The sequence below is a fragment of the Musa acuminata genome, chromosome BXJ2-8 (genome assembly GCF_036884655.1).
Source record: "Musa acuminata AAA Group cultivar baxijiao chromosome BXJ2-8, Cavendish_Baxijiao_AAA, whole genome shotgun sequence".
Lineage (NCBI taxonomy): Eukaryota > Viridiplantae > Streptophyta > Magnoliopsida > Zingiberales > Musaceae > Musa > Musa acuminata.
Window position 1 is genome coordinate 8,884,523 of NC_088345.1, and position 112,305 is coordinate 8,996,827.

Genomic DNA, 112,305 nt, shown 5'->3' on the forward strand with positions numbered 1-112,305 from the left:
GCTATTTTCTATTGATCTTTTATATTCTTCAGAAATAATAATAGAAGAAATTATATAAAAAGGAAGGATGTAAGGTATTATTAGCCCAAGAACAAATGATCTCAGTAGTTTCTCAACAGCATCACCAAAAAGTAGTTTCAAAATTAATAGATGTTCGTAGTTTCAACCAAAAAGTATTTGCCTCGGTCTTCATACCATTCGAATAATCTTCTTTATTTCTAATATTTTTTCTTTAATTTTTACATGATAAATTTTTTTGATATGATCTAACTTATCGTACTTATACCACTTGATCTTCTTTCGATTTGCACAATTGTTTGACAAAAATTCTTGCTTATTGTTAGTATCATCTTTCTTCTCTTTATTATTATCATTATCTTTAAAAAATAAAATAAAATAAAATATCTCTATCTCCCTCTAAAATAGAAGCTACGACGAGTTTCGAATTTTTGAGAAACAAGAAAATTTTCTAACTCTATTAAGGATAGTCGTTGAACCCATCCTTCAATAAATGAATTTCGAAGACCATAAACAATATAAAGTTTCATTTAGATATAAGAGTAATATATTTGAATATAAATTTTTAATCTTCAAAAATATTATGAAATTGAGAGATCAACCAGGATAGTATTCATCAAATTATTTTTTAATTACTAAAGTCAAGCTATATTTTTTTTATTGAGCAATGCATTAAAAGTGATTTAAATCTCTAAAGCTGATTTGTAACAAATAATATATTCAAAGAGATCATAAGAAATAGATATCTTTAATACAAATTCAGTTTGTATATTTAAAATCCTTCGTTTCTTTAATAACTATATCCTATAGATCTTCTCCTGTAAGGTTAAGACTCCAAACAAATCTTTCAAATCTTATAATTAGATTGATTGAGAAGTTCAATAATGAATCTACCAACTCAACTATAATTTTACATAGTAAAAAAAAAAAGAGTTATCTTCTTAAAACACATATTACTACTCTTGTGGTTATAATACTATGTGAAGAAAAGGAAGATCACATGCAAATGTAAAGAAAAATTTTATTGAACTTCTAAAGAAAACACTTATAGATCTTAAGTGATCCTTAAATTTAACTTGAATAATTGAAACTTGAATTGATATATGCCACCTATCTATATATGTAAAATATAAGACTCCCTAATTTCTATAACTCTATCTAATCTTATTTGAAATCTTCTAAAATATATTTTAAATTAAGAATTTTTATTCATAAAATTCTATTTGATATCAGTTAAAATATAAAAATATTAATTTATGATATTTCAAAATATGCTTTAACTTCTTAACAGAAATGACCTCATCGTTTTGTTCTTTTAACGAAAAAAAAAAGGCAATAGTTTTCTCCCACTCTCATGCTGCGTTTACTTCTACGATATATTAGTATCTCGTGATCCGACTCTCCCACTTTAATCAAATCGGCTGTGGAAACAATAACACTTAATGATTAACAATTAGTATCGGCTAACGAAGGGTGACAGACCTTAAACCATTTCAGACTACTCAACGAATGAACTGCATGTATCAAATATGAAACAGCATCACAAGTTCATGATCGTTATTTCTGAACAATTCCAACGAAAGTGAAGTAGGGAGTGGCAGTGCCTGTTCTTCTAACCAATATGAAACAGCATCACAAGGATAAGCAAGGTCTGTCGTATCGGACCGTACCGCCCGATACGTATCAGTCCGACAGGCCAGCGGTACGCGGACCGTCCTGTACCGTACCGAGTACTGTAGCAGTACTATAGTACTCGGTACACCCAGGTATACCGAACGGTATATCGTACCGTATCGATACTGAGCTCGGGTCGAAACGTCGATACGGTACGATACGACAGACCTTGAGGATAAGAATCTACCTCGAATGAGTCGAGTGACGAAGTTCTTGCGACGTGTGAAGAGATAGGTTGCCATCAGAACAGATTCTTGAGCATGCGACAACAGATGCTTCAGCAATGACAAGACTGTTGGGCTGATGGCCCATATTCAGCCCATGTGGGCTTTATCAGCCCACAGCCCACACCCTCTCTTAACCTAACCCTAATTAAGATTAGGGGGGTGTGGTGGCTGCGTTTTAGAGGCAGATTAAGGCTATAAAAAGGCAGCAACGAGGCAGATCTTTGGAGCCACGAGATTCCAAAGAGAAGAAATAGTCTGCAACTAGAACGACTAATTTGCCAAACAAACTTTGTTTGTGTAAAGGAACAACATACTGCTCGAAGATTTTGGGAAGAAAGTAGTCGTACTGTTTGTTATCATCCCCTTGATCATGTGAAGGCTGCTCATCGTCTTTGTCTTATTCCTCCTCGGTGACCGGCCCTTCCTCGCTTCAGTGATTCAAGACAAGCAGTCCATTTCCCAATGTAATGGATATGCCAATATGCAGAACAAGGTCATGTTCTCATCACATATATTAAGAAAAGGTTTTTAGGAACAAGTAATTGTATAATAACAGTAAAAAGAAAGTTAACTGCGCAATAAATTCCACAATCACTACTCGATGCCACATCTAAGTATACTTTCTCTGGTGCTGAAAGGAACATATGATGGAACTGTTGTCATTCATTAAGATAAACAACTGCAGAACTGCATGAAATAGTGAAATAAAATTCATTTTCTGTAATTTCTGCAGGAAATTACCAGACCAACCTTCAATTGAAGCTAATCCAGCAAAATAGTACCAGAGAGTAGCTACAAACTAATTCTATTTCCTCTAGCAGATGAAAACTTGCAGTAAGCTGGTAATTAAAGAGAAATAGAGAGAAAGAAAGAAATCTTGCTTCCTGCTTTACCGGGGAAGAAGAACAAAATGCAATACTATAAAGCTTCATATGAATCTTCCCATAAACAGAAATCTTGCTTCATAAAAGCACAACGCTAAAGAAAAATAAAAAGAAGATGATGACAAACTAAACTGGTCATTTATCTTTTGTTCGAACGAATTAAACAAGCAATGAGATTCTAAAATCTACTTATACAATGAGGAATAATTAGTACCTTTTTCTGAGGGAACACAACATAGTAATTTTTTCTTTTCTATTCAACATAAATTTTCACTAAAGTCAACTATCGTCAATTTGGTGTTCTTAAAGGGGAAAACACAAAGATAAAAATTTGAGTGTTTACTTAAAAAGAAGGTGATATATATCCAGAATAAATAGAACAATGCTGAGGCAGTCGACTGGAGAAAGGATCGACCTATGCTTTGTTCTATTTGGGATCACTTCATCATTTAATGTTGATCCTGTTCTTTAGTTTGTTATTTCATCTCATATATTTTCTTGGAATTTAGCGGCAAGCTGGAAGAGCCTCTCTCCATCTGTGGAAGGGTTTTGGTTCACCTGCTTCCTGTACTCTTAGATCCTCATCTTCCAGCTTACTGTAAAGGATTTGGGCGTCATCCCTTGCTTTCTTGCAGTCCTCCAACTCCTTCTGCTTCCTCTCTGTCTCAGACTGTCATAAGCAAGACGGAACCATTACCGCCAAAAACAGTAAAGCCTTTGGGAAAAACGAATCAACGACCGAACAAGAAAAGAAGAATCCAAGAAGCAACAAAATCCCGATCGATGGATTAGGCGGAGAAAGAACACGAACATCGCGCTTTCGCAAGGTTTCCCCCCTCGACTTCAATTGGGAACCAACAGCATCCTGTAACCGTTATTATTAAATATTATATTTAATAATAATGTAATCATTCTCTTCATAATTCATTATCATGAATTTCTTCATTAATTATGATTTAAATGATTTCAGTTTTTTATTCTTTATACATGAAACCGTTATTATTAAATTAAATATTTAATATAATTAAAGTTCTTCGTTATGGTCCAAACGTTACAAATTTAAATTAATTCTTGAACGTTATGAATTGGTGATAATAAATATTCTTGATGGGAGAACATCTATATATATATGAGGATTTTGATCTCTGGGCTCAATCATTTTTTTGAAGCGAAAGGGTTTCCTACACCATCTAAAGTGAGAGTTTTTAGTCGAGAAGTGCCAAAGTTCAAGAAGAAACATCTGCAGAAATTCTTGGCGACAATGGCTGGAGGTACGCTATTTTGTTTCTGCATTAGTTTTTATTGTGTTTCTATTATAACGATTTAGAAACACAAGTTGATTTCTTACATTTGGTATCAGAGCCTTTTGACCTCTGCCTTGATACGAAATAGTTTTCATTTTTTTTTATGCCATGAAAATGATTTGATTTTGGTTTTTTCTTGGAAACTTCTTAATATATTTTATTAAAAATTATGAGGAAATATCATTTTCAACATTTTAGTCGGTAAAATGCTCATATATGCATATTTAGTTATATTAAATTATACTTATGAGTAATTTTTTTATGTTTAAAATGTCTAGTGATCCATATAATCTTAATTAATTAAGAATTAGCCATAGCATCCTTAATTAATTAAAATTATATATAAAGTTAAAATAAGGATCACATAAGTAATTAGACATCATATTGTGATTGATTATATTTTGTATAATAATTGTTATCCCACAGGATCTTTTATTATATTTAATATAATTAATTAGGATAAAATATCAGATTACTTTCATAATTTACCTATAGGGATTATGAATTGGAATATAATTTGATAGTTTTATCATAAAGACCATATGAATATATTTGAATTAAGAATTTAGCCCACAAGTAATTTTTATGTCATGAGATTCATATTTTTTGGCATGTTTCACATTGGTAAAACATGTAATTTAGTCTATTAAGCTTCAAATTTTGACATAAGCATGTTTGATTTTATGCAGTTTCTCAAACTGTTAATTTCTCTGATATTCGATGTGATATTCCTGAACTTAACGGTGATAACTATAAGATATGGAAGGAGAGGGTTCTCCTCCATTTAGAGTGGATATATATCGATTATGCTATCAGGAAAGACGAACCACCTATAATCACTAATACCAGCACTCCAACTGAGATCACGTTATATGAGCGATGGGAGCGATCCAATCAGCTCAGCCTGATGTTTATCAAAACTAAGATGACTGCTGGCATACGTGGTTCTGTTGACCAGCATGAAAATGTTCGAGACTTGCTAAAAGCTATTGATGAACAATTCGTCACTTCGGATAAGGCACTAGCAAGTACCCTAATAATGAAATTCTCATCCCTTAGACTCACCAACATAAAGGGTGTGCGTGAGCACATAATGCAAATGCGAGATATTGCGGCTCAACTTAAGAAACTTGAGGTTAATATGTCAGAATCCTTCCTAGTACACTATATTCTAAACACCCTTCCACCTCAATATGGCCCTTTTAAAATTTCATACAATACACATAAGGACAAATGGTCAATCAATGAATTAATGACCATGTGTGTTCAAGAAAAAGATAGGCTAGTGATGGAATTGGGTGAGAGTGCATTGGTACTAACCACTCGAGGGAAAAATAAAATGACAAACATCAAGCCAATCAGAAAGCTCATTAGTAGGGAAAAGATAAAATACCACCCCAAGCTAATATCAAGAAAGAAGTAAGGTGTTTCTTTTGTAAAAGAAATAGACACATGAAGAAGTAATACACGAAATTCCAATAGTGACTTGAAAAGAAAGGTAAACCAACCTAATATGTATGTTATGAATCTAATATGGTCAATGTTAATATTAACACTTGGTTGATTGACTCTGGATCAACAATCCATATTGCAAACTCTTTGCAGGGTATGCAAAACCTAAGGAAGCAAGTGGGAAGTGAGCAAAGCATCTTATCAGGGAAGTGAGCAAAGCATCTTATTAGGAAATAAGATGCGCTTACATGTGGAAGCAATTGGAACATGCATTTTAACTTTAAGTAGTAGTTTTATTTTAAAATTGGAAAGAACCTTTTATGTACCAAGTTTCTCACGAAACTTAATTTCTGTTCCAGACTCGTACCATTTGGGTATTCCTTTAATTTTAAAGACACATCATTTCGTTTATTACATAAATCTGATTGTGTTAGGAATGGTATTTTGTCTGATGGTCTTTACCGTATTTTATTACAAAATGATAATACTCAAAGTTCAATGCATGTTCACGTTGGCATTAAGAGGTGCAATATTAATGAGGACTCCTATATATTATGACATCGGAGATTAGGACATATCTCCATAGAGAGAATTAAAAGATTAGTTAAAGATGGGGGTACTTAGTACTCTTGATTTTACTAATTTTAAGACGTGTGTGGATTGTATTAAGGGAAAGCAGACCAATAAATCCAAAAAGGGTGCTAATAGGAGTTCAAACTTATTAGAGATAATTCATACTAATATATGTTGTCCAGACATGGACATACATGGTCAGAAATACTTAATCTCTTTTATAGATGATTACTCACAATATATATATATATATATATATATATATATATATATATATATATATATATATATATATATATATATATATATTTGCTTCATAACAAAAATGAAGCATTTGATGCCTTCAAAGTCTTTAAGGCTAAAGTTGAAAACCAATGTGGTAAGCAAATTAAAATTGTGAGATCAGATAGGGGTGGAGAATATTATGGTAGATATACTGAAAATGGACAAGCACCTGGTCCTTTTGTTAAGTTTCTTCAAGAACATGGGATTGTTGCCCAATACAATATACCTGGTTCTCCATACCAGAATGGTGTTGCAGAAAGAAGAAACCGAATATTATTAGACATGGTGCAGAGTATGCTTAGCAACTCCAGTCTTCCTAAGTTCTTGTGGACTGAAGAACTAAAGACGACTGTGTATATATTAAATCGAGTTCCAACCAAGGTTGTCCAAAAGACACAATTTGAATTATGAAAAGGCTGGAAACCGAGTTTGCGACATATGCGCATTTGGGGATGTCCGTATGAAGTCAGGATATATAATCCACAAGAGAAGAAATTGGACCCGAGGACTATTAGTGGGTATTTCATTGGATATGTCGAAAAGTTCAAAGGTTACAAATTCTATTGTGCATCTCACACAATTAGGATTGTGGAATCAAGAAACGCTAAATTTCTTGAGGATGATGTGATTAGTGGGAGCGATCATTTCAAGAGCATAGTTTCCACATATGATCATATAGAATCTCAACATTCCACATCAAATGATAGATTGGTTATAGTTCATAGTACTCCTCAAGTACAAACTAGTGCTGAACAACTAATCATTGAAATTCCACAAGTTGTTGATAGTATTCTAATAGATCAAGTAGTTCAGGAATTACAACAAGCTCCTGAACAACTAGTTGAACCACAAGTTCCTCAAGGAACCATTGGTACAACATTAAGAAGATCTACTAGAAATAAAAGATCAGCAATTCCTAATGATTATGTTGTATATCTACAAAAATCTGATTATAATATTGGAGCAAAAAATGATCCTGAAACATTTTCACAAGCCATGAGTTGCAAAGAGTCAAATTTGTGACATGATGCCATGAAAGAAGAGATAAATTCCATGATGCCATGAAAGAAGAGATGAATTCCATGATAAGCAATGGAGTTTGGGATCTTGTAGAGTTTGGGATCCATGATAAGCAAAGGCTATTGGTTGCAAATGAGTCTTTAAAACTAAGAAAGATTCGTTAGGCAACATTGAGAGATACAAGGCAAGACTTGTTGCAAAGGGATTTACTCAAAAAGAGGGAATCAATTATACGGAGACGTTTTCTCCTGTATCTAAGAAAGATTCTCTATGTATAATTTTGGCATTAGTTGCTCATTTTGACCTTGAATTGCAATAAATGGATGTGAAAACGATATTTCTTAATGGAGATCTAGAGAAAGAGGTTTATATGGAACAACCTGAAGGTTTCTCCTCTAGTATTGGTGAACACTTGGTTTGTAAGCTTACGAAGTCTATATATAGCTTAAAACAAGCCTCCCGCCAATGGTATTTTAAATTTCATGAAGTGATTTCTTTATTCAGATTTGTTGAAAATCCCATGGATCAATGTGGAGTAAAATATGTTTCCTTGTTTTATACGTAGATGATATTTTGCTTGCAACCAACGATAAGGGTTTGCTGCATGAGGTGAAACAATTCCTTTCTAAAAATTTTGATATTAAGGATATGGGTGATGCATCTTATGTCATTGGCATTAAGATCCATAGAGATAGACCTCGAGGCATTTTAGGTCTATCACAAGAAACCTATATTGATAAAATTTTAGAAAGATTTCGGATGAAGGATTATTCACCAAGTATTGCTCCCATAGTGAAAGGTGATAGGTTCAATTTGAACCAATGCCCAAAGAACAATTTTGAAAGGGAATCAATGAAAAACATCCAATATGCTTCTGTCGTAGGAAGCCTTATGTATGCACAGGTCTGTACTAGACCTAATATTGCATTTATTGTGGGGATGCTAGGTCGATATCAGAGTAATCCAGGTATGGACCACTAGAGAGCTGCAAAGAAAGTGATGAGGTATCTACAAGGAACCAAAGATTACATTCTTATATATAGACATACAAACAATCTGGATGTGATTGGTTACTTAGATTCTGACTGTTAGAGCTAGCCCCAGGAAATTTACCACAAGGTAATTTTGACAACCCAACAAAGACAATAAAGCGGAAGAATAAAAGAAGCAACAAGAACACCAGATTTATGTGGTTCGGTCAATTGACTTTGACCTACATCCACGGACGAAAGAGGAGCAAATTACTACTGCAAAAGAGGGACAATTACAAATGCCTTAGAAAGATGTTCCTAGGCCATAAAACACCCGAAAATACTAAACAAGAAAAATCAAACTATAAGTCCAAACTATTTAACTGAGTATGGACTTAAACCAAAGCAAACACTTAGGTTTTTCTTGTGGTGCCACTTGTGGTACCTTTTGTGGTGCATCTGACTTCAAAGCCCAGGCCCTTATTTATAGTTCTAAGACGAGACAACAAGTCTGATTTTTCCGATGTTGGACTATGGGACTTTCCAAACTAACAAATCTCCACCTTGGCATGTCCTAACAAAACTTGCTCCACCTTCTTCACAAAAGCTCCAACGGGCAATCACCAACAATGAATACCAACCAAGTCCAAGCACTGCTTGAACTTGTAAACCGGAAGAGGCTTCGTAAACATATCAGTTGGATTGTCCTTCATATGAATTTTCTGAACAAAGACTTTTCCCTCAGCAATGATTTCACGAATAAAATGAAACTTCACATCGATGTGTTTTGTCCTCTCATGATACATCTGGTCTTTAGTCAAATGAATAGCACTTTGACTATCACAGTAAATTGTAGTAACACTTTGATGCAGACATAATTCGTTGAACAATCCTCTTAACCATAAAACTTCTTTGATCGTCTCTGTCACTGCCATATATTCTGCCTCTGTAGTAGATAAAGCTACGATAGGTTGTAAGGAAGCTTTCCAACTAACTGCACAACCGCCAACGCAAAATACATAGCCTGTCAAAGATCTTCGTTTATCAAGATTCGCAGCATAATCAGAGTCGACGTAACCAACCAAAGTGTCACGATTTTTCCCAAATTCCAAACAAACATATGAAGTCCCTTGCAAGTATCTGAGAATCCACTTCACAGCCTGCTAATGTGTTTTACTTGGGCAAGACATATATCTACTAACCACACTGACTGCTTGTGAAATATCTGGACGAGTACAAACCATTGCATACATAATACTGCCGATGGCACTAGAATATGGAACTTTCACCATATATTCTTCCTCTTCAACTGACTGTGATGACTGAGCAGCACATAGCCGAAAATGGCTAGCAAGAGGAGTACTCACTGGCTTAGCATTTTTCATGCCAAACCTCTCCAAGACTTTCTTGAGGTAATTTTTCTGAGTCAGAAATAATTTTCCAACTCCTCGATCTCTTTTGATCTCCATGCCAAGAATTTTCTTAGCTGCTCCCAAATCTTTCATTTCAAATTCACTACTCAGCTACATTTTCAAAGTGTGAATTTCTGACAAATTCTTAGCTGCAATAAGCATGTCATCAACATAAAGCAACAAATACACAAAAGAGCCATCAGTTAACTTCTGGAAGTAAACACAATTATCATACATGCTCCTCGTGTAACCATGACTTAACATAAAAGAATCAAACCTCTTATACCACTGTCTTGGAGACTGCTTCAATCCATACAAGGATTTCTTTAACAAGCAAACATGGTCTTCCTTACCATCAACTTCAAATCCATGAGGTTGCTCCATATAAATTTGTTCTTCAAGTTCACCATGTAAGAAAGCTATTTTGACATCAAGTTGCTCCAATTCCAAATCATACATGGCAACTAAAGCAAGCAAAACACGAATAGAGCTATGCTTAACAACAGGTGAAAATACGTCATTAAAATCAACACCATGTCCTGACTATAGCCCTTTGCAACCAATCGTGCTTTGACCTTGCATCTTTAACCCTTGGAATACCTTCCTTCATTTTGAAGACCCATTTGCATCCAACAATTTTCTTACCCGAAGGCGGCTTCACAAGATCCCAAGTTCTATTCCGATGAAGAGACTCAATTTCTTCATTCATCGCAATCAACCACTTAGCGGAATTATCACAAGAAACTGCCTCTGAGTAGGAAGTAGGCTCACCAACTTCACTTGTCTCTTCTGCAACAGACAAAGCATATGCAACCAAATTTGCATATCTTTGTGGTGGTCGAATATCTCTCCGTGGTCTATCCTTGGCTATGGAATATTGCTCTTCCTCTGGATCATCTGCGTCAGTAGACTCGGGACCATCTACTGGCATTCTTTGAGTAGAAGAGTTCGACTTAAAAGAATCTGAACTACCAATCTCAAGCTCCACATGCTTCTGCACAATATCATTTGTACAACTAGTAGATTCCTCTTTAGAAGATAACATAAACAATTCATCAAAAGTAACATCTCTACTGATTATAAATTTTGGGGATTTGAGATTAGAACACCATAATCTGTATCCTTTCACCTCAGAAGCATACCCAAGGAAAATGCACTTTTTAGCCCGAGGCTCTAATTTTCCTTCATTTATATGCATGTATGCTGGACACCCAAAAATTTTAAAATCAGAATAATCAGCAGGAGTACCTGACCAAACTCCCTCTGGAGTTTTAAAGTTAAGTGCTGCAGAAGGAGCGCAGTTGACAACGTAACAGGTCATATTAATCGTCTCTGCCCAAAAGTCCTTTGTCAACCCTGCATTTGAGATCATACACCTTGCTCTCTCCAAGAGTGTTCTGTTCATACGTTTGGCCACACCATTTTGCTGAGGCGTCATCCTAACAGTGCGATGCCGAACGATTCCTTCATTTTTGCAGAATTCTTCAAAATCACCTTCACAAAATTCCATGCCATTATCTGTTCGAAGCCGCTTAATCTGTTTACCTGTTTGCTTCTCAATCAAAGCCTTCCATTGTTTAAATGTTAGAAAAATATCATTTTTATGCTTCAGAAAATAAATCCAAACTTTCCTAGAATAATCATCAATGAAAGTCAATATATACCTGGCACCACCCTTAGATTGAACATGAGCTGGACCCCAAAGGTCTGAATGAATATAGTCAAGAGTACTTTTCGTTTTGTGAACTGTCGGAGAAGTGAAGCTGACTCTTTTCTGCTTTCCAAACAAGTGGCCTAGTACTCTGTCCGTAAAGTAGACCCCTTTTGTTCAATATGCTCAAACATTTTTCGCTCATATGACCCAAACGCATATGCCATAATTTGGTGATGTCAGAATCAGACAATGATGATGACGAAACTACAACCAAACCTGTGACAGTAGTTCCCTGTAGAATATACAAGCTACCAGACCTACAAGCTTTCATAACAATAAGGGCACTTCTAGAAACTTTCATAACTCCACCTTCAGTTGTGTATTTACACCCAAGGGCCTCTAGGGTGCCTAAAGAGATGAGATTCTTTTTTAAACCAGGAACATGTCTAACATTAGTGAGCGTCCTCACAATACCATCATGCATTTTAATTTGATTGTGCCTCTACCGACAATATCACATGCGACATTATTGCCCATCAAAACAATTCCACAATTACAAGATTTATATGTGGAAAACAAATCCCTATTGGGACACATGTGATAAGAACAACCCGAATCTAAAATCCATTCATTTTTAGACCTCGTCCTGTTATCAATAGCAAAAAAAATATTTCCAACAATCTCATTAGTTGCTACACTAACTTCAGCGGATTCAATAGTTTTCTCAACAAATTTTTCCTTTTGCTTTAATTTATTTTTCAATTTAAAGCAATCAGATTTAATGTGCCCCATTTTATGACAATATCTGCATTCCAAATTTCTATGTCTGGATTTAGATCTAGATTTAGATCTACTACTGTCAAATTCTCTTTTATCCATTCTCCCCCTAACAACCAAACCCTCCTCAACCTGATTCTCTCTACTTTCCCCAGTGATATTCTTGTCTATCTGCTCCTTAGATTTCAGTACAGATTTAATTTCTTGATAAGAAACTGTTTCTTTTCCATAAATCAAAGTATCACGGAAATACTTAAAAGATTGGGGAAGAGAACACAAAAGTAACAAAGCCTTATCTTCGTCATCAATTTTTGCATCTATATTCTCCAAATCCATAACCAAAGAATCAAACTTATCAAGATGCGAGAGTATAGATGTACCTTCAATCATCTGAAGCATATATAGACTCTGCTTCAAGTAGAGACGATTCTCTACTGTCCTCTTCATGTACAAGGCTTTAAGCTTGTCCCACATGCTCTTAGCCGTAGTCCCCGTAGCTACCTCCCGTAAAACCTCATCAGAGAGATTTAGAATGATGCTTGATCGGGCCTTTTTATCCATACCCGCAAACTCTTCTTTTGACATATCATCCGGAATGCTCTCGGCGCCCTGTAGTACCAAATCAACTCCGTCTTGAACCAGAATGGTCTCCATCTTGAGTTGCCACAAGCCGAAGTTGACATTTCTGTCGAATTTCTCGACAACAATCTTTGTTATTGTCATCGTTGCCAAAAGATCCCAGAACTAGGCTCTGATACCAGTTTGTTAGAGCTAGCCCCAGGAAATTTACCACAAGGTAATTTTGACAACCCAACAAAGACAATAAAGCGGAAGAATAAAAGAAGCAACAAGAACACCAGATTTACGTGGTTCGGTCAATTGACTTTGACCTACATCCACGGACGAAAGAGGAGCAAATTACTACTACAAAAGAGGGACAATTACAAATGCCTTAGGAAGATGTTCCTAGGCCATAAAACACCCGAAAATACTAAACAAGAAAAATCAAACTATAAGTCCAAACTATTTAACTGAGTATGGACTTAAACCAAAGCAAACACTTAGGTTTTTCTTGTGGTGCCACTTGTGGTACCTCTTGTGGTGCATCTGACTTCAAAGCCCAAGCCCTTATTTATAGTTCCAAGATGAGACAACAAGTCTGATTTTCCCGATGTGAGACTATGAGACTTGCCAAACGAACACAGACTTCACCGGTTATGTTGATTCTCATAAATCAACATCAGGATATATTTTTATGATGGCCGGTGGAGCTATTTCTTTGAGAAGCGCTAAGCATACCTTGACTACTACTTCTACCATGGAAGCTGAGTTTGTCTCCTGTTTTGAGGCTACTTCACATGATGTATGGATTAAGAGTTTCATTTCTAGGCTTAGAATCATGGATTCTATTTCTAAGCCATTAAGAATTTTCTGTGACAATTTAGCTGCTGTCTTTATGGCTAAAAACAATAAAAGTCGAAGTCAAAGTAAACATATCGACATTAAATATTTAGCCATAAGAGAACGTGTAAAAGAAAAGAAAGTGGTCATTGAGTATATTAGCACTGAATTGATGATTGCTGATCCTTTGACTAAAGGCATGCCACCTTTGAAATTCAAGGATCATGTAGAGAAAATGAGACTTGGTTCCACTTTGTAATGATATTGAAACTCTTATATATTATGTAATTTTCTCATTCATGTGCACATTATTTTGAGAAAATATATTGTTACTAGACCAAGAATAAACATAAGATTTATTCATTAAGTAATATTACCATATTAAGATTAAGAAACTAAATACATCGTGATACATGGATGATAATACTCGTTCTTAGAGGACTTATCGCTATGATTCGTGTATTTATTTCTTAAGAAAGTTGTTCAAGAAAGATTAATTCAAATTATTAAGATAAACGTATGGACCAAGTGCGAGAATGTAATCGTTATTATTAAATATTATATTTAATAATAATGTAATCATTCTCATTAAGATTCATAATTCATTATCATGAATTTCTTCATTAATTATGGTTTAAATGATTTCAGTTTTTTATTCTTTATACATGAAACCGTTATTATTAAATTAAATATTTAATATCATTAAAGTTTTTCATTATGGTTCAAACGTTACAAATTTGAATTATTTCTTGAATGTTATGAATTAGTGATAATAAATGTTCTTGATGGGAGAACATCTATATATATGAGGATTTTGGTCCCTGGGCTCAATCATCTCTTTGAAGCGAAAGTGTTTCCTACACCATCTAAAGTGAGAGTTCTGAGCCGAGAAGTACCAAAGTTCAAGAAAACACATTTGCAGAAATTCTTGGCGACAATGGCTGAAGTTACGTTATTTTGTTTCTGTATTAGTTTTTATTGTGTTTCTATTATAACGATTTAGAAACATAAATTTTGTTTCAGTGATTTTTTACTCATCCCACTCCTCTCGAAGAAGCCGACGGTCCTTTTGACAATCTTGGAGCATTTTCCGACGGTCCTTTTGACAATCTTGGAGCATTTTCCGCAGAATCTCCAGCAATTTGGACATTGCTGCTCAGATGATTGGGGACAATCCCGAAGACTGAAGGAAACCTGCAAAGTAGGGATCGAGCAAGGTAGGAGAAATTTGACGGCCCGAGAGAAGATAGAAGAAATAAGAGAAGAGAGGTGGGTTCAAAACTAGAGATGAAAAGAAGACCGACTCAGAGGTAGAGAGAGAGAGAGCGAGAGTACGCGCGCACAAAGAAAGGGGGAAAAGGGGGGTCCCACTAAGTAGTATGCGGACCAACCAACTCCGGGGCTTCCAACTGAGAGACCGAGTCGGTTGGTTCTTCCTTGGCCCGCCGTTAGGACACATGTCGGGACCACATGGGTGCAACGTGGGACCCACCTGGGAGGTGCATCGGGTGAAGCTCACTCGTGACTTGCGGCAAGAAAGTGCTTTCAACCAGTACCTATTCGCCACGTTCTCCTCCGACATTGGCACGTTTGCCACGTTCCTACTCGAACCATTGGACAGACTCCACCGACCCACCTGCGGACGACCAGCGCGCCCAACATGGACGAAACGATGGGACCCACTTGGACAGCGGTTCGCAGTGTGTCGGTGAAACTCGTCGTGGCTTGTGAGCGAGAAAGTGTTCCCGTTCGAGGCGATCAGAAAGCTCCTGCTTATCAGACAGCAAAATCCCCGTTCATCCATAACCTATTTGCCACGTCTCCTTCAGAAAGCTCTGTGGGTGTAGTGGATCCGACTTCCCAACAGAACATACCGAAGAGAAAACAAGGGACTTTGCAACCCGCGGGCGTACCTTCCTTGTGATTGGAAGTTATGTGGCTCCCGACAGGTGTCCTGTAACAGGTAGAAAAAACCCTCATCCAAGAGCACCCTCTCGTTTACCCTTCCCTACCTTTTTCCTCCAGGGACGATTCTAGAGTGTCTTCTCTTCGATCGAAGGGTGCAAGGTATGCCTTCGATTCCGATTATTTCAGTAACAAATTCTAGTACATGGATTCATATGATTTCTTGATGATTTTGCCTGGATTAGTTTTTGCTATTACCGTTGTCTCGTTCGTCGTCTTTCCAGATATATGCGGTAATCAAAACTGTTCCTTTTTGGGGTTAATTAGCATGAACAATTTTGCTTCCTCGTTTGCTTCTCAGTTCCATTTGCTAATCGAACATACCTTTCCTGATAAATTATTCTAGACGTCGTGAGAATGAATTAAAATTGCGTGCTTTAGATGTTCGATTCTCTTTTGTTGTTTTGTTGGACTTGTTGGATGTTTTATATAACTGTTCATCCGCGTGCATGTCGAAACGATGGGTAATGTGGGTTGGAGTTGTCCTAAACAACATAAATTGTGGGATAAAAATGTGCTGCCAAATCCAAATAATTGGGAAAAAGGAAATTAGCACTCTTTTTCTTTAATTCTTTTAATCTTCTTATTGGTCCATTTTAGTGGCTTTGGAATTTAGCCCATTTTGTTGGATATACTGTTAAAGCTCTAGTTTGTCACTAGTACTCTCTCTTTAAAGGAAATTTTGTGATTAGAATTTAAATCTTCACTCGTTTCTTTTTTATTAATTGAGTTAGCCCAATTTGTAATGCCAAGATGCTGTTCTTGTTTTGTGAACGTAAAAGCTCTTTTGAGACATTTCAGCTGCTTGTGCAAAAGTTCCTACAGTTTGTTGTGCATTACATGTTTGTAAAAAACTAAAATTTCTTATAAATATCATATGATCTGATGTCCAATTATAAGATGAGACATATGAATGGCATTCTCCTAGCAGTCTGGAAAATTTTTGAGCAACCATGAGTTGATTTAACTGAAATCTCTTAAGTTGCATTAGAAGACCTTTTAATTCAATACCAATGAAGGATTGAAAGCCAATGGTTAGATACAATAGTAGGTGGATATTAGGTTGCATGTGCTGAATTATAGTCCAGTATGTGTGTTTCTTTTAAAGATTTTGTTTGAGGTTGGATTTCTTAAGCTAAGATAATAAATTGATTTAAGATGCAAAATTGGTATTTATTGATATGTAGGAACTAATTGATAATAGTCTTTTATTTATTTTCATGTTATGAAGTGTAAGGAAAACAAGAAAGGGAACAAAGGGCACTTGAATTGTTATGTTAGACATTAGAAATTTCGAATTTGACTGTGGAACAGTATTTATTGTTGTAGCTCTGTTGTTTGTTGTACCAAGGTTTGCAGGATTGACATTGACTTAGGATTGATTGTAAGAATTGTGATTTGGCTCATCCAAATGAGATCATGGAATTGGTTTTTTTGGAAATGATCAAAATTTGGTGGGATTGATAATAAATCAGCTAGAAATGAGCAGGAAATCTAACTGGACCAGCAGAGTCAACTAAAACCAATAATGAAGTTAATGATACCAATGATGATGATGACGGTAATTGGGTTCTTGACTGTAGTGATTGTCATACTGTGTTCTGGCTGGCCTGCTGAATCAAACTGATGAGCTAACCTCACTACATTGGAGGGTCTGAGGTGCCAATCACTAAAATTTAACCTGTCAAAACTGTGAAAGGAATCATTGGGAAATTGGCCTTCTGCCAATGCGCAAATTGAAGTCCAAAGTGGGAGAAACATTCTGAAATTCTTGAACTGAGAGAGAGTCTAGTCCCTTTACTCACCTTGGAACTCCCCATCTACACTGAGATGCCATCATATGGCTTCCTATCTACTTTGGGATGTTAAGCTTTATGCACTCTTGTGTAGTATGGTTATCTAATCCATCAAAGAATCGGATTGGTATGGGTTCAGTAACTTAGTCCACTCAGCTTACTCTCGTATGATCCAAATTTTCGTCAAAACTTTTCCTTGTCAAGTATGGGTAGCTGTAACCAATTTCTGTAAGAGATGTTGCAACTTGTAATGCATTATTCCATTAGTAGCCAATGCCAGATCTAGTAAGCCGTGTATTCTTTATCCTAAATTACAACTTTTCTTTGACACTCTTTTTGATGCTTAAGATAAGCTTACATCTCTGATTAAATAGATCATGGATAAGATATAAGCACATTGTTATTAGTGACGCATTGTTGTTTCCTGGATCAAAATATGTGGGTAGCCAGAACAGGATTATACAAGGTCTGTGTTAGGAACAAGTCGACACTAAAAGGGGGGGTGAATTAATGCAACGGTAAAATTATCGGTTTCAAAAAATTCTTCGTACGATAAAACCGAGTTCGGAAAGATAGCTTGAAATTGAAAGCGTACGGAAGCGTGTAGTGGATGTAATGCAAGTAAGAGTAAAGAAGGGCAGTTTATAGTAAATGTAAATTACAAGAAGTAAATGCAAACTGAGTTATAGTGGTTCGGTCGTCGTGACCTACATCCACCCCATCGATTCCTCTTCCGTCGAGGCCACTGGCATTCACTAACGATCTTCCTTTAATAGGCGAAGATCAACCTCTTTTTTACAACTTTATTCTCCTTTTGCAGGCTCAGGAGAGAACTTTTACACCATCTTTTTACAAAGCTTCCCTCACACTCTCCCTTAAAATGGTCTCTAAACTTTAGGAGAAGGGACTCTATACTTTATAAGGGATAGCTAAGGTATTTATAGATCCCAAATGACTTAAAAAATGGAGCCAAAATTCAAATCCCCTGAAATTTCAAGGTACGGGTGGTACCATCGCCTGCACTGGGCGGTACCACCGCCTACAGTCTAACATTGGGCGGTACCATCGCCTAGAAGACTGTGTCTAGGTGGTACCACCGCATGACACAATCTCGCAGACTGTGCCACGACGATTTCACATGTTGATCACTATTTGCGCCTTTCTCTTGGCCCAACACAGCCCAAACTTGGGCCCAACTATCCTCTAATTGGGTTAGCCCAATTCTAATCTCAATTATGTGCTAACTACAAATTTGAAGGCATACAATAAGCTAAATAAGTCTGGTTTCTTTCGGCGAACTTCCGACGATCTCTCGGCAATGTTCCGGCGGACTCCCGGCAAGCTCTTGGACTTCACGACGATCTTCTTTGCGAGTTCGGACGAGCTTCTTTGGCAAGCTCCTGGACTTCTTGATTGGTTCCCACAGAACTTCGGACGAACGTCCGGACTTTCGACGAACTCTCGAACTCCTAACGAAATCTCGTTCTTGGACTTCAGGACTTCATTTTGCTTTATGTCTTGCTATCGTAGTTAATCCTGCACACATAAAAACACACTTCGATCTAGACAATTATTACTAAGTATGAATCATGTTGTCCGGCATGTCATTGGTCCATCGACGCTTCGTCCGATTCTTCGGCGCATCGTCCTCTCTTGTAGTATTTTGCCCAATCGGCCAGTTGTCCTCCGCAACTCCGATATCCTTAGCGCAATATTCGCTCTTCTTGGCCCGATGCTCGAATCCATGGCCCGAAGCCTTCTGTCGATACGTCGACCAATCCTCCGGCCCGACGTCCAATCTTCTGATGTGTTTTCCTCTGGCGCAATATGATTCTTCCTGCTTTAATTGTCTCTCACTGATCAAAGCATCCCACGTCACTCAAAACGCAGATCAAATCATAAATACTATCAATTGGTTTATCATCAAAATCCGAGATTCAACAATCTCCCCCTTTTTGATGATGATAACCAATTGATGACGGAGTTAACCTTAACTCTCGGAGTTTAAACAAACTCCCCCTATCAATATGTCATATTGATAGAACTCTTGGATTCAAAAATCCAAGCAATATGTTATCATAAACTTATGTATAACATCATACTTCTCCCACTTTATCATCAACAAAAATGAGAAGTACAATTATTAAGTGTTTAGAGATATAATGTTAAACATTGCATTTATCAGCATGTAATTTGTAAGCTAGAAAATTTAGCAAGTGTTATATCATATTAGAACATGCAATTTAACAAATTTTATATCACTTTACAACATGTATAATCACCAAATCATCATTAATTTTAAAGATGTGCATGATTACAAATTTTGCAAGTTTGTATTTTTGCTTCTCTTTTGAGAAGTGTCATTTTTGCTTAATTTGCAAAGTGTAAGCTAGCAAAATTTTACATTATTTTACAACATACAAGCTAGCAATTTGACAAGTGTTACTTTTCTTTGAAGTATGAAGGCTAGCAAGTTTTTGAAAAATAATGCAAGATACAATGTTTTACATAAAGCAAGCTACATGAAGTACATTTGCATCTTCTCTTTAGATGTGCTAGCAAGCAATCAAGTTTTTACATCTTCTTGACTCGAGCAAGCTAGCGATCTCCCCCTTTGTCATTGTCAAAAAGAAGGGAAGAATACAATTTTGTATCTCTTTTTTCTTTTACAATAATTTTCAAATCATGACAAATGATGAATAACAAAGATGAAAAATCAAGTTATGAATGTCAAAACAATTTTTCATCATGAATATTTTATCATTGCATACATCATTATCATAAGTTGAAGTATTGCATGCATAATATCAAATCATTGTTCATAATTACATCAATGTTTCAATATGTTTGTGTATCATTATAGTTTCAATTTATAACATACACAATTTTAAAACTTTATATATCATCCTTACTCTATGCATGATACTAAAATAAATCAATCATCATATCATACATGTTACTCATAAGCTAGCAAATTTATATCATTTTAGAGCATCAAAATGATATCATGAGTATATCATACATTCATATTATTACATGAATAATATCAAGAAGAATTAGGTGATGAGATATGCTTCAAGAATATAAGGAATTATACAAAGCCAAAAAATCATATCATGAGATCATGTGAATACCAAAAGACGTGATTCATTTAGTAAATCTTTTCTTTAAAGAAAATACCAAGAAAAAATCGTAGGAGTACAAAGAAGAGATATTGATTCAAAAAATCTCAAGTAATTTCAATAAACTAAGATCATGATTTTGATAAAACTCATTCAAATTCAAATCATCAAAATCATCAAAATCTCAACATTTCTTTCAAGAGATTCAAAATGGCATAAATAATTTTATTGGTCTCTTAGTGAAAAATCAATAAGGTGGGGATTGAGAAGTTTTCAAGAAAAATGCTTTCCTCTTTTTATATCAACTTATTGATTGATTTCATATATACATGTTCTTTTCTTTTATGCCAAATCCATGCATCATCCATTAACACTGAAAAAGAATTTCAAAAGATTGCAAAAATTATTATACATAAGTTCGAAATATAAACTTGTTAAGCATGCTTTCTGTTTGGGCCTTTCTCTTGGCTCAATACAGCGCAAACTTAGGCCCAACTATCCCCTAATTGGGTTGGCTCAATTTTAATCTCAATTATGTGCTAACTACGAATTTTAAGGCATATAATAAGCTAAATAAGTCCGGTTTCTTCCGGCGATCTTCCGACGAATTTCCGACGATCTCTCGACAATGTTTCGGCAGACCTCGGCAAGCTCCTGGACTTCACGACGATCTTCTTAGCGAGTTCCGACGAGCTTCTTTGGCAAGCTCCTGGACTTCTCGGTTGGTTCCAGAAGAACTTCCGATGAACGTCCAGACTTCCGACGAACTCTCGAACTCCCAACGAAATCTCGTTCTTGACTCCAAGACTTTATTTTGCTTTATGTCTTGTTATCGTAGTTAATCATGCACACATAAAAACACACTTCGATCTAGACAATTATTACTAAGCATGAATCATGTTGCCTGGCATGTCATTGGTCCATCGGCGCTTCGTCCGATTCTTTGGCGCATCGTCCTCTCTTGCGGTCTATTGCCCAATCGGCCAATTATCCTCCGCAACTCTGATATCCTTGGCGCAAAATCCGTTCTTCTTGGCCCGAAGCCTTCTGTCGATACGTCGACCGATCCTCCGGCCCGATATCCAATCTTCTGACATTTTTTCCTCCGGCGCAACATGATTCTTCCTACTTTAATTGCCTCTCACCGATCGAAGCATCCTGCGTCACTCAAAACGCAGATCAAATCATAAATACTATCAATTGGTTTCATCATCAAAATCCGAGATTCAACAGTCTGTACATTTGGCTTTTTTTTCAGTTTTTCTTTCTCCAAGTTTTCCTGCTTGAGGGGTTGATTGGCTGATTGCTGAAAATGCAACTTTTAAGAATAAAGAACACCTAGAACCAATTGGCAGGATATCTCCTTCTTTTTGTGGGCTGTCCAACGTGCACTACTTTGCTTGTGGTTTGTGCTTATGTTGTTCAAATGACCTTTTCAGATGGGGACCTCAATAGTTGATAGTGTTGCTTTTTTCTCTTTTCCTGTAAAGAGACATTCCCTTTTGCATCACGAGTGTCAGCAGTTGTTGATTTTCTTATCCACTGTCTGTTGCTAAAGTTTAGTTTCAACTTGTCTCATTTATAACTTGCAGAAGTTAGAAGATGATTTGAAACACTGAAGAAGCCGGAGAAGGAACGGAAGCAAGTTGATCGATATGAGGTTGTTTCATGTTGCATTGCATGCTTCTGCTGCATGTCTCGGGTTCTAGTTCTTTATATCAACCATCTGGATTGCAGTACGAGGAATACTGCATTCCGATGAAACAATCAAATCAGAGACTGCTGGCACCAAAAGAAGGTGATTCCTCGAGTTACTGGAGCCTTTGGATTCACAAACTTGTTCATCTCCTGTTATCAGGTAGTATTTGCAATTTGATTCTTTCTATAGAGATATGAACTCAACTCATTGGATTCTAGTACCACCATTTTCTACTTGACATGCAGCTGCTTCATAGTCCATGGTGACAGAGGTGATGTATAATGACAGAGTCTCTGGTCTTTAGGTTTCTTTTTATGTAATTCCTGCCAAGCAATCTAGAGTTTACAACCCCTATTCAAATATGTCGAGTGAATGACTAGTGGTATGAACGCACACTTGCCACTTGCCATCCACGAACCATGATTGAATGGGGATATCATCATCGGATATCTTTTAGATTATAAAAGTTCTATTCGATTGTTGTTAAATGAAGGATGCTTTATGGATCTCAATATTAGAAAGTTCAGAAATTTTATACATATAGTGCTATCTTGTCTCGATTTTGTTTTGTAGATCAATTTTACACCGATAGACTTTTCATCTTAGGGTAAATCAACCAACTCGCAAGTTTGATTCTTTTCAACGACGCTTATCTCCTCTTGCATCGTTTTCCATCACTTTTCATCATGTGACGCCTCTTCAAAGCTGATTGGATTACCATATACAAACGGAGCAAAGTGAATTAGCATATTATCAGTTTCTTCTTTAGCATTTATAAAATCATGAAGATTAGTACCATAATCGTTCATTCATTCTGATTGTCTTTTAATTCTTTCAAAAGTTGTATAGGAGTTTATGTTGATAGCGATGTTGAAGATTTTTCTGAAATTGATAGGTTTAAAGAATCTTTAGCTGGAGAAGGGTATCCTCCTGATGTATTGGGCTCCTCTATTATTTGTTCATTTGCCTCTTCTCTAACTACATCATATTGGAATATAATTAAATTTTGTGATTAGATATAATTTTATGATTGGATATGATTTTGATTTAGGAATTAAGATAAGAGTCGCTAAAGTCAAAGTCTTAAGTTTATTCCTCTATAAATGAAGATTTTATATAATGTTTTAAGCATACAATTTTAAATAGAGATGGATGAGACTCGGATGTTTTGGGTTTATGAGATTATACGTTTTCATGTTTAGTTTTTAGTTTTTCTTTTTTGAAAACTTTGTGTTCTTCTCGATACTTTCTTCACTGATTTTTTTGATGCCTATTATTTTCATAAGAGATTTCCTAACATAGTATCAATCAATCAAGCCTTTTTACCTCTAACATTATGCCTCAGGTATTATGTGATCTCTGACTTCTGGGGTTATCATGTGGTTCTTTCTGTTTGAAGCTTGGACATGTTAATGTGGCTTGGCCTTTCAGCTGTTCCAATCGATCGACTTATTGCAGATATTTGCTATTGGTCAAAGTATAGTACAAAGATGTCGATTCTTTCAAGGGGCAATTTATATCTCATCAAGAGTGGAGAAGTCTCCGACTTCAGCGATCATCACCCACCCCCATTCATGCATGTGGAACAATGGACGGTAGACTTTATCGTTCCTGAGGAAGCGGTCGGTCAAGCACCGAACCAAATCTTTGCGGCTCTGCTGTTGCTCCGCCGACATGCTGACCGGGATACGGACATGGGAAGGGTCAACCCGACCGAGTCCGGGCGATGAGTCGGATTCGGGTATGGTCTACTTTTGCCTGCTTCCGTGTCAACAAGCAATTACGTGGTATCTTCGACCCGCTACGGCTGCTGCGTGTTCAGGAGACGTACCAAGTGAATGATGCCATAATATGTCATATGTTCTCGCTTACGTAATATAGACGCCACGTGGGTGTCACTTATGCGACGTCGATACGTGAACAAAACGGGTGCGTTCCATATTGCTGCTACCGAATCGATCCAATCCGAGCTCGCGACTCGTCCGAGTCAACGCAGATCTAACTCAGTTTCTCCGTCGTGATTTCGTCTCCCACGTCCACCTTCTTTTCCGTGGATCCAAAGACAGCGTCTTGTGGGAACGCCAGAAAACTTTTGTTGATGCTTCTCCCCACTTGCCCCCGTCTCATCTCCTTCATTACGATGTCGGTAAACCACCGCGGCCGGCCGGAATCACCCTCCCATTCACACAACTTGAGGAGGGAATTCTACCACCAAGCGCTTCTAGAACAACGTAGCCTTCTCAAAAAGTGTAGATGTCAAGCACTAGTGGAAATTTCATCCGGTTATCGGATGATCTCCTGCTTTCCCTCTTCGGACCGTCGTTTGGTCGACGAGACTTGCACCACCGGCGCAAGTCAAATTTACAGTGGGAACTGGTTGAACCGATGTAGAATTCTGCCATTGACGTGAGCTTGATCGCGTTTGTAATCTTCGCCGTATCAAGGAGTTCGAATACGTAGAAGCAGCACGAGAGCTCCTCTTCCTCGGCTACAGCCATCGGCATGAACATAAGCGACTTACTTTTGCTTGTATGGATGGGGCTCTCATCATCATGAGATTTCAATCAGAATACAAGCTGGTAGAACAGTAGGTAGTGTGAGAGGAACCCAAAAGATGGGGCTTTGGATCTTCTGACATGTATATATACCGAGCAGGTCTTTAAAGGTTGAATCAATTCCTTTAGCTGCTATCACTATCTTTATTTTTCCAAAAGACACCTTCAGTTTCCCTCAAAATAAGAAAAGACACTATGAGGAACTATTGCACACCCCTGAAAACTCCATAGCTTCTGTTCTTCTGATTCCAAGCATCAGCTACTGACTGTTTTTCTCCTATGAAACGGAAAATGATCTCCGACACTATAGTCATCTACCAATGTGTGCTACTCTGCATTGCGTCTATGAGTACAGGACATACATGAAGCCTTTTTACAGTGTGGAATTTCTCTCGTTAAGTAGGAAGAGAGAGAGAGAGAGAGAGAGAGAGAGATGTGACATTTTGAAGCAATGCTCCAATCGTTCCTTTCTCTCTCGATGCATGACACGATCAAGCTTCTTTTGAGTCCTGTAACTACTTCTTTTGCAGGTTGGATCTTCCAGGTTTTTGCTTTGGTCTCGCTTTCCTTAGGATCCAAAGCCAGGCCAATGAAAGAAGGGAGACTATGACTGTTCATGAATTGATACCAAGACGGCACTCATCTAAAGGCCAGCTCAAAGCAAGTCCTCATCTAAAAGCATATTGGGGAAACAAAAGGCTGCATGAAAAGCAACATAAAGATGGCCAAAAATGAGCCTCATCCCACTAGAGTTCAAAGTACATTCGAGCCTTTGGCATACCTTTGCGAAAGTACAGTCTCAAAGACAAGCCGGTCTACACATAACCAACTCCAGCAACAGGAACAGTAATGTGGCCACCGGAGGAGGAGGCCAATCTCATTGATGGAGTCATCTTACCATCATCCCCACCCTAAACCCCACGAGTATCAAATGGAGAACAGACAAATGGTCGTTTCGACGACTTGATCCAAACGAGATGGTCCACTATGGCCAACCGCCCGTTCTTGAACATCTCCCAGGTTTTTGGATTTGCTCAGAGCCATCTTACCATGTCGTCTTCCGGCTACAGGAAGAGCCGAGAAGACGACAGTCAAATCTCCTACATGGCATGTTAATTACCGGAAACGATGAAGATTTATTTAGTGATTCCTTCCGACCTCGGCAAGGCGCATGTCATGCATTCTCTTTAGCTCCACGCGTGTTACCGCATCATTTCGGCATGTTTCAGCCAGGATATGCCTGCAGAGAAATCTACACGAAGAGATGCCACAAATAGATCACAGTTATGATGGCATGCAAATCTACCGCGCGGCATTACTCATGACCGTCGGAAGGCGTTCGGCTTGCTTCCACCGGTGGTGTGAGTGTGGCGTGCTGGGATCTATCACAGCAGACGACGACAATTCTGATGAGCCTCTAAAGTCCAACGCTAATCTAGAGAGATCAATGGTACGCGTTCTCATCAGAGAAGAGGTAATGTAAATAGGTCATGTAAATAAAGGGTGTTGGACTTCCGCTCACGGTCTTAGAAAATTCGAAGCATCAACAGCTGTTCAAGCATCGTTGCAATACAAGGTTAGGTTTCATGTCCAAGTCTACATGTGAATCGTAATATTTGTCATTTAATGGAGTCGAAATATATTCCAATTAATTAAAAAGAAGGAAAAAAAGAAGTCAATGGACACCGCTTATATAAACGTGCCATGCCTCGCCCTCCTCTCTCCATTCCCACCGAGGAACGAGGAAGCGGTGGGTGCCGTTGCCTGCAGGCCGAACGGCCTCTTCTGTGGCGACAAACATCTCCTTCCAACATAAAGCTTAACAAAGCCTTCCTACTCCCGCTTATTTTTAACTTAAAACCCATACCAAAATCCTTTCTTCTTTGCTCTTCTTCTTCTTCGTCTTCTTCTTTACAACAAGAAGCTCACCATGTGTAACGGGGCTATCCCCGGTTCTGCTGCACCATGCCAATGCGACCACCACGATGAGCCGCATGGCCTACTCACCGCACCCCTGGTGGTGGTCGAGAAGCCGGTGGCGAAGACCCAAGCAGAGGTGGCACCGGCGCCGGTCCTGACGCCGAAGCCTCTCGGCTCGGTGCCCCTGGCGCTTGTGGAAGCTACGTCCGTCTTAAGCATCGCGCTGCCCATGGTCCTCACTGGGCTGCTTCTCTACTGCCGTTCCATGGTTTCCATGCTCTTCCTCGGCCGGCTCGGTGATCTCGCCCTCGCCGGTGGCTCCTTGGCCATCGGTTTCGCCAACATCACCGGTTACTCCGTCCTCTCTGGTCTGGCGATGGGCATGGAGCCTATCTGCGGTCAGGCTTTCGGTGCGCAGCGCCACCGACTCCTTGGCCTCGCTCTCCACCGGACCGTTCTCCTCCTCCTCTCTGCCTCCGTCCCCATCGCCCTCCTATGGTATTACATCCGTCCTCTGCTCCTCCTCGTCGGCCAGGAACCCGCTCTTGCCGCCGCCGCAAGCTCTTACCTCCACGCCTGCCTTCCTGACCTTCTCCTACAGTCGTTTCTCCACCCTCTCCGCATTTACCTCAGGACCCAGTCCATCACGCTCCCGTTGACTGTGTGCGCGGGGCTCGCCGTCGTCCTCCACCTACCCATCAACTACCTCTTGGTCTCAGTTCTCCGCCTTGGCATCGGCGGCGTCGCCTTGGCCTCTGTTCTGTTTAACTTCAACGTGGTAGTGTTTCTTATTGGTTACGTCTACTTCTCCGGTATCCACCGTAGCACCGGTGGACTCAGCTTCAGCTCCGAGTGCCTTAAAGAATGGAGGTCGCTTCTGAACCTCGCCGTCCCCAGCTGCATCTCGGTGTGCCTGGAATGGTGGTGGTACGAGATCATGATCATCTTGTGTGGTCTTCTCTTAAACCCACAGGTCACTGTTGCTTCCATGGGCATTCTGATCCAGACCACCTCACTCCTCTACATTTTCCCATCGTCTCTAAGCTTTGGCGTGTCGACACGGGTCGGCAACGAGCTCGGCGCGAATCGTCCCGACAGAGCGCAGCGGGCCGCAACCGTCGGGTTGTCATGCAGTTTCGTTGTCGGCCTCCTCGCGTTGGGATTCGCTTTCTCGGTGCGCCACGTGTGGGCCAGGATGTTCACCGGCGACCCAGCTATCCTCGATCTCACCGCGTCGGTGCTACCGATCCTTGGCCTGTGCGAGCTCGGAAACTGCCCGCAGACCACCGGGTGCGGGGTGTTGAGAGGAAGCGCCCGACCCAAGCTCGGCGCGGACATAAACTTGGGCTCATTCTACGCCGTCGGCATGCCGGTAGCTGTCGGGCTGGCGTTCTGGACGCCGCTCGACTTCAGGGGCCTCTGGCTGGGGCTGCTCTCGGCGCAGGCCACCTGCGTCGTGTTAATGCTCGTCACCATCGACAGCACCGATTGGGATGCGCAGGCCGAGCGGGCGCAGCTGCTCATCGGCGCTGCCATCGACGAGGATTACAAAGAATCATTGCCAAAGACTAATAATCCAACAGGAGGAGACGACACTGATGTCATCGTAAAGATTGAGCGATGAGTCCCCCCCCCCGCATCGTTCCTTTTTTTCCTCTTTTCTCCAATTTTCGTCTTTTTCCTGATGTAACGAAAAACAAAACTACAGAGCACGCAGTATTTTTAGGTTGCATGTGAGATTGTACACTATTTTTATGAGATTCGGCAATTCTTCATCCATCTCTGGCCGTCAACATGTAACCCTGGAGAGCCGGCAGCGTCGAAGACTCGATCAACCGGCCTTGGTTGTACCAACCGGTCCTCCAACACCGCCATTTGGGTTGATTTGGCTTGTCTCATGTCAACGGTTTGACTCATAGACCCGGTCAACCAATGCTGGTATTTTCTTCGGCCGGTAGGCCCCGCGTAACGCCGGAACTTTCTTCTGTCCCATTCGATCCAGGTTGAAGTCGTCGTTCTTGCGTTTGATTTGGCATCGTGTTGGGGGTGGGGAGGGGAGGGGGTACGAGTCTGGCCTCAGCTTCGCATGACGCAACACACGCTGAGAGGATCCGTTGCATTTCTTCCTCGTTAGTCATTGCCAAGGAAGAAAACCATGGCAGAGAGCCAGGTGGCCTTTGCAGGTCTACGAGGCGGCACTGTTGATTTGCTTTCAAGCAAACCGTACGAATATGATTGGCCCAGTCTTTCAACCACAGCAAATTATATCTGGATAATGCCAACCCCCTCCGCCACTGAGATGGTAGGTATTCCAGACCTCCAAGGGCCATCGACAGGCGCAGGAAGAGACTATGATGCGGAATCTCGAACGTGATCTCAGAGTAATATAAAGAAACGATTCCATTTCTTAATGCTCAAAGCTGGCCATCACTGATACCACTCGCGGCGTCGTCGTATCCGTAACAAATACGTGGATTAATGGCGATACAGATTTATTTTAGCGCAGCTCATCCAATAGTAGCCGTGCTGAGGTCAGAACGCATCATCATCCATTAGTTCTTGCGTTGATTTTAGATTCAGTGGCGGCTACCTTTCGATTGTTATAATGCTTCAGATCGGATGGATAAACTTGAGAATGTGAAGCCACAAGTAATCATATTACATAGTGCAGACTATAACGCTAAACTAAGCTCGGTCGGCGCATGGCGAAACAGGTAACGTTGGTGATCGAAGAACAAGTTCTATGTCAAGGCCGGCACAGCGTGGTCAAAGGACCTGCACGGTTACTTCTCCGTGTCACTCACTGCAGTCCTTTTGACAACCCAGAGTGCAAGGGAAGCATATGACGCTTCTGATCCCAAGTCGCCCTCTTGATTGGAGAAGAAGGGAAGCAGGAGACAAAAGAGGCGATTCGGGGGCGTGTTCTGATCTCGGCCTGCATGCGGCCATGGATCTACCTTCGTATCCTCCACTTGGCGCTCGTTTTGGCAGCAGTCAACGCTCGAAGTCCGGCACGATCTCGACCCGAAAGCCTTATCAAACTCGTTATCCTTAGGCCATCAGTACCGAACGATCGAGGAGGGGAGGGGGGGTCGGGTGATGACCGCTCGACATCAACAGCTGGCTCTCAACGACGCCCGGCTCGCTGCTCCGCTCCCATTCGAGCACGCAGAATATACTAACGCCTGGTAGCTGCTTAAAGTAATCCGCCTGCTTCCTATCGATCGAACATCGAGGATCGCTGACTTCACCATTCGATTAAGATCTCGTCTTCTCTGGATTGCGTTGAAGCTTTCTCGGTAATACATGTCCAAGGATTGCTTTGTTTTTGTCTCTTTATTACGCCAGCATTTGCATTCTCAACGGCGATATGCACATGAAAGAGAAGAGGATAACTCATAGCTTCGAACGCAACAAGCATGTTGTTCTACGTGTTCTTTGACTTTTTCCCCGAGAGACATAGATATTGCATGGCTGCTGAAGAGAGAAAGATTTCTGGGCAATCGCAAAATGTGATGTGAAAGACTCCCTATAAATCCAACCGAGATGTGATGGGGATAAAAAAAAATAACCTTTGTATAGGAACAAATACTAGAAGATCAAAATACGCAGCGGAATAAAATGGAAACACAATCAAACAGAACACCAAGATATACGTGGAAAACCCCTTCAATGTGAAGGGTAAAAACCACGGGGCAAACTAGAGATAATCCACTATGAGAATAATGAATATACAAATCTCAATCTCTTGCCCAAAACCCTAGCAACAACCACAAGAGAATAACTGGGATACAAGGATCACGTCACTGCCCACAATATCTAAAACCTCCCCAAGTAATCACAGCAAGAGTCTACTGTAGATTTGATCTAACCTGAGATGAGAACACTGCTAGATGATTGTGAACAGTCTCTCTACGTTATCCTTGTCTTCTTCCCTTTCTTTCTCTTCCTTTTCTGCCTTGATCTCCTTCTTCTCTTTGGAATCCCGTGGCCCCAAAGATCTGCCTCGTTGCTGCCTTTTTATAGCTTTAATCTGCCTCTAAAACGCAGCCACCACACCCCCCTAATCTTAATTAGGGTTAGGTTAAGAGGGGGTGTGAGATGTGGGCTGATAAAGCCCACATGGGCTGAATATGGGCCATCAGCCCAACAACCTCCCCCTTCAGCCCATAAGGGAGGCTGTCCCATGACTCCTCAATGTGAAGCCATGCCGACCAACTGTCGGCATATCTCCTGTCTTTCTTTTGGTAAGGTCTTCGTTAACATGTCTGCTCCGTTGTCATCTGTATGAATTTTCTGAAGCTGCAACTGCTTCTCTTCAAATACATTTCGAATCCAGTGGTATCTGACATCTATATGCTTTGACTTGGAATGAAACATTGGGTTCTTACACAAATGGATTGCACTCTGGCTGTCACAATGCACCACATAATTTTCTTGTTTCAGCCCCAATTCTTGTAAGAATTCTTTCATCCATAACATTTCTTTGCATACCTCTGTAGCAGCAATATATTCTGCTTCTGTGGTGGAGAGAGCAATACACCTTTGTAACCTGGATTGCCATGACACAGCTCCCCCTGCAAAAGTAAGTACATAACCTGAAGTAAACTTCCTCGTATCTATATCTCTGGCCATATCTGCATCTGTGTAACCTGTCAACACAGGTGGTCCACCTCCAAAGCTTAAACAAACCTTAGAGCTCCCTCTGAGATATCTAAAAATCCACTTCACCGCTGCCCAGTGCTCTTTGCCTGGATTTGCAAGAAATCTGCTAGTAACACCCACTGCATATGCGATGTCCGGCCTTGTACATACCATTGCATACATTAAACTTCCAACTGCTGAAGCATAAGGAACCTTTTGCATTTTCTCCTTCTCCTCATCACTTGACGGACTCTGTTCTGAGCACAACTTGAAGTGACCTGCAAGAGGAGAACCAACTGGCTTAGCATTGCTCATACTGAATCTTTCCAATACCTTCTCGATGTATTTCTCCTGTGACAACCAAATCTTCTTGTTTTTCCTATCACGAGAAATCTGCATGCCTAGTATTTGCTTTGCTGGCCCCATGTCCTTCATTGCAAAAGACTCACTCATTTCCTTCTTCAACCTGTCAATTTTAGACATATCTTTCCCAAGAATAAGCATGTCATCAACATAAAGTAAGAGAATAATAAAATCCTCACCAAACCATTTGATGTACACACAATGATCTGAAGCCGTTCTTTTGTATCCATTTTCTGTCATAAATGAATCAAACTTTCTGTACCACTGTCTTGGAGCTTGCTTTAGCCCATACAAGCTCTTCTTCAACTTGCAGACAAAATTATCTTTACCTTTGACTTTGAAGCCTTCTGGTTGCTCCATATAAATTTCCTCCTCCAAATCACCATGAAGGAAAGCTGTCTTCACATCTAACTGCTCAACCTCCAAGTCCTGGCTAGCAGCAATACCAAGAGCAACACGAATAGAAGACATTTTAACAACAGGAGAAAATATCTCTTCAAAGTCAATACCTTTCTTTTGACCAAAGCCTTTCACAACCAATCTAGCTTTGTACTTTGGTTGAGAACAATATTCTTGAGTCTTCAACCTAAAAACCCACTTGTTCTTCAATGCCTTCATTCCATTTGGTAGCAGCACCAAATCATAAGTGTGGTTCTTCTGAAGAGCATCCATCTCTTCCTGCATAGCAGCTAACCACTTCTCTTTCTGCTCACTCTCAACTGCTTCCTGGTAACTCTCTGGTTCACCTGCATCAGTAAGCATCACATACTCATCTGTAGAGTATCTTCTGGAAGGTTGATGTTGTCTAGAAGATCTTCTCAACTGAGGTTCTGCGGGAACTTGCTCTCCTACTTCTTCTTGCTTAACATGTCCTACAGGTAGATCAATATCAGGTTCTACACCATCTTCCTGCATATCTCCCCCATCACCCTGATATACTGGAGGAGTAACTGGGTCACAATCTGCTAATCCTTCTGCAGAAGTCTTGGCTGGTGCCTTCTTCTTCAAATCCTCAAAGGTTTGATCCTCAAAGAAGATCACATCTCTGCTCCTGAACACCTTCTGCTTTTCTGGATCCCAAAGCCTGTAACCAAACTGATCATGTGAGTAACCAAGAAAAATACATTCTTTAGACTTACCATCCAGCTTGGACCTCTCATTATCTGGAACATGTGCAAATGCACGACAACCAAACACTTTCAAATGCTTGTAGGAAACATCTTTCCCTGACCATACATGCTCTGCAACATCACCATCTAGGGCTGTACATGGTGATAAGTTGATCACATCAACTGCAGTCCTCAAAGCCTCATCCCAAAACCTTTTGGGTAGCTTGGCCTGTGAAAGCATACATCTGATCTTTTCCATGATGGTGCAATTCATCCTCTCTGCAATTGCATTATGCTGAGGTGTACCAGGAACTGTCATCTCATGTTGGATCCCATGCGACCTGCAATAGTCATTAAACAATCCTGTATACTCACCACCATTATCTGATCTTATGCATTTCAATTTCCTTTCTGTCTCCCTTTCAACCCTGGCATGAAACTCTTTAAAGACATTAATAACCTGATCTTTGGTCTTCAAAGCATAGACCCAAACTTTCCTAGAAAAATCATCTATAAAAGTGACAAAATAAAGTGCACCACTTATACCAAGAACATCAACAGATCCACCAGGAGTTTTTGTCCTCAAAGGACCACATACATCTGTATAAACACGGTCTAAGACATGCATTTTTCTAGACAAAGCAGCACTAGCAAATGAAACTCTATGTTGTTTACCAGCTAAACAATCAATACAAGGGTTCAGATGTATACCTCTGAGATCTGGTAATACCTCTCTCTTGGAAAGAGTTTGCAGCCCCTTCTCGCTCATGTGTCCCAATCGCCTCCGCAACTCCATACTGAAGTCTTTCTCTGTAGCATTTAACTGCTCACCATAAGCTTTAGCCTGCAACCTGTACAAAGTATGACATTTCTTTCCATTAGCTATAACAAGAGAACCCTTACTGAGTTTCCATTGCCCTCTGTGAAATCTGCTTTCATAGTCTTCATCATCTAGTCTTCCAACTGAAATTAAATTCAGCCTCAAGTCAACCACATGTCTCACATCCTTAAGTACCAACTTGCAGCCAAGGTTGGTCTTTAAATGGATATCACCCATGCCAATGATGTCTGCTGTGCCATAGTTGCCCATCTTGACAACACCAAAGTTTCCAGACCTGTATGTAGCAAAAAACTCCCTCCGAGGTGTAGCATGATAAGAAGCACCTGTGTCAATCACCCACTCAAGATCCTGACACACACAAGAAAAAATATCATCAGAAGGAGACAAAATCAAATAATCACCACCCTGCACTATAGTTGTAGTATTATCCTTTGATTCTGTAGACTCCACTTCTTTTCCCTTTTTCTTGTTCTTCTTAGGTTGCTTACATTGGTTCTTGTAATGTCCTTTCTCACCACAGTCATAGCAAACAATATCTTTTCTTGATCTTGACTTGCTCCTACCCATACGTGAACTGCTTCTGGACTTTGACCTTCCTCTGTTCTCTGAGATAAGTGACTGTGAATCATTCTGAGATGTTGCTGAACTCTTTCTTCTCAACTCCTCATTCAACAAACTGCTTGTTACTTGACTCATAGTGACAATACCATCTGGCGCAGAATTACTGAGGGAAACCACCAGTGTCTCCCAACTTTCTGGTAATGAACTGAGAAGTAACAATGCCTGCAACTCATCATCAAGAGACATTTTCATAGAGGATAACTGGTTAGTAATACTCTGCATTTCATTCAAATGCTCAACAATAGAAGCACCCTCTCTATATTTTAGGTTCACAAGTTTTCTGATCAAAAAAGCTTTGTTGCCAGCTGTTTTTCTTTCATAGAGACTTTCCAATTTTTTCCAAAGAGAATATACAGAAATTTCAGTAGAAACATAGTGAAATACACTATCATCAAGCCACTGTCTAATAAACCCAATTGTTTTTCGATCTAACCTCTTCCACTCATCATCTATCATAGTTGTAGGTTTTGCACTATCCCCTTGCAAAGGTCCATACAAATCTTTGCAATACAAGAGATCTTCCATTCTTGGTTTCCATATCATCCAATTATTTTCATTCAAACTAATCATGCGAGAAATATTACTGGCCTCCATGTTCAAATACAAAAATTAAATCACCAAAACCCCGCTCTGATACCAGTTGATGGGGATAAAAAAAGGAATAACCTTTGTATAGGAACAAATACTAGAAGATCAAAATACGCAGCGGAATAAAATGGAAACACAATCAAACAGAACACCAAGATATACGTGGAAAACCCCTTCAATGTGAAGGGTAAAAACCACGGGGCAAACTAGAGATAATCCACTATGAGAATAATGAATATACAAATCTCAATCTCTTGCCCAAAACCCTAGCAACAACCACAAGAGAATAACTGGGATACAAGGATCACGTCACTGCCCACAATATCTAAAACCTCCCCAAGTAATCACAGCAAGAGTCTACTGTAGATTTGATCTAACCTGAGATGAGAACACTGCTAGATGATTGTGAACAGTCTCTCTGCGTTGTCCTTGTCTTCTTCCCTTTCTTTCTCTTCCTTTTCTGCCTTGATCTCCTTCTTCTCTTTGGAATCCCGTGACCCCAAAGATCTGCCTCGTTGCTGCCTTTTTATAGCTTTAATCTGTATCTAAAACGCAGCCACCACACCCCCCTAATCTTAATTAGGATTAGGTTAAGAGGGGGTGTGAGCTGTGGGCTGAATATGGGCCATCAGCCCAACAAGATGTTCACTCGAGGAGTTTTATTTGGTCGGAAACGGGACGTGCCAAATGACTCTCTGATTCTTAAAGTCCTTTTTATTGATATTTTATTTTATAATCATCATCGATTACATAAGACTAAGTTCGTGCGAACGGTGTCATGCTAACACAATATGTTTATGCCTCGTTGACACATCAACATTCTTTAATCGATCAAACACTATGTGTCGATTTCAGATTTACGATGATTATAACTATTGCTAATCCATCGTATTGCTAATCCACGGATTAGCAATATCGAGAACTAAAATGAAAAATGAAGTTATCGGTGAACAACAATTGACTTTGGTAATAAGCTCAATAGGAAGTTTGGCCCAAAGAAATATTTTATGATATGAATAGAATATTTTCTTTTGGGGTTCATCATTATCCTTATTCAGATCTCACCCCTCATGTTGATCGATCGATCATGTGACGAGTTATGATTGGAGTAAAATTTTCTCCTATCACACATCAATTTAAATGAAATATTTGTATATATAAATATTTTTATTTTGTTTTATTTTGAGGAAAATATTTATTTATTTATTTATTACTAAAAGGAAGCGATGGATTTGGCAGCTCACATTTGAGTGAGTAGAGTTCGTGGCGGTGGCGGCGGGATGGTGCACGTGGGCGCCCCCCTATCCGCCCCTTTCTCCCTCGGCGCCTCGTCTCCTCGCGCTCGTCGCCGCGCTTCTCTTCTCCCCAAACTCACTCGCCGGCGCTCAATCAGTGAGTCTTCTTCCTCTGCTCCAATTCGTTTGTGCTGTCGATCGCTGGCTTCGTTGATGGATCGAAGCCCTAGTCGATTAGCTCGTACTTTCCACGTGACCTCGTGCAAATTCTTTTCTTTCCCTCCGGATACTTGTAGTTGATGTCCTCGTCCATCTTCTTCGGCAAATTTCGACTGCGCGATTTCATAAAAACGATCGCTATCGATGCCTGTTGGCTTCAATAAATACATTCGCTAATGTTCTATATCACAACTATCTCAATTGTAGAGACAACTTGTTAGTATTTTTGCTACACGATAATGCTGCCTTGTCGATACTTTTGGCAACAAGAAAACAACTTTGGAACACACATCTTTATGACACCTCTTATGAACCACTTGGCAATCTCACTATATCACAATAGCTTTTGATGTTAACTATGAATTTATGTATCTTCTTATGAATTATGATTATATGTCATGCTAAAAGGTAAAATAATCGAAAACTTGTGAGCCAGGTATCTAGTGTCAACATACCTTTGCTTGTCACTGTTATCTAATGCTAACAAATTGTGGTCTCAAATTTCATGCTTGTTATTAGCTCCAAATTAGTTGGTGATTAACTACGCTAAGAAATTATTATCACAAATCACATTGTTATCACACTTTTGCCTGCAGTTTTCTTCAGTAGTATGACAACATAAAATTTATAGTTTAACCCACACCTTGCTTATATTTTCTACTTGATGTGTCCGCTTTATGTATGTTCTTCCTGTGAAGGTTTTTGTAAAATTTTTCACTCTGTTCTCAACTGTCAGTGGCATCCATGGGAGATGATCCAATTCGGGAATGGATTCTTACAGAAGGAAAGGCTACACAGATTACAAGAATCAGTCCCATTGGTGGTGGTTGCATTAATCATGCAAGCCGATATGACACTGATTCTGGTTCCTTCTTTGTGAAGACAAACAGGCATGCCACTTCATTGAAATTGTTCTAGGGTCAATTTGCATACTCTAATATCTTTTGCTATCTCATTGTGAGTATGTTCGTCGTACCATATAACAAAGTTGCACATAGTTTTATTAATGAAATACTGGTGAAAATGTATGAAAACATTATGAGTCTCTTGGATTGTTTGCTTCTTACAGTGTGCCCATCTTACTGGATGATATGCAGCCAATCCTTATTAGTCTGTAAAGTATTTCCATTATTTATAAATGGCTACTAAAATTATAATTGTGCAAGTTTGAATATAATGTATGTGCAACCAACAGTTTCTCCATATCCATTCAGTTAATCATTGAAGATCTACCCTCCTGAATATAATTAAAGTCTTTTTGGTTGGTAATTTTCTAGTGTTTCTACTTATTAGTTTTACTGCTTATGGAGCATTGTCTTTATGGTTGACATGCATAGCTTATCATACATGTTCTATGATCTCTTTTGTGGCAAAACAAGATTTCTTTTCAGTTTGAATATTGTCTTTGCATGCTTTAATTAAGCTAACCTTTTATTTCTGTTACGTCTCAGAAGAATCGGACCATCAATGTTTGAAGCAGAGTCCCTTGGTTTGAGTGCAATGTATGCCACCCAATCAATTCGTGTTCCTATGCCATATAAGGTAGTAAGCCTGTGTCCTTACCCCTTCTTATTTTTGAAGTGCCTTTAGTGGGGAATGGAAACAATATCTTCTAATGTGTAGGTTGGACCTTTACCAACAGGTGGTTCTTTTATTATTATGGAATTTATTGAATTTGGGCCTTCCAGGGGAAGTCAGGTGACACTAATATTATACAGTACTTTACCAAATAGTTTTTATTCTCAGTGCTGTTTAACCAAATATCTTTCTTCAGTCAGTGTTAGGAAGAAAGCTTGCAGAAATGCATCAAGCTGGAAAATCTAGTAAGGGTTTTGGTTTTGATATTGACAACACTATTGGCAGGTGAATTTTCCTTGAACGTTCTTTGTCTGAAATCAACTTTCCTCGTGACTTTTGCTATCCGAGTGAATGAAATTGCATATGTACAAAAAGTTGTTTCTTTGAAATCTGTGAAGTTCTCTTGGGTTAATCTTCTATGATGTGTGTTCAAGGCAGGAACAGCTGTGCTTCTCTTCCTTCACTGTTTTTCTGTCTCCCCATCATGTTTACATGTTATATTTCTGCTGTTCCGTTACTTTGTTGTACGGATAAATTCTTGATTACAATGTTCTGATATCTTTAATTGCCATGCTGCAGTACTCCCCAGATAAACAGTTGGTCTTCAGATTGGATTGATTTTTTTTCCGAGCATAGATTGGGGTACCAACTAAAGTTAGCATTAGACCAATATGGGGACTCTGCAATATACGAAAAAGGTATCGTGGTGTTAAAAACCACATTATGCCAATTATTCTTGGTGTTAGCGATATTATACGCTCCACTAAGTATTCAGCATCAGAGAGTAGACAAAATATTCTGTATTGTTACATGACATGCATTTTATATATGTTTGTTTTACTGAATGGTGATACATCAACATTAGAAGCTAATGGATGGAATAACTTGGTTGAAGTTTCATGTGGATGCACATTTAGTAATTTAATTGCTTAAGTCTGGTGATGATAAGTATATCCATGTTAGAAGTTCTTGTTATGTTTCTTGACTTTCATTAGAGTGGGCTGCAATTAAGGGTTAGACAAATCTTGCCATTGGTAAAAAGGAACTTTGCCTGATGCAATTTAAGGTATCAAGGATTTGGTAACAAGGATGTAAAAGGGGATACAAGAATAATGATATAAACCTCATATTGGATAATTTTCTAGGTTGACATTTGCATTCACGTTGACTTACTACATGTGATTTTCTGTCATTTGCTTAATCATGTCAAGTGCATTTATAAATTTAAGTGAATATTGTGTTGGAAGTTCTCCACTGAAAAATCTACGAGTTCAGTTCCAGTCTTCAGTAGTCTTGATCAGAAGCCTTGCCCCACTGTGAAAAATCTACGAATATTCCATCATTAGAGAACTTCCTAATGTCCATCCATCAGTTTGAGATCTTTGATCAGAAGACTTGCCCCACCAGTTGAATTTGAAAAATCTTTGCAATGTAGTCTTTGAATTGTTTTTTCACCCTTTTTCATTGGTGATCTTAGGAGAAGTGTTAAATATGTTGTTTGTCTTTCCAAATTAACAGGTCAAAGATTGATGAAAAATCTGCAACCACTTTTTGAAGGAGTTGTCATTGAGCCATGCTTACTCCATGGAGACCTGTGGAGTGGTAATATCAGCTCTGACAAGAATGGGGATCCTGTTATATTGGATCCAGCATGTTACTGTGAGTTCAAAGTTTCATAAAACATCATAGTTTATCATAATTTCTTATTATTATTTGTTTCAATTTGTAGGGCCTCAATGTGATAGATATTTAAGTATGTGTTATCTTTTTCAAGAAAGTGCTTATACCAAAAATCTTAGTCAAAGCAAATTGTACAAGCATAAGAATAATTACCCAAGTAAAATAAAGGACAACTAGTAAATAAAGTTCTATTTAATTGCAGATGGTCACACTGAGGCAGAATTTGGAATGTCATGGTGTGCAGGATTTGGAGGAGCCTTCTATTCGTCCTACTTTGAGGTCCCATTCTCTCTCTCTCCACAAAGATCAAACAGGAATAAATAGAATTTTCAACACTGCAAACTGAAACATCTACTGAAGTTTTTATACAGTGATTTTGCATGCGTGGTGATAGTTATGCATAAGTTCATCACGTGTCGGTGCCTTGGTGGTTGTTTAGTTGCAGATATCGACGAATAATTACCATATTAGATGTTACAAAGGTGGTCTGAAAAGCAACATCCATTTATGTTGGTCATTTCTGCATGTCAGTAGTCTTTTGTCAGAGATGCATGAAATGTTGAGTTACCTCATGGTGATGCCCACAGATGGTATCTTCCTATTACTGCTAGTTAAGTACCTATCGCAGAGAACAGAAATATGAAAAGAACTAACTAATTGCAGGAGCATGGAACTTTGCATGATTTGGTAATGGAGGAGCCACATTTCCTTTTTCTTTTCATGAAGTTGTAGTGGGTACGGTTGTAGCATTTCTCTTGACTGCTTTGAACAAACTCGTTCAGGTGATGCCGAAACAGCCAGGCTTCGAGAAGAGGAGGGATCTCTACATGCTCTACCATTACTTGAATCACTACAATCTATTTGGTTCGGGGTACCGCTCATCAGCTATGTCGATCATAGATGACTACTTGAGGATGCTCGAAGTGTAGATTCTCCCACTGAACCATGGAACCTGTGCTTGGAATTCAGTCTATTAGAAACCCATAGCTGCTTGTAAATTCCGCTGTAATTGAAGTGTAGATTCTTTGGCCACCACGCTGCTTGGATTCTTGTGTTGTTCACGAAGGAATTGTTCGGTGTGCAAACACTAAAGATTGTGAAGCTAATATTTTTCTTATCAAATATAATTGCTTCTCAGGAATTTGTTTTCTGGCTTTCTGTCATCTTTGTGTGTGTGTGTGTGCGTGTGTGCGTGCCTTCAATAATCTTTTTGTGTGTGTGTTTGGGTGCATGCGTGCGTCCAATAATCTTTGTGTATGTGTGTGTTTCAATAATCTTGATTTAGTTTGGTTAACGAATGGATAATATTAAGGAATTAGAAGTTGATGATTTATAATAGTAAACGGCAATAATAAATTTTTTTTATATCGTGTCTCTCAAGGATTAATTAAGTTATTTTTAGTTTTTATTTTTATATTTAAAAATTATATTAACATCAGTATAGTTACGAAAGTAAAATATTTAGATCTATTTATCTTAATATCATATATATTTAGATATATTTATCTTAATATTATATATTTTATCAATAAAAATATAATAAAAATAAAGAGTAAAAATATATTTTTAATATTTCAATTAGTAGTGATAGATGATATTGATGGTGACCGATGATGACATTATTAAGTCATCTTAAATAATTATTGTGGACGAGGAAAATGATGACGGGAGATAACCTTCGACACAAATGTAAAATTGCTCTCATCTCTCGTTATCAATCTCCTTATTCATAATAATCACTTACGGCTCCCAACGATATCATCCATCGTTATTATTGATGCCATCCATCATCACTAATTGAAATATTAAAATTATATTTATATTTTTTATATTTTATTGATAAAATCAATAACCTCAAGATAAATTGATATAGATATTTCACTTTTATAACTATAATAACATTAATATAATTTTTTTAAATATAAAAAAATATTAAAATTTTTAATTATAAAAATTCTATAATTAATCCGCCTTCCGTGAACATAGATCGTTGGCTCGAGCAAAATGAAGCGTTGTTGCCGATGTTTGGCTCAACTTAGCGGCTGAGGCGTAGAATCTGCCGTACGTAAGCGTAAAACACATGCTTCCTATGCGTTTCACCGAAAGTCGGAGGGACCCCAGCTATTGGCGCCACGAAGGAGTGGATAACCGCACGTGACAGATATTTATGGCGTACTAGCTCCAGATGGCACGATGACGCCTCTCGTTTGGATAAGGTTGAATCTGGCTGCGGTTTCCGGTTTCCGGTTTCCGGTTTCCGGGTTCCTGTTTTATGCAGCCGATTCCAGTCCACTGTGAACACCGTACTGTTCCGTGACGGGGAGTCCTGTTTCAGTCGACAGGTCTCTGTGTGCAGGTCAGGTCAGGCTAGGGAACAAGAAGGAACTTCGGATGCAGCCAAACGGCGGCAGGCGAGTCCCAGTCCGCAGGTCCAAGTCCGAACGTGATCGACATTAATGATCAAGACAAGTCTCGACGAGGTCGGATTTGGCCCAACCTCTAGACTCCAAAGCCAGCCAGAGGAAAGGAAAGGAGAACGAGTCTAACCCACACTCTAGACTCCAAAGCTGGATCCCCTGCTCGCCCAACCTGGCACTCCGTGTGCCGCGTACGACAGCGACGCCCGGTCTTTCCCGCCCCCAATTTATACCGCTCGCTCAACCCTCCCTCGTACCCGTCAAACACACTCCTCACAACAGCAGCGGCAGCAAACGAAGAAGAAGGTGGGAATGGATAGCTTCAGCAGCGACTCGTTGGACTCGCCGTTGGCCCGGAGGTCGGCGGGGGCGGCGGCGGCGGCGTCGGACGAGGAGGTATCCTACGCGACGGTGTCATCGGCGCCGCCCAAGAGGCGGGCGGGGCGCACCAAGTTCCGGGAGACGCGGCACCCGGTGTACAAGGGGGTACGCCGGCGCAACGGGGACAAGTGGGTGTGCGAGGTGCGGGAGCCCAACAAGAAGTCCAGGATCTGGCTGGGCACCTTCCACACCGCCGAGATGGCCGCCCGGGCGCACGACGTGGCCGCCATGGCCCTGCGCGGCCGCTCCGCCTGCCTCAACTTCGCCGACTCCCCGTGGCGGCTCCCCGTGCCGGAGTCATCCAGCCCCGCCGACATCCGCAAGGCGGCGGCCCGCGTCGCCGAGGCCTTCCTGCCACGGCCGTCTTCCGAGACGCCCATGCAAATGCAGGAGCAGATGGCGACGGCGTGGGCGGCAGCCGACGATGCCTTCTTCGTGGAGGACGGCCTCAACTTCGGAATGCAGGGGTACCTGGACATGGCAGAAGGTTTGTTGATCGATCCACCGCCGCCTCCGATGGACTACGAGGACGACAGCTACGGCATTGTTCCCCTGTGGAGCTATGCCGTCTGAGACCTGATGGGAAAATACTGTACATTATAGACAAAAGATTGCTTCGTGGCCGGAAATGGTGGCCACTGTAGCGCCTCTGCTCTAAATTAGGGGTAATAAATCTGATGAGGTCCGTTTGAAGAGGAACTCATTCAAATAGCGGAGGAGGGGAGGGAAGCAGGGGAAGAGTTCAAATAGTCTTTGTTTACCGAGCAATGCATTGTTAGGGCTGTTTTTAGGGTTAATTTACTGAGAAATATTACCATTTATATGGCTTATTATATGTCGCATCTACACTGAGATAAGGTTCAAGACAAAATAAAAGAAAAAAAGCAGGTGAGGTGGCAGCCCTTCATTGGTGAAAAGCAGAGGTCCCACCATGCACTATCAACAGGATCCACAGCATTATACTGCACTAAACAGAACTCCACTTCGCGTACATATATATCAACTGCTCCCGAACTTTATCTCAACAGTGTCGGACGAATGGATTGTGAGGAGAGAGAGGGTGACTCCATGTCGGCTCTGTGACACGTGTGAGAAGTCGGCATGTCCTCTGTCATGTTAATTAGGTTCTGCTGTGCTGTGGTACGAGGGGGAAGCATCATCCAAAGGCGCCGCCATTGCGTTCGTTGATCCATTGAACTCCGCTCGTGGGAACGGTCCAGACGAGACGGCTGCCTCCGATACTGCGGTCGTCGGCAGTTTTGGTTAGCGGTGCGATCCACGTCATTCCATTAATAAAGATCATGTCCCCCGTACAACCAATCTGGACAATAAGTGACAAAGAACTCTCTTCCTCCCTTTTATTGTTTTTGTGCATCCTCGCTTGCGGAGGCGTTGGATTAAATCAACGCTATCGCAGCTTTGGTCCACTCGGAAGCCTGCAATTGGATTTCTTCTGTGCATAATCAATGAAATGCCGCTGGGATTTGCCGTGGAATGGGTCACAAATTCCACCAAGAAATGATGGACATCAAAAGAATATATGTCGCCATCAATAAGGGCCAAGTACAGTACAATGCCACAAGAGTTTCTCAAAGGAATTTTTTGGACATCAACCCGAAGGAAGAATGAAAACTGAAAAGCAAAGGGAAAAAAAATAGAACATTCTTCACCTATCAACAAAACGATATTGAAAAAGACAATTAAAAGAACAATTACATCTCAATCGGTCAAGAAAGGGCAATGGGTTTCGTAAGCTCTTTGCTAACTCTTACCTAGATTTCTTCGTGATAGTTGATGTCCGGAACTTGGCATCTTCGTAGACGAAGCTCCACCAGAGATATGCAAGAGGGATGTTGGTGGCATGCCACAGTGCATGGGAATCGACGTAACCCTTGTAAGGTGGAAAGTCATACAGCTCCAGAAGAATAGCCATGGCACCACCAACGACAACCGCCCATATCTTGAAGCGCGATGGATGATGAGTTATCCCGGCCCAGACTGCCCAGAAGAGCACCTGAGCAATGCCCATGGTGATGCAAACTTTCACGTTAAGACCTGCAGAACAGGTAGTGCCAGTTTCAGGCTATTCCCACCTAATAAATTTATGATGAACAAGCTGTCTATCAGATCTAGCAGTCAAAGTTATCAAGTCTCTGCATGGAAAACTAAAGTTTGCATCCCAATTTGCGGCAGAAGATTTCTGAAGAACCACTTAGGAATCACTTTGATACTGGCCATATTGCACCAAGGAACTTGACGATCTCAAAAAGCACAAAAATTATAAATAATTAGAGAAACAGGTTCTGGAGGCCTACATGTACAAGGAAAAGTAGCAAACCATCTGCAGGAATCTCACAGGAATTTTCTCCATACGTCTACTATTGTTGTTATTGCAACTATAGAAGAGTATCTAGTAACAGATGAGCACTCACCGTAGTCCAGTTCATAGAAGTTGAGATATAGGATATGTGTCGTCAGAAAGGCCAACAGGGGGGCAGCAACCATTACTCTTGAAGCCTCATTCTTCACATTAAATGTTCGCAGTACAGCCAGAATGAGGGAGAACCCAAGTAAAGCCACGGATGATGAATAATCCAGCTTCTCTGTCAAATCAAAACCTCTGCAGAAAAGATCAACCAAAAGCAGTCAACAACAAAACAATGATACAGGGATCCTATTATTTTGTTTTTATCAAGACAATGGGGGGAAAACATGATACACATACCGAGTATGAAATATGGCACCCCAGAACCAGGCATTCATGGATAACAGCCCATATATATGCCACAAGCAAGTGAACTCATAGTATGTCTTCCCACTGTGGGGCCTAAGGGGGAGCTTGTAATATGCTAGAAGGAAAAAAGACAACCATCCATTAAACTGGACGACAAGAGTTAATGCAGAGAGGATAGCAGAAACAGGCTCCTGAAAAGAAACAGCATTCAACTTGTTACAGACAAGCCATGAAAAAGACAAAAAAAAGATTTGTAACATCAGTTGCACTTTGATGGATGGAATTCAATTCAGCATTGAACGAACGGCTCACCTGAAGCACAGAAGATCGCTTAAAAGGCCATTTACCATGATACTTAACAGGTTTGAGACCAAGTGCCTCCCTTTCTTTTTCTTGTTGCATCATACAAAAGTATTGACAGTCGCTCCTACAATTCCACTGTTTCCACTGAACATATAGTGGCTCTTGCATATACCACGGACTGTCAACAAGTACACCGTCAGACAGAAACTGGCAGTGCTGAATTGAGCTGGCTCCAACAGATCCTTTCTTTTCACATTGTTCGATACATTCTCTGAAATAAAGAAATGTCAAAAATTCAAGAAAATAGAATCTTATTTTCTCATATGTTTAATCAGAAAGTGATATCAGAAAAGATTACATCTAAAACATAAAAGGCAAAGAATCAAGTCCAAGCTCTTTCAACATTTTTAAGCATTCATATATGCAACCATGTGAAAACATAAAATGGTCAAAGATTTGAAGAAACTCAATAGATTAGACACTATGCCAGTCAACGTCCATTGGCAATAGTAGGCCATTTTAACAGGAGATATGTTAATTTTGAACCCATTTGGCTCAGCTTCAAATGAATGCCTTGTTACCTAAAATGGAGCTTCCTGTGGATTTCAGTTGTTCATCATTGACACCCTGGATTTCTGGGGATGTGGGAGGGGCATTATTGCTGGCATCATGTCTACATCTAGAATAACCTAAGCGAAAAGTATCATTAGCAACTACAAGGTGTATTCATGTCAATAACTAAAATTGCATCTCTGTAGGAACGATCTATTCACGTTATTGGTGACCAAGTAACTGATGATTAATGTCAAGAAACAAGACGCATAAGACTCTTTCAAAGGATTGTGTTTTTGATGATTTATACACCAACACCCGACAACTGATATCCATGGTTCTCCACAGAATTAGAACACAATTTTTTGGCATGGTTACAACATCGTTAGTATTATTTGTCAACCAATTTTCTAAAGTGGTTCCAGAGTTGGCATATCCTACTTTCTTGTTTAATATAATAAAATTAACAAATAAAACTTGTTGGGAATTTGTTCTCCTCTGTGCATTATAGTCTCTCTGCTCCACCCAATTTGCCAACATTCTTCCCATTTTACCTAGGTACTATGTTAGTCCCCTTTATCAGCATTTATTTCTCAAATTAGTTTCATTAGTAATTAAAAAATCAATATTGCATTCATTTCTCAAAGACTTTACTGTTGTCTTCTATGACAAAAACAACAGCATTGAGTACAATTTTCATATTCTGTTACTGCAATTGTTTTCATCATTTGTATCATTAGTGTTATTATTGCCATTGTCCTTATCATCAAAGTAATCACTAGCAAAATCATAATTAAAGACTTTCTACTCAAGACCATCACATAAAATGTTAGATCTCATCAACTTAGTATCAAGTGATATGAACAGGAAAAGCCTACAATTCAAAAGAGAAAACAAAAGGGGACCCAGTGGATCATACTCTGCCAACATGGACTTTGAAGAGGGCCAATATACATAACCCTACCCTTGAAAGAAAAATGGGTATTTCCTCGGTCACCCAGATCACAGAGGAGAAAAATTATGGTAGCATCATATAATTCAAAACAAATGGTATGAATGAAAATTGAACAAGCTTGGTGCTAATTGACTTTTTCTTGTAAAAGTTTTTGAACCATGGTTTGATCCTTTTTACCTTTTGAAGTTTAATTAGAGATCAGGTTTAATAACTACGCAGCTAAATAATGTCAAGTCCAAAAAAATCCCATTACTTCCTTTCCGTAAATAAGGGCTTATGACGATTGACCTATCATTTTATGTGATCTTGTCTTTCTTCCCCTCTTTCCCAACCCTGAGCCTCATTGTGAATTGTGCCATTACCAACTTGTTGAAGGTTCCCTGATGACCATTTTCATCATGTGGTCATGGACTCTTAGTCAGCTTCCACCATCTCGAGAAGTGTTTTCACCCAAGGAACTTCTAGACTAACTCCAAAAATAATGTCCATCGTTAATTATTAGTTGCACCACTTTTGACTCAAAAGTACTTCAAATATATTTTTCTTTAGCTTTCTTAGAAGCAACAAAAGAATATGATAATATTCTGCAATAAGTGCCTAAAGGAGACAAGTTGCACAACCTAAACTCAATTAGACACAGTTGAATTAATGCTAGTCAAATTCAATACTAATGAGATTAGGCTGCATCATCAGCTGAAAATTGCATCCAATCCTTTCCAAGGCAAGGTTCACCGTACCGTACCGTACCGGCGTTTCGACCCGGACTCGGTACCGGTACGGTACGGTATATCGCTCGGTACACTCACGTGTACCGAGCTGTACACTGCTACAGTGTTACTGTACACTGCTACAGTGTACTGTACACTGCTGCAGTGTCGGTACGGTACGGAGCGGTCCGCGTATCGCTGGCCTGTCGGACCGGTACGTACCGCCCGTACCGGGCGGTACAATCGGTACGGCAAACCTTGTTCCAAAGTATATTGGGCTACAAAGTAGCTCCGAATAAAACCTTAATGGTTAACTATTAGGTAGCAGCACTGTCTAAATTGTTTCAGTAGAAGGGAATTATCTTTGACATCATTCAGAGAGAAAATTAATATTAAAATAAGGCAGTATACAATCAATTCAAACTAACAATACAAGAAAAGATGTTTAGCAAAGCAAGATATTATTGAAACATATAGCTTATTCAGCAATTTCTTTCCACGCTAATACAAAAACTGTGGTCATATGCTACACGTGCATAAAGCAGTTTGCAGCTTTTTATTTCTTATGTATCTCTTTTGTTGACTAATTAGTAAGTAAGATCTAAATTCATAGTGATTGCCCATGCCAGTTTTGGTGACCCACACTAGAGAAGCGTACACCCAAAAAATAACAATAACTGTATGAATAATATTCTTTTCCTGCTCAGATGTGCAGTACAGGGATAAAGGTTCATTTCCTTCATATAGAAATGTCATGGCAGTCTTCTATTAAAATTTTAGATCAACATGAAGCCAACCAACAGGACCCATATCTCGAGTGACATCAAGTTTTTGTGACTCAGGGCAACACAATGCCAATCTCCGACCCTGCGCTGCTACCAATGAACTAATTAGTGTTGCTCAGCCAATTATCCTATACCTTCCAGGGAAAAAAAAACAAGTCTTGAATGGAATTAGGAAAAACTACTATTTTTTTCTTTTAGACTTCTCCAATAGGGTCACCAAGAGATAGATGATCCTTATAAAAACAACATTAATATTTCCAACATTAGAGCAGGAATAGCAAAACCTTTTACAGCCCTGATCACTACATGCTTTGGAATTAAAGGTTGAATTTGTTTCTGGAGTAGAACGTTCATCTTTCCAGTAGATCCAACCAAGAACTTCATTACGGTTGTTAGAGAGTCTCTGACCAACACTGCTTATCAACGATACAGGCTCTACGGGCCGACAAGCTAAAGATAAGCAGACACCAAGATCAACTAACAGACATCCGAAGCTCAAAATCTTTTAAAACCTGAAAGCGCTAATAGTCAATTTTCTTAACTAAAAATATAAACCCTTTTATTTTTCCAAATTTCCCAATTACCGGCCCAAATTAAACAATAACCTCACCAATGCTGCGGACAAACACAACATCTACCAAACCATTTTCAATTAGGGAGACAAACCCACCTGTAAAGCGGATCAGCGTCGCCCTCGCTGGCATCAATAGCTCCAAAGATCCATCCAATTGAAACAATCACCAGAAGCCAACAGCGATCCATTTCCCAGCTCGAACCGGCACGCGATTCAACTGAATGATCGTTACACGAGGAGCAAGAACACCATGATCGGACGAAAAAGAACTCCCATCGAAGATCTTGTCTCCGGAGAACTGCTCGAAGGAGGAAGCGGAGAGACTCAGGAGGAACCAAGAGGCTTCGAATGGCTGTCCTCCCCACCACCTCCTCTTATCACTCTTTATCGTCCGTCGACGCACACTACGCTGCGGCGAACTCAGGAGGGTGACGTGTGCATTCCGTTGTGGGCCTTTCCGTTAGTGATTGCCAAAGTGGTAGCGGAGAGGCTCGTGGGTCGACTTTGTTAGTACCGAATTATTATAATCCGGCGCAAAACCACGAGCGAACGCGTGGGGAGTACCGTCTTCGTCTACGTCCCCTACCCTGCTTGCCAACATCGCGTCCCTACCAGCTTAGTTAATGGAGGAGCCACTGGGGCCCGGTGGCAACAGAAATGTTGAAGACGACGCGACGTTAAAGGGCATTGGCCCATGGATTTGTGCATTAATTACCAAGTGAACCACCCCGGATCTCCGGGGCTAAGCGCAGTGGGCCTGTCCAAAATAGTCATAATGCCCAGAAGCCACACCACGGGGACCGGCTCGCGGGGCCATAGGATTGTCCTATTGGGTCCCACTATAAGAATCGGATTCCATGTCTGAACCGGACAAGTTGTGCAATTATATATATATATATATATATATATATATATATATATTCGAAAATAATAGTCGATGCATAAATAATGATTCGGATTTTTTGGGGTTAATATGACTGTTGACATGATCCATATAGCATCACTATTGGTGCCAATTTTTTTTTTTCTCTTTTAGTCATTTTCGTATATCTATATCAAATTAATTGGGCATGTCATCACTTGTTTTCGTGGCAACTTAAAAACATGGAGTCACATGCAAAATACATGCTCACGCGAATCGATACAGTGTGAGGTGAAAGTTACGATGCATGTCTGAGACATCTTAATTTAATGCTCAGCAATGTTAAGGCTTCCTATCAATCTTATCGATGTAATTGCTATGGAATAGTGCCAAACAAAAGGTGAGTATTTTCCATTAATATGCATCATATTAAGTCGAATAGAGTTAAAAATTATTGTAGCTATTTTTTTTCTCAATTGATTACTAGCGCAATGATATTTGAAGCTGCAAATCATATCACTATATTTTAAATATTAATATTTTTTGTAAGGATTTTTTAATTTAAGTTTTAATTAGAGTAATTTGTTGATAAAAATCATAAATTTTGAGATTGATAGTGTTTAATTTTGAAAAAAAATATTATGAGCGACAAAGATATCATCTAGTTTAACTGATAAAAATATGATAAATAAAAATAATAATAATACTATTATCATAATGACATAACATATATGTGATGAAACTTATATTTAAGAAGGAGAAAGATGAAATCTTTTATTTTAGAGTGCTATGAATATCCATCTTGAAATAAAATAATATAAAAAATATTTCTTTAAATCAAACGAATAATTCAAATTATATTGGATGGAGTTGTTGTGGCTTTCATAAGATGCATAATCGATCGTAAAATCACTATTTATATATGTTTAAGAAATAAAAATATACCAAGAGACGATATTACTGATAACTAGAAAAAGAGCGTGTGAAGGTAACGATAGTTGATAGAGACAAAGAATAATTTTATCAAGAGAAATACTTTTGAGAAAAAAAAAAGTTTAAGGGATGCCTTTTGGCAAAAAACCAACATTAGTTTTTTTAAGAAAAAAAAAATATATTTTGTTGATATAGAAAATAAAAGAAAGAGTTTTCTTAATTAAATAAGTTTATTTTACTTTGATTATTATTAATTAAACTCAAGTGGAAACAAAACTATGGCGGTGCTATAACACGTGCCGTGGATACTGTCGCCCGACCCCACCGCAGCGACCAATAGTGGTTGATGTATTACTGCACGGGGACGGCACATCAAGAATATTACCCGTACCCGTTCCAGCTCCTCGTATCCGAGCGAGCGTGCCGCAATTGGACAGCAGAAGTGGACCCCAAGTCCCCGGTTGCGGGTCCCGGAGGGGAGACGAGGCGTCGTCCGAGATCAACGTCGTGTGTTTGTGATACTAATTTAGTCTTTATTTAGGGCTTTTTTTTCCTCTTTAGATGCGATCGGTCGGTATAGTGCCGCTTTCGCTTTTTAGTTCTTAATGGGACATTATTCTTACCGAACCCGGACGCAAATAAACTTTGGCGAAGCGCTTTTTAGTTCCTTCATCCTTTTTTACGGCCTTTGCCAGCCCTTTCGCCTACTCTCCGCTTCTCTCTGCTCCGCTGTCTTGCCGATCGCAGGCCGCCGCGAGCGTGGGGAACGCCTTCTTCCGGCAGCGGACCAAACAAAGATTTTGCGTCGTAATATCTCTTCTCTCGTCTGTGTTTCGAAGTATTGGTCTTCTTCGTCTTCGCCTACGCCTAATACTGAAAAAGATTAGAAGGATTTGTTTTTTCCGACACTTTCATGGTCACGGTCTTTTTCGTTCGAAAAGGTTTGTTCCTTGACCGTAGAAAGATTCTACGGTGAGATTACTCGTATCAACCTTGATCGTCGTTGTCCAGTAATCTTTGACGGCATGGCTCGTGATTTTTTCTGATGGAGACCCGGTGCTCTTGCTTTAGCATCTTACTGAAATCATTCTTTTTTGCTTTTTAATGCATAAGAAAGAGCCGACAAAAATGGTTTAATCTGTTTAACATTTTTTTGTCTTAGTGTGTATGAAAGAGACAGCGATAGATTCATCGTTATCGGTGATATCTTCCATGTGGAAGTTAATTTGATCAATGACCATTGATAACATCAGACACAAGGTGCGCGGAATGATTGTCTGAAAGTATTTTTATGTGTGTTTGATGACTTTTATGATATTACAAATTTTAATTGTGAATTCTTGAAAATAATCACTGAGCTTCACCATTGTCAGGTTCATAAATGAGTAGCCGTATAACTGCTTCGTGTCTCTTGTTTATCACAACTGGGTTCTTATTTTTGATCGTTTATTAAATTTACATGGATTTCTTATTTAACCTACTATATATTTTTATTTAGAATGTCTTCTTTGCTTAGGCTTGAAAGGTGTTCATTGATCTTGTAGAATTTGTATCGATTATTTGGTACTTCAAATTTTCTGTTAACATTTTCATTCAGACTCAAAGAGAGGAAAATTCATCAATTTTTTGTTTTCTCTAAACAAGTATGCCTTTTGGTGGCTTACTCTATATATTTTGTGTGCTCAAATCTCCTCGTGCTAGCAACTCCAACTGATCTATTTATTGGTTGCTGATAGTTGAACTTCCAGCATGGATGTGGACCTGATTATGGAGCAGGCAATTCCTTCAGGACGTTTAAGTGGCATTATCTTTGACTTGATGACTGATGCTGATATAGTAAGTCTTTTAATGCTCAATTCAAGATACCAGTAATGCATTGGGTTATTTGCATTTATTTAGCCTTTTTCCATCCAACTTGTAGTTCGTTGCTTATTGTGCTGCAATAATTTATGGCAAACAACAAAATTGTCAATTTATCTAGGAGTTATATGAGAATTATCCTCGCTCCCACATTTTGTGTTTGTTGTGTCTCTCCATCATTGTTTCAGATGATTTTGGTCTCTTTTGAATCGAACCTTCAGATTATTCCTTTTGTAGATGCTTCAGAATTTAAGCAGATATAACAAACACTGACCTTAAACCACATTATAAATGCCTATAATTCTGTAGGTCATTTACATATATATACAAATTGTTCTATTCAACTTATAATTTTATGCTTATTCTTGCTGCAATATTCTGGAGCAAACATTATATTTGCTGACTATTTAGGAGTAACAGGAAAATTATCTCACTCTCCTATGCTTTCTGTGTTTGTCATCTCTCTTTATCCTTAGTCCAATTTCTTGGTTCTTTGCTGAAAGAATTCCAGATGTTTCTTTGATGCTTCAGGAGGACCTAATTAGATAAAATGAACAATAACCATCACATTATTGTATATCATAATGCATTGGTTTATTTGTGTGTCTATAATTTTTGTTCAATTTAGCTTGTAGTCAGATGCTTACTGTTGCACAAGGTCTTAAATTGAATGACAGTGTTATTGATTTATATATGAGTGAGAATTTTCCTTGCTCTCTTGTACTTACCATCTTCGATTTATCTCTTCATAATATTTAATTATTTATAATTGGTTTTGTTTTCAGTTACCATCTTCGATTTATAATTCTTTGCAATTTTTTTTTCTGATGCTTTAGAAATTAAGTAGATAATTGAACATTAACCTTCTTTTTATTTACTTGTGATTTTCTTGATGTCTCATATATACCTCTGTCATCATGGTACTCAGCAAATTATAAAAAAACCTTGATTACATTTAGCTTCACCAAAACTTTAGCCAATTTTATCCCTAATTTCTTCCTCAGTTTACATGGTTAAGATTTTATTTGCACTATGCTGCCTGCTTATCCTGTTTAGTTGTCCTTTACTCTTTCTGTAGTTTTTTTCCCTCCACTTGTATTTTCATGGCTCTCCTCACACATATAAACCTCTCACATTATTTTTTAGTAAGATAAATTTGTGGAGAGGGTAAACAACTTCTGCAATTGCTGCATTTTCATGGAGTGCTGTTGTAGCTCTGCAATGCCACAGCCACAATTGCGCAAGTGAAAGGGTTCATATAGTGAGACACTTGTTCCTGCTTCGTCCATGGTTTTTGGTGTTCTCAGATTGTTTTCGCGTTAGCAACATGTACAGGACATGCAATATCCTGTGCAGTCTCTTTCGCAGCCCCATTTTGCTTGGTTTTGCAGCATATTTGCTTGAGCTTTCTCGTTTGTAAGTCTCGGTAATGGACTAGGCTGGGCGGTCATTGTATGGAGTGGAAAATGGTCGAATCAACGCTTTTTTTCTATGTCAATGCTATGATTTTGGTTGATGGCCCAACGGTGTCAGTGTGAAACTTTGGCCATCTCAACACCCTAGAGTACTTTAAGTACACCCAGGTCCGAGTGATGGTGTAATACCTTTATTGAGTCTTGTTTTGTTCAGTGATCATTTGGCTTGTACCTGCCTTCAAACCTTTTGTGTGCGACAAATCGAACTCGTTTGCAAGAGCTTTTTATTCCTAATAAAATGTAGTTGCTTTTGTTTTTCTGTGATCCTGGTTTTTTTACATTTTTGCAGGCGGTGATAACACATGACTCATGCATTCGTCTTTTTTTCTCGGATCTTAGTGGTATTTTGGTATATTAACTCTGCAAAGAGCTAGGAAAAAGAAACTGATTTCTAGACTATGGTAAACTAATCAATTGTATAATAGTGATCAATTCTCTGTTTCTCTCTCTCTCTCTCTCTATATATATATATATATATGTATATATATATATATATGTATATGTATATATATATGTGTATGTATATATATGTATATATATATATATACATACATATATATACATATATATATATATACATATATACATATATATATATACATATATATATATATACATATATACATATATATATATACATATATATATATATACATATATACATATATATATATATACGTATATATATATATACGTATATATATATATATACATATATATATATATATATACATATATATATATATATATACATATATATATATATATATATACATATATATATATATACATATATATATATATACATACATATATATATATATACATATATATACATACATATATACATATATATACATACATATATACATATATATACATACATATATACATATATATACATACATATATACATATATATACATACATATATACATATATATACATACATATATACATATATATACATACATATATACATATATATACATACATATATACATATATATACATACATATATACATATATATACATACATATATACATATATATATATACATATATATATGTATATATACATACATATATTTACTGGTTTATTTTTCTTTTCCCCTGTGGTGGATGATTCAGAACGAGATAAACAGCCTTTTACATATTTTTACTCGTTATTGGCTTCGTTGATTGGAATTCTAACTTTCTAAGAATGTCTAAGCTGGATGACGTTAAAAGGATGGTCACTGATCTACATAATAGGATTGTGGTTCTGTAATGCTGTAGCCACATTCATTTACTTGCTAGTTATGCTTTGGAAACCTAGGATGGTCTATTTAATTGATGAGGGCTAGCTATATGTCTTGTCTGAGAAATTACTGTAGCTATCTAGTTGTTTAATTAAGTTTTCACATTGCTGATTATATTTGGTGTGTCTGAAAAAGAGATTAGAATACTGGGTGACATGTGCATTGTTGCCAAAGCAACCTTCTCTAAGTGTCATATTTTTCTTGCCCTTCACTCCTCTTTGGAGTGGTAGACACTTCTGTCTCAGATTCTGTAGTCATACTTCTCGTCCTCCATAATTAATGAGTTAAATTTGATGTAAAAATGTTGAAGTTTGACCCTTTCTTTTTTTGCTTTGTCAGACCAGTCACTGCTGTTCTTGAGGAATTATACACTTAGTTGCTTTCACTTTATAAATAGAATGATCTGGTCTATTCATGAAACATCAGTTATAAGTAATCTTACTACCTTTATAGCCATTCTAAATATTTGTGTAAATTTGGTTTTCTTCCTTCTTTTTGTCCTTACGTCTTGTACTTTCACATTCCAATTTCTAACTTCTTCTGGATTCTCTTTAAATAGGAAAAAATCTGTAATGTTAACATTGTAGAGGCTAATGAAGTGACTAGTGCTAAGTTAGGCTTGCCAAATGCATCTTCACAGTGTGCAACATGTGGATCCAGAAACATCAGAGATTGTGATGGTGAGCTTATATGAGCACTGTTGGTTAGACCCTATTTTTATTTATAATGGAAGATTTTATAAATTGATTTTGCAGGTCATTCTGGGTTTGTTAAATTGCCAAAAACAATTTATCACCCTTTCTTTGTCACCGAAGTTGTTCATATTTTGAATCAAATCTGCCCTGGATGCAAGACTGTTAAAAAGGATCTAAAGATGAAGGTTGGATAACTCAACTTGCACTACATCTACTGTTGTATGCAGGACAGGGAACATAATTACATGCACAACATTTGTTAAACAAATGATTAGAAGTTAAATTATAGCTTTTTCTTTCTTTATTTCAACATTAGTTTCAGGATAAAATTATTAGAACCATGTTGATTTTGAAAAATTCTGAATTTGATGTGCTGGTTTTCATGGAAAGTGAGAAACAAATATTTTATTTATAGAGGTGAGGCAGCATACCTTTTTCCCTTTTTTATGTCATTGTTTCCCTTGGTCATGCAAAAGCTATGGAATTTGGATGTTGATTGATGCTTGGCAAGGCTTGAATACCAAGGCCCAGGACAAATATTGTGGACATTTCTGAATGATGGAATTGCTTATAGTTATAGGTATTAATGGTTTAGAGTGTCATTCTAGAATTTTGAACCTCATGGTTTTGTGGTCAGTTAGAGAAGATTCAGAGGGAAGTCACTGCCCATTGTCTCATCTCCATTGTTATCAGAAATCATAATTAGACATAGATACAAAGGGGTTTTCGTATTTCTTTTGTTTATTATTTCAGTTCTGACTTCTAGTATAGCAGCCTCAGTGTCGGGCCAGAGATGGGTCTGCTGTGGACAATTTTAAAAGAAAATGAAAGCACATAAAGTGCACAAGAAGACAGGATCCATGAGAGACTAACCTAGTTTGAATAAATCCTGCATGTGCAGGCTTGTAAGTTCAGATATAATGTTACTAATCTCATTTATTAAGAATCACAATTATGCATTTGATGGTCCTTTCAAGCATGTATCTAATAAAATGTGGAATCTCTCTTTTTTAGAGTCTGAAACCATCTGAGATTTTTCGATTATTAATGCAGAAATCATGGCTGTTGTATAATATCTATAGAAGGCACATGGAGTTGAGGATCCTGAAGCTTTACCAATGGACATTATGATCCATACCGACATTGTTTTGTGGTCAAAACAGTGGCTTTCAGTTTCATTGCATGAGTGTGTGTTAGTACAGAACTGAATTTGTGCCTTGTAATTATGATTAATGCCAACAGTGATTTTGTGCCTGGTCTAAACCTGCACCTTCGATTTGCACAGAACTGAATGCCAGTGCCATGCCAGCCCTGCTGACTTTTGTGCATGAGATTTGTATGTGCTGAAGTCTTGTGCATGAAATTTGTTCAGCATGACTTTGGCTCTGGTTGAGAGCAGGCAATATGAATTTAAGTATGTTTCTGAGAGTTATGTGCATTAAGAATTTTTAGTTAGCTAAACTCTCTGATTACTTGGTCATTGGAAATAGAACCTTTGGCCCTCCCCTTCCCTACTATTGAACTTGTACGTCAAATAACTTTGCGTAAAAGGGAAAATTGTAGTTAAGAGGTGATTTCATTTCATTTGTCTTTTTTTTCTTGGTGTGGTCACAATTTCAAAATTTTATAGTTGCTATTCTTAAGGGACTAATTTTTGGTGGTGGAACATGAATATGTAATTTGAGCATGGTTTATTAGTTGAAGCTATAGGCATCTTTGGATGATGGACAATTTTGAAGTTTGAACCTTTAGCATTCTGATGGAAGCGTGGATGCTTTTTTGCTTATTGTGCATGTGCTGTATTTTTTTGGAAGTTAATGTTTCTCCTCATTGATGCTTGTGGTCGTGCTAGGTTTGAAATGGAACTAAAATAGTAAAATGTGCCATAAGCTGAGGGTTAATGATCATCTGGTTACTGTTACTTTGTCCTTCTATGTCTGCTTTTGATGCCATTTTTTTGTATTTTTCTGTCCATAGTTGTGGGATTATAGCATCATGATTTTATGTTGACCCTTTATGTTTTTGTTGCTGCATAACATCATATTATGTTATCCTCAGTAATTCTCATGCATGTCTTATCATTCAAGAATCTTATGGCATGATTTGATTGGGCAACTTGTTCCCTCCAGGGTTCCGTTATCCTAGAGGCTAGTGAGAAAGCCATTGGAGAAGGTATTTACATTCTAGAGGCTTTTGGAAAGAACCTTACTGTTCTTCAGAGAAGGTTGCTGAAATTGTGCCGATCAAAGCTGTTGCTTCCTACTCGGAGTATTCTGGCTCGTAACACAAAAGTTCGTTTCATTAACTTGAAGAAAATTTTGAAGACCAGAAAGGTAACTTGTTTAGTTACTTGGGCAGGACAATTTTTGACCGCATTCATTGGTCATTTCTGAGATGTCAGTTGTTGTCTAAGTTAAGAATTATTGGTGCAGTTTTGTAACATCAATTATGAATTGGTACCAGTGAGTACTGGTTGGACTATGATACACACACACAGGTGGTGGAAGATGGAGAGTGGTGTGGTACCATGTGACTAGAAGAGGCAGCAACATAGTGACATGAACAAATAGCTGTCGAGGAGTAGTGGTGGTGGGGAGGAGGTAGTGACTCGGGAAGGAGAAGTAGCAATAGAGTAAGAGAAGAAAAAATAATTGAAAGTATGATGGGCATCAGCATCGTGTTGAAGGCTTACCATTGATATGGCTTAGTATTGGTGAGCATATCACCTGGGAAGCTTGATGTGATAAGCTTATTGGATGCTGAGCTTATTGGTAGTGACTCGGGAAGGAGAAGCAGCAATGGAATAAGAGAATAAAAAATAACATTGATATGGCTTAGTATTGGTGAGCATATCACCTGGGAAGCTTGATGTGATAAGCTTATTGGATGCTGAGCTTGAATCTAAACTGAACTGAATGAAATTGCCTAGTTTGCATCTTGATCTGTCATAAGACTCATAAAAGTCGATTAGTACCAGCCAGTAGTGTTGGAACTTCAATCTCTTCTCTAAATTTTCTTTCACACTGGACATTCACATGCAAACCACCCTTATTTTCTGATGTTATATAATTACAGACTGCAGACATGTTAGAGTTCATCATTGAAGCATTTAGGCTTATATATTATGATGACCCTTTTTGACAAGAAATAAACTCTACTCATTACTCTTCTGACTATTGTATACGTATTGGTATTTGTTGGTCCAACTAAAATCATCTGGTCCGGTGTGGAACAGGGGTTCCGTTGCCATATGAAATTTTTAATATTTTCTGTGGCAGCTCATTTTTTTTCCGGTTTCCCATGAGGCTTCTCTCTCCTTCTCTTCTCTGCCTCTTCTCCTCATAACATCATCGCCGCCCCACCACCTTGTAGTTGCTGCTTCATAGTTGCTCTTGTGTGTCACCGTCATCCGTCAAAATATGCCTTCTACTTTTCCTTTTCTGCTTTCTCCTCCTCTTCCTCATATGCTTTGACTTGTTTTTCCTCCTTTTCCCCAACTTCCTCCACTCTTTCGTCTTTTCTTCCCCCTCTGCCATACATTCTTCCTTCTTCTCCTCCTCCCCTCATCTTTTTCCCTTTCTCCTGGTCTCGATGGTATTGACCTGTACCAAGTGTTAGCTGCTGATTGGTATCAACACTGGGGCATAGTAAGCCTTGGTCTAACTTTCTAGTTAGTAAGGACAAATTTTCCTGTCACTAAACTGAACAGGCTGATTATTTGCACTGTAACTTTATTCTGTCATATACTTGTAACTTTTCTTTGAAATTTTTGCTTGTAGTTTAACAATTCGTCATGTTTTCCCTTGCATCTGGGTTTTGACAATCGTTATTTTACTCTTATCATGCATGTACTACACAAACAAAGAATTGGGTGTCAAAAGATTCTCAAGTGAGTTGCAAGTACTGTGCTGTAAGTAGACTAGATGTCTGTTTTATGAACTGCATTTTTCTCCTTGCAATGATTAGGAGGGGGTTATTTCTATCTTCTAACAGAGGAAAGCAAATGGGTGGTACCCCCCAGTGAAGTTTAAGATCTCATCAAAAGACATTCTAGGTAGGAGAAGCCTTTCAATAATAGCAGAAGTTAATGAAAAGTTGCCAAAGAAGTTTCACAGTCAGAGTCTTAGTGAAGTACTTCCTGAAGATTATTGGAACTTTATACCAAAAGTTTCACTGCTGCAAGGAGCTAAGCCAAGCAAGATTGATCTGACACCACATCAGGTACCAACTTTGGTTCTTTGATACATATCTTTGGTTTGTGAATTTAATCATGATATGCTACATCAGGTACCTACTTGTTTTTGTAGGTTTTCATAACCAGCTAATCATGGGTCTAGTTGTTTTACCATGGATTTTAGTCATATTTCTTAGATTGGGGCGTTAGGGCATGGACCTTATCATCATGGTATGGATATTGGACTGGGGCATGTCAAAATTTTCAGTTTTATTGCATGCCTCAATGCTGGTAACAAGCAGACATGGTAATTGCTGGTGGCATTTGCCACAGAAGCATTTTGGCTGATATGAATATTATATGGCAACCCACTGCAGTGTCAGCACGCTTCCATATTTTGGTTGCCTTGCTATGCTGGTAGTGTAACTTCATGACTAGCAAATGCTTTTTTTGATCTTTGGTTTGTGCAGCTTGAACTCCACTGACAATATACATGTGATGGATATGATATTTTTTATATGAAACATAGGGAAGTAGACATGGGTTGGATACTTATATTTCTGACCTCATGTCTATAGTGATGGAGTATTTTTTCAATGAGAAAAAGTGAAAAACCATAGGTCATTAATTATAATTTTGGGTTGGTAAACTTGCAAAGGATTGATGTGCCTTCACTCTAGAATTCTTTGTTTATGATTTTTAAAGAGTTTGATTATTCATCCACTAAGAAATTATGTTGAAGAATACAAGTAATTTCTTGTATTGGTCATAACTTATGTGAGATTATAATCCTACTAAAGGAGAGGGCGAGCGTTGGTGCCGCAGTATGGTTGCTTCTCGGCGACTTACGTGACCAGAGTTTGGGCACGAGAAGCTTTTCTGTGCCTTGCTGGGGTAGGACTGCATACATTGGCCAACATTTTTTTATTATCCAATTAAACGAGTGGTCTGTTGCAGGAGTGGTTGATGACCAAAGATTCTATTGTAGGATTTCATTGTTAACTTCTTTCCAATTTTTTTGGTCTGGTTTCTATTTTTCAGTTTAATTTGGCTAGTGAAGGATTAGCATGCACTGTTGCCACTTGGGCATGCCTACCTTCTCATTAAGAATTTGTCATGGTATTAGAGAATTTATATGGGATTTGACTGATAATTTCTGCCATTGTGCAGGGCCTAAGATCTGATAATGCACAAAAGACTGGTGGTTTTCTTTGTGTGCATGATTTAATCTTAAAATAAGCTTTTGGACCTGATTTTTTGATATCCATGTAGCCAAGGTTACCAAGGCCCATTCTTAATAGAAACCATTTAGAGAAGAAAGAATTCTTTTCGTCCATTGTTTCTTATGACAATGGTAGTTATCCCACGATACAAGCAAAGGTTCGACCCCATATATCCCTAGCATATTGCCTACCACAAGCCTCCTCCCATTTAACTTTTAGAAAGCTTATGTGCTACTCAGGCCCATCAGTCAAAGAGGCTAACTGAGCAGGCCAATCCACAGCTCTATTAGCCTTTTTGATTGCTGGAGTGATATTTTTCTTGCACATATTTTATTTTCTATATAATGCTATTAATACACATGGTAAGTGGGTTATTTTTGTTCCTTGATAAAGGAGAATTAATTATGTGAATAGTTTTAACTGGATCCTTGCTACGAGTGCACGCTGAAATAGAAAAAGGTGTAGTGAGATGGGATTTGTTCAAGATGAGTTTTGAATGCATCAGGTGCTTAAGCCAACCTGCCATGATTGCCTTGTCCAAACTGGCGGTGGTCTCTTGTCAGCTTGGGTGTCCTTGCTTCTGTACACGTATCATGCTGGTGGGATATTGGCATAGGGCAGCTGGTGTCTCGAGCACATGCCCACATATAGTTGCATGTGCTGTGAGCTGTGCTACTGGATATGCCCATGCTACAGCATGTGCAATGGTGCATGCTTACACAAGTACAGCTTAAAGACGATGAACTCTGCGCTTGTTTGATTTTTGAATTTTTTTATTGGAAAAACATTTCGAAAGGTGGTCTAATTGAAAAAAAGGGATAAGCTATAGCTCGTAAAGAATTTAATTTACAAATAAATGGCAATAATTAATACTAGCATGTGGTTTAAACACTATCATATGGATTAGTAGCATGTCGAATTGTGAATATCGTGCCAAACACAGCCCTTAAGGCGTCACATCAGGGTTTGGCCAAGGCACATTTTATGCTGCTGTTAGAACCCTTGTAGATTCTAAACTTGGGGTTGATCTCTTTAGGGGATCGGCTTCCTTGGAACTCTATAGGGGTTCCTCCCTCCAAGTTGGTGCTCAAAGGCTGCAGAAAAGATTCATCTATTCCTTATAAAAAGAGGAGGAATACATGGCTATTTATAGGGTTTCTAAACCCTAACTCCTAATAGGACTCCTACTCAAGACTCCTACTTCTAACCAACTCCTAATAGGACTTCTACTCAAGACTCATATTCCTTTACAACTCCTAATTCTTTTCTAAGAAATAACCTCCTAACCTTAGCCGGCCTCTTCACTTCTTTAATAGGGGTCGGCTTAGGTAGGTTTTACATAAATGTCCATCTCAATTAGGACTCTCCTAGCTAGAGTCCTAACAGACCCGCCCTCTTCAAATCAGCCTTGTCCTCGAGGCTGACGATTCATGAATTTTGGGAATTTGATCTTCAAGTCGTCATAGTTCTCCAAAGTGGCATCTTCTGTTGGTAGGTTCACCCACTGTATTAGCACTTTAGTAGTGGGTCGTCGTCGTCGAGTCACGATCCGTCGATCAATAATGGCACTTGGTTGGGTCTGGAGTTCTCCTTGGATAGTCATATTTGGTAGGTGGCTTTGGGTTGTCTCCAAGCACCTATTTACAACTTTTGTCTGACCGTTGATTTGTGAGTGATATGTCGTACTCCTTTTCAATTTAGTACCCTGCATATGGAATAACTTTGTCCAAAATCTGCTCGTGAAGATGTAAGTAGAATTTATCATAAGCATAATGCATCCCTTATAGTGTAATTCTTTTGAGTCCCAATTGTAATGAGCCACGGAGCTTGGTGCTTCCTCCAATTTTTTTATAATCTTACTAGTCTCTGAATCTTCCTACCATTCCATCTTAATATCCTCAAGGAAGTCACTGGTCGGAAGTGAAACGGTCGAAACTCCAGCTTGCTCGGGTAGCTGCGAAAGCGCATCTGCAAGAACATTCTCTTTCCCCTTTTTGTAAGTTATTTCATAATAAAATCCAAGAAGTTTTATTACCCATTTTTGCTGCTCAGGGGATGATATCTTTCGCTCCAAAAAGTACTTGAGGCTTTTATGGTCGGTTTTAATTTGAAATCGTCGACCAATCAAGTAGGGTCTCCACCTCGTTGCTGCGCGCACAATGGCGAGCATCTCCTTATCATATGTTGACTTATTTTGATGGGAGGGAGATAATGCCTTGCTAGTGTATGTGATTGGTCAACCATCTTACATGAGAATGGCTCCAATTCCGACTCAAGATGCATCGGCCTCAATAATGAAGGGTCGGTTGAAATTTGGTAGTGTTAGCACCGGCGTCGTCGTCATGACTACCTTAAGTTTATCGAAGGCAGCGAAGGCTCTGTCCAACTATTGGAAGACAACTTTTTCCAGTAAGAAAGTAAGTGGTGCATTGATCTTTCCATAGTTTTTTCATGAACTTACGGTAGTAGCCTGTTAAACCCAGAAAGCCATGTAGCAATTTTATGTTCCTCGGGGTAGGCCAGTTTTGCATTGCTTCAGTTTTGAAGGGGTCCACTGTCACACCTTCCTCTGATATGATATGCCCAAGATATTCCACCTTCTATTGAAGAAAGCAAAAATTCATAGTGGTTATTGTGTGTTCAAAAAGTGGTTTTCGGTATGTCTTCTTTGCACACTCATATTTGATGATACTCGGATCAAAGGTCCAGCTTTGTGAAGATTTGTGCTCCCTTTCATCTAGCAATTCATCTGCTATTGGAATAAGGTATTTTCCCTTGATGGTTATGCCATTGAGAGATCGGTAATCAACGCATATTCGTCATGTTCCGTCCTTCTTGCGTACTAGTAGCACCGGTGAAGAGTAGAGGTTGCAACTTGGCCGAATAACTCCTGTTTCGAGCATCTCTTTTACAATCCTTTCTATTTCATCCTTCTGGAGATGTAGATATTGATATGGCCGAGTATTTGCTGGAGGTTTGCCTGAAAGAATCGTTATATAATGATCATGCCGACGGGTAAGAGGTAGGTTGTACGGTTCGTCAAATATATCTGAAAATTCAGCAAGCAAAGGAAGTAGGTTTGGATCTTCAAATTCTATTGGCTCTCCCTTAGTTTGCTGCTCAAGTTGTACCAAAAATCTGCTGCATGCTTTATGCAAAACCTTCTCCATTTGTTGTGTGCAAATCGTCGTTACGTCGCCCCCACGTTTCCCGTTCAGTATCACCTGTTTCTCCTTACTATAAAATTTCATAATTAGTTGCATAAAATTCCAAGAAATATCACCTAATGTCGTCAACCATTTAATTATGAGCATGGCCTCATGATCATCAAAAGGGAGAAGGAAGAAATATGCAATTATCTCTTGGTAAGGCCTCATGATCAGCAATAGTTTCATTTGTAGGCGCCTACAATCATACTTCAAAATCCATCCATCGGCGACCTTAACGTCAAACCTGTTGTAATTCTCGATAGGTAAGGCCATCTGGATAGTAACCTTACTGTTTAGAAAGTTATTAGTACTGCCCGTGTCGATGAGAACAGTGATCAGTTGTTGTTTGAGAAGACCTTCAACTTTCATCGTTTGCGGGTTTGAGTAGCCGGCTAGTGTATGTACTGTAACTTCGATCGGTTGTGGCTCTTCTTCATGTTCAAGGCTCTCTTATGGATGTTCAATGACCTCTTCTTCTATTTGTTCAATCATAAGAAGACTCCCTTTACTACAGCGATGCTCACGGCTCCACGGCTCGTCACAATGCCAACATAACCCCTTCGCATATCGCTCCCGAAGCTCTTCTCTTGTTAACCTCTTTGGTGTAGGGACTTGGTCGACAGTAGGGGGGGCTGAGGGCTTTAATATTACTGGTTGAGGAGCGACCCTAGTCCTCTGAGCTTCATGGTTCAATTGCTCCTCTTGATGTCGTGCGAAAGAGATAGCTGCCATAAGCGTATATGGTTGTCGCTCTTTAACTTCTCCTCGGATCTCTGGCTTCAAGCCCTCAATGAAGGTCCTCAATAGCTGTTTTTGAGACCAATCACGAGTTTGATTAGATAACCTTTCAAATCTGGTTTGGTACTCCTGAATGGTAGAGGTTTGTTGGATTTTTGCTAGTTGTCCGTCAATATTCTCGTAATCGGTTGGTTTGAACCGGATCAACAGTCCTTCTTTGAATTGTCGCCATAAAAGTACTCCATAAGTATGTTCAAACCAGTCAAGCCACTATATAGCATCTCCTTCAAGATGTATAGCTGTAATTTTCACCATAGATGCATCCGCAGTTTTATGGTACCGAAAATATCGCTCCGCGCACGAGATCCAACCAATCGGGTCTCCTTCTTCCCATCTAGGGAAGTCCACTCTCATGCATGGATAGTTGGGGTTGGTCATAAAGCTTCCCCTCTCTTGGAAGTCATATCATCGGGCTTGATGCGATTGGGCAAAGCTCTCTCCTTGATGTGATTTTTTCGGGCTTAGTGGTCGGCCCAATCTGAGTTCGGTAAAGAGCGTCCGAATCTTATCCTCCATTCGCGCCTCGAAGGCTTTGAATTTAGCATTGATTACCTCCTCAGATGCCATAGTATATGCCGCCAAATCTGTGATGTTAAGATCTCTCTTTTGTCGTCGGGTTAAAGGCATGTATTGGTTGAGAGAGGTGATGGTCGAAAAGGTTGGTGGATTGGTGGATGTAGGCTACGGTTTAGGCTTATTTTGTGGCTATTTTGGGTGCAGTTTGAGGGTGTGGTTTGGTGGAGTTTTAGAGCTATAGATGAAAGTTTTGGATCTGTGGTAGATGGTAGCAAAGGTTTGATAGAAATAAGTGGAAGTTACAACAAGTATGTGATGTCTTGTAAGAGTAGAATTGTCGTTGAAGAAACAACGATTTCTCGACGTAATTTCCACTAAAAACTTGAGAGAATTGAGGAGGGAATTGATAGCAAAATCACAGTTTATATGACAACAAGGATATCTAATTTAATCAAGAAAATTTCGGCAGTATAACAGCAAGGAAATTGGTGCAAGTTGCGATTGCAGAATTCTCGTCGAAAAATTTCAGCGGGTTACGACGAAAATTTGCAGCAACACAAAATTGTTTTTAGAGATGAATTTCTTAATAGATCAATCTTAGATGGAAGCCAAATTGATCTATGAAGTGTATAAGAAGTTTCATTAAAAAAAGATTACAAATAGATGGGTTAAGGCAACAATATGCGGCTGAAATTTTCTGCAGCATAAATTTTTAAGTATAGCAGATTGGACGTAAAAGATCAGCGGTTTATATTGAGAATTTTTTGATGAAACCAAAGGGAAATCCACTGTTAGAAAGTGTCAAAGCTATTATAAAAATTTCGTAGAGATTTGGATAGAAACAACGTAGTATCAAGATCAAACAAACAGTGCTATGCGGTTGAAATTTTACAGTACAAATTTTCAAGTATAGCAGATTAGACGTAAAATATCAATGATTTATATTGAGAATTTTTCGACAAAACCAAAGGAAATCTACTGTTAGGAAATGTTAAAGATATCATAAAAATTTCGTAGAGATTTGGATAGAAAAAACACAATAGCAAGATCAAACAGACGGTGCTATACGGTTGGAATTCTGCAATGTATCTTTCGTTGTAGAGATGAAAACTTTATGACGAAAAGTTTATGCAGCAATATAGGAATAATTTTTTTTTGGGATTTTCAAATAAGGATAACTAAATTGCAGCAGCAGTAAGGTAGAAAACCAGAACCTGTTGCAATTCACGGGGAGATCAAAGGATGATCCGTGGTGGTGGAGTTGACGGCGAAATTTGGCAACGATCTATTAAGCAATTGTGGGAATTGCTTTGGGTGGTTGTGGAGGGTTGATGGATGGCTGTGGAAGGGCAGCGAGATGCTAAGAACGCTGCTCTGATACCAGGTGTTAGAACCCTTGCAGATTCTAAACTTGGGGTTGATCTCTTTAGGGGATTGGCCTCCTTGGAACTCTATAGGGGTTCCTCCCTCCAAGTTGCTGCTCAAAGGCTGCAGAAAAGATTCATCTATTGCTTATAAAAAGAGAAGGAATACATGGCTATCTATAGGGTTTCTAAACCTCAACTCCTAATAGGACTCCTACTCAAGACTCCTACTTCTAACCAACTCTTAATAGGATTTCTACTCAAGACTCCTATTCCTTTACAACTCCTAATTCTTCTCTAAGAAACAACCTCCTAATCCTAGCCGGTCTCTTCACCTCTTTAATAGGGGTCGGCTTAGGTAAGTTTTGCATAAATGTCCCTCTCAATTAGGACTCTCCTAGCTAGAGTCCTAACAGCTGCCTGCCTTGATGGTAGATTGCTACATGGTGTTCTGCCTGGCTGAACAAGAAGACTGTTTGTTGCTTTTACTTGTATGGCAAGATGTACACAACAAGGTCATGGAGGAACCCCATGTTGTAGGTTTTTGTGTTATTCTTATAGTTTTGTCCCACAGTGTGGTCTCACCCAATTCGGGTATCCATCTTACATAAAATGTGTAGCTAAATGGAAAAGAAGAAATATCATCATTGTTTAATTATGCATCCAGATCTTCTGTACTATTAGGTTTTACTATCTTAAGCATTGTTCCATGGATTTGATGTAGTGATAGTGATAGGTTCTTGATGCAATGCTCTCTATGCAGTTATCTGATTAGTTTTCAAAGCTTTAAACAAGCTATTCATGTTGAAAAAGATATTAAGGGTGTCAAGATGGCCAATCAACATTTTCATCTTTGTTGCCAACCTCAAAATTAGTAGGGACATTATGACTTTTGTTATTTTTGGTGTTAAAATGTTACTTAGCGTATTGTCTGTACATTAAATTCTAGCAGTTACCCGTATTTTGAGAGCACACTCTTCTTTCAATTTTATATATCTGAAAACTTGCCCGTTCATCTTCAATTTGGGATATTTTTAGGCTATCTTTCTATATTATTTTATCTACTACTGGTTGAATATAAATATTTTTTGTTTTCAGGTATTTTGCTTGTTAAGTGAGCTTGATCCGGAATTTATTCAGCAGTTTGTTTCAAGGCGTGAGCTACTGTTTCTTTCTTATCTTCCAATTACTCCTAATTGTCAACGAGTGGTGGAGACATCACATGTTTTTGCTGATGGTCCAAAATTATCTTTTGTAAGTTGCTTCTCTATGTGCATGTTGTATATGTATGTAGGTTCTATAAGATTGCCACCTTGTTTGTCGAGTTGCTATCTCACTTTGTTTCCTTTATGCTGACATACTATGTCTTGTCCTTATGCAGGATGAACGCACGAGGGCTTATAAAAGGTTAGCAGATGTAAGTAAGAAAATTGGTGAGTTCAGGCATCATCAGCAGTTTGGTCCTCTTGCAACCTCTTATACCATGAGCCGGGTTCTTGACTGCTTTAATGCTTCTAAGGCAAGATATACAATTTTTTTCTCTCATGCATGTGGTACACGACATGGATGTGATTCTATAATGGTTTTGGATCACCATGCTATGGCATGGTAGAATGTTAGAATTGGGTCATGATAGCATGTTTACCATGCTTCACTCTACATGATTATATTTATGTGCCTAGTGCTGGTAACCTACTGGCATCATATGAAGAGATCTTAATCTGAAATATATTCACATCTGTCACCAATCATTTTCATGTTACATGTGAAGCTTGTTTTTTGCAATTTTTCTATTTACTAATGCACTTTTCAGAAAGTACGTTGTTAGCTGCAATTAATTTTAGTAAATTATACTCAGGAACTGCAGTTATTTTGTTCGATCATCAGTCAAATGTACGTTATACGAATGGATGTTTGCATGTAGGATTCACATATGCTATAAATTTGCATCAATTTATGTAGGTATCTTATTTTATGTGCTCATACTTTTTTTTCTTTTGTCATTATAGCTACATGCTTCTAGTTCTTCAAGGGGAGATTCTACTTCTGGAATAAGATGGCTGAAAGATGTGGTTTTAAGCAAAAGAACAGATAATGTATTCCGCATGACTATGGTTGGTGATCCAAAGATCAAGTTGCAGGAAATTGGTATTCCATTTGATATATCTGAAAGTTTGATTGTTGCTGAACAAGTTAATTCATACAATTTAGAAAAGTTGAACATGAGTTGCAATCTTCATCTGCTCAGAAAGGAAGGACTTAATACTAGAAGCAAAGGGCAATTAACTTCACTTCATAAAACCAATCAACTTCAAGTTGGTGATATAGTGTCTAGACCTTTGGAGAATGGGGACATTATATTAGTTAACAGGCCTCCATCTGTGCATCAACATTCTCTTATTGCTTTGTCTGTGATGATCCTTCCTATTCAGTCAGTCATTTCAATTAACCCAGTATGCTGTGCTCCACTATTAGGTGATTTTGATGGAGACTGTTTACATGGGTATGTGCCACAATCCATTGGCTGTAGAGTAGAGCTTCAAGAGCTGCTTAGTTTAGACCACCAGTTATTTAATGCACAGGATGGTAGAAGCTTAGTTTCACTGACACATGATAGCTTAACTGCTGCATATTTGCTAACAGCAAATCGGGAATTTTTGAACAAAGTTGATATGCAACAGTTAGCTATGCTGTGTCCTTTTCCAATGCCGCCACCTGCAGTTGTTAAGACTCCTAATTTTCAGATTCCTTTATGGACTGGAGAACAACTATTTAGCATGCTTCTTCCTCCAACCATGGATTTTGGTGTAAATTCAAGAAATATGATAAGTAAGGGTGAAGTTATGGCCTCTCTTGGAGGATCTTTTTGGCTACAGAATACTACTACTGGTTTGTTTACTACCATGTTCAAACATTATGGCAGGAAGGCTCTTGATTATCTCTGTTGTTCTCAGGAACTTCTTTGTGAATATTTAACATTGAGAGGTTTAAGTGTTTCCTTAGGTGATGTTTACCTCTCATCAGATTCATATTCCCGACGGAAAATGATGGATGAAATATATTTTGGATTGGAAGAAGCTGAGGATGCCTGCCAGGTTATGCAGCTGATGTTGGAACCTGAGATGGAGATCTTGAGGAATCAGAATAAAGATGAAGATACATTAGATTGTATTAGTCAATACAAGATTGCTTCAGAAAGAACATGTGTAAGCCAGGTTTCTATTGCTGCTTTTAAGAATGTTTACCATGATCTTTTAAGTCAAATATATCAGTTTATTAACAAGGATAATTCAATGTTGGAAATGATTGATGCGGGTAGCAAAGGTAGCTTGGTAAAACTAATTCAACAGGGTGCATGTCTGGGTCTTCAACTGTTTGCACATCCACTGCCTTTTACGGTGCCTAGCAAACTTAATTGCTGTATGTGGAACAATCTGAAGGCATTGGATGGTGGAATATCTGATGCCGCAAAAAGTTCGTGTGGGCAAAGCTCCTATGCTGTTATTGGTGCTTCTTTTCTTGATGGTTTAAATCCATTGGAATGTTTTGTCCATGCAATATGTGGCCGTGCTAATCTCTTCACTGAAAATGCTGAACTTCCTGGAACTTTGACAAGAAAGCTTATGTTTTACATGCGTGATCTATATCTTGCTTATGATGGAACGGTTAGAAGTGCTTATGGTCAACAAATTGTGGAGTTTTCTTATAGCATATTGGAGGATTCAACTGAAGGTGGGGAATCATGTGTTGCATATGATGGAAAGGATGCTGAATATACTGGATTAGGTGGTGAACCTGTTGGTTCTTGGGCTGCTTGTTCGATTTCAGAAGCAGCATATGGATCTCTCGAGTTTCCAATGAATAGTTTGGAATATTCTCCGCTTATGAAATTAAAGGTTATATTTTCAACTGATTTATTACATCTAGTTACTTGAACAAATTGATGCTGATTTTTTTCCTTTTCTGAGTAATGTTTTAGCTAAATGATATGCTTTCCACATTGATATATTTCTGACATTTCCAGCTAATAACAGCATATTTGCTTATCACTGAGTTGTCTAGATGTCCTTATTTTTTATCATAGTAGTTTTTTAATGCTCTTTTGTTATATTTTATTTCATGCTTTGCATGGCAGTGCATACCTGTGTAGGTTTTTAGTTACCTTTTGCCGTATTTTGTTTGTTATAGTTGTATTCCTAGTGTTTACTTGGTGAGGTACTAGTTGTGTGATACACCCATAAGAAAAATGTTGTAAAGTTATTTCATGCCAGTTAGGTCTGTACCACTAGTAGAGTGTGGTAATTTCTAACCATGTTATCCTTCAGTCTCCAATGAATACAATGTATGCTTTTGACCAATAAGCGCATACTTCTTTGGGGGGAATATATCTGATGTGACTTCCGTGGAGATAAATGATTGATAATTCAATATGCAAACACTACTTAGGTGCTTTTTGGAACAAAAAATGTTGGAAATGCCTTAAAACTACAATATAATGATCTTTATCTTGTTCAAGGATATGATAGTTAAATGTTTTGTCAGGGAAGGATGAGGACATTGTATTTTAAATATCTCAAAGATGTCTATGGGATGGGTCATTTTCTCTAAAGAGTTCCCCAATGTTCAGATAAGCATGCCATTAGCATTATAATTTTGAAAATTTTAAATTTCTTTAGGTCACAGGAAGATGTACTAATTGTGATTTGTGTCCACATTTTTTAGCTTTAGTAGCTAAAGTTTGGTTTCAAGTGCTCTTGTATACCTATTGAACTTGTGGACTGATGTACTGATCTTATTGACACATCAAGAATTTTTTAGTTTTCTTAGTGGATTAATTCATATGTAGTTTGCTGATTGGCACACGCCAATCAGATAATATTTTGGTACATGTATTGGTAACACTATCTAAAGCCTTGACCTGAATTATTGTGCATTCACGTCTTGCAAAACAATACTTTCTACTTCTCATACTTATGTTTAACTTTTGAGTTCTTGTCATTTTCTATTTCTGGTTGCCTCTTTGTTTGTGTTGTGAATGAGTTTGTTTTCCTTGACACAGATGGTGTTGGACTGTTGTAAGTCTAATGCATCTACAAATCACACTGCCTTACTTTTTCTTTCAAAGCGACTGCATGGTTGGAGATACGGTTGCGAGTATGGAGCCTTGGAAGTGAAGAATCATCTGGAGAGAGTTTGCTTTTTCAATTTGATCATCACTGTCATGATTCTGTCTGTGTTTGGTTTTCACCAACTTTTTCATCAAATGATTTGGTTTTCTTCTATTACTTTTCATGAATAACATATGTTTTTCTGATGTTGCAATGTTAGTTATGATGGCCATGATGTTCAAGGGACAAATTTTAGTCCATGGATCATGCATTTTCATGTGAGCAAGGTATTGGACTTTTTGGAACTTTTGTGGATGTGTACTTGATCTAGATAGTTTTGGTTTACAAGAGATATAATTATTTTGTATTTTTGTGTTTACAGGATAAGATGTTGAGGAGAAGATTAAATGTGCAACTTGTCAAAAATGAACTCATAAAACATTACAATTGTATGAGGGAAAGGATGAATCCAATGCTTCCTAGATTATGTTTTGTAAGCAAGTCAGTCACTGCTTTCTTTGCAGCACTGTCCTCCATTTTCTTGTAAATAAATTTCAAGATTCATTTGTGTAATCTGCTGCTTGTACTGACCTCTTCCTTGCTGACATTTACACATATTTTTGATCCCATATGCTTGTAAATTGAGCTTACTTGTTTCATGTTTTTTTCATAACTGAATTGGGCAATTTAAGCGAAGACATGTTGAGATGCAAGTAATGCTTGAATAACGTACTGTTATATATCACAAAACATTTTAATAGTACACTAATCACAAAGCCATGATGCTCTAAACTATTTGAGGTCAAGCGACATGGATTTTTTAATTGTTACCTCTATATAAGGTAATATCCTTAGTTAATCTAAGATCATTTGAATCTTTGATGTTTCTAGAAAAGTATCTTGTATCTCTAGCTCAGTGCACTATCAATACTTATTGATTCACATGATCTAATTATAAGATCTATCGGTTTCTCTTAAATGCGTCTATATTATCTTGGGTGAAACCATTTAATCTAACTGTTCAGGAAGGAAAATATTTTCTTTTCTATTCTTGCTTCTAATGACATGCATTATTTATCAGAGCCTGGTGAAACCATGATTTTCTTGCACCTAAATCATTCCAAATCACAAGTGAACTTTAAGCATTTTGGTAGATAACTTAGTATTTGGAATTCATTTAACTAAAATTGACTGGAGGGAAAGCTCTGGTGAACATGGTATGGTTGTTCATCTGTGACTTGGCATCATGACTTTCATTCACTAGTATACTTTTTTTCAGACTGTTATTCCCAAACTACCTCATTTCTAGGTGTCTGATGCACTAAGACATGAAACTCAATTGATCTGATGTAGCCTGGCAATGTGTACATCATAATCTTGAACTTTTTTTTGCAATACTAATATTGCAGTTTAATTTGTATATTAAGTCAATGAAAGTTATAAGGCATGTGTAAATATGGTGTTTGAATTTGTCGATATCAATTTGTTGTTTGACAATACAAGTATAATTTGTTCTCTTGTACAAACATGAACTATGCACATAATATGATGTCATTAAGTTTGTGGAATCTATTTTTCGGTATTTGGGATCGACTATATGAATCTTATTGCCATTTTCTATAAAAAGCAATATCCTTAATTAATTTAAATCTTAAACAATTCTCCGTTTTATTTCTTATTGAAGCCACACCTAATTCTACTTTTACCATAACATTCTCATCTCATTGACATAAGTTAAATATATATGTTGTAGAATATATTTTTCGATACATACGAATATTTCATTACTCTTACCTTGTACTCAAGCCGAGATTACAGAATTTGCTTATTGTTCAATGTCCTCTATAGATTCTTTTTTTATTTCCATTAATTGCAGAGTACTTGAATTGACTATTATGATCATTCTTAAATGTTATCTCACACGTTGTGCTAGGTATTGCCTTCTTTTTATGCAGGCTGATCATTCTGACATTATGCCCTCTAGTTACCTTACAAGCACTGACCTGTTATGTTTTCCTTGTATTTTTTGAAAAATGCCTACATGACAGGAATTGTTCATCAGCTTATAAGTGGAAGGAACATGATGACTCTTTCTGTATGTCAGTTGCAGCTGAAACTTCAGAATCACTAATACAGTTGGATACAATAAGAGATATGGTGATACCACTTCTACTTGAAACACCTATTAAAGGTTATGATTTTGTCCATTAAGCTGCTGTAGCTTAGCACTTTGTTCATTTGCTGTTATAATTTCAATTATTTATCTGTCTTTACTGAAATTGTAACTGCTTTCTCATTTACCATCTAGGCTCTTTAACTGTTCAAGTACTTCAGAATGGAGTAGATATATTTAAGGAGAAAATTTTCATTAGTAACAACAGATTCAGTTGTTATCAGTAACAAGTCTGTGCCAACCCATATATGTAATGCTTCCGCTGTTGCAAGTTGACCTGTGCATGCTTTTCTGAAGTTTGCTACCCAACCAGGTGGTATGCATCAGTCCAATCAGAAACCAGAACATAAGGTCTGCCTAGTTTCGTGCGGTACATGGCAAACATCCTTATAAGTTATAACTTATAAGAATATCCTTTTCGATCTAAACTAGTCAAAAGCTTGTCCATTTCTTAATTCTTTGATCTTGGATCTTTGAATATGTTAAGAAGACGAAGAGGAAGAGGAGGTTGCAGTTTTATTGGCTTTGAGCTATACTGGGGCGTTGTTGAGATAACTAATGATGTATGAATTTTTTTGGTTTCCTCATTTATATTTATTTACTTTGGTCGCACCCTGTGTTGGTTCCCAACTTTATGTCAGTTATGTTATCATTACCATACTGGTCCAACCAAGGACCGATATGGGGTGGTGCCACTGGTGCAGGCATTATATACCAGTTGGGCTTACCAGACCAGGGACTGTCTAATTTCAGGTGGTGTACATGCGGTACAAGGGTTATTGTCCGGTAAGTATTTGGACTGGGCTTATTACTTGGCTCTTTTTTCTAAAATTTGAACTCCAATAAAAAACACTTCTATCTTCTGTCTCTCAGGCAATTCCCCTTGCACTGTTTGTTGTTGTTCGCCAGTCCATACTTCTCTCCTCCTTCCTCTGCTGCCGCCACCTCGTGCCGCCACTCCTTGTCTTCCTTTCCTCTATTTTGCTTCTCCACATATGCTTTTCTTTTGTATTTTTCTTCTCCTTCTCATCCTCCTCTCTCCCCTTTTTCTTGTTTCCTAACCCAGATATAAAAGTAATTTTTTTATGTCATCTAGGTTACTAATTTTTAATCTTGCCGCTTCCTATTTTCATTAATCATGGATTCAAGTGCCAGATTTGGATCAATATCCAAATATAAAATATAACAAGATACTGTGCACAGAAATAGTTTATTTGTCAAAAGTGTGCAGACACTAACCTTATCACTTGTTATATCTGAGCAGATGGCAGGCCTTCTATGTTTGAGAAGAGAGCTAGGTAACGAACAATTATCATCATATTGTTTCTTCTGAGGTCACACCTTCACTTTGTCATTTGAAGTCTAGTCCCTATATGCATGAACATAGAAATGATGTTTCAAACCCAAGTTTTCTCTTCCAGTGCGCAAAAAATTAGCTATGGAGGGAATCCTGCCTTATTATCTAAATGAGATGTTGGAAGGTGTGATCCACATAGGCAACATTATGAAGTTAAGAATTACATGCTATTCATGGTGTTGTTGACATGTCGCCCTTATTTGAAGCAACGAAACTATATGTTTCTGTTAATGTTTTTGAGTTCAATTCATAATTCTATTTCTGCATGGTAATAGCAATTGAAAAAAGATAATTTATATCGAGAAATTAATAGATCATGCTTTTGTGATGTTTGTAAATAATCATGTTCGTCCTGCTTAAGTGATGCCATCTTTGATTTACTCAAAGTTTTCCTATTTTTTCCTACTTACGGGACATGCCAAATTAATACATATCTTGTGTCACAGGTTTTTGGGCTTCTGAGAAGGTGGAAATACTGTGTGAAAGCCTTCCAGGTTCTGGTTCTGAACTTTTTCTAAGAGTTACAATGTCTAAAAAATGTTTACCTGGAAGTTTTTGGAGTAACCTTCAAGATGCCTGTATACCAATAATGGACCTGATTGACTGGCAACGCAGTCATCCTGACAATGTTTATAATATTTCTGGCACATATGGAATAGATGCTGCATGGAAGTACTTTGTAAAAGTGAGTCTCTTGTTTTTCTTTCTGAATAATTTGTTAAACTGAGTGATCACTTTTAATAGGCTATCATGTATTCTATTCAACTTGCAGTCCTTGAAGTCAGTAACAGCTGATATAGGGAGGGACATACATAAAAGACACTTATTTATGGCTGCAGATTGCCTTTCAGTGACTGGGGAGTTTCATGGATTAAGCACAAAAGGTCTAAGACAGCAAAGAAACGATATGTCAATCTCATCTCCATTCGCTCAAGCATGCCTATCTGTGAGTGCTTTTTTTTTTCATGTGGCTTTTTACTCATTTATTTCTCGTCCTATATTATCCCAGTATTGTTTGTCTCTTGTTGGAGCATTGGCAGAATCCTGTAAATTGCTTTGTAAATGCTGCTAAGCAAGGCTCAATGGATCATCTATCTGGTACACTTGATGCAGTGGCTTGGGGTAAGGAGGCTCCAAGTGGAACTGGTGGACCTTTTGAAATTGTTTACTCAGGAAAGGTGCGACTCTTATTAATTGCTACCGATAATTTTGGCATATAGCCTATCTCATATCTTTGATAACTCTTTCTGGTAGCATGGTTTTTGAAAAGTAAACCATATCCATATTGTGGTCCTAACGTAAAGGTGTGCTCTGGCCTGATGCTGTTATTTTTTTCCTTCTCTAGTTTTATTTAACAGAAAATGGAATTTTATCATATTTGTTTTGTATATTTTGGTTTTTCAGATATCATTTTCTTTAATGTTTCACAACCTTTGTGTTCTTTCAGTCTTGTCGCCCATTTCTCTTTTGTGGTCCACAATTAGTGGCCATGGCTTCATGGTGTCATTTATCTACTGAAGTTCTGTTCGCTGTCATATCCAATGATGTCTCCCATTACCTTATTGGATCTAACCCCCCTCTTTAAGGAGTTCTTGATGCAAGATAATTATTAAAAGATGTGAAAGTAAACGTGTGGAAATGTCACCTTGTGAATGTGCCATTTATTGGTAAATCACATAATAGCTATATTTATATCTGAGTTATTGGATCTTTAGTGAAATGCAAATAACAATGATATTTTGGTGAGTGACTCATTGTTGGAAACAAATCGTTTTTACACATTTTTGGTTGATTAATTGCATTTTATTGTGGATATTTCATTTTCGTCAACAACTTTGTTTACTGGTGAGAAGACCCCATAGGACTTAGGAGTACTATATGACTTTTGCAATGAGTGATTATGTAAGCTTGTCGGTTCATAAAATTTGGTGAAGCACTAAATTTCTGACATGTGCCTCACCAAAATTATTGTCTGTAATGTCTATCAAACAAGATGTAATGAAGTGAAAATATTGAGTCACTGATAGAGAGTATCGTTTATGTACCTAGTGGATTATTAGGTCATCATGAGAATGCTCACTTGACTGAACTCTACAATTGCATGGTGGACCTACAAAGAGGTACCACCGCCAACTATCAAAAATGTGTTTCAGTCAACTTCCTATATTGGTGCATGACAGTTCTAAAATCAAATTCGTAACAATGTTTTACTCCAATCTATGATAAAACTGTTATTGAAGTCAGAAGATTATTGACCACTGCCACAGACACTCATATTCAAATGATTTCATATTTGTTAATATATCTGGTCCATATACTTTGAATCTTCTACCTTTTGTTTCATGAAGTTTTCATTTCAATTATATTGTTCTAGACTTCTCAAGTATCTTTAATTAGTGAGTAGAAAGTTTTGTTGCTAGGTAAAGCAATTCATGGCCCAAAACTCAAGTCGTTGCATGCGAATCACACATGATGTGGAAAATCAAACTGTTTTTGATATAATTATTTAGTTAATCATATCCCATCAGATAGTCCTGGTTTTTTTAATCATCCATATTGGTGGGAGAAATCTATGAACATAAAATTTGCACTCTATGGGTAGTTTCCTATTCAAAGAGATCTTTGTATGCATTAAGATACCAATTGTAGGATGATGATAAACGTTAAAACTTAAAACAACAGAAATGTACTCAAGCTGCAATTTTTCATTGTTAGATCTGTAAGTATGATCTATGCAGTTGTTACTTTGCCTTTTGTCTAAAGTCAAATTAAATGCCTTAATTGGGTGTTTAGGGCCTCCAGTGTAACCATGTTTATCTCAAAATGGTTTACATCTGCATGGTTTTTTAATTGGCTTGAAATATATAGAAAGCCATTTTTGAATTGATTGGTTGATTCTTCTTGTTTTTGCTTCGAGTTTTCTAGGCAGCAGTTTTTATTGATCAATCTTTATAAAATTTTCAGGTTCGTAACCTAACTAGAGGTGAGGGTATATATAAAAATTTGCACAGCATTAAAGCTGAGTTACAGCAGGGTGATGGTGAAGTTTGCATGGCTGCTAATCAAACTGTCCCTGCCAAGTGGAAGCAGCAACCAAAGTATTCCACCAATTTTGATGGTGCTAAAGAGACAATTGACCCACAGACTTCTGATGAAGATCACCTAAAGGAAAGAATCGTTTCTAAATTTCGTACCAACAACTGTAAAGGTTACAACAAGCAACAACAAATTTCAGCCAATGATTTTCTTGCTAAAAGCCACTTAACTTTTGGATTAAGATCAAAATTCTCTTCAGAAAGTGTTAGCTCATGGACTGATGTCGTAGATATGTGCTCTTCATTACGAACAATTCTATACAAGTAAGTTGGCTTTTTTGTTGCAAAGTTCCTGTTATTTTATATCAGTCAATTTTGTGGGATGAATAAAACTGAACTGCAGAGTTCTTTTTATATCAAATTGGTTCACCTGCCATGATGGTTTTTTCCTTTGTTTTACATTGTAACAATAGAGAATCTTACATGATTTTAATGAGTTATGTCTTTCTGAATTTGATAGATAATTGCTAAGAGTTCATGATTTTATACAAGTATACATTTGAAAGAAATAAAAGTGTGTTAAAATTTTGTTAGTTTTCCTGTTGTATTCCTTACACTTATGGTCCTTGTTCCCCTTAAGAACAGCTTATTCTATGCCTGCCTCTCAGTTAGCTATGTTAGTTTCCCATTTGTCTTTACTAAGAACTGTTGTTTAACCTGTCTTCATTGAGCCTGTTCATGATTACTGCAGAGTGTTCATTGTTCTTCATAAATAAATGTCATTTTTTTCATCTTCCTTACATTTTTCTCATTGAAATTGAATCAGTGACAATGCAATCACTTAGTGCATTGCTAATATTGATTTTTCTAAACCCTTCTTACGTCGGCACCTTCTTGTGCCATCAGTTGCCCATTGGCTATTAGGTGTTTACTTGAGCATCTTGCATCCAGCTTGACTGCATATTAAGAAAAGATATCCTTGACGCCTGACATATGATCACATGAACTGCATTTAAGATATGTGCATTCCTTAATAGCGTTCAATTAATGCATCTGGATGAATGCTGATGTTTTATCATTCCAGTGTTCTCATTCTTCTTATGTAGAGGCACTATAACATGTGTCAAGCATATATATGCCTGTGTCACACATCCATTAATTGCGTGTATTTTCTGTTTAATGAGTCTCAATTATGAACAAAAGGGAGTACAATCATCTGTCCATATTTAGTTTTCTTGTCTGAGTTGGGCCAGACTTGGTTGGACAAACAAGGTTCCATCATGTATTCAATATTCATAAATATTGCTCTACTTTGCTTTTCAAATATGGATATGAACATATCTTGATATGGCCCGAGTTGAATAATCATATATGAAAATATGCTTACAAGTACTACAACTGAAAAGAAAAAGAATAAAAGTGTGAACAACTATTAGATATATTCGACATTTTTTTTTAACCACTTGTCCCCAAGATATGCTTGGGTGCTACTTGTAGAAGGTTGGTTGGGATAGATAATTAAAACTGTAGAAGTTAGATCTTACATTGTGAGGGTTAATTGAGATTATTGTGATTTCATTATGGGTCAATGGGGAATTATCTGGATTATTAAAATGAATAAAGGCCTATAGTAAGAGATATGTTTGAGATGAGCCTATGAAACTTTTACTTGGGAATGTGGTTTTTCTGCGTCAACATGTCTCATTATGAGATTGATGCCTTTGAAAGGGACTGTTTCTTATGTTAAACTAATTTTGTTTTGATTATCTGTTAATATCATCCATCGATGGCAAAATGATGATGACAAATATTGGGGTTCTATTTAAGGAGAATACGCTAACCGAGGGTGAATAAGATATCAGAAATCTCAATGGTTTATAATTTTTATTGCATAAAGAAAATACCTAATTTCGTAACCATGCCTCTGGTGATTGTGACCACTCTTGTATATAGCTTTGCTAAGATGTGTCGTGGGTAAAAAACTATTATTTTCTGATATGTAGTAATACAGTTTGAAGTGCTTTCAGCTGTGTGTTTTACCTTGCATAGAAGAAGATTGACTGCTGACGTGAAAATAGAACTTCTGTGGATTGTTAAAGTCACCACTTCTGATAATTATGTAGGATGAAAAGATTTCTTTTGGAGGATTAAGCCTCCATCCATGTCTAGTTTCCAAATATGAACTGTTATAACCATTATAACAAATATTTTGATGTATTTTGGATGGTATGTAAAAAGTAACTGGCATTATATCCCCTTCGTTGTCCATTGTAAAGTGTGTTAATGACTCCAATCATATACACTAATATAATGTTTTTCGATCTATAGTTCACCATGAGCACCAACTCGTGATTATTGTTACACGGATGGTCACTTGGCCAGTTATGGCTACCATCTTCTGTTAGTTTCTATTAGGGGCCTTCATAATAGCCATTTGTAATAATTAACTTTAATGATTAGGTTATGTTCAGTGCACAGGGGAATGATAATTAACTTTAATGATTTGTAATAATACACCGATGGTCACTTTAATGATGCGACTTCAAATCATTGCTCATCATTTTAACTTCTAGTTAGAAGATGAAAATAGAAACATAACATTCCCTGCTGAAAGTTTTCTAAATAGAATGGGCTAGTTCATTATTTTCCCCTCGTATTAATTGTTCCCTTGTAACAGTATTTTCTTCCTCCTCGTATTAAGGTTTCTTTATCATAAAAGGTATTCATCTTTGAAGGTACCCAATTGATGGATTTCTTGATGAGAAAGATAATTCATCTTTAATCGAGGCTTTGAACTATCATCCCAAAAGAGCTGCAAAAATAGGAAGTGGAATCCAAAAAATCAAGGTATTTATTTTTTAGAGCTTAATTGCATTATCCATTATTTGTTTGACTGACATCTAAAGGTTACTTTCTAGTGGCTATAATTTATAAAGGATTACTTTCAGAATTAATGACAATGACAAATTCATTGTGTTCATTGTGTTTTTTGGTGTAATTACCATATTGGTTTTAAAACAATTGCTTGGACTAAATTTAGAATTTTCTTTTATAGTTTTTTTACTTTCAAAAATATATATGCTGAATGAATGAATTTATTTAGTAAATTTCAGCTGACCTGGCCTACATTTGATGTCCTAGACAAGAGGTTCTTATGGGAGATTATAGGATGGATCCCTTTATGTAATCTATACATTTTTCCATCTTTAGGATGAACAGTTCCTTTTGGTGGGCTTTAGGGATTAAATGCCATGTGTCTACTCAATGAAAAATTAAAACTAATGGTAGTTGATATTATTATTTTACTAGATAATCTTTTGATAGTTTATGAAGTGACTGGAAATCTTTCTATTAATGATTTGTTAGTAAAATTAAAGGATTTGGTGCATTGAACTTCATAAAAGGAGTTTGATAATATGTGTTTTGTGTTAAAAAAAATTGAATGAAGAGCTTTATGGGTGATTAATTGCATATTGATTGAAGAGCTTTATGGGAGGTCGACTAATCTAATTTCAGTTCAATGTCTTCTACTGTATCTTGCTATTGTTTTATAATTAATCATCATTCCAGTTCCTTTGGCTTGTCTGTGCTATCCATTTCTCTTCTTTCCTTGCTAGTTCTGAGATAATATCTTAACCTCTTGCAGGTTGGGTGTAGCCCATTGCATCCTGGCTCCCGATGTTTTGTTCTGTTGAGGTCGGATGGTTCACTAGAAGATTTCTCATACCGCAAGTGTGTGGTCGGAGCAGCCAAACTTATATCACCCGAGTTTGGCTCTATTGTCCACAAGAAAATCTTTCATAGCCGATAACTCGAAGAGGATGATAGTGAACTGTCTCCTTTGATTAGTTTTGTTAAATGAGAATTAGGCTGTACATACTCAGAAGGTCCTGTTCGAACAGTGAGCAGCAAGCTCTTTTGGTGGATAGCTAACATTGGCAAGCTGTTCCATCAGTTGTTCTCTTAGAAGCTTTTGCCCCTTACACGACACATGATCTTCATAGTTTTTTTTTCTTTTACTATTGGTTGGAGCTCATGCAGAAAACCAGAAGCTTTTTAAGCAGCTTGAGGAGTTTATCGGTGCATTTGAAAGATCACAAACCAATGTTCTTGCTTGTATCCATCCATTCTTATATTATCCATTTCTAATTATCGTGCGGAAAACCAGAAGGTTTTTAAGCTGCTTGAGAAGTTCATACGATGCATTTGAAGATCATGAACCAGTATTCTTGCTTGTATCCATCCATTCGTGTATTATCCATTTCTAATTATAGTGCAAGTGATGATAGCTAATTGTACATGCACCAATTTTGTTATCTAATTGATGTCAGGTGGTAGGATGGATGTAATTATTTTTTGCTAATTCATGTAGATGGATCAATCCTCAAGAAAGCAATTTATTTTGGGTAATAAAGCGAAGCTGCACCTTCCTGTTTTCTCAATCTTTGTACCAATAGTATCGTCACCGATCAATCCTCAAGGGTTTCTTTTACTTTTTAAACATTTGGTGGTATAGCATATTCCCCTTCTTACTTTTCTATCACACCTTATCTGTTCTTTTTCTATTTCATAGCAATGAAGTGTACTATTTTTCGTGATACTTTGACGTTCCTAGTTGATGATTATTTGAGTTGGATGAGGTGATTGATTGGTGACGATACTATGAATTTTTCCATATACAATTATACTCTTCTGGTTGTATGTTTTTGAGTTAGATGGAATCATTTTAACATGTGATTATGACTGGGTTAATTATATATTATTTTTTATAGTTAGATTTTTTTTATATCTCAGTTTTTAGATTTAAAAAAATTATATTAAAAATTTTATAGTTATAAAAATGAAACATTTGAGTTTATTTGTACTTATGTTATCGATTTTATGAATGGAATGTACAATACGTGATAATATGGTATAGAAATGTACAAAAATGAGAAACAAAAATATAGTTTTAATATTTTAAGTGATAGATTCGTACAAGATGATGATTAACAGCACTATAATATAAGGATCAATAGTGTAATAAAATCACTATAAAAACATCATTCTTAAATTATCAAAATTTAGTATTTTACAGTAATGTCATTCCATCTAACAGCTTAAGCTTAGAAATCAGATACGATACGTTGATTTATATTACTAACGCATGGATTGACAGATGACAAATTAACACGTGAGTGAACTTAAGAAAAAATATACTTTAAAAAAATGTCATGGATAATTGTCGAATACATGGCGTTGATGTGATCGTCAGCCGCGGTGGTGCGTTACCATCTTGGAATGTTCGACATGGAGTTGTGTCCGGAAATGTTGGGCTTGTCGGCTGACATCTTCCCCAGAATAATGTGTGCAATGATCCGAGTCCAAATGCGTCTCCGTCCATCTGAATCCCATCTCTCGTGGTTGCATCATTTCAACTCCCACCGCCCGAATTCTCTGCTCCAGTTCATACCTGGCGACTGCCTTCGACCACAACTCCTTCTCCGTCTCTCCATCAGCTAAACTCGAATGACTTCACTCAAAACGAGATCTCTGGCCAACGTCGCCGATGCCGCCTCGTGGTTCCTGGCGCTTGTCATCGTCGCCCTGGTCCTGTTGTGCTCGTTGCCGAGGGATCAGCTGCCAGCGCGGGCCGGGAGGCTCCGCGAGCGGGCGTGCGACGAGACTTACGTGGTAGGGGAGGGAGAGACGCTGCACATCATCAGCGACGAGTGCGGAGATCACTTCATCGTGGAGCGCAACCCGCACATCCACGACCCCGACGACGTCTTCCCGGGACTCGTCATCAAGCTCGCCCCCTCCAAGCCTAGATAGGTCGCGCGAGATGGATACAGGGACGCCGCACACGTATTTGCATGAATGCCTCGCTGAGATGTTATCATACACTCTCGTCAGTCACAAGGCATATGGAAAAATAAGCGTATGAATGGGTATGTATGTAAGTACCCGTTTACATACACAAAGTGGTTGCAAGGCAGCTATTGCCCTTCCGTTACTCCTCCCTTGCCACGGCTCCACAATCGGGACCCACATGGGCCGAGGACTACATGCGCCATGGTCGGTTGCGCAGTGGGTTCCGTCGAGGGTAGCTCATCATGAAAGATGTCTCGATATAAGAAGAATAATAACTTGGAGATTCGCGAAACCCGATTTATTTGGTGTCCGTCACCCGGTTGTCTCCAGCTGGCCTCACTCACCATTCCTCACCGTCCGATGGGGGGATCGGAAGGACCATTGAGTTTTTACCAAGAGTGGGTGGGGCAGTTGACGAGCCGATGGGGGCCACCGACCGCAAGCGAAATGGTTTGTTATGGGTAAACCCGTCGTAAGCAGTTCAAAACCGCGCGCAGCCGGTTATTCCCAAGGTGGGCCCACGGTACCTCTGGACAAGAACAACCACCCAACCAAGGGTCGAAACGCGTTCAACAGTCAGGTAGGGTCCGCGCCACGTGCCCCACCCACCACCCCTGGTACGTGGCGTGGGGACCACTGCCCCTCCCAGTCTCCGTCCGTAGCTTGTCGTCTCGCACCCTCCGGATGACCCCACCTTGGTTGTGGGCCTCGCGTTTTCTCTGTGGGACCCAGTCGCCCATGCCGACCTCTCCCCACCGACCACCTACGTTTTCTCTGCGAGGGCAAAGGGGACCCGGCTGGCACAGTACCGAGCCCACACCCTCAGTAAAGTGACGTGATAAACGAGAGGACAACGATTTAAGGGACCAGGGTCCCGCTGCTGTTGCAACCTATCGGAGTGGTTCAACAGAGCAGAGGTCCGTGTGTGTTTCTAGGACGAGAAGTTTTGGCGAGGTTTCGTATGAGAAGAGCGCTGAGGCGGTTTACCTACCTGTGCTAGGGATTGGAACCATGACTCGCCGATCTCGCAGGCGTTGCCTGTGGAGTCACCGTTAACTCCAGTCACAAGACAGGTAGGTCCCACGGGTATGATATTAATGGTAGGAAAAATATGGTTCAGATCAAACGGGTAGAAGACGAGCAGTCTGGGAATCCTCATCCGCACGCGACACGCACGCTTTGGCCTATCCAAGATTAAACAATTACCGGTTCACCGAATTCCCCAAATCAACCTTCTTGTCTACCCTTAAATCTCGACCAAGTGGACCATCCTGGAATCCGACGCTCGTTACAGCGCGGAGCTGGGTCCCGATCTGGAATAGGTGTCCATTTACCGTAGCCTAGGATGGAGGATAAAAAGAGAGGGGAGTGGGTTTCTAGGTTTTGATTCGTGTGCAAGTGTGCGTGCGATCTGTTATTTTGGGGAGAAGGGAGGGAAAAGGCGAAGGACGTGAGCTTTTTCGAAGAGGGTAAGGTGGGGAGATATGGAAACACAGAAGCGCGACGAAGAGGTTTGGCAGAGGAAGGCAACCGGAGGCGGCGGCCGCAGCCTTAGCGGGGTAGCGGTTCCGTCCCCCGGGGCAATACCGGTACACCGCATCATCGTCCCGAAGCCGGAACCGATCGAGATGTTAGGGGTTGGGGCTTTCCAGATAGTCCGGAGGCCAGCAAGCCGGACCAAGGACCGGCACACGAAAGTGGAGGGCCGTGGCCGGAGGATCCGGATGCCGGCGGCATGCGCCGCCCGCATCTTCCAGCTAACCCGCGAGCTGGGACACAAGTCCGACGGCGAGACCATAAAGTGGCTCCTCGAGCACGCTGAGCCGGCGATCATTGCCGCCACCGGCACGGGGACTGTCCCTGCCATTGCCACCAACGTCGGCGGGACCCTGAAAATACCCACTGAGGCACCGACCTCCGCTCCAGTGAGCTCCACATCCACCATCGTGGCCGCCGACGACGCGCCAGCAACGGACGATGAGGAAGCGGGCAAGAAACGAAGGAAGAAACTCCAGCCGTCACGGACTGGTGGCGGCACTGTCATCGCCGGGTACTACCCCGTCCAGGACCCGTTGCTTCCGGTGGGCGGCGCCATCTCGATATCTTCCGGCTTGGCGCCAATCGGGCCAGGGGCGCAAGGGATGATGCCGATGTGGACGCTCGGAGGTGACGCAGCCGGGGCTAGCATGATACCGCCGGGAGCGCTGTGGGTGCTGCCACCGCCATCCGTGGCGGTGGCCCCGTCGAGCCAGTCCCAAATATGGACGTTTCCCCGGGCGCCACAGATCATCAATCTCACAGCGGTCCGCCCAGTCTCCACCGAGACGCGGTTCACCACCACAGCTTCCGGCGTCAACGTCGCCAAGGCGGCGGCGGTTCAGCACAGTCCCGCGCCACCGGTCGCAGCCGCGTACGCTCCGGCGACTCGAGGAAAGCAAGAGCTGCAACTGATGTCAAATCCCGGCGCGTTGCGGCGCGGGCAAGTGCATGAGCTGGACGATTACGAGGATGACGAAGACGATGACGACGACGACGACAGCAGCGCCGAAGATTAGAACTGGATTTAGGATAAGCCGAAGGATTGCCCCTCTTCTACTCCTTTTTTAACTTTTCTTCTGTTTCCCATTGCTGTGGCTCTCTGTGCAACTCCCAATTCAGTGGCGCCACAAAGCACGGTGGCCTCCAGCCCGTGAAACAGTCGCCGTTGCATTCACAGCGAGGTCGGCACGTGCGAGGGGTGGTGTTCACGGTGGGTGGGGTTGGAACGGGGTTGCGAGTGGTCCCCGTTCGGGTTGTTGGAAGCCAGTGCGAAAAGTGGGGTCCGCTTTCCGCCACCTGTCCGTCATGTGAGCCAGCGGGAGCGGGCCACAAGTCCAGGATCCTTCTGCTGCCCACGATGCTAATCCTAATCTATTTCCGTGTTGGCTTTAGGGAAACTAATTAAAGGTTTATTAAGCATGATTTATGTCCTTCAAACTTCATGCGAGCCCATTTAAGCATATCTCTGTGGATGTGGTCGCATCTTTTCCTGATTTCTTAATGTGCTATAACTATTGAAAGCATGATTGGTCTCATCTTTAATCCTCACTTAAGTTTGATATCATCTAAATCTTAGTTCAGGTTGGCCGAGATGATCAAACCGCTTTAAACAAGGCTCATCTAAATTTCATTATGTATGCAATTTGAGGAGGCTTTCTCTTTTAATCTAATCTCATGATTTATGTAAAATACTTATAGAGGTACATATGAAAAAAAAAAACATTTTTTTAGGAGTAAAACATACAAATTTTTTTGGATAATTACATATTAACTCTTATAATTAACTATGATTAATATTCCGATCTTATGCTTTAAAAAATAGTACAGAGATTCCTAAATTTATAAAAGTGAAATATTTAATATCAATTTTTTTATGTTGTTAACTTTTTCGATGGAAAAAAAATATGTGATAACAATGAAAGTGATAAAAACATAATTTTACTATATTTAAATTATTAATTTTATATAAATTTTTCTAATCGATTTTCTCTTCCTTTCCTCGTTCCAACCTATTCGCTCGTTATTCGTTGATTCTGCTTGCCCATCGCACTTGTCGCGCATCACTCATCCACCGCACCTATTCACTCGCTCACTGCACTTACTCAACTATTGCTTGCCCATCGCACCTAATCGCTTATCTCTCACTCGTCGCAACTACTCACCCATAGCACCTACTTGATCGTCACTCGTCTACTACACCTGTTCACCCGTCGCACACATTTTCTTTTATTGAAATGATGAGAAATTATTTTTTTCTCTCATTTTACTGTATGAAATGAAAGTGTTTACGTTGGATGTAAAATCTTATTTCATTTGCCTGATTATGAAAGTAGCATGACAAAAAAAAAAAAAAAAAAAATCTGTGGCAACATTAATAGAATTAATGTTGATGGGCATCTTTGAAATACATCTATCATTTTGTGCCATTTGTTGCGGAGCTCATTCAGTACTTTTAAACATTTGCTTTCTCCTTGTAACTTTATTTGTATGAGACTCATCATATCGAGATATCACAACAAGTTAAGCAGAGTTACTGTAAGCTAACAAAAATTACATTCAAATTTGTTCATTTGTTTACATGAGCTCATACTGACATGAAAGCGATAACGGCGATAAAAACTTGTATGCTTATTGGTTCATGAACTTTGCCAGTTTGACTCAGTGGCAATCTCTGACATGATAGCGATAACGACAATAAAAACTTTTGTACATTTGCTTTCTTTTATTTCTGATGCAACTTGTCTATCTTTAGAGATGACACTTCTGCTACATCTGTAATAAAAATTACAACTAAAGACACATATGTAACACAATAATCACAGTGGCAACTTTTGTACAGTAAAAATTAACAACGAACAGATTGAAAAGAGGGGCAGTGGGCAAACGGTGAGTGAGCAGATGTCAAGGGCAACAAGTGCGACAAGCGGCAAGATTAATAGGTGTAACAAACTGTTATACACTTAGTCGTATGATACTCTTGCTTGTCTGTTCACAACGAATCAATCTTCCCCAAATCTCCTCTAGTCCTTTAGGATCTATAAATGAAAAAATAAATTAGAGAAAGTGTCTCACTCGGGATCCACAAGCAATCATTTCAGTAAACATTTTATAACCAATGAAAATTACAAACAGATTTTATAAGCATCGTACGGGTCCAAAATGATCCATTATAGACCAAAAATTCCCATAAGTACCCACATGACATAATCTTTGTTTGCAAACCTAAGACAACCACCAAAACTAAAGAAAATATGGATGCTAAGCCTGTTGCCAGCCCTTTAAATGTTATGCAAAACATGAATAAAATTGAAAGATACAAACATATATGAGCATTACATCAAACACTCCATTTACAGTTTTGTCTATGACATTCTCTCCCACTTATTCCCTCAACGTCCTTGTTGAAACCTTTGCAGACGCTGCATCTCCTCGCCTTTCCTGAGTCTTTAATCTTTTGCTCTAGTTGCATTGCGCCTCTTGGCTCCCAACTGGACTTTGCTACTGTTGTTGAGTGATTGAACTTTGATCTGCCATGCTGCTTCAACTCATCAATAACTCTAACTCTAATATGAGGTTAGCTAAGTTGTGCTAATCACTATTGCTTCCTGCAAATCTCTCAAATGAAGGAAAATATCATATTTAGTATTTGTTAGTTTCTCAAATGCCTCATACCGCTTGAATTAGGTGGATGCTTGTTGGAGCTTTAACGAGCATCGCCTCGCGACTTTAAAAGTTTTTGGGTCATTCCTCTATAAAATTTGCTCATCAATTCTTCTTCTACTTAGTTGTCACTTTTAAGTATGTTCGCATTACCTTTGCTTTTAATTGATATTATGTTGGAAAATAAAATGAATAATCTACTTTCAATAGCATTGATCACCATCGGTGAAGATTTGACAACTATTGTCTTCCATTAAGTTTCTTCGAATGGTCTTTGAACCATGTAGAGCCCCTCTACTTGATATATAAGATAATTGGGGTACTTGATTTCACCAATTCTCTCAAAAGTTGAGAAGACGAATGTTACTTTGATTTCGCCCCCCTCCTCGAGGATTGTACTCCATGCATTGAGCTGGTTACTAGCCTTCGCCTGCTCTTTGCTCACATTTCTGAAACACTTGAAGTGTTTTCACTCCTTGCATTGAGTTAACTACTGTGATTCACCTTCTCAATGTCATCAAACTTCTGGAATGCATGATGTTTTCACCATAACTTGGAGTAAGTCTCTAGTAGTTTTGGTCGCCTCTAGGATTGTACTGTATTCTCCATCATCTTTGTCGCCTACTCCTCTGAATTACAAAGGTACAACACCATGTACTGTCAACATCGCCTACTCCATCATCTTAGTCAAGCACTCTTGCATCGACTCGAAGTCTTCCACTTTCGACTATCATGATGAGAAGCTTGTTGACACTAGTCTTACGAAGTTCCCTGACCTCTGCCCTTTAGCATTGTCTCCATACTTAGAGTTTGCATTCACATTCTCTACCTCCTCAGCCACTTTCATAGCCAAGCGCTCTCCCTTTATAAGAATAAGGGATTGATGACTTCATGAAAGTCCCGCCTCTACAGTACCATGGTGCTGCCATGCCCAAGGTCCTACTATCTGTCATCTTACATCTATGTCTCATTCTTCATCATCAGTAGATCTGCCTTTATGGTACTATGACACTCATTCGAGTCCATCTCAATTCTAACCGATACTTGATTTTGGGTAGTTAAATCCCTTTGTACTCATCATCGTTTTCTTGCCCCTTTTGACCCCTGGTCTTAATACTTTTGTGTTTTCCGAGTAGTTCCCCTTGGTCAATAGAAAGATAAATTGCAACTCTCATGCATGACCACCGCCATCATGTTGCAGGGTTTGCATCGATTCTGTTCCTATTAGCTTCCTTGGTAGCAACTGTTGAATCTCGGATTTTGATGATAAAATTAATTGATAAAGTTATGATCTAATGTGCATTTAAGTGATATAGGACTAGCTTCGATCAAGAAGAAGTAAATTGATTAAAGCAGGAAGAATCAATTGTTGAGCCGGAATGAACAATGTTAGAAGATTGGTCGACGTATCAGTAGAAGGCTTCATGCCATGAGTTCGGGTATTGGGCCAGAAGGATTGGATATTATGCCAAGAATATTGGATGTTGTAGGAGGTCAACATGTCGATTGAGCAATACACCAAAGGAGAGGATGATGAGCTGAAGGGTCGGATGAAACATTAAAGGAACCAATGACATACCGGACAAACATGTAGTTTATGCTTTGTAAAAATTTGTCTACATCGAAGTAGTTTAGGTTGTAATTGAGTTAATTTTGAATGTAATTAGACTAATTCAATTAGAAGCCAATTAGAACTAATTTGGGCTCATTAAGAGGCCAATTCAGTGACCCAAAAGTTGGGTTAAGTGGTGGCACCGTCGATCCAAGCAGTCGAACCGCTAGAGGTTCAGTCTCCAAGACACAATCTTTAAGACTGTGTCAAGCAGTGGTGCCATTAGACTAGGCGATAGTACTACCCAATGTTAGTGCTGCAAGCGGTGGTACCACCCAACATAGGTGGTGGTATCGTTAATACCCCAAAATCTCAAGGATTTAAATATTAGCTCCAAAATTTGAAGTTATTTGGGGTCTATAAATACCCTAATCTTTCATACTTAAGGAAGCAAAAGAAAGCTGAACAAAACTATGTGATTCTAAAGTTATAAACCCTTGTAAAATGTAGAGTCCCTCGTCTTAAAATTTAGAGACTATTCCAAGGGAAAGTGTGAGAAGAACTTTGTAAAAAGGGGGTGTAAAGGTTCTCTCTTGAGCCCGTCAAAAGGAGAAAAGAGTTATAAGAAGATAGTTAGTCTTTGCCCATTAAAGAAAGACCATTAGTAGACATCGGTAGCCTAAACGGAGGAGAAATCGAGAGTAGATGTAGGTCATAGTGATCGAACCACTATAAATCTGGTGTGCTCTTTTCTTTTGCAAGTTACCTTTATTGCTTACTGATTTTATTACTCATTACATTCTACAAATGTTTTCAAATTAAGCATCTTTCCAATACGGGGTTTATCGAATAAGTTTTTTCTAAATCGTTATTTTCGCCAATGGTTTGAAAACTCTTGACAAATATTTTTCTAATCTTGAACTTGTAAACAAGATTCTAAGATCCTTTCCAAAGAGTTGGAATCTGAAAGTAACTACAATACAAGAGACAAAGAACATAAACAATTTTTCATTGGAAGAATTCATTGGTTCATTGATGACATATGAAATGATGTGCAAAGCACATAATGAACATAAGAACAATCTTTTAAAGAACAGGAATAATTTGACACTTAGAACAAAAGAATACCACTTGAGCAAAAGCTCAAGTGATGATGACTTTGAACTCCTCATAAGTAAATTTAAAAGGTTCATAAAACGAGAATCAAAAAATAAAAATGAACTTAAAAATAAGAAGTTGCCAAAAAAAAAGAAAATATTCGAGGTAACTTGGGATAAATCGAGTACATCTGAAGATGAGAAGGAGACCAACAAAGACAAAGTGATGAACTACGCATTAATGGCTTTCGACCACGTGGTAAATGACTCAACCGAAACTCCTTTATCTTATAATGAATTGCTTGATGTTTGCCATGATTTATTTGATGAATTAAAATTAGTTGGTAAAAAATATAAATTATTAAAAAAGGATCATGCATCTTTTTCTAATAAATTTAAAAAATTAAAAAATATGTATGATAGTTGCATGTTAACCTTTTGCACTTAATGCGAGGAATTAAAATCATGCAAAAAAAAAATTTGTTACTAAAATAAATATTAAAAAAATTAAAATTGATGGCAAATTTTTAAACATGATTCCTGCCAATAAGAGTCATGTTCGTAGAAAAGAATGAATCAACTTTGTAATAAGTAATACTCAACAAAAACCAATTACATTTGTTAAAGGACCGACATTATATATTACCCCTAAGGTTAAGTGTATTTTTTTTGTAGTAGACATAGTTATTTTGTATATAAATGTCCATTCAAAAAGTATGATCCATACAAATTAGTTTGGGTTCCTCCTTATGTCAAAAATTAAGATACATATATCTGACCATGAGAGACTCAAAGCTAAATGGGTACCTAGAACAAACCAACCCTTCTTGTATAAATATCTACAATCGAAAGCCAAGAGTAAAAATCATATCTTGATAGTAGATGCTCAAAGCTTATGACCAGAGATCGAACACACTTTTCAAAACTCACTAGTTGAAATAATTAATAAAAGAAGTAATAATGTATATATGGATGATTTTAATATTATTTTTCATTTTCAAACGATGATATAATGCTTTTGTCTAAAAGACTAGGGCATCACACAAATTGAAACAAAAAAGGAATGCATTTTCTTTTAAAAATTTCTCTATCCTATCGAGCTATAAGAGATTGAAAAATCTATTTATGTCATTTTGAATCTCTTGAAAGTGATCTTGATGATTTAAATTTGAATGAGTTTTATCCAAATTTTACACTTTGATACTTGAAATTTTTTATGAATTATGAACTTGATCATTTGAGATTTCTTATGTATGAATTAAGTTCTCCTATGTTGCTTTTTACTATAGAGAAGTTTTATCTTAATTTCTTGATATTTGATACTTAAGATTTTTTTATGTGAATCAAGATATCTGATTTGATCTCTTATATTTCTTTTTATCATTTACTAAAGTGAAAAATTATCCAAATTATTCTTTTGATTACAATTTGAAATTTTTATATGAATCAAGATTTTCTTTTCACTAAAGAAGAGATTCATCCAAATGAACCTTGATTCTTTCACTTTATATTTATGAATTGAGATTTATTATGAATCAAGATTTTTCATTAATTATTATATTCTTCTTGGTATTTACTAAATAAGAGATTTATTCAAATTAACCATGATATGTCACTTGACTCCTTGATATTTATGACTTGAATTGCCTTATATTTATGATTTGTATATCTCATGATATGTTTGAATCATTGACGTAAAAAGAAAAAAATTATATTATTGTAATCTTCCCTTTTGTTTGATAATAACAAAGAGGGAGAAAGTCTTGCTTCTTGCACTTTTCAAGAGAAAAATGCTAGCTTACTCATCTTAAGAGAAGCAAAGCTTGCAGGCCTTCACACTTCAAAGAGAAGTAACACTTGCCAACTTGTTAGCTTACATGTTTTAAAGTGATGTAAATATTACTAAATTGCTAGCTTAAAAACTTGCTAGTTGCACTTCTCCTTTTTATTGATAACAAAGGGAGAGAAGTTATGATGATGATCATGCATAGTGAACTATGATGTTTTGAAATTATGATTATGCATGAAATACTCATAATTTTAAAATACATGCAATAATATGATTAATTGGTTCTTTCAATATTCATGATGCATGTAATGATGAAATAGTCATGATTTTATGATTTCAAAAGTTTATATCAATATGGCATATTGATAGGGGGAGTTTATTTAAACTTCATCATCAATTAGTTATCATCATAAAAAAATAGGGAGATTATTGAATCTTAAATTTTGATGACGAAACTAATTAATAAAGTTATGATCTAATGTACATTTAAGTGACATGAGACTAGCTTCGATCAAGGAGAGACAAATTGATTAAAGCGAGAAGAATCAATTATTGGGCCGGAATGGACAATATTAGAAGATTGGTCGACGTCCCGGCAGAAAGCTTCGTGTCATGAGTTTGGGTATCAGGCTAGAAGGATTGGATATTACATTAAGAATATCAGATATTGCTAGAGATCAATATGTCAATTGGGCAATACGCTAAAAGAAAGGTCGATGAGCCGAAGGGTCGGACGAAGTGCTGGATGAACCAATGACATGCTAGACAAATATGTGACTCATGCTTTGTAATAATTTGTCTAGATTAAAATAGTTTAGGTTATAATTGAGTTGGTTTTGAATGTAATTATGCCAACTTAATTAGGGATCAATTGGGCCTAAATTAGGACTAATATGAGCTCATTAGGAGGCTCATTCAATGACCCAAAAGTTGGGTTAGATGGTGGCACCGTCGATCCAAGCGGTGGAACTAACATAGGCTCGGTCTCCAAGACACAATTTTTAAGATTGTGTCAGGTGATAATACCACCAGACTAGGTGGTGGTACCATCTAGTGTCAGTGCTGCAGGCGGTGGTACAGCCAAGCACAAGCGGTACCGCCAATATCCCTAAATCTCAAGGATTTAAATTTTGGCTCTAATTTTTAAAGTCATTTGGGGTCTATAAATACTCCAATATTTTCTACTTAATGAAGCAAGAGAAAGTAAAATAAAACTCTATGATTCTAAAGTTGTAAACCCTTGTAAAATACAGAGTCCCTCATCCTAAAGTTTAGAGGCTATTATAAGGGAGAGTGTGAGGGAAACTTTGTAAAAAAGGGGTGTAAATGTTCTCTCTTAAGCCTGCCAAAAGGAAAAAAAAGTTATAAGAGAGTAGTTGGTCTTTGCCCATTAAAGAAAGACCATTAGTGGATGCTGGTGGCCTCAACGGAGGAGGAATCAAGAGTGGACGTAGGTCATAACGACCGAACCACTATAAATATGATGTGCTATTTTCTTTTAACATTTATCTTTATTGCTTACTGATTCTATTGCTCATTACATTCCACGAACAATTTCAAGTTAAGCATCTTTCCGATATAGGGTTTATCGAATGAGGTTTGTCTAAATCATTATTTTTACAAAAGCACTAATTACCGAGATTTGACTTGTCCTCTGACTTGCTGAGCTCCCTTGAGCGAATATGAGCCCTAGAGCAGTCCATTTTGGTCATAACAATAACATTCGCTTTTGGTGTCGATTTCGGTCATAACAGCAATATTTGCTTACTCGACATTATCCTTTAACTTGCCGAGATCCCTTAAGCGAATATGAGCTCTAGAGCAGTCCAACTCTCCAACTACTCCGATTATATCTCTGTATAATCAAGTCCCCACCCCCCTCCTGCCCCCCCATGAGACTCACTGATACTTGTATTTGAAATTCTCCCTCAGTGGTACACAGCCCCCATATGATGATGACCAAGGATTTTTATCCGATGTAAAATTTGATGCACGTACGGAAGACCTACATCTACGATACCATGACATTCACTCCTTGAATCCATAGCCTTTCTTGCTATCATGTTGTTCACCGTAGTAAAACTCCCAATAACTCCCGATCATATCTTTATATGATCTAGACCCTTGCGGGACAAGTTTCGTGTGAATCACATTGTCACGAACTATTCTACCATGATCCGTTACACCATATCACCTCCTGGTGATATCTCCATTGCATTTTGATCAATGTGGGATGAACTCAGATTGTGATCCCTCCATGTGTGGCCTTTACCAACAAATCGCAAAGCCTCTTCTACCTTCGATTGTATTCGCTTCTTTAGCAATCGACCTTCGTTCACCCGCTCTAGGGTTACACTCAAACAAAGCACCGCTTTAAGATAGTCCCTCCCCTAGTAGCTCCTGAAGTCTATCGACTTTATTGAAATTGGTGCACCATTGTTTGGATCATGGGCCTCTGCCCCCACCAGCACAATATCCATTGTGCATCGCTTACTTCATGACAACTTGAATGACAACACTATGGCACATTCTTCAATAGTACCTGTCTCTGCATCCTCTTGCCCCTTGCCAAGGCCTTCTAAATCGAACTTCGCCTTCGTAAGTTGAGTCGCCTTGGTTCCTCCATCAAATGCTTCTCTGAGATAATGTGCATGTGCCTCGATACCCCCTTCGTCTTTGGCACCATGTAGGATGAGTCTGCTCCATCAGAATGAGGGACGTGACATATGGAACGATATGATCCCACTCTTGCCTTTGCAAGAGTTCATCTCCTTGACCTTTATCCAAGAAAAGCTTTATGCCTCCGCTCCATGTTACATCTTCTATGTCGACTCCCTTCATGCGACCTAGGTATTTCACCAAGTTACACCCAAGTTGCTCTGCTCCTTTATTTGCATTGAGTTAATAATGGCCCTCACGCCCACCATTCCATAGGTTAGCCCTCCGTTGAGTCCGATCTCCATATCGGTTCTAAGTGTGCATTTATTTTGTGTTGCCTTGGGTCGCTCCCCCACTTGATCTCATAATGCATCCACCAATGCATTACCTCGTGCAAGATCATGCGAGATCAGGCGATATAAATCCTCATCATCGATCAGTTTGTTGAGCTTTATAGGGTTATCGTCTTGAGATATTCCTCAACATGTGCGGTCCGTTGTACATGATTCTCCCTCTGGAGAACCGGGACTTATCCCTCCAATGTATCTATATCGTTAAAGTAACTTCTCTCTTCATATCCTTCTCTCTTGAAGTTTCAGAGACCACCATCCCCTTGGATTACTCCGCCATGCTGAACAAACTATGCATTGTTCTACCCCCATAAATACACTTGCTAGATTGAGACTCCTCATCAATACAACCCTTGAGGCCTAGCAACATGCTGAACTTGCTGCATACTTCAGCCTCATACGGACGCATCCTTCTCATGCCGAAGAGAAAGTTTCAATGCTCCATAGCGCCAAGTTTTAATCGTCTTGGGATGGCCATGAGCATTCCATCATTCATATACAAGCTCTTACATGAGTACCGAATTTTTTGAGTTAACAATTCCCCTCACCTCTGTGAGCTTTGTATAACTTTTTCGGTCGTTGAGCAACCCATTCCACTTTACACGGTCTTATCCTTTACCAAACACCTCACTTGCCTTAAGCACCATCAAGTATGGTTGCCATTGTCGAGCCGTAATTGGAACTCAAACATCCTAACCTTAATGTGCTACGCATTCTTCCCAACTTACTTGTCTTCGTAGCGCCACTTACGTGAAAGGTTGGTCATTCCTCTGAATGTCGATCTTAGATGTCCGCTCCTCTAAGCGACTCCTTTTCCCTATATCTCCATGCTTGTTTCTCCATGCTTGTTTCTCCAAACGATCACGCGTATTGGCTACCCTTAATGCAACCTCGCTATGTCCCTTACGTTTGCATACCATGTATTTCTATGTATACTTGTCTTGCTCTGATATTATATGTCATACATTTAGTTGACTTTGCATAAGTCATGCGGCACCCTTGCTTGTCCATCTGCAAAGGTCAACCTCCCCGAATCTTCCTTTGGTCCCTTAGTACTTATAAAAGATAAAACGAAGTAGAAAAAATATCTCACTCGGGATCCACAGGCAATCATTTCAATAAACACTTTATAGTCAATGCAAATTACAAACGGACTTCACAAGCTCTGAACGATCGCACAATAAAGGGTCCAAAATAGTCTACTACAGATAAAAAATCTCAATTAGTGTCCACATGATACAACATTTGTTTGCAAGCCTAAAACGATCACTAAAATCAAAGAAAATGAGGTTGCTAAACCTACTGTCAACCCTTTACATGCTATGTAAAACATGAACTAAATCGAAAGACACAAACGTGAGCATTACATCAAACATCTCGTTTACAATTTTATCCGTGACAAATCGATGGGTGAGTAGGTTGGAACGAGAAAGGAAAGAGAAAATTAAAGTTTATAAACTTAATAATTTAAAGATAGTAAAATTATATTTTTATCATTTTCATGAACGTGTCCGTGACAACATGTGTTTTTTTTTCATTGAAAAAGTTAATAACATAAGAAAAATTAAAATTAAATATTTTACTAATCTAAATGTAGAAATCTTAATACTAATTTTTAAAACATAAAGACTGAGATATTAATAATAGTTAACTATTGAGGAAATACGTAGTTAAACATAAAATTTCAGATAAACGTCTAATACGGTATATCAATTGTCTTGGCGTCCGAACCCTTCTGTTTAAGTCAAGAAATTGACGAGCCAAATATCACTCCTCATCCTTCCGATGTAAATCCACTCTCTCTGACACCCTCGAAGTCGGTAATCGGTCTCAGTTATGGCGATGGAAAACGATCGACGCACAGCAGGAGTGGACGAAGACGAGAGCGACGAAGCCCTAGAATTCCTTCTAGAAGCTTCTAAAACCCCCGGGGGACGCGCCCACCTTGCCTCCACCGGAGCCCTCGCCGCGGCGCTCCGCCGCGTTTCCTCCGACACCTCGTCCGCCCTCCTCCCCTCCCTCCGCCTCGTCAGGAACCTCTGCGCCGGGGATGCCGTCCACCAGGACGCCTTCGTCGAACTCGGCGGTCCCGATCGAATCGCCTCCGTCCTGTTGAGCACGCCGCCGGCGTCGCCGGACGTCGCCCGTGTCGCGCTGCAGGCGATTGGGAACCTCGCCTGTGGTGGAGAGGCACAACGGTCCGCCGTGTGGGCCTGCTTCTTCCCGGCCTTGTTCCTCGCAGCGGCTCGGTACCGGGACCCGGCGGTTTGCGATCCCCTTTGCATGGTTTTGGATACGTGCTGTTCATCCGAGGGGGGGCATCGGAGGTTGGCGGAGCTTTGCGAGACCAAGACCGGACTGCCAATTATTCTGGAGATCGTCACCACAGCTTGCCGAGGTTGATTTTTAACTTACCCCTTCATCTAAATTGACTTTAAAACCCTAAGCCCTAAAAGTAAGATCCCTTTTCGTATGTGTACTAGATGTAAGTTTATAAAAGATCAAGGAGAAATATGGTTTCATTGCTCCTAAATTTGTGGTTCTCTTAAAATTAAAGTTCCTGGAATTGGCGAAGGAAAAAAAATGATGTTATACTTTTTTGGAGATTATGGTTTTGTGTGGATAGATCAGCATAGTGGATCTTGTAGATCATAATATTTGGATTAATTATGAAATATTTCTCTTTATTGTTCATTATTAGCTGCATTTTATCTTGTTTAGTGCATTGAAAGGATTGGGCATTTAGTTTTGGCTGTAATAGCCACAACTGTGCTTTATTGGAAATGTAAATTCTTGAAGTTATGGGAAAGATAGAATTCGATATTTTGTTCTCAAGTTTAGTAAATTACATGCTCTTATTGTTTGCGTGAAGGATTTGCTATTTGTTTCTTAGTTGCATTAAGAAGGATCTTCTGATTACTGATTGGCCCCCTCTTAATTGGAGTGTTACCATTGATGACCATTGTTCTTGATTATCCATGCAGCTGGTCATCAAGAGGAGTGGTTGGATTGGCTCCTTTGCAAAGTTTGCATCGAAGAGGCATACCTTTCACGTCTTTTTCAAGGATTAGCCTCACCAAGTACAGATAACTCCATTGATGCTCAGTGCAGATATTCCTTCTTCACTAGAGAGCAGGCATTCCTTCTTGGAATGCTATCAGAATACTTGAGTAATCGACCTAAAGATGTTTCCATGATTTCCAGTCCTTTTGCACTTGAAGTTCTGAAAGTTCTAGATACAGCTTCTGCAATTGTTGACTTTTCATCTCGAGGAAGTTCTGATGTACCCACTGGCTTCCCTGCAATTGATGTTCTAGGCTATTCTCTTACAATTTTGAGGCATATTTGTGCTTGGGAAAATGATATTGCTCATGCTACAGAAGCCCCTGTCGACTTGTTGCTATCTGCAGGCCTTCTACAACTTCTTTTACGTTTACTTGGTGAACTTGAGCCACCAGCCATTATAAGAAAATCCATGACAAACGCGGATCACTTTATACAGTCATCAACGGCTTTAAAGGTCTGCCCTTATAAGGGGTTCCGGAGAGATTTAGTATCCGTTATTGGAAATTGTCTACACGGAAGGAAGCAAGTTCAGGTGGAGATCAGACAGCAAAATGCAATTCCTTTGCTTTTGCAACAGTGTGTTGTTGATGAAGACAACCCCTTTCTAAGAGAATGGGGACTATGGTCAATGAGGAACTTGCTAGAGGGAAATCCAGAAAACCAGCATGAAGTAGCTCAACTGCAGCTGCAAGAGCCTGTCAATACACCTGAAATTGCTGGAATAGGCCTAAGAGTCGAAATAGATGAGAAAACTGGACACCCGAAGCTGGTAAATATTGTATGAGGTACGCTTCTTTGGCAATTGTGCCCACAATGGGCACTAGCCTGGTTAAGCTTGGAATTAGTGGATCAATTCAGTCTGCAGTGTTGTTTTTTTGGCTGGTCTAGCAACTGCAGAACTCCTAATATTTTATTTGCCCTCTCTAACAACAGATGTACTATGAATTTAGTTTCCATAATTCTTGTTATGCAACACTATTTCATGGAAAATACATGGTTTTATATGCACACAATGCTTTTCTCTAAGACCTTATTTATAATGACTTTGTGAATATACTTGCCAAGTCATAAGGAAATCATGTTGATACTCTATTCTTGCTGGTAAGATTTTCATCATCTAGTCATTTTTCCAGTTTATCCAATAAACTTATGAATTTCTAACTTCCTACTGTGATCTTTAGAGAATGGAGTATGAAGTTCTCAGACAAGTTTGTTCAGACTTGTCAGGTACAAATCCATACCTGGTGCCTGACATGATTAAAGGCAATGTATCACATTTTTAAATGTTTTTCTGTATAACTCCATCATATCTATAAAAGGAATTCTGCTTTTGTTACTTATTTAACCCATGTTCATTTTAGATGATAGATAGGCTTTCGATAACATGAACTAATATTTATTAAGGACAACTTATGTTTGGGTAAGTATATGTTCATTTGCTGTTAAGTTGGTCACATTAATGCCCTTTTCTATACAACATGAACAATTAATTTAAGAAAACTGGCTGATAATGTTCAAAAATATCTTTAGAGATGACATATTTACTGGATCTAAAAATTAATTGGTTTTATTAATTGGTTAAGGTTGTAATGTTGCAATCCACATGCATTATGTATTCAGATTGTAAAAGGTCCGAAGTCCGTAGAAGTACTTACATCTAGTAGGTCTTTCCTCCTAAAACTTTAAATGACTGCATGCCTAAATTAAAATTAAGCATAAAGGTTTCCTTAACCTATAAAAGGGTTGTGCCTTAGTTATCTCATTACCTTTTAAATTAAGTTAGCTGTTGATTGCAACTCTATGTTGAAATAGCTCAATGATATATTTAGCTTCAAAACCAGCTTTGAACATGAACCCAACATTTTAGCTGGTATTACAATGCAAAATACTTTGGCAAGAGAGGGAATTCCCATAAAGTAAGAACTCGTGTTTATAGGTAGAAAGATAACTGTTGCTGTTAAATTTAACCATGAACTAAGTAATGACAATGCTTTCCTGGAGGTAGTTTAGACGAAGGGGAAGAATCAAGCTTGAGATTTGTAATGCTGAGGCATTTCATGATCAAAGCTCATATGTTTATAGTAATCTTGTATAAGTACTTTGAACAGCACAAGTTCTGAATACATTGTTGCCCTGCCACATACAATGTGTAACCATTCTAACAAAAATGAAGGTTCCCACCAAAAATTTTAGTTCTGCATGGTACTATAAGGATCTTGATGTTAAGTAAATTTCTTGATTGCTGTACACCCTGGTGGTTCTGTTCTATTAACACTGTATGCTAGTATTGTAATAATCAGGAGAATTGTTCGAAATTGTTTCACACAAACATTGACTTGATATACATTCAGCATTGCATTCTTGATAATTAGCAGAGTTTTGGCTTGTGTTCCTTTTAAAGTATTTCTATATTCCAGAAATATTGGCTGGTTATCTTTTCTGCATGCTGCCGCTGCGGTTCCAGTAACTGTTTTCTGTGTAGGCTTATTACAGCCAATAGAAGTAATCATGTTGAACTCTGTTAGTACTTTAATAATCTGGCTGACATTTCTTCCTTTCTAACCAAACATTTCTTACCTTATGAATTATGATAGTTCAAAATTATGCCCACGAGTTCATGTGACATATTTCAAGTGTTGAAGCTTTCTTTCAGTCAACTATTGAGAAAAATACGAGTAAAAAAGTTGTTGTTCTGTAGATTAATACTAATTGTACAATTATCTTCGTAATTGTAAGCAAAAAAAGCTGATCTGTAAGGAACCCTCCTTATGTAGGGATTATCTTTCTGGCATAACTTTTTAACTACTGTCTTTCTGGTTTATACTTTTTGAATTTAAGCTGCAATCCTTTTTCCCATTTGCACCTCACATTTAGGAGATGTAACTTAACCAGTCATTTCCACTTTCTGGGGCATATCTGCTTAACAGCTGGTTAATTACCGTTGTTCTCTATACTTGCTCACTCCTGGTATTGGAGTCTGACCACAAAACAGCTTCATAACAAGTTATAGGAACTTTACCATGACTCCTAGCACTATAGTGTGTGCAGGAACCAGCAAATGCAACTTGCATACGCCAAAGTCCATGATTCCAACTTAATTGCTGTAACTTGTATGTTATCCTTGGTTTACATATTTTAACCCTGGTGGAAGTCCTACTTTTTGCTTACTCTGATTGTGTTTGAACTTCTTGCATTGATCTTCTCTTGCAGGCAAAACTCCTTTGACTATAAACATTGATATTATTACTTTTGTCATTCAAGTTGCTGATCAGTCACCAAGCTTGACAGATCAAGGTTGGTCCTTCTCTGTTATTTGGATATTATGACACTGACACCAACACCAACATATGCTTTTGTTCTTGCTTTGCTTCTTTCTTTTCTAGATATCACCTCTTGGTCAACACATATATCTATATCATGATATAGCAGGCTGGTTGATGGGCAGTTTCATTTGCAAACATCATTAGATTGATCTGTGTGGAATGGTTGTTTGAAACCAGTAGCCTGTTCTAGGTGTCATATGACACAATTGTACTCAGATTTTACTCTCAGCAAGACTTTGTTTTATGATCCCTTACGGATCTGAGTGTATGTCCATTCTGAAAGTTCTCATGGTAAATGTAACTAATGCAGACAATTTTATTTTATTTTTGGTGTGAAGCATGAGAATGCACAGCTGGTCAGCTACAGTTAACAGTCAGTCACAAAGAAGAATGACTGAGAGTTGTCGAGGACATCATGATAATCATCTGTTAGCAAACTCAATAACAGAATGATCTTGTACCAAATTCAATGAAGCTGGATCCAGTCGAGCTGATTGTCAACTCAATGTCACCCCACTGTTTATAATTGGATCTTGTAACGTTGGTGCGAACCTTGATCGAGTGCAACAAGCTGTTGTGGCATCAGATATGAACTCCATCCAGCAACAAGAGCGCCCCTTACTGATGGACTTGTGAAGAAGTTAATCGGTGCTTCCGTAAGGTGAAGCCCAAGTGAGTCCTAACCTCCTTTTTCTTGTTAATAGGGGTTGCTTAATTGCGTGCAAATAAATTGCTTATAAATTTATTTGTAGTAGGTAATCTATTTCCAGACATTATCTACAAGTAGATTGCCTGTGCGCAGAATGTATAAAGTGGTCTGCACTGCCCTGTTCCTGCAAAGAGGAGGTTCATTGCCTCCAACATTAGCAGGTATTAAATGAAATAAAGCATGTTTTTGTTTTCCCAAATGGTAGGCCACGGAAGATGAAACTTCCACTGCCTGCCAGGAGAGACTTTGGTGACAAGCCCGAAGCTGCTCATGGATGATCTCCTAAGCAAGTATTTGGGTAAGATTCTTACATAGTCATCTTCATTTAGTAGGAAGCTATTCCGGTTGAGTTAACATTTTACAAATGAGGACCTCATGATTGGGTTACTAGAAATTTGGTAAGCTTAAGCATATTCCAACATTATCTTTCTCGTGCAAATTAGATTAGGCTTGATGTACTAGCCAAATTCAACTGCACAAGTATTGATTTATCTTATCATAGATAGAAATAATTTTGATGCATCCATGGGAACTATAGCAGCGTCAGAAAGAAGTCACATCTGCAATCTATGGATGACTGGCCATATAGTTAAGAAATAAAAAGAAGGCAGAAAATGATGTGCATTATAACAAAACAAGTCACACGTGCTGCTTGCATCTGGAAACGTCTAATAGTTATAGTGGCATGTTAGGGAGGAAACTCCGTACAGATCCTTGAAAGCATAGTTACACAGAAACACCGTATTGGATTAGTAGACAATGTTTCATCTTTATCAAGCCAATCTTCTGTGGCATATATGAGCCAGTTAGGTCTTGATGATCCTGTAAAAGAATGCTAGGGGGGTTGAAGTGATTGATCCGCATCATTGCGAAGAAAAGATCATATGGTAACGTTCTCCTGAATGGATAATGTTTTGTTGAAATTTGTTGCCCAAGTTGGATGTGACTTGCAGCCAAACAACACTCTATGCTGCATCTACCTCGTGTTGGTACCACGAACGGTCGAATCCAGAAGAATATCCAATAGGCATGATGTAGTTGGCAACGTTTGAAGACTATCGTTGTGTCAATTACGCATGGCGAGAGTACTATGGACATGATGTCCAGGTGTCGATCATTTGGAATCAAGGTGTTGGCTTCCTGACACCAAAATATTAGCCACCTAGCATCAAGGTGTAACGTTAAGGTCAGTGATTTCAACTGGTGTTCGGGTGCTCGCCTAAGCACTCGGGCGAGGTGAGGCGAGGCCTGAGCACCTTACTTTATTTTTAAGTGGCACGCTTGAAAGAGGTGTCGCTTGGGCGCTCGCACTAGCCCAGGTGTTGGGTGCTTCGGGCGAGTGCTTAGGTTAAACCAGGCGACTGAATCAACGTTTTAGGTTTGGTTCGATCTCCGGTACTTTAGTTGGTTCAATCGAACCAACTAAAGCACTGATATCCTTCCTCTTACGACTTCTTTAACCCTAACCTTGCTTGTTGCTCCCGTTGCCGTTGTCACTGTCGTCGCTCTCGCTGTCATGGTTGTCGTTGCCACTGTCGTTGCTCCTGCTCCTGTTGTTGTTGCTCGTTGCTACCGTTGTCATTGCCACTATCGTCACTCGTCGCTTTTGCTCCCGCTGTCGTTCCTTGTTGCTATCGCTACCACTATCGTTGTCGCTTTTCTCAGTTAGCAGCCTCGGTCTTCCCTTACTCACACTCTTCTCTTTTGATAGTATATTATTAACAATATATTGCTAACTGTATATTAGTAACAGTATTTTTATTTATTAGATTAATAATATATTATTTTAATTTTAATATTATTAATTTTTATTTATTTAAAATTATTGTTAGGTTTCAGGATAAATGACAAGTGTACAAAGCAACTCAATAGATTCTCTAATGGCATAAAAAAAAGATCTTGTATGGAAGTATAATTATCTAAAGGATCCGAAAGATTATAATGCAGTGACTTACATGTTTTGCGATAAGACTACTAAATGTGGTAATTTTCGTGCAAAATAATATCTAGTAGGAAATTTCAAGAATGCAGCAGCTTGCAAAAAGTGTCGACTTGAGATAAAAGAAGAGTTGCTGAGTTATATGAATGAAAAGAAGACGCAAGAGAATAAATCTTACGGAAATTTACCAGAAGATAATGTTGAACAACTCAGGGATAAAGAAGAAGATTATTCTATGAGTATTAACCCAAGTGGGAAAAAAGTATACGACAAAAAAAGAAAAGAAGTTATGAGTACTAAGAAGGGTAAAAAATGATCGATAGATCTATATATGTTTCAAGAATTGTAGAAGCAAAAATGGCAAGTAGGAGGCTCAAAATTTAGACAAACAAATATAAGTTGTGCTTGTGATAAATAAATAAGAGGAAGAACAATTCAGCATATTGCTTGCTTCTTCTATCAGGTTGGTCTTGCTCTTAGTACAACTCGTTTAGATAGTTTTAAAGAAATGATTGAAGCTATTAGAAGATATAGTGCATGATTAAAACCTCCAAATTATTATTGAGATGTGAGTTCCATTATTGTAAAAAGTGTTGAATTATACAAATGACTTACTAAAGGGTCATAAAGAATCATGGGCAACACATGGTTGTTCTGTTATATCAGATGTTTGGACTGATAGAAAACGTAGGAGTAATTAATAATTAATTGTTCTTTAGGGACTATGTTTGTGAAATTAATAGATGCTTCATCTTTTGTAAAATCTAGAGATAAGACATGATTTACTTAACAAGTTTAATGAAGAAATTAGAGAACAAAATGTCATTCAAATCATAACCGACAATGGAAGCAATTATGTATTAGCTAGTAATATTTAAATTTTTAAATTTTTAATTATTTTATTTTTAATTAAATGTGTTAAACTCTTAAGTCTTATCATTTTTGTCATCCTTTAACTCAAGTAAATTACTTAAAACAAAAAGTCAACACTTATATTGGACTCAATGTGTGGCATATTGTATTGATTTAATGTTGAAGCATATTGGAAAGATCTTAGACATCAAGAAGGGTTTCTTTATAATCATATTAGGGCTTTGAATATAATGAGAGAATTCACAGGTAACAAAGAATTAGTGAGATATGGTATCACTAATTTACTACTTCATTTTTGACATTATAGAGCGTGCATCGTCAAAAACATAATATAAGAAACATGTTTACCTCTGAGAAATTGGTGACAAACAAACGAGTAAAAGAAGCAAAAGGCAAGAGGGCTACTAATATCATCTTAATGTCATCATTTTGGAATCATATAGTTTATATATTAAAGATAATGAGCTCTCTTGTTCGAGTCCTTCGGTTGGTGAATAATAAAAATAAGACTGCAATGAAATATATTTATGAGGTTATAGACAGAGCAAATGAGATGCTTAAAAGGTCTTTTAATGAAAATAAAGAAAAATATGAGATTTTTTTTACAATCATTGATGAAAGATGGAATTTTCAACTTCATTGTTCCTTACATACAGTAGGATATTATTTGAACCCTGAATTTTTTTTAAGATTAAATTTGTTGGGTTTGATATAGAAATTTTGGATGAGTTATATGAGTGCGTTACAAGATTAGTTCCAAGCCTTGAAGTGCAAGATAAGATTATTCGTGAATTATCTCTATATAAAAATGTCGAAGGTTCTTTTGGAATTCTGATGGTAGTTCGATCTAGGATAACTACGTCTTCAAGTATTAATAATTTGATATAAATAATTTCATCTATAGTATGTTATTATGTTATTGCTAATACTAACATAAATTTTGCACATGAATGGTGAAGTCTATTTGAAAATTTCACCTCGAACTTGCAGCAATTTGCTATCAAAGTACTTAGTTTGGCATGTAGTGCTTCGAGTTGTGAGCGAAACTAGAGTATTTTTAAGCATGTAAGGATCACTAAATATTTTTGTTTCAATTAATTTATTTATTTAGATATATATATTAATATATTTTTAAATTATATGACATGACAAATTCACTCAAAGAGAAGAAATCAATTGGAACATCAACGATTACATGATCTTGTTTACATAAAGTATAATATAATCAAGCTTTGAAGGCTTATCATGATTTGCAAAATAGAATTGATTCAATCTCATTATAAGATATTGATAATTCAAATGAGTGGTTCGTGGGAGAAATGAGGTCAACTTATAGGATGTCGAAGGCGAGCTTGTATTTGAAGATGATAGATTGACATAGGGAGACGTGACAAGAGCTTCGAGTGTTGGAGAATTATAAACATATATAAGACAAATGATAGAGAAAAATGAGTGCAAAAGCATCAAGCTCGGCTCCCGCTATTGTTGAAGACATAGAGAATGAAACATATTTAATGAAGATGATGGACAAGAGGAAGAGGATGAATTCAATGAAGATGATTCGTATGAAAATAATGATAATATTGATTATGATGAATGACTTTGATGTAAAATTTTATTGTTTTGAATTTTGAGACTTTTTGTTAATGTGACATTGTGATTTTGTACCTTAGATTTTCTTAATTTAATAGTATATTTTTTATTTAAATAATTATATTATATATTTTTATATTTTAGCACCTCGCTTCGTTCGGACGAGCGCTTAGCGCCTCGGGCGTTTTGGGACCTTGGCGCCTTTTAAATCACTGGTTAAGGTGTTAGACTACACTTTGGGCCTTGACGAGTATAGTTAGGTCGGGACACAATGAATCAAGTCAATTAAGTTGTATCGTTGTTGAGAGGTGCTTTGGGTTTGTGTCATCTACATCATCATAATGGAGTGTTTCAAGCCATGTCGATCATGTTGTTGTTGAAAAGAGCTTTATATTGTGTCGACCAAACCATCGTTGCAAAGCGTGTTAATTGCACTATCATCATATAGAGCGTTTCAAGTTGCATATGTCACGTTGTTATCATAGAGAACATGTTGTTGAAGAGAACGCTTTAGATTGTGTTGACAGAACTATCATCGCAAAGATTGTCAATCACACTACCATCATAGAGAGTGTTTCAGGTCGTATCTATCACACTTTCATTATATATAACATTTAGGCATGTTGATAAGGAATATATTAACGACCAATCATCATCCAACACTTAAGCACCATGTGGAAGCTATCATGGAAGGAAAAGGTCTAAGTCACCCTCCACCTGTCTACCCCCATGGAACAATAGTCCAAGGCAGGTCACCTTGGGCTGTCTCCTCCTTGTCGCCCATGTGGACAAAACATCAAAAGGGGACAATGGGGCAGTTATAACCTGTCCCCTCTAAAACTATGTATAAAAGCAAACCCTCAGTGTTACACTAGGGGGCTCCCTTCCCGAAAAAAGCTAACACCCACTAAGTCCTCGATGACTAACTTGAATGTTAGAGGGATCGTATCGAAAAATTTCTCCCAACATCGGTCTTGGTGCAAGTACCACCTTGGGACCACCTCATGGCTATCTTAGAGCCACCTTGGACGCTCATGCGCCCACGGGTTTGGACTATATCGGGTTGACTTAGACGTCAATGATGATTTAGCGCAAAGAGTGTCTGAAGTCGTAGGAACGTCTACCCATCAACCCTCTCAATAAATGTTCAAACGAGGTGGCCCTACCTCTGACCCATAGCACCTTTACTCAGGGGTAGTTGTCATCCTTCCCACACGTGGATACATCCACTCTGGAGCAAGTGTTGGTGTGGTATTGGCGTTTATTCAATGACACAAGCTTCTCGCCTCAAGGGACAACCTCAAGCAACCTACTTGTCCCGGTCGAGGTGTTCCTGAACCTCACTCGGCAGGAGTATATGCTAATGGGCATAATGTAAGCTATCGCCCCACTCCTACTTACGCTATCGCAACAAGCAACACCATCATAGTCGTGATCAATACCTCAATCGCCAATGGCACCGATGCCCGTCGGGATCTCCCCATTCGACACGGTGCCAGCATCTTAGGATCATCCAAGGCCCGTGAAACTACTAGTCGAGGGAGCGCCCCGCTCTGGAACCATAGAATTCAATACACCATTGCACCATTGCTCTGCTTTGCCCGAATTTGATACTCAATCGACAGATTCTATGGATGACTCCCTAAGGATCCAACTATGATAAATGGACCAATGCTTAGAAGAAATGCAGTGAGAGTTCTAACAATCCATAGGGGAAAGTCCAATTGATCCCACCTAGGGTCAGTCCCCATTCACTTGGAACATCCAGAAGGAGCTAATCTTGATGAACTTTCACCTCCAATCGTTGGAGGCTTTTGATAGTAGTACCGACCTAATAGAGCACACTATCGCCTTTCGGATCCAGATGTTATTGTACGGCACTTTAGACGCCCTGATGTGCCACGCCTTCCTAACAACATTAAGAGACCCGACATGAGAATGGTACACCCACTTGAAGCCACTCGTGATTGGCTCATTTGCTCAGCTTGCAAAGGAGTTTAAGCTCTACTTCCTTAAGAATGTGCATTTGAGACCATCGACGGTAATGCTTCTCATGCTCAAGCAAGGGGAGAAAGAAATACTATCCAACTTCGTCGTTCGATTTGCTAACGAGATTCAAGGCATGCAAGAAGCACATCTATCGCTTTGTAATTCAGGCCTTCATGATGGGGCTCAAGCCCTGTCGCTTTTTCTGGTCGTTGGTGGAGAGGCCACTGACGACGGTGCTCGAGATGCTCCAGAGGGCAACCAATATATTATCGCTGAGGCAATAGTCTCAAGTAAGCACGAGGAGACACGCAAACGGTTGAGATAGGAGTGATTATCGTCAGTCCCGACTCCAAGGTCACCATGACGAAGAAAAGAATGACCTCCCTAGCAAAGAACATGAGACGAACAAGAAATAACTGACTTGAGCTACCTCGCCCAAGGTCTGAGTCGACTCACTTGACATAACTAGAACTAAAGCCTTTTTTATAGATAAAGGAAATGGCTCTTGAAAGACCCTCAACTAATGAAGACACTATTGGAGAGGAGGAACAAATCCAAGTACTACCTCCTCCACCATGATTATGGCCACGATACGAAGGACTGTCATGATTTGAAGGAGCAAATCGAAGAACTCATTTGTCAAGAACATCTTAAGATGTTCGTCCGGAGTTATCGGGAACCTTCACCCTAACCTCAAGGGCTAATGGAGATGCAGATCAACGTCATCATCAGTGGACCTATCTTGGGAGGAGATAGCTCCTCGGGTCGCAAAGCCTACGCCTAGGCTACTATCAAAAAGTGCCTGAGATCCGAGGACAACTCAGAAATAACCTTAAAGGAAGAAGAGATAGGGTACCTTGACCCAAACCATGACGATGTCTTGATGATCTCCATGAGGATAATTAACGCTTGAGTAAAGAGGGTCATAATTGACATAGCCTACACATCACGTTTGGGGGTGAGCCCTACTCCAAAACGGTGATGACCAAATTCATGGTGATGAAATTTCCAACGAGGATCGATATCGAAAAGCTAAGAAGTAACTCGAGGGAGTCGCGCTAGTGCTATCTAATTGTGGTTTCCCTACCGAAGAAGGCCCAATCTGAGGCATCGGCGATCAATCCTCAAAATTTTGCTAAGTCCCACTCACATTTAGAGCAGATGGAGTCGTTGATCAAGGCACCTATAGACAATCCAAATGTGCCCAAGATGCGTGAGTCCAGAAAACGCATGAGA

At 38.6% G+C, this 112,305-nt stretch overlaps 7 protein-coding genes and 1 long non-coding RNA gene across 23 annotated transcripts; 7 read left to right on the top strand and 1 right to left on the bottom strand.

Annotated features, from left to right (window-relative positions):
* Positions 1 to 15,417: 15,417 nt before the first annotated feature.
* On the top strand, positions 15,418 to 22,773 carry LOC103993211 (uncharacterized). 3 transcript variants are annotated; one of them, XR_010489310.1, is made up of 3 exons: positions 15,474 to 15,719; positions 22,128 to 22,195; positions 22,273 to 22,773. It is a non-coding gene; the product is annotated as an uncharacterized LOC103993211 (long non-coding RNA). The 3 variants fall into 3 exon arrangements; XR_001979358.2 differs by having other exon boundaries at positions 15,418 to 15,719; positions 22,128 to 22,773; XR_001979359.2 differs by having other exon boundaries at positions 15,717 to 15,850; positions 22,128 to 22,773.
* Positions 22,774 to 26,536: 3,763 nt separating this feature from the next.
* Positions 26,537 to 28,461, top strand: LOC135618203 (protein DETOXIFICATION 49-like). Its single transcript, XM_065119065.1, has one exon. The coding sequence runs from the start codon at positions 26,720 to 26,722 to the stop codon at positions 28,331 to 28,333; it is 1,614 nt and encodes a 537-aa protein (XP_064975137.1). The 5' UTR covers positions 26,537 to 26,719; the 3' UTR covers positions 28,334 to 28,461.
* Positions 28,462 to 36,115: 7,654 nt separating this feature from the next.
* On the top strand, positions 36,116 to 40,737 carry LOC135619086 (protein-ribulosamine 3-kinase, chloroplastic-like). 3 transcript variants are annotated; one of them, XM_065120711.1, is made up of 9 exons: positions 36,116 to 36,267; positions 37,066 to 37,219; positions 37,781 to 37,871; positions 37,953 to 38,027; positions 38,104 to 38,192; positions 38,487 to 38,605; positions 39,426 to 39,566; positions 39,790 to 39,866; positions 40,370 to 40,737. In XM_065120711.1, exons 1-9 carry the CDS (start codon positions 36,156 to 36,158, stop codon positions 40,514 to 40,516), a joined length of 1,005 nt encoding a protein of 334 aa, XP_064976783.1. In that variant the 5' UTR covers positions 36,116 to 36,155; the 3' UTR covers positions 40,517 to 40,737. The 3 variants fall into 3 exon arrangements, with proteins under 3 accessions (XP_064976783.1, XP_064976782.1, XP_064976781.1); XM_065120710.1 differs by lacking the exon at positions 40,370 to 40,737 and adding an exon at positions 40,027 to 40,349 and having other exon boundaries at positions 37,784 to 37,871; XM_065120709.1 differs by lacking the exon at positions 40,370 to 40,737 and adding an exon at positions 40,027 to 40,346.
* A 1,510-nt stretch (positions 40,738 to 42,247) lies between these two features.
* Positions 42,248 to 43,215, top strand: LOC135619088 (dehydration-responsive element-binding protein 1G-like). The gene has a single exon (XM_065120713.1). The coding sequence runs from the start codon at positions 42,317 to 42,319 to the stop codon at positions 42,956 to 42,958; it is 642 nt and encodes a 213-aa protein (XP_064976785.1). The 5' UTR covers positions 42,248 to 42,316; the 3' UTR covers positions 42,959 to 43,215.
* Positions 43,216 to 43,909: 694 nt separating this feature from the next.
* Positions 43,910 to 49,441, bottom strand: LOC135619087 (uncharacterized). Its single transcript, XM_065120712.1, has 5 exons — positions 49,092 to 49,441; positions 45,432 to 45,693; positions 45,111 to 45,310; positions 44,818 to 45,005; positions 43,910 to 44,440 (listed from the first exon to the last, which is right to left on the bottom strand). The coding sequence occupies exons 1-5, from the start codon at positions 49,181 to 49,183 to the stop codon at positions 44,154 to 44,156; spliced, it is 1,029 nt and encodes a 342-aa protein (XP_064976784.1). The 5' UTR covers positions 49,184 to 49,441; the 3' UTR covers positions 43,910 to 44,153.
* A 1,984-nt stretch (positions 49,442 to 51,425) lies between these two features.
* Positions 51,426 to 83,521, top strand: LOC135583166 (DNA-directed RNA polymerase IV subunit 1-like). Of its 4 annotated transcripts, XM_009413175.3 has the most exons (21): positions 51,428 to 51,597; positions 51,953 to 52,050; positions 52,527 to 52,626; positions 55,987 to 56,107; positions 56,183 to 56,307; positions 58,252 to 58,455; positions 59,988 to 60,032; positions 60,116 to 60,343; positions 68,505 to 68,660; positions 68,788 to 68,925; positions 69,416 to 71,302; positions 72,466 to 72,635; positions 72,735 to 72,801; positions 72,897 to 73,015; positions 74,563 to 74,705; positions 76,491 to 76,729; positions 76,817 to 76,990; positions 77,085 to 77,222; positions 79,009 to 79,403; positions 81,815 to 81,926; positions 82,726 to 83,521. In XM_009413175.3, exons 3-21 carry the CDS (start codon positions 52,540 to 52,542, stop codon positions 82,888 to 82,890), a joined length of 4,713 nt encoding a protein of 1,570 aa, XP_009411450.2. In that variant the 5' UTR covers positions 51,428 to 51,597; positions 51,953 to 52,050; positions 52,527 to 52,539; the 3' UTR covers positions 82,891 to 83,521. The 4 variants fall into 4 exon arrangements, with proteins under 4 accessions (XP_064976788.1, XP_009411450.2, XP_064976786.1 ...); XM_065120714.1 differs by lacking the exon at positions 51,953 to 52,050; XM_009413177.3 differs by lacking the exon at positions 51,953 to 52,050 and having other exon boundaries at positions 59,988 to 60,011.
* Positions 83,522 to 86,307: 2,786 nt separating this feature from the next.
* On the top strand, positions 86,308 to 87,913 carry LOC135619089 (transcription factor PCF2-like). The gene has a single exon (XM_065120717.1). It carries the CDS (start codon positions 86,417 to 86,419, stop codon positions 87,485 to 87,487), a length of 1,071 nt encoding a protein of 356 aa, XP_064976789.1. The 5' UTR covers positions 86,308 to 86,416; the 3' UTR covers positions 87,488 to 87,913.
* Positions 87,914 to 99,315: 11,402 nt separating this feature from the next.
* Positions 99,316 to 105,099, top strand: LOC135619090 (uncharacterized). 9 transcript variants are annotated; one of them, XM_065120725.1, is made up of 5 exons: positions 99,316 to 99,975; positions 100,562 to 101,428; positions 101,825 to 101,870; positions 103,854 to 103,937; positions 104,305 to 104,874. In XM_065120725.1, exons 1-2 carry the CDS (start codon positions 99,414 to 99,416, stop codon positions 101,425 to 101,427), a joined length of 1,428 nt encoding a protein of 475 aa, XP_064976797.1. In that variant the 5' UTR covers positions 99,316 to 99,413; the 3' UTR covers position 101,428; positions 101,825 to 101,870; positions 103,854 to 103,937; positions 104,305 to 104,874. The 9 variants fall into 9 exon arrangements, with proteins under 9 accessions (XP_064976797.1, XP_064976796.1, XP_064976798.1 ...); XM_065120724.1 differs by having other exon boundaries at positions 101,825 to 103,937; XM_065120726.1 differs by lacking the exon at positions 101,825 to 101,870.
* Positions 105,100 to 112,305: the final 7,206 nt, after the last annotated feature.

Excerpts from the sequence above, each read along its gene's own strand:
- LOC135618203 (XM_065119065.1), top strand. The coding sequence starts at position 26,720 with ATGTGTAACGGGGCTATCCCCGGTTCTGCTGCACCATGCCAATGCGAC.
- LOC135619086 (XM_065120709.1), top strand. The coding sequence starts at position 36,156 with ATGGTGCACGTGGGCGCCCCCCTATCCGCCCCTTTCTCCCTCGGCGCC. Across the intron at positions 37,872-37,952 it reads GTGTTCCTATGCCATATAAG|GTTGGACCTTTACCAACAGG; the intron begins GTAGTAAGCCTG and ends TCTAATGTGTAG. Across the intron at positions 38,606-39,425 it reads CTCTGCAATATACGAAAAAG|GTCAAAGATTGATGAAAAAT; the intron begins GTATCGTGGTGT and ends CCAAATTAACAG.
- LOC135619088 (XM_065120713.1), top strand. The coding sequence starts at position 42,317 with ATGGATAGCTTCAGCAGCGACTCGTTGGACTCGCCGTTGGCCCGGAGG.
- LOC135619087 (XM_065120712.1), bottom strand. The coding sequence starts at position 49,183 with ATGGATCGCTGTTGGCTTCTGGTGATTGTTTCAATTGGATGGATCTTT. Across the intron at positions 45,311-45,431 it reads AGCGATCTTCTGTGCTTCAG|GAGCCTGTTTCTGCTATCCT; the intron begins GTGAGCCGTTCG and ends GTTTCTTTTCAG. Across the intron at positions 45,006-45,110 it reads GGTGCCATATTTCATACTCG|AGGTTTTGATTTGACAGAGA; the intron begins GTATGTGTATCA and ends TCTTTTCTGCAG.
- LOC135583166 (XM_009413175.3), top strand. The coding sequence starts at position 52,540 with ATGGATGTGGACCTGATTATGGAGCAGGCAATTCCTTCAGGACGTTTA. Across the intron at positions 60,344-68,504 it reads TTGATCTGACACCACATCAG|GTATTTTGCTTGTTAAGTGA; the intron begins GTACCAACTTTG and ends TTTTGTTTTCAG. Across the intron at positions 74,706-76,490 it reads ACTTGAAACACCTATTAAAG|GTTTTTGGGCTTCTGAGAAG; the intron begins GTTATGATTTTG and ends CTTGTGTCACAG.
- LOC135619089 (XM_065120717.1), top strand. The coding sequence starts at position 86,417 with ATGGAAACACAGAAGCGCGACGAAGAGGTTTGGCAGAGGAAGGCAACC.
- LOC135619090 (XM_065120724.1), top strand. The coding sequence starts at position 99,414 with ATGGCGATGGAAAACGATCGACGCACAGCAGGAGTGGACGAAGACGAG. Across the intron at positions 99,976-100,561 it reads CGTCACCACAGCTTGCCGAG|CTGGTCATCAAGAGGAGTGG; the intron begins GTTGATTTTTAA and ends TTATCCATGCAG.